Source organism: Chiloscyllium plagiosum, unplaced genomic scaffold (genome assembly GCF_037043375.1).
Source record: "Chiloscyllium plagiosum isolate Xiang-an unplaced genomic scaffold, Cpla_swu_hap1 HiC_scaffold_17, whole genome shotgun sequence".
NCBI lineage: Eukaryota > Metazoa > Chordata > Chondrichthyes > Orectolobiformes > Hemiscylliidae > Chiloscyllium > Chiloscyllium plagiosum.
The window spans coordinates 66621306-66738016 of NW_028270155.1; the positions used below are offsets into that span (position 1 = coordinate 66621306).

At 42.6% G+C, this 116711-nt stretch overlaps 2 protein-coding genes across 4 annotated transcripts; both read right to left on the minus strand.

Moving 5' to 3' along the window:
- Window positions 1-318: 318 nt before the first annotated feature.
- rfwd3 (ring finger and WD repeat domain 3) lies at window positions 319-38847 on the minus strand. 3 transcript variants are annotated; one of them, XM_087996030.1, is made up of 13 exons: window positions 37603-38847; window positions 36243-36638; window positions 32178-32383; window positions 28374-28459; window positions 24798-25025; window positions 22658-22749; window positions 20639-20753; window positions 10178-10406; window positions 9425-9575; window positions 7572-7748; window positions 5296-5510; window positions 4440-4562; window positions 319-1626 (listed from the first exon to the last, which is right to left on the minus strand). In XM_087996030.1, the coding sequence occupies exons 2-13, from the start codon at window positions 36590-36592 to the stop codon at window positions 1580-1582; spliced, it is 2019 nt and encodes a 672-aa protein (XP_087852156.1). In that variant the 5' UTR covers window positions 36593-36638; window positions 37603-38847; the 3' UTR covers window positions 319-1579. The 3 variants fall into 3 exon arrangements, with proteins under 3 accessions (XP_087852156.1, XP_087852155.1, XP_043563174.2); XM_087996029.1 differs by having other exon boundaries at window positions 4345-4562; window positions 36243-36583; window positions 37603-38842; XM_043707239.2 differs by having other exon boundaries at window positions 4345-4562; window positions 37603-38344.
- A 17660-nt stretch (window positions 38848-56507) lies between these two features.
- LOC122558541 (mixed lineage kinase domain-like protein) lies at window positions 56508-100710 on the minus strand. The gene is made up of 11 exons (XM_043707240.2): window positions 100221-100710; window positions 91223-91693; window positions 85744-85842; window positions 82749-82926; window positions 82555-82652; window positions 69278-69407; window positions 66355-66439; window positions 64195-64340; window positions 62657-62706; window positions 59990-60130; window positions 56508-57561 (listed from the first exon to the last, which is right to left on the minus strand). The coding sequence occupies exons 2-11, from the start codon at window positions 91683-91685 to the stop codon at window positions 57494-57496; spliced, it is 1458 nt and encodes a 485-aa protein (XP_043563175.2). The 5' UTR covers window positions 91686-91693; window positions 100221-100710; the 3' UTR covers window positions 56508-57493.
- Between the last annotated feature and the right edge of the window lie 16001 nt (window positions 100711-116711).

The following is a 116711-nucleotide window of genomic DNA, read 5'->3' on the forward strand; positions in this document are numbered from 1 at the left end:
GGCCATTATTAGTGTCAGCCTCAGTCAGATTAACAGGCAAGCCAATCATGAAATAAATATTAAATGAACTTTGCCATAATGAAAAACAAAATCTGCACAGAAAATCGTTAAGCAAGTTTCCAATATTGTAAATGTAACAGATTTTTGGCTGCAACAGATGCCTGCAAAACTTCAACCCCAGCACACATGGCACTCAGTGGAAAATGATAAAAGCCTAGTTGAAAACCTGTCATGGATCTTGCTGATATTACTGGCTACTATACAGAAATGCTGTTAATGTTCAGTTGTCAAATAAGAACCAGTTGGTGTGCGAGAGGAGAAAATAATAAGACTTTTTTTATTTCAAAGTAATAGTAATAAAATTACTTCTGTACATTATGAAAGTTTGAACTGCACACAAGTAGCACATATACTTTCCATTCAGGTAGACAGTCACAATTCCAGGCAATATCTTACAAAAACTCTCACCAGCAACCCACTGGGCAATGTTTTCTGCAATAAATTAGACTAGCAGGTTTCAGCCCTCAAGTCTCAACCTTTATGGATGTACAAACTCAGTCATTGACCCCTCCATCAACCATAGAATTATTCAATGTCATGTTCATTTCAATATTGCAAGGCAAGGAAAGTGTTTGTTTATGTGGATCTCACGACCAATGGGAATGAACCCAAAATCAAGCAATCCCGTTAAAAAAAAGAGAGGGGATAGGCAATACACAGTACACTGCCTACGACCTCAATGCTCCTCCGCAAATTTGTTGTGGTTCACTGGCTGGAACTCTCTATTCCATTATCAAACAGACACATACAAGCGGGATTCAAAACAAAAGGTGGCCTTCAGTGGCAGTGCAATGGGCCAGCCCACAGCAGTAATAACACAAAGTCCCAATGAATCATTGCTGGTATTCTGAGCTTGCTTAACTTATCACAAAAATTAGTACAGGGGAGATGAGAAGGTCACCTCTCCCTACTCCCAAACAGTGAGAGGAGGAAAAGAATATACACGAGGGTGGAGGGGTCACTGCAAATCACTTAGTGATTTCCAGTAATTGTCAACAGATAGGCTATATAAAAAAAAAAGGGGCATATGCCAGGCATAAATCTATAAGAGGAAAAATGGCCACAAAATACCCAGGCATAGGATTTTATTTGAAGACGGTATCCCTGGAAATGTCACAAATATGAGAACAATGAGCATTCAACAGAAATGAGCAAACCTTTGTAAATAATTACATTTAAATAAAGGCCAAAGTTTTCAATAGTAGGGGAAGTTGGTGGATTACCAGGAGACAACCCAGGTAGGTCAGCCACGTAAATCAAGCCTGAATGGAGGATAACTTAGCTTGCTTAACTGGGCTTGTTTAAAACAGAAAGTGTTTCATTTCCTAGCCAGATCCTGTACAGTAGTTAACTTATAATAGCAGCACCAGAATTGGGCCACCCATTTCCAGTCTTAGTCTATGACAGTAAGCACGAGTCCCATCAGGCCCACTTGTAGATCTTAACCATTTTTTCTGTCAGAGTCCCCAAGAAATTCATGTGATTCACTTCAAAGGGACAGATGTCTAGGACAGGCTGGTCAGCCTGAAGCTTCTGGATGAGTGATCCGTTCCCTGCATTCCATACCTGCCACAAGAAAGTATAAAGTGTTACCCATCAGATACCTTCCAGATGGTGTTGACAGAATTTTAATAGTCAAATGAACAGTGTTTGTCACTTCATCTACTGCAACATCCCACCCAATCCCAACAATCCAGCCTTGCTCCTTCCATGTTTGTGGTTCTAAGGAGCCAAATAGCTAAACGACAAAAAAAAACACATAAATACCAAGAATCATAGAATCCATACAGTGTGGAAACAGGCTATTTGGTCCATAAAGTTCACACCAATGCTCCAAAGAGTAACCCACCCAGACCCATTCCCCAATCCTATTACTCTACATTTCCTCTGACTAATGCACCTAACCGTCACATCCCTGAACACAATGGGCAATTTAGCATGGCCAATTCACCTGACCTGCACATCTTTGGATTGTGGGAGGAAACCAGAGCACCCGGAGGAAACCCACGCAGACACGGGGAGAATGTGCAAATTCCAGACAGACATGAGACTGGACTGGAATTGATCCCAGGTCCCTGGTGCTATGAGGCAGCAGTGCTAACCACTGAGCCCACAAACTATTGTCAAGTTATATCCTGGAAACAACAGCAGGTTCATCACATAATCCAATAAAGATACGTAAACCAAAAAAAAACACCGTTTCCTTTCATCAATGTCAAGAAACTCATTGTGCGTTTCCTGAGAGAGATACTATTCACATAACATATACTTAAACCGCTAATCCCCCACCTTCCACACTTAGAAAGCTAACCCTGTCCATCCACACTGCATCATTCTCATCCCTCTTCCACTGTGCATGCACACACTGGTTTTCTATCAACACCTTGACTCACTTCACATATACACAACATTGCTCGGTTACAGGTTGCTTTTGCATATAAAGGTCATTCTCAGGTAACCTCAGCAAAAGAAAAAAAATCAAACGGGAAGGGCTTCCTCAATTGCATAAGGTGACAAATGGAATGGAAATAAAGTGAAAGCACTATTCCCTGAAATGAAGTCTGCAACGAGTTCAAATATCAACTTATGCAAAACAAATGGCTTTGACTACTCATTTATATTTTAAGTTGAGTTCAATTCTAGGAGTCTTAAACCTCAATTTTCATTGGAGGGTGATGGTGCAATCCACACTGTGTACCCATTATGAAGACATTCATTTCATAGCCCCACACTTCCCAGACCCTGCCTCACGAATTGCGCACAACAAAAATCTCAATTACTGCTGAGAGTACTTACTGCCACCATGTGGATTAACTCAGTATCACAAGCATGAAACCAGAAAATAACCTTAGTGTCACAGACAGAAACAAACATCCATTACATGGAGAGCCACTCAGCATCTAAGCAAGGGCGTCCACTCCAGTTGCAGCTTCACTGCAGACTCCGTGATCATCAAATACATGCATTCATACAAGACACCATTAGCTGCCACTATCTGCAGTGCAATTGAAGACATTACAGAATCTTACAAAAGCCACACCATACCATTGAAAATACAGACTCTCAGAATCACTTGTGTGAAAGAGAGGTAGCCTGTAGTTATCATAGCAGGAAATTGGTTTAGTGTATGGCCAATGATTGTCACAATTAGTTGGAGGTCTACTTCACTGCAACCATTGCTTGATAACAGAATCTGCCCCTACTCCAAGTAGCAGCATGACTGCAGATAACAAACAGCACAAGAGCCACTGGATCAATTTTGCCGTAGTACAGCAATGGATGGTGCACCCAAATGCCCTTTAACTTCAGATAATTTTTGGCAGTGAGTTCAAGTGGACTCCGAATGTTTTCACTCTGATTTTGCTGAGCTGGAGGCCTGCAAATGTAGGAAAATCCTATGGCTGATCCTGTGGCTCAGTTGGAAAGTTGATCTGGGAAAGCTTTAAACTTTAATGTGTTTCTACTCCTACGCGCCTGTTATACAGACTCCTTACCCCCAGAAAGCAACCCTACTTCACAAACACCGGGGAGGAAGAGGGTGGCTGATGAGTTCACAGAGGTTTTGGCAGGGGACTGATATCTGTGTTTTGGGGTGGGTGAATGTGGATGAGGAAAGAGAGGCTGATTAAAATGCGTGCACATGAGTGAGGGTGGTGGAAAAATAGCGACTGAGGGAGTTCACAGAATAATAGTGATAAAGTGTTTCAAAAACACATTTTCATAGAAATTTTGATCTATCATTACATAAACTTTAATGACTCTTCAATATGTTACAATGCTGCTTTATTACTGTTTTGATTTTTCCTGGTGTTTGGGTCATGAAAATTTCCAGGTGTTAAAATGGGGCCACATTGGAAAATAGTTTGAGAAAAACTGTTGAAACAGATTACAGCCACCCTTTGTTTGGATATTAAATGAATGCTGTGGAACTGAGAAATCTGGAATAAAAATATAAAATGTCAGAAATACTCAGCAGTTCTGGAAGAATGTGTGGAGGAAGTTGACGTTCACATTTCTAGTCAATGACCTGTTAGCAACATTGTACTGTGGTGTGTTCTCTGTACACAATGCTGTTCTTTTGGAACCAATGTACTTCAATCACCATTTGGCCAATGTTTTTATGTTGACTGTAACAAAACATATTACCATGTTTGTCCCCATTAATCTATCTCGTAGTTACACTCCAATCTTGAGGACAGAACATCAAGAAACAAAGTTTGAAAACTGCTATCCAGGCAGCAGCTAATAACAGATTAGCAGGCAAAAAAGGATGCCATCACTTACCATAGCACTGTTGGATGCCTCGTCCCCAGCACACACTAAGACACTGCCGTCCTTCTCAGGACTTGCAAAAATGGCATTTTTAGTAAGCAGCTTACATGTAGGGCCCGCATTGAATGTCTGGACTGGGTAACATGTACAAATCAGGTTCTCCAGCGAATCTGGAGAGGGACTGCTTGATAGTTCCATCATAACACACCGTAGGGAATTATGGGTTTTGCCTGTTTCAAAAGAGAGAAAAAAAAAATCAACCATACTTGTTTTTTTCCAATTCATTCATGGAAAGTAGGTGCCGCTGGTCAGCCCAGCATTTGCTGCCTGTTTTGAATCATGCAGAGGTCAGTTAAGAACCAACCACATTACTGAGCGGAGCCACATGCAAGTCAAACCAAGTATGGCAGACTCCCTTCTTTGAAAGGCATTAGTGAACCAGCGGGTTTGTACAACAATCAACAATGGTTACATAGTTGCAAGTAGGCTAGCTTTTTATTAAATTCAAACTTCACCATCTGTGACAATGAGATTTGAACCAATGCCCCCAAAACGTTAGCCTGAGATTCTGGATTACTGATCCAGTAACATGACCACTATGCCATCAGCTCCCCCTCAAGACAAGCAACAATTCACAAATTTGTTTGTAGAAGATTCTCTCCTGCTTAGAGGATGTTTACTCAGATCTTGTTCCGCAAGTACCAGCAGCTCTGAGAGACTAATAGTGAGTAATGTTTTAATGTTGTTGCTGCAGCATACAAAACCATGGCATCATGGATCCTTCACAACTGGAGGCTGATGCTGCCTTCATCTAGATAGAATACTGAACACTACCAGCAGTACACAATCCTCATTTCAGGGCACTGAAGTCAATCATTTACCAACCAAACCAAAAATGTCTAAAAGAGTTAGCATCGATACTGCAATGGCAGACCCTCCCCTCCCAAATACTGCTTCACGTACTTGGCCTGTAAGTAACGAGACAGTGTCGCATTGTGGGTTCAATCTGTATATCTGTGCAGCTTCCAGCTTCCAGGGGCAGCAAGTGCGCTTTGTAAGTGTTTGTAGATTTCTGCTCCCAGAAGCAGCCGCCTTCCAGAGTGCCAGCCACCAGACCACCACATGGAAACGCTGCAGAAGCCATACGTGGGAGATAGGACAGTGAAGTCACAGGACATCTATACAGTAAAACATACAATGGGGACAATATTATTAGCTGCAATTGCTGAAGGTTGGGGAGGGGCAGGAGAAGAGGTACAGAGAGCACGAAAGAGAGAGTGTGCATTACAGAGAGACAGAGAGAGAGAGAGAGAGAGAGAGAGAGAGAGAGAGAGAGCGCAAGCGGGCAAGAGAGCGAGCACGCGTCAGAGACACACGCACACACACACCCTAAAATTGCATTAGGAAAAGGCACTAGCAAATTTGAGAATTACAACCTGGAGCTCAAGATTGTGCAGCTGGTGACACTTCCTGCATAAAGACTTGTCCCCAGATGATGAGAAGAATCTTTGACACACTATGTGCCACAGGATTGGCATTCAATTTGGTTGAATGCCCTATTGTACCTTAATTTATAGTTTAAGTTACTTTACTTATTGTAACATCAATTGCTTGAACTTACATTTAACTTAAACTTTACAATTGTGCAATTAGCTTTAAAAAACTGGTGATAAATGCAAAGTACAAATTCATTGCATTTACTCACAAATCAGCTCCCTTTCCAAAGTCGATAAATTCTTTACTTCCCTGTGCTAGTTTAGACATTTATCTTTTCAAAATGACTACAAATGAAACACAGTCCCTATCAGCAACTTCTCAGTAACTAATTAACTAATGACTTTCCTCTAACATCCCTCAGACATTTTTCTATTCTTCTGAAGTTCACAGTGTCTCTCATGTTTCTGATGCTGATGACAGTCTCTGGGTCCTCCCCTTTTATATGCTATTGCATCAGACTCCGTTCAGGTTGAGGTGGTGACAAAATGTTCCAGTTTGCCAAATTCCAAGAAAGCTGAACACATTTTACTGTATCTGGCCAAAGAGAAGGAGGCAGAGGCGAGCACACAACTTTGGCAGAATTGCCATCTTCCATATTATCAATGATATCCTGCACTGTGTGCATGGTTTTTGCAGGCTGCAAGTCTGTCTGAAAGGTGGCACAATCAGGAGAGTTTTGACTCCCACAATAATACACTTGTGTGACCATACATCGCATATCATCCAGGACAATGCTTCGAATGCTAACAGCAGTCACACTACTTGCATTCTGCAGTAAGCTGCTATACCATCTGCATTTAGGCCATGAAGAGAAATTAGAAAGTGGTAATTGGGTGGACAAGGGTTATCCTTTGACAACACGATTCATGACATTTTTCACCGAGAGGATGGTAGGAATGCACTTTGTGGGAGGATTGAAGAGGTAGGAAACATCACATTGCATTCAAAGGTAAGTGGATGAGCACTTAATATTCAAGGCTGTCGGCCATTTTATGACAATATTCTGGAAAGTGGGATCAGTGCAGAATGTGTCAAAGGACCTCTTTTGTGCCATATGATTTTATGACAACTACAGGGTGTGGGGAGACAGAAAAAGGGTAAGCAGACAAAGGGAATGTTAACATTAGATCAGGAAAAAAAGAGAAGTTAAGTAGGTGATGATGGAGACTGTGAGTAGTTGAAAATGGGTTAACTGTGCTGAAAGCAGCCCATTTCAGATAGGAGCTGGGGTAGTAATAGAAAGTGGGATGGGGGTCACCCGTTAAAGTCACTGTTGAGTCTTGAAGACCATGAGATGCTGTCAGACCTGCTGAGTTTCTCCAACAATTTGTTATTATTTGTTTCAGATCTCCAGCAGCCACAGTTCTGTTTTATTTCTGTCAATCAGGTGACTTCAGCTTGAAAAGTTACTCAATGGAACAGGTGGCCTTCTTCCTTTTCGACCTCCTATTCCCTGATTCAATCACTGTACTTCTGTAAAGAATCTGAAATCTTCTCAGTGAAGGTTTTAGTCACAACTGATAAGGCAGTTACAATTTGAGCATTACAAATTCCAAACGCATTACTATCTAAGGTTTCCAACCTGGACCGTTATGACAAGTGCTGTAACATATCCCCTGGGTGATCCAGACCACTGTGCAGCCAGTAAGAGTATAACAAGCAAGCAAGCCATGCAGAAAGGACAAAGAGTGACTGAGCATACAAGCAAAAGTATAATTTCACTGTGCATTAAAAAGACATACCTAGAGCCCTGTGATGGCAGCTCCTGGACATGGGTTGTCGTATCCCTCATGTCATATATCAAAATGGAACCATTTATCAACCCAGCATAGATGTAGTTTGTGTCATCTGAACACCAGCAGCAGCTCCAGACAGGACGACCAGTGTTGTAAGTCTGAACCACAGTGTTGGCCATCAGGCTATAGAGACAAAAATTAACAGGGTCATTGCAAGCACAGGATGATGCACGGTCAATATCTTGTGACACTTTGCTACAGGCAAGAAAACAATTTTGACAAAACCTGGCTGCAGTTTTGGACAGCTCCCAGGGAGTGGCAGGACGATGGTTTTTAGGAGGTTCATGGCTGTAAACCCTGCCTAATTTCAATCTGGGCATGATTAAGGCACAAGAGGTCAGCCTGAGGTTCCCTCAGCTGCTGGTTCTTTTTGGGATGCAAGAGATACAAATCAGACCATCCCAGTTAAATCATGCTGGCGGGTCATCTTCCAATTATCTCTTTCTTCTTCAACTTCTTGCTCGGCCATTTTAGAGGATATTTGGGAATATGGGAGTCCAAAAGTAGAGGACATAGGTTTAAAGGTGAGAGGGGAAACTTTTTCACATAGAGAGTGATGTGTGTATGCTTTGAGTTGCAAAAGAAAGTGAAGGAGGTGGGTACAATTACAATATTTAGAAGGCATCTGGATGGGTATATGAATAGGAAGGGTTTAGGGGGATATAGGCCAAATGCTGGCAAATGGGACTGGGTCAGATTGGAGTGTCTGGTCAGCAGGATGACTTGGACTAAAGGGTCTGTTTCCGTGTTGAATGGAATAAGAGTTATCATTTGCAAGCCAAAGCAGGGAGGTAAGGTTCATTAAATGAAGTACGATAATAAACTAGTTGGATTGTCAACCTGACAATTGACATCATTTTTGTGGTGGTCACTTATAACTGGATATATTGAATAATGTTTTACACCTTGCTATAATGCAATTCAAGTTTACAACAGCTGGAAATGTAAATCCAGTTCCAGAATCACTTATCATAGAATCCCTACAGTGAAGGAGTAGGCCATTCGGCCCATCAAATCCACACTGATTATCTGAACAGCATCGCACCCAGACCACCCCCCCTCCCTTATCCAATTCCTGTAACCCTGCATTTCCTGTGGCTAATCCACCTAACCTACACATCCCTGGACACTATGGGCAATTTAGCATGTCTAATCCACTGAACATCTTTGGACTGTGGGAAAGAAACCAGAGCACCCGAAGGAAACCCACACAGACACATGGAGGATGTGCAAACTCCACAGAGACAGTCACCCAAGGTTGGAATTGAACACTGGAATTGGCGCTGTGAGGCAGCAGTGCTAACCACTGAGCCATGCTGCCCCTGTCCTACTGAGCTCAGAATTCATATATCAAACAGGAACCAGTCAGATAGCAAACTAATGGTCTCGGTAAAGAACTGCATAAACATGTGATTGAAGAATGAAGGCTGCCCTTTGAACCACACAAACGCAAACAGCCAACACCTTCAAGACAAGAGGTCATCTGCAGTTACTTCTGCCCAAATAGCAGTGGTGGATTGCTCCTGGAAGATCTAACTGCCAATTTTGTTGTTGATGAAAACAGGAGGTCCAAAACAACTGACTTAGCCAAACCCCAAAGGCTACTGTATATCAAGGAAATATTTCATGACGAGGAAGTGCACAAAAAAAAACAAAGAAACACAGACTACCTTTTCCCTCAGTGCCTAAAAACAGAAGTTCTTAGATACTGCCCAAGATAGAATCTTATTCACTTATCTAGATGACAAGAAAGAAAACTATCAATGGCTTTGATCCCTTCCAGCTTGATACTGATTCACCTGGTTAATTTGACAGTGTTGTCCAGAGATGCAGAAAGGAGGACACTGTCAGGGCGGTCACTGAATGCCAGACCTCGGATCTGTTTAGAATGGATGGGGATGTATTGAGTGCTGCGGAAGTTCATCCCACTTATCTTCTTCACACCACATCCTGCATAGCAAAGAAATGAGGTAAGCCAGAATGGCAAAAGTTGAACTATTAGGAATTGTCTTAATTGCAACGCGACAGCAGAGTTTCAGGAAAATTGGTCACCCAACACTATTTGGCCTCTCCACCAGCAGCCCTGCCATAAAAGCAGATAGCCTGATCTAGAAACAAGATGTGGGAAGTACTCAAACGATAATGTTCTCAACAAATTCTGCTGAGTTAAAAGGACACATCTCTTTCGTGCTCAAAATCTTTACAAACTGGGTGGACAAATCCAATTACAATCTTTAGCAATAAGGCTGGTCAATGCATCAATATCATAGAATAACACTTCTCAAACTGCAAGTTTTATAAAGTAGTCTGGAATCACAGAACTGAGGGAAGAAAGGAAGAAGAGGAATGAGTTCACAGCAGAGAAGAGATTAATGCAGAACAAGGGGACTGCTAGAGGAACTAATTTTTAAGTTAGGGGAAAATGAATGACTAAAACTTAAAGCAAGACATTTTCAAGGAGAAAATAAACCTTTTGAGAACTGTGATGTAGATGATGGTCAACATTTAATTAGGAAGTAGTCGACAGTGAGATAAACACTTTGAAGGCTTACCAGGTAGGAGAGTTGTCTGAGGAGAAGGTTGAGACACAACAAGACAGGTCATCAAGGAGGAGTATGCCATGACTCGACAGTTCCCACTCTGTGAAACAATGATACCTTTCTCAAACTGGTACTTGGACTGACTTTGACTGGAAATGATATTGCCTGTTAGGGAATTACTGGAACTAGCAGAACCTTGAGAAGCACTTGGACCATGTTTAGCAATCAGACATCTCAGCTCCTGTAACAGCAGCAGAAAAAAAAACATCAATGCCATGCTCACAAAACAAGGAAAGTTTAGTTATATAGACATGTGCACAACCCAACATAGTCAGACAAACACTCCAGTCGACAGTATATTCAAAGTATATTCAACCTATATGTATATAGGAATTATTAGACAGCTATCTATACATCCAATAGTGAACTCATTACACACAGCTATCTTCTGCTCTGTTTAAAGTAAAATGCCGCAGATGCTGGAAAAAAAGAAATGAAAACTGAAAATGCCCGAGAAACCCAGCAGATCTAGTAGTGAAGAGGACTCATTGAAACATGGTGACTCCCTCCTCTTCACAGATGCTGCCACATTTGCTGAGCTGCTCTTTGACTTTGTTATTTCTTATTTCATGCTCAGATTCCTCTGAAATGTTGGGTCTCTGTTCTACAGCCCACTCACTGTTTAACAAATTCTCAACAGCTGCCTCAAGTGTTACTTTCAAGCTTCATCTCCGCTTATCTATCCTTCAAAAATACTGCATGCCAGATATAGCTACATGCAGCAGATATCAACACATGGAGCTGTACACAGAGGTAATTCAATGTAGAACTACAAACATCAGGCATTAAACATTATGCTGAATTTAATCCATCTTCCTAACTATTTTTTGTTCAGACTTAGTTGTTTGACCATGAGCAGAGCTCAGGATTTGGACCATGACTGTAATGAGTGTCAATAAACATTTGATTGAAAGCAACATCGGGATCATCATCAACTCAGCAACTACAGAACATTACACAGCTTTAACAATGTGGATGAAATCTATAGATTTGAAATCACCTTAAATCAGCAGACTGATCAACAACGCAAATGATGCCGAGCATAATATTAATGTTTTAGGGTTCAGGTGTTTGCTTTGGATAATCTCAGATACGAGGGATGATGGAATTTCGTTTGAAATAAATGGATTGGATTGGTTTGAATACTATCTACTGAATGGGTGAGGTTGGCAGGAATTACACATCCACAGAACAGCATTCAGCATTTCTACAGAATGTGATTCAAATTTTGGAAACTTTCTCTGTCCACAATGAGACACTACACTATTAAACAGCCCAACAAAATTGAAGTACCTCTGGTCAAAAGCTCAAGAACTTCCAGAGAGGATAATATTTCCAGTTATGGAGAGTAAACTGCTGGTTCGCTGTGAACATAGTCTCAAAGAGCTGGCCATTATAATGAGGCTGCTTGCAACAGTCACTGTATGAAACAGACAGAAACTTCTGGCGTTTGTGCACATGCAGCTAAAACACAGAAATTTAAACTGACGCGGTCAGTGCTATTCTGGCCCTCTGACGGATATACCAGTACAATATTTACAGCTTCAGCTCCAAATGTGATGACAATCATGATGCAGCTGTGCACTTCTGTTGTCACACTGAATAACATTAAATTTTAAACAAAAACAGAAGAACCTCCGTAGGCCTGGCAGCATCTGTGGGGAGAAAGCAGAGTCAATGTTTCAGGTTCAGTGACCCTTCCTCAAAGAATTTCGGATTTTATTTCAGATTTTCAGCATCCACAACTCTTTTTTGTTAACTTAAAATTTAACTTTGTTCAAAGAGCAAGGGGACCACAGAACGAGATAATCAATCCGTAAGTTTCTTTGCAAATTAGAGCTTGATGGCTATGGATACCCTGGTTACTCTACAGGAGCAGTGCAATGTTAAGACTTGTAGACTATTTTATAATCACCAGAGCATGAACAAAGAACAAAGAAAATTTACAGCCCAGGAACAGGCCCTTTAGACCTCCAAGCTTGAGCCAATTCAAATCCACTGTCTAAACCTATCGCCCAGTTCCTAAGCATCTGTATTCCTCTGCTCCCCACCTACTCATGCATCTGTCCAGACGTACCTTAAATGAATCTACTGTGCCTGCCTCTACTATCTCTGCTGGCAACGCGTTCCAGGCACATACCACCCTCTGTGTAAAGTACTACCATGTGTACCCCCCTTAAACTTTCCACCTCTCACCTTGAAAGCTTGGGCTCTCGTTATTGAATCCCTCACCCTGGGAAAAAAGCTTATCTCTATCTATCCTGTCTATGCCCTTCATGATTTTGTCGATTTCAATCAGGTCCCCCCTCAATCTCCTCTTTTATAATGAAAACAATCCTAACCTTCTCAACCTCTCTTCATAGCTAGAACCTTCCATATCAGACAACGTCCTCGTAAACCTTCTCTGCACCCTCTTCATATCCTTTTGGTAATGTGGCGACCAGAACTGTACACAATATTCTAAATGCGGTCGAAACAAAGTCTTGTACAATTTTAACATGATATGCTAGCGCTTATACTCAATACCCCGTCCGATGAAGGCAAGCATACCATATGCTTCTTGACCACTCTATCCACCTGTGCAGCTACCTTCAGGGTGTAATGTACCTGAACTCCCAGATCTCTCTGCTCATCGACTTTTCCCAAGGCTCTTCCGTTTACAGTATAGTTCACTCTGGAATTAGACTTCCCAAAATGCATCATCTCACATTTACCTAGATTGAACTCCATCTGCCACTTCTCCGACCAACTCTCCATTCTATCTATATTCTCCTGTATTCTTTGACAGTCCCCTATGCTTTCTGCTATTCCATCAATCTTCGTGTCATCTGCAAACTTACTGATCAGACCAACAGTGCCCTCTTACAGATCATTGATGTAAAATACAAACAACAATGGCCCCAGCACTGATCCCTGTGGAACACCTCTGGTCACCTTTCCCCATTTCGAGAAACTCTCCAACTACTATTCTCTGTCTCCTGTTGCTCAACCAGTTCTTTATTCACCCAGCTAGAACATCCTGCACATCATGTGACTTCACTTTCTCCATTAGTTTACCATGGGGAACCTTATCAAATGCCTTACTAAAGTCTATGTATGTGACATCTACAGCCCTTCCTTCAATCTATCAACTTGGTCACAATGAATTTGCAAAGGAATTTACAGACGTTTTGTAACTGTCTCTGGGCTGTCCTAATCTTGCAAATAGTTTAATTTTAATGCAAAAATTGTGGTGGCCTAGTTACTTATCTCCTGCTTTGAACAAAGTTTTAAGCAACTGACTCAGTCATTTTTGTCACATTCAGATTAAGCTCTCAACTTGTGCAGTCACTAACTGCAACACTTCACCTGCTGGTATGGCCAGTAACCAAAGCTTTGTTTGAACCCACTGATTTCTGTGAACTTGAACTTTTTACATACCCTTGTTACTGTTAAAAAGAAATTAAATTGTTAAAACTTATTTAATTCCTCTTCATCTGAGTTCTAAAGGATCCTCCCTTCATTCTGAGGCTGTGACCTCAGGTCAAAGTCTCTGACTAGCGGAAACATCATCGCCACTTCCAGTCTTCTATAAGTTTCAATGAGATCTCTCCTCATCCTCCGTGGAATACAGATCCAGAGTCCTCAACTGCTCCTCATCTGACAAGCCCTTCATCCCCAGGATCATGCTGTTAACCTCCACTGAACCCCATCCAAAACCAACACATCCTTTCTTAGATACAGGGCCCAAAACTGGTCACAGTTATCCAACTGCAGTCTGACTGAAGTACTACACTGCCTCAGCAGTACATCTCTGCTCTTGTATTCCAACTCTCTGAAAAGGAATGCAAATATGGCATTTGCCTTCCTAACTGCCAAATGAATCTGCAAGTTAAATATACAAGGAGTCTAAATTCCAAGTTCCTTTGTTCTTCAGACTTCTGAAGCCTTCCCATATTTAGAAAACACTCTACATCTTTATTCTTCCTACCAAAGTGTGTAACCTCACACCTTCCCACAATGTATTCCAAGTATCACTTCTTTGCCCACTGTCCTAGCCTGTCCAAGTCCTTCTGCAGCCTCTCTACTTTCTCAGCACTACCTGATCTTCTACCTACCTTGGTGTTACCTGCAAACTTAGCAACAATGCCTTCAGTTTCTGCATCCAGATCATTAATATATAACACAAACGGACCCCTGCAGAACTCTAGTCACCAGCTGCCATCCAGAAAAAAGATCCCTTTATCTCTACAGTCTGCTTTCTGCCAGTCAGTCAATCTTCTAATCATGCCAGTAATTTGCCTCTAACACCATGATCTCTTATTTTATTTGGCAGCCTCCTGCATGGCACTGTGACAAAGGCTTTCTGGAAATCTACATTGATCACATCCACTGACTCTCTATTGTGTAATTTGCTTGTTACCTCCTCAAAGAATTCAGACAGATTTGTTAGGCCTGACCTCCCATTGAAGAAGTAGTGCTTACTCCACTATATTTTACCATTCACTTGCAAGTATTCTGCAATCTCCTCCTTAATAATGGACTCTCAAATCTAACCAACAACCAAGACAAGGCTAACTAGCCTAGGACTTCCTATATTCTGCCTCCTTCCCTCTTAAACAGGGGTGTTACATTAGCCATTTTCCAGTCCTCTGGGAACTTCACTGACCCCAGTGAACCCAGAAAGATGACCACCAATATCTCCACATTCTCCTCTGCTATTTCCTTCAGAAATCTGGGGTGTAGTCCATCTGGTGATTTATTCACCTTCAGCTTCCCCTTAATGATTGCCTTTACGCTCACCTACGCCCCTGACTCTCTTTTTTTGTTATTCCCTTGCAGGACATGGGTGTCACTAGCTAACTGTATCTATTCCTTCATGACAGGGGAACTTCGATTATCTGAACGAGATGGGAAGGCACTATTTCGTTCAGATAATCGATGATTCGGGTAATTGGGGCTCGGAATGTTTTTTTAAAAGTCTTCTCCCAGTTCAGGAGACTAGCAGTAGCACACAGCGCATGAGACCCTGCCCCCAAAACCGCCCGCTCCCGTCCAACACCCCCGGCCCCCCAACTCCGTCCAACACCTCCCCCGGCCCCCAACACCACCCCTCCCTGCCTGCCTCCCCCGGCTAACATCCCTGCCCTCAACCGTCCAACACCGCCCCACACCCCAAAATTGTCCCCCACTCTCAACACCAACCCCCGCCCCCAACCATCCAAAACCGCCACCCCGCCCCCAACACCAATCCCGCCCCCAACCAGCCGTCCAACCATCCAACACCGCCCCACGCCCCCAACTGTCCACCAACTCCTAGCCCCACCCCACAACACTGCCCCACGCGCCCCAACTCCGCCCACGCCCAATTGTCCACACTCCCCGGCCTTACACCCCAACTACCCCAGTCCCCCAACCGCCCCCCACCCGTCCAACACCGCCACCGCCCCCCACAACCGTCCAACACCACCCCACGCCCAACTGTCCACCAATCCCCCACCCCCCAACCGTTCAACACCGCACCACGCCCATGTGTCCATCCCCCCCCCGGCCCCACCCACCCCCCCCCAACACTCCCCCCGCCCCAACACCGTCCCCCCAGCTCCCACAACTGTCCAACTCCACCCCCAACCCCCACAACCACCCCCAATAGTCCACCACCCCCTGCCCCCCACAATCGCCCAATACTGCTCATGCCCCTCAACAGTCCACCACACCCCTGGCCCCACCCTCCAATACGTCCCCCAGCCCCCCACAACTGTCCAACAACACCACCACCACCCCCCACAAGTGTCCAACACCGCCCCCGCCCCCAACAGTCCACCACCCTACGCCCCCCAAGAGTCCAACACCGCCCCACGCCCAACTGTCCACCACCACCCAGCCCCCAACACCTAACACCGGCCCCCCGCACCCCAACCATCCAACACCACCCTCGCCACCAACTGACCCCCACCCCCCAACACGACCCCTGCCCCAACCGTCCAACACCTCCCCTGCCCCCCAGCACCACACCCCCGTCCCCCTCAACACCGGCCCCCATCCCAGTACGGTACAACACCACACCCCACCCATCCAACACTGCACCCCGCCCCTAACACCCCCCACCCCCAACTGGCCCACAGTGCCCCCCACCCCCCAACTGTCCAACAGTGGCCCCCACCCCCCAACTGTCCAACACTGCTCACCACCCCCCAACCCCCAACTGTTCAACACTGCCCCCACTCCTGCCCCCAACCGCCCAACACTGCACCCCGCAACACCACCCCCCACCCCACAACCGTCTAACACTGCCCCCTGCCCAATACCACCCCCCCGTCCAACCGACTGTCCAACACTGCACCCCGCCCCCAACTGTCCAACACTGCTCCCCAAAACCACCCCTGCCCCCCAGCCCTGTCCACACTGCCACCCCCCCCCCCCCACCCCAACCCCATCCAACACCGCCCCCAAACCCATCCAACGCTGCTCCCCTTCCCCGTCTCTGGGGCAGCAGCACTGGACACCAACAATAAGACTGCTGGTGCTGTTGCTGCCTTTGTGGAGTAAGTCTCGAAATAGCGCGCATGCACGCGCACACACAACTTTTTCCTGCAACGTTTTGACAAGTTCCACCTCTGCCCTGTACAGGACAATGTTGGTCAGATTATCTGGGGAAAGGGGGCAGGGGGGGTTTAGGGTTCACCATTCTGTATAACTCCAGGGCAAGTATGGGGAGAGAGGGCAGGAGGTCAGTCATTTGGAGACGGTGCCTGTTTGATCACTGTTGGAGACACGTCTTTGATGCAATGTTTCTATCGGGACCTCGAGATCTCCTTCGGATAATTGGTATTCGGATGATCGAGGTTCCTCTTGTATCAGGGGAAAAATAAACGCTGGATATGTCAGCACTGAATCTGAATCAGATGGCGGCAAAGGCTTTTACCCATCATCCTTTTTACATGTGTATACATGTTCAGGCAATCCATTTTTGAGATGGAAATCTGAAGTGCCAAGGTGACCACAATAGGATCATTAGGCAATTAAGGCTAACCTGAAGCCAGTGTGCAAGGGCCAATTCAGCAAAGTTAGGCATATGCATGGGGAGGCAGCAGCACTGTGCTCATATCACTGACTAATAATCCAGAATCCCAAATTAATATTTTGGAGACATGGATTTCATTTCCACAATGGTAGATGGTGAAATAGGAATTTAAAAGACCTGCAATTAAAAGGAATGGTGACTGTCAATTGTTGTAAAGGCCCATTTTTTTCATTCATGTCCTTTTGGGAAAGAAACCTGCTATCTTTACTCGGTCTAGCTGACATGCAACTCCAGGCCCTCAGCAACTCTTAATTGCATTCTGGGCAAACCATGCTGGCTTAGCCAGTGATGCCCACATCCCATGAACCAATTGGAAAATAAAGCCAACAGTACTGTGCACAGTGGAATTACTTTATGAATAATTTTGGCCAATTTGGAACTCAATCATTATTTCTGACCAATTCATATGAGTCCACAAATAGGAATACTGACATACAACTGTTGATGCGCTGCAAGAATTATGTGCAATACAATTTAATATTCATTTTGCCAGAGAAAACCTTACCAGGTATCAAATATCATGACCAAACTGGCTTTCATGAAGGATTACAAATGATATTCAGGAAAGAGAAGAAAGAGTAGGGATCATGGTGATTTGGCAGCAAATCTAAAAGGTATACGTGAAAGTAAACCACAGATGCATTTTTTCCTGTTCAGTTACAGCAAATATGCAGAGCTGGGCTTAGAATGAATCATTACAACACAGGCTTTTGGTTCCCTATAAATCGGTTGCTGGGTTAAAGCAAGTTGCCCTTCAACTCTCAGCAGAATTATCAATAGATCATCACTCAATGGAACTACACCTGAAGATTGGAAAGCACCTAACAAGCAGAAATATCTTGATGATATCAACTTTGGTGTGGAAGAAAATTTGACCAGATTTGACACACAATGTCTGTAGAAGCCATTTTTGTCACAAAGCAATTTTTGCAGTAAAATGTAGACTGCTAACGAAGTGCTGTTAGAGCCTAAGCTGCCTGGCTTTAAATAGGCTCGAATATTTGAAGCAAATTTTCTCAACTCCGCTCTCTGTCAAGCACAAACTGTGCAGACATGATGAATAATTCTGTTGCCTCAACATTTACACTAGAAAAGGAGGATAGCTTGCCACAAATCATGAAGCAATTAATACTGGAGCAAGGACAGGGACTGAACTAATGCAAATAAAACATCGATAATTAGGAAATTAAATTGAACAAAAGAATGTCAAATCCCCAAGACCTGATGGTTTCCATATGTGGGCATTAAAGGAAGAAATTAGAGTTTATTGCAGGTGTTTTAACTATAATGTTCCAGAGTTCCCTAGATACAGGAATTATCGCTCTGGATTGGACAATTTTAAGAAGGGCAAATGAGGAATACCAAGGAATCACAGAGCCGTCAGCCAGACATCTGTGGTGGGGAAATTGGTGGGGTCTATAATTAAAGATGGGGTAACTGAACACCCAAAAAATAATCAGGAAGAATCATGACAGATAGGTCATGCCCGACAAAGCTCCATGAGTTTTTTTGAGGTAGCGACTATGGTAGTGGACAGGGAAACGTCTGTGAATAAATGGACTTACCAAAGTATTTGGTGAAGTCCCACACATGTGTCTATTAACTAAGGCAGAAGCCCATGGAACTGAGGGAAAATTACTGACATTGCTGGGAAATTGTTTGAATGGCAGATGACAGAAAGTAGAGATAATGGGCAGGTATTCAAATTGGCAGGATGGTCTCCCACGAGGATCTACGAGACTTCATCAGTTATTCACGTTATTTATTAAAGATCTGGATAATGGCATAGAAAGTCATATATTCAAATTTATCAAGTGCTGATGACACTTAGTGCAGATAATATCGTAAAATTACAAAGGGAAATTGATATATTTGGTGAATGGGCAAAATTATGGTCGACTGACTTCAATGTAAGCAAGTGAGGTTATTCATTCTAGTCTGAAAAAGGATAGAACAGGATATCTTCGAAAGAACTTCAGATGCATTGAGTTGTACAATGCCATGAACAAGTGCAGAAAATAATTAAGACGACTAACAGAATGCTGGCTTAATATCAAGACAACTGGAATATACAAATGCAGAAGTCATGTTGCAACTATACAAACCCTGGTTGGACCCCATGGAATACTGTGAGCACACCTCGGTACACTTTCGGAAGGATTTATTGGTCTTGAAGGGAATACATACAGTTCTATGTTTACAAGAATAATACCTGGTCTTCAGGACTTAACTTCTAAAGGAGAGATTATACAATCTAGCTTTCTTTTCTCGAGAATTTTGAAGGTTAAAGGGTGACCTGATCAAAGTCTTCACATTATTAACAATAAAAGATAGGGTAGATAAAGATAATCTCTTTCCACTGATTGGAGATTCTAGAACTAGGGAACATACCCTAAGAATTAGGGATAAACCGTTCAGGAGAGATGTTCAGAAGACTTCTACACACAGAGGTTTAGAACTCTCTTCCACAAACTGCAATGGATGCTGGATCAGCTGTTAATTTCAAATCTGAGATAGATAATTTTTTTTAATTATTAAGCAAAGGTATTAAGAGATATGAGCCAAAGACAGGAGTTAGACCACAGATCAGCCATGACCTCACTGAATGGCAGGACATTTGTGATGGGCTGAATGACCAACTCCTGTATCTATGTTTCAAACTGTGAACTGTATGTACAGGTTTCTTATTCAACTACAGCAAGATCAGAAGAATTGTACTGAAGCGTACAGATAAGAAATACAACTGCTCAGACACATCGACTTGTTGTTGTAGTCAAATGAGTACTGTATAACCAAAGTACAAATGGAGGAAAATCAGACAATACATGCACAGAATCCAAATGTACATGCAAACACAATGTAGAGAGCTCACACTGAGAGAAACATAAAATGTTCACCTCTCACAGATAGCCAAGTTATAATGACCAGATCATTCACAAACAAATGGGTGCACATATGAGAGTGTGAAAAATGCACCTCTGAAGTAGAGTGATTTTCTATGTATATCTGAAGGTAGATAGAGCCTTCATTTAATTCTTATTGAACAGGAGCAACTTGGAACTCTCTCCCAGTACTTCATAGCAACACCCCTCTGGGACAAGTGGCAAATGGCAGGCAGATTTGCTTCCCAGGGGAGAGGGAATATAAAGAAAAGAGGGCGTTAATCAGTTGCTCCAACTTCAGAAATTAAACAAACCAGAGCATTCACAAGAGCCTTAAGACTTATTTAAGGCCCATGTATGAGCTGTAACTGTAACAGTATTCAATTGCAGAAATTCTTGGTGAAGCCAATTGGCAAATTTTCCACTTTCTGTACTTATTCATGAGGTTTATAGCAGATTGCCACTTACCTGCAACTGTTTACGTAACTTGCTGCACTCTTCTGTCAAGAACTGTAGTTGGAGGCGACACTGAGCAGATTCCAACTCTGCTTTCCGACGCATCATCTGCTCCTTCTCCAGATCACTGCCCAGGAGAAAGGTCAAAGTGAAGATAAAAGGGACAAAATTCAAGCAATTCCCTATATTTTGAGAAGTAGTGCAAGTTGAAATGACTCTCAGACAGCCAAGTGATAATAATCAGATCATTTGTGTTGATAGCAGTAGCTAAAGGGATAAATATTCACCAGCATATGGGTGTGCAAGTGAGATTGCGAAAAATGCACCTCTGAAGTAGTGTGATTTTCTACGCATATCTGAAGGTAGATAGGGCCTTCATTTAATTCTTATTGAATAGGAGCAACTTGGAGCTCTCTCCCAGTACTTCATAGCAACACCCTTCTGGGGCAAGTGGCAAATGGCAAGCAGATTCTTTGCCCAGAGGAGAGGGAATGTAAAGAAAAAAGGGTGTTTATCTTTCATATCGACAGGGGTCAGATTCACATTGAACCTTTTCAAAGGACTGAGATCAGATGTTTTAGCCATATTCACAGGCTAGAGATCGGACTAAGTCAAGAACAGTGCCATAACATTGAACAGAATTTCTAAGTACTAAATGAATATTAGCAAATAATTAACATTTCCTAGTTATCAATATTGTCTTTACCTTTGTTTGCAATATGTTGGCTAGGCTCGAAAGAGAGGTTTCAGAAATATTTGCAAAGTTGTCACAAGACAAAGGAAAAACACAGTAATAACATCATTCTGAATGTTATCTTCTATTTTCCTTCCATTGTATATTTACGGAACAGTAGTAAGAAAGGACTCAAGAGTTTTATCCTCACTCCATGGGAAGAACACACTTGGTTTCTGCTGTGGTATCTTGATAATACACCCAAGATAGGAGTGCAACTAAGTTTGCTGGAGCTGCTGTTATCAGTTTCTTCCTCTGGTCAAGTAGAAGCACTATGTTGCTCATCACACAACACCAGGTTATAGTTCAACAGGTTTAATTGGAAGCACACTAGCTTTCGGAGCGTCGCTCCTTCATGAAGCGACACTCCGAAAGCTAGTGTGCTTCCAATTAAACCTGTTGAACTATAACCTGGTGTTGTGTGACTTTTAACTTTGTACACCCCAGTCCAACACCGGCATCTCCAAATTATGTTGCTCATATACACTTGCACAACCTGGAGATTCTCGTCTCAAGGGGTTGTAGCTGACCTATCCTCCAAGCAATCAAGAGAACCTGGCCTCAACAGGAGAGGCTAGGAAGTGGGTAATACAGCCTCAAACACGTGAGGTGGCATTAACAGCTTCAGCTCTCCACTTAATATTATGGTATTCACTTTATTTGAACAACTTTATATTTTATCAGGAGCTTCTTGAACTATTTCCCTCAGCTTTAACTCTGGCAAGATCAATTGACTGGTCCTCCCTCTACATCTACAGTGGCACAACTATGCACATAGCATCTAATATGCTAAAGTGGCAGACACAGATCCTGAAAAAATGGTGGTAGCGAAGCAATGGAATACAAAGCCACTTAAGAAAGCAGTTCATCTCAGAGCCAACCCAATTGGGTTGGGAGTGGAGTCACATGTAGGTAAGATGACAAACCTTCTTCTCTGACAGATTGGGTTTTAATGATAATCTGACAACTTCAAGATCACTTAAATCAATGTCAGATGATTTACAGTGAAAACTAATCCAGTTACAAAACCATTGTATTACCATATCTACAACTGGGCTGTAGATTCTGAACTTGGGTAACTGACCCCACGCACTTCCTTTGATTCATACATATAACACCTCCCTGTGCTCTCTTTAACATTTGCATATCATTTTTTCAGCTTTCTGACTTGACCAATACAAAGGATTCCAAGTATGACAAACCTTTCTCATGGTACCCCCACTGGAGTTAGATAATTTTAAACGTATGAATCTGAAAGCAATGGGAGTCACAAGTATTTTTGCATCATCAACAAATACCTCTTCAATCGTTCTTGCTCACTGGTGTCCACAGCTTTCAATGTTGGAGCATACAGCACCACTACATCCGACCGCTTAGCCTTCTTATTACACTGTAGAAGTCAAAAACAAATCAATTATAGTTCAGTGATACAGCAGTTTCAATGGAATATATAGGATCACATTTCTCTAAGAAGGAGGCTGTGCGTGACCTAATTAAAGATTTTGGAAATTATGAAATATTTTGACAGACTAGGTAGAAAAAGGATGTTTTTGCTTGTGGAAAAGAGCAAGGTAAGAGGCCATTACTGCATAATTGTCAACAAGAGTTAAAATTGCTCATTCAGAAAAAAAACTTATCTATCAGAAAAGTATGGAAAATGTGGAACCCATCCCACAGTGATTCAAGAGACCAATGTACTTAAAGGAAGAATAGACAAATACATGAAGGAAGAAAAAAAATGCTTACACTAATAGATTTAGTTCAGTGACAACTGGAGGAGGCTCAAGTGCAATCTAAGATCTGACAGTGGTATTATTGTTAGACTATTAATCTAGAAACTCAGCTCAATGAACTGGGAACCCACGTTCAAACCTCATCACAGCAAATGCAGTATGTGAATTGAATTAGAAAAGAAGTCTGAAATGAACAATCTACTGATGACCATGAAACCTGTCAGAAAAAGCCACCTGGCACATGAATGGGAAGGGAAGGAAATCTGCCACTCTCACCTGATTGGGCCAATATGTGGTTCCAGTCAACAAAGAAACAAAAAACTGACATCAACTGAGGCACAGTAAAAGACAACAGCAGAAAGAGCCCTGTTGACCCTCCTTACTGACATCTGGCAGCTAATGCCAAACTTAGCTGTCTCAAAGATTAGTCAACCAACAGCTTATGCGGACAGTCATACTCGTGGAATCTCATGTGACTGACAATGTCCCAGACAACACTATCACCATCCTTGGAAATATCCTGTTCCACTGGAAGGACAGATCCAGAAGTGACGCAGTGGTAGACAGTTGGGAGGGAGTTGCACTGGGAATCCTCAATATTGCCAGTGGACTCCATGACATCACATTGCTTCAGTTTAGAAACGGGCAAGGAAGCCTACTGCTGGCTCCATGCACTGTTCTACTTCCACTGCTAAATCAATACTCTGCCATGTTGAACAACACTTGGAGGAAGCACGGATGGTAGCAAGAGTGCAAAATTTACTCTGGTTGAAGAATTTTAATGTCCACCACCAAGAGTGACTTGAACTGATCGAGTCCTGAAGGTCATAGTTGTTAAACTGGATCTGCTGCAGGTGGTGAGGGAACTATCAAGAGGGAAAAACACACTTGACCTCATCCTTACCAATCTGCCAGCTTCAGATGCATGACAGTATCAGTAAGAGTGATCACCACACAGTCCTTGTGGATATAAAGTGCTGCCTTTACATTCAGAATACCCTCCATCACACTGTGGGCACTTTCGCTACACTGAATAGGCAGACTTCAAATAAATCTAGACTTGGCATCCATGAGGGACTGTGGGCCATCACCAACAGCAGAATTGTACTCCAGCACAACCTGCAGTCTCATGGTCTGGTATATTCCCAACTCAACCATTACCATCAACGCTGTGATCAACCCTGGTTCAATAGAGATTTCAGGAGGGCACGTCAGAAGCAGTACCAGACATACTGAAAAATGAGGTGTCAACCTGGTGACGCTACCAAACAGGATTACTTGTATGCAAACAGCATAAGCATCAAGTAATAGACAGAGCTAAGCCTCCTTTCAAAATCATCAAGGGCTATGCTCACTGTAAAGCACAATCAGAACTGTAATCTCTTGTTGAAAAAGAAAATAAGTTCTAGAATATTGTCACTCTGTTTGCTTTGAATTTAGCCAAGTCTACTTAGCACTGTATGTGAGCACAAGGTAGACTATAATCAAGCTTCAGGCTTCATTTCAAGTGCCGTTTACTGCTCTACAGATTCACCCCTCCTGTTGAAATGCAGTGAAACCCATCATTATCAGAACAAGGAAGACTATAACCACTGTGGAGTCTAACTCAGTGGTCTAATTCACTTGGTCAGTTCTCACTATAGTGAAACTCTGGTGAAAATACAAGTATTTCATTCTTATTTCCGAAAGCATGCTGCAAACCTACCTGTGGACATTTTCCTCCTTGTTTCCTCAGCCACCGGTCAATGCAGGTATAGCCAAAGAGGTGACCACACCGCAGTGTGACAAGACGGTGCTCTCCTGCATTCGTCCATGGCTCAAAACAGATTGAGCACGTATTCCCTTCATCATCAAAGGCTGGCTTGGTGCCTTTGGCACATGCTGTGTCTTCCTTCACATTTAAGCTGTCTTCTGAATGTAAGGTCATACTGTCCTAAAGACAAAGCATTCAGTTAGAGGCACAAGGATTCTGCAAAACCTCTTTTGGATCTATTTTATATGTTCGAATAGATAGTGAGAGACCAGAATACCTTCTCAACATCGTTAAATTTCAACAACTTTTTCAATATTCTAAACTGTCACTCTTGTTCTTGTGAACTGTTCAGGATGGTTCTAGATTTACAACAGTGTCATGCTTTCATTTGAATAGAATGACCAATAACAAAAGCTGACTGAAGTGTTTGTTCCATACAGTACACCACAGGAAGGAGTTTTCACTAAAGCTGCAAAAAATAAGGGCTTAAGAGACCACTTCTGAACAGATCCCATAGCTCCCTTTCTGCTCTTTCATTTATTTTTTTCAATTAACTGTAGTAGATCAGTCTCTTAACTATTGCATTATTTCAAGCATAGAGGATCTTATCCTTGTATACAGATCTCGGTGTAATTCATTACAACCATAACTCCATGTCAACAGTTAACTGACTAAATGTTAATAAAAATAATCCATGCATTTTCCAGCAGTTTCTTTTAGGAATGTACCCAATATTAAATATCAATCTTTTTATTTCAAGAGTTAAGGATTTTACTACTTATCAGTGTGTAATACTGAATATTAAAGAGTTAATTTGCTCCACTGACCTGCAAGAAATTGAATGCCCTGGGGGTAAAGTGGTGGTGTCTTTGTCTTACAGGTGGAATGCGGGAGGTTTACACAGCCATTTCCTTGCCATTCAGAGATGATTTACATTTCCATCCAGAAATCAATAAGAATGTTACAGTTGGAATTTGACTACTCCCCTATACAGAGGAACCTGAATTATCCGAACGAGGTGGGCGGGCACTATTTCATTCAGATAATTGATTATTCGGTTAATCAATTCAATGCCTTTCCTCTGGGGATCAGAGGTTTCTATTAAGTCTGCTCCCTGTTCAGGAAACTAGCAGAAGTACAGCACGCACGAGCCCCCGCCCACCCCTAAACACCGCGCCCCGCCACCCCCCAACCCTGTCCATCACAACCCCCCGCCTGCACCCCCCCTTCCAAAACTGCCCACCCCCGCAACCCCCATCCGCCCCCACCCCCACCCCCTTCAACCCTCGCCGCAGGACAGCCGCACTGACCACCATTAACAAGACTGATGCTGCTGCCTTTTGAGGGGTGGCATTCCAGGGCATTCACTCCAAATAGTGCGCGCGTGCACGGCACACACACACATCTTTTTATTGCAACTTTTTGACAGTTCCACCTCTGCCCTGTATGGAACAGTTAGAGACATTATCTGGAGAAGGGAGGGAGAGTTTAGGGTACATGCCTGTGTAGAACTTCAAGGACAGTGTGGGGGGGGGGGGGGGAAGGTGGGGTGTGGGAGGTCAGTCATTGAGAGAGAGTGCCTGTGCTCCCATCAGTCCAGGACTATTATCAGCAGCACTTTTAATCACTGTAAATGAAAGGCGCGATCAATATTGGACGCATCTGTTTGATCTGTTGGGACCTCGAGATCTCCTTCGGACAATCCGATTTTTTGGATAATTGGTATTTGGGATTATCAAGGTTCCTCTATAGTTACAAAAAACAATTTGCAACAGATTTGACCATTCAGGGATGATTTACATTTTCATTGCTTCTGGAGGTGGAGTGGTCACTGCATTGTATCTTGAGTGGCATGTGACTATGAGGGGATGGCTGAGGGTTGTCTTGTGGGCAGTACTAACTGTGATGTAAAGAGTTTTGTACAAAGGAAAGACTGTTTCCTTTGTTCAGTGAATGCTTTTGCCATGACCCTGTAAGCTCTGCGAGGTGTGTTCAAGGTTCCTCCAGAAAGCTTGTCCTGTACTGTGCTTAATAAATTTGGTTGCTTGTTATAGAAATTGGTGCATTGCAGTTGAATCAAGTGTGTAAGAATCTCAGAAAAAAAGAACTTAACAATACAACAAAACTAAACTGAATGTGGTGTGAAGGTCAAATGCCCAGGAAGAGACGGTGTCCACTTTTCCATAAAAACAAATTTTGTGCTCACTTGAATCACAATTGTGTGCATCAGAGCCAAGAATGACCACAGTTGACATGTTAAGCTTACAAGTTACAAATTCCATCAGTTATTTTGCACTACAATACACCCCCTATAACCCAAAACACCTCTCTCCCTAGTCATTAAATTCACCCACACTCAGTCTCAAAGTATAAGCAGAACTTGCAAGCCACTCCATAAAGAGTTGCTTTATCGACTTATCAGTTATTTTTCTCAGACTGCTAAATATTGTTGGGACAATTGAGAACACAAGGCCATGTCCTGGCACCTCATGACCAACATTCCTGCTATTTACTTCTGAGTGCATTGTGATTTTTTCTTTTAAGGATGCAGCAATATTCAGGTTACTGCAAACTGCGCAGCTTGGAAAGAACAACGTTTGGTTGTACAAAATAGTGGAATATCAACCTATGCTATCATTAAGCCATGATACATTGCACACATCACCAAAACACACCAATTGCATAAAACAAAACTGCCTTCTTATTGTTGATCTTAATCCAACTTCATTTCCCCATTTTCGTTCCATATTTCTTACTTCTTCATACCTCCATACCAAACAAAAACATATATCAATCTCTCCCTTTCTACATACAAACATGCATACAAATAAATTAGGAGCAGGAGTTAAGCCACTCAGCCATTCAAGACTGCTCCACCAATGGCCAATCTAATAAATTCACATTTGTACCCTGATAATCTTTCGCCCTTAGTTTATCAAGGATCTATCCACTGCCTTTAAACATTAAAAAGGTTCGAAGATTCTACTTCCATTGCCTTTGAGAATTCCAAAGATTTATGGATCTCAAGACGAAAAAAAAATCTCCTTACCTCAATCTCCTTATCTCTCTGAAATGCCTTTTCTGGAACTCAAAGGCTCAAAGGATACTTGTTACCTATCAGTTATTCCCAGTTAATTGCCATGAAACTCTCAACAATTTTGGTTCAGACAAATCTCTCAACCTTGCAACAGCATGGTAGTTCAGTGATTAGAACTGACACCCCACAGTGCCAGGGTTTCAGGTTCAATTCCACGCTTGGGTGACTGTTTGCACATTCTCCCCATGTCTGTGTGGGTTTCCTCCCACAGTCCATAGATTTGCAGGTTAGGTGGATTGCACATGGGGATTGCAGAGAAAGGGTGGGGGTTTAGTTGGGATTCTCTTCAGATGGTCAATGTGGACTCAATGCACCAAATGGCCTGTAACCACACTGCAAGGATTCTATAATTCTAGATCACAATAAGTTAGGGTGTGGAGATTTAAGGTAGTTCATAGGACAAGATATTTACAGAATTTGAAATGGCTTACCTGCTCTTGATGTACAGATTGTGAATCTCCAGCCTCGACACCTTGAGCTGGTGTGGGATTAACCACAGTCGGGGCACTAGCAGGAGCTGCAAAAGTAATGGACAGACAAGATACTCATGATAGGTGACCTATCATCAATTCAGACCATGACTGAGCACAAAATATTTTAAAATGCTGTTCCCTCACCATTAGAACATGCTGCAAAAATGCAACACTACTTTCCCCAAAGTGATTCATTTGGCCACCTCAGAGGATTAAGAAGAATCAACAAGTGGGTGCAGGACTAGAGTCGCATGCATCCTAGATCTGGTAAGGGTTTCAATTACCTCCCCAAAGGCCATTTGCAAATTGGTAACGTCTTTTAAGATAATCTGACATGAGCAAAGACACAAAATAATTCAAGTAATAATTCAAGTTCAAATTCAAAAGCAATCCCATGTCGAGACCTAAAAAGTGTAACAAGTTAGGAAAAGATCCCAGTTCAATTTAACTTAAGATATTTATTTTAAAAATGAGAAATTTGATTATGAAAAGGTATTGTACATCTTATTTCACATCAATGTGAAAATGGATCTGGTGCAAACAGGTTAAAACTGCACCAGTATTCTATAGTACACATTACTCCTTCAATGAACTTCAACAAATTTGCAAATCATGATTTGCTTTTCACAAAACTATACTGACTCTCACTAATTACTTTGAAGATGAAGGTTGTTTTTACGACTCTTCTGATCTTTTCCAAGCTCAAAGGCTATATTTACCTCACTGAAGAAAACAAATTATAAACCCTCCTGCATCGCAGAACCTGTCACAAAGATTTGCATAAGAAGCATGACTAAAAACTTTGGCATCACCCGATCGTAGAAATTTCAAAACATAATGCTTCTTTTCATGTTTTGTTCAAATTCAGTATTACTTCCTACTTGAAATATTTCATCCATTGTACTCATAAAAGCATGGTCGATATTTGGAACTCTCTTCCACACATGGCAAAGGATGATGGATCAACTGTGAATTTTAAATCTTTGATAATGTTTTGTTCATCAAAGGTATTAATGGATATGACCCAAAGAGAGGTATGTAGAGTCACAACACCGATCAGCCACTATCTCACTGAATGATGGAACAGGCTCAAGAAGCTGAATGGCCTACTTCAGGCCCAACATCACTATATAGTCCATTTCAAGACTTCAAAATTGGTACCTGACATTACTTGGTTCCTCGCCAAATAAGCTTTCCAATTCAACAGGACAATTTTGCCATTTTTGTTTTGGAAGCCTCTGTATGCTGTCCTGAGACTCAACTTTGACGAACTTCAATGGGACTAGTGTTTTCAAATAAGATCGTTAATAACACTTCTGCCTGACTTCCAATCCAATGGAGGCAAAAGCACCTGATGCTGGACTTCAAATTTAAATTCTGCTTTAAGCCCATTTACGACATTTAAAAATTCACTGCTCCAACTCCACAAAAACCATCTATGTGCATCTGAAGTCTGCATCCATCCCATAATGCAATTAAAATGTTGCAAAACTTGCTTTCAACTAGACACAGCTAATTTTAACAAGATCAAATTTGAGAAACGTGAGCAATATGGTTCATATTCTCATTTATTTAAAATCCACAATATCCTGACTGCATGAAGCACCTCTTTAAGAAGCCAAAGAAACAACTGAGTTAATCTCCCTCAAGAAATATAGTTTTAATATCATTTTCATTTGCAAGGAATCACTAACAAAGCCAATAAAATCTTCAAAACTGCTTTCTGACCAGAGGTGAAACTACTCATATGTTGGCCCCCTAATGTTTCTTCAAAACAACACACCACTAACCTGGTTTTAACTTGAAACAGGGAGAAAATGAGGACTGCAGATGCTGGAGATCAGAGCTGAAAAATGTGTTGCTGGAAAAGCGCAGGTCAGGCAGCATCCAAGGAGCAGGAGAATCGACGTTTTGGGCATAAGCCTGAAGAAGGGCTTATGCCCAAAACGTCGATTCTCCTGCTCCTTGGATGCTGCCTGACCTGCTGTGCTTTTCCAGCAACACACTTTTTAACTTGAAACATCCAATCAAGAGACATCTTTTTCATATTTTGTTTGATCTCCCTTTCCTATTTAGTAGTATCCTTTTCAATTGTTAGTGGTTTCATTCTAGGGGCCTGCTCGTACAGGATATGAAGCAAAAACTTTTTTCTGAATTGGAAATTGAAGATATGGACACAGGTGAAGGTCTAGACAGAGAATTATATAACGTTTACAAATAAAATCGATCAAAAAGATGATTTTCTGTATGCTTATGAGGTGTGGTTAGGTTTCGACAAATGCGGATGTAGTGAACATAGCTCTGCTGAAGAAAACGAATTGGAACCCAGCAGACTGCAGAATATCGATCGAGAAAGTTTCCTGGCATTTAAATTATTAGACTACACCAAAGTATTTATTATGGATAAACATTTCATTTAGAAGGGATTAAATTTGCATGTAAGCATTGCCAACACCAATATCAAAAGCACTAAAACATTCCCTTGGAAAGCATCCATTTCCCGCAGGGTTCACAGTGTTAAATGAGCCAGTTGACCATACAATAAATGGAGTATGTGGCATTTATAGACTAGCAAGACCATCTAGAAAGAAGTCACAGGTAACAATTCAATATAAATTTTAACAAGGGGAAAAAAATGACAAAATCTTTTTGGCAATCTTGTGATAAGAAGTGAATTTAGGACTCAGAATAAAAGAACGAACTGCAGAGATACCCAGGATGTGGACAGTTGATGTTTCAGATGTAATTCATAGTAGACTATAGTGTTTCAAACTATCCCAGATGGCCTTTGAATCTAAACACAAAATGGAAGATTCAGAAGATGAAGGAGGGTATGGATCAAAGAGACAGCATTGGTTTTGATCACCAGAAGTTTCAGCCCAGTAACAAATGTGTTCGTGGCAGAATCTTTGAGTTGTGCAATATTATATCCAGGTCCATGTCAACAAGGTATGGAAAAAAACTAGCTCAATTATTGAGTAATAAAGTTTGAAATAAAGTTAATGATTTGAGTGTTCCGCTGTGTTCAGATTTGGGGGCTTCAGGAGCACATCAAAGTCTTTCAAAAGAAAATGGTTGTTCCTTCTAAAATAGTTGGAATCAGTCATTGTATGAGAACAGATGATATACAGTTGGTTCTGATATAATGCCATAGTTCCATTCTCGTGTGATCTTGCGTTATAAGAAAATCACACAATAGCTACATCATTTAAACTAATGGGGCCAGAATCTCGTTGTAGCCAATACAGCTCAAAAAAGTTCTCCAAATAATGGTCTAATTTCTTCAATTGCATTAAAGCTAAATCACATGAAGAAACAGACAGTGTAGCAGAACAGACAGTTTAAATATTTTAAGCTAGAAATGACAAAACCTCATGTGAAAATGGATATGGAAAGCAAAGCTAGTGCATTCAGAAAATCTGTAAATGTGATGAAGCGCTTATGCCCAAAACGTCAACTCTCCTGCTCCTCGGATGCTGCCTCACCAGCTGTGCTTTTCCAACACCACACTCTTTGACTTCTGATCTCCAGCATTTGCAGTCCTCATTTTCCCCTGCTAAATATGAGAAACAAAGTTCTACCCAGGCAACTCTTCCAACTCCTGATCTAGGGCTCAAAGCTGGAACAAACATGTCAAAATGAAATGGATACATGGAAGCAAATGAGAGAGATTTGAAATCCTAATAAAGATAAAAGAGGAATTTATTTCTTGGTAGTTATCCTTAAAAAATAGTTTTACTGACGCTTCACAAACTTACTCACCTGATGAAGCTGCTGCAGACTCATCACCCTCATATTCATCCTCTATTTCTGTGGTGCTGCCACTCTCCTCCGACTCACTGAGATCAGTGCTCAGATCGGTACTCGAATCTTCACTGCTCACCTCATCTCCATATTCAACTGCTAACCTGACAGATTCTGTGTGCTGCTGCCTGTTAACACGGAAGTAGTTGTCAAGAGCTCCAGACCTGGAAATTAAGAGGATTGCATGCAAGTCACATTCCATACAGCAGAAGATTAAAAAAACGTTGGCTGCATTTTCAGTCAAAGCATGTCAGTCTGACCTGCAGCTTCTGCTCCAAAGAACTCTTTTAGTTCATTTGGACCTTAGTTTGTGCCCAAGAATCAATGCTAACAAAGTCAAACGTAGCTGTGCCTTTGGGAGAGAGAATCAGGTACCAGTGCATCACAATCTAGCTTACAAAGTAATTGACCATGAGATTTTTAGGGGCTAAATCCAGTTTTTATTAAACTGGTGCACTTCCATTTTCTGATCCTTTCCACAAACTTAGTTACCTATTGGGAGCTTTCAAAGCCCTTGTTCTGCACATTTCAGAGCACAGTGCATCAATATGCTGCATTGTCTCTCTTCCAACATCAATGTTCTTCTACCATACATCAGCTGTTCTAGTCCTTTAAACTGAAAGTAAATGTTCCTCAACACTGTCCCCATCAAACAACCCCAGGACAGACATAAAGCAAAGCTCCCTCCATGCCACCCCCAACCCAACACCTCCAGGACAGGCTAAGCATGGGGCTAACTAAGAATCAGCTGTTCCTAACCTGTCCAGCTAGCAGTAACTCAATGCTGTTGCTGTTTTGAAAATTAATTCTGGGGAATAATAGAATAATGCTACTGAACTAGTAATCCAATGGCTTGAATGAATGGTCTGGAGACAAATTCAAATTCCACCTCTGAAGAGCCAGATTTTCAGTATATGTAATTAGAAAGTGGAAACTGAAATAAGGAACAGCCATTTTTATAATCAGTGTTTGAAATGGTGGCTGCAGTCTTAAAAGCAAGTAACATGACACCCATTACAGACATCATGTTAAACAACAGTTTGGAAAAGCAGTAATTGAGGGATTCTATCTTAGTGCTTTTGCTGGCAACAAGAACTTAATCAGTCTATGGACAGTTCTGAGAGACAGAGACAGAGAGATAGATTTCAGTTCTTCTCTAGCTCAAGAACAATCTCTTGGTTCTCTGCAATCAAAACTGATAATAAACCTTAAGAAAAATAGTAGTTGTAAATTGCAAACTTTTAACTGGTATATCACAGACTTTTAAAAAGTATATCAGCCACCTTTTGTCTCCCACCAACCAGTGGAAGGAAGCAGAGAGAGCCAATTGAAGCCATGCACTAGCCTATTGTCATAGGATAAACTCAACAATGGTACCCAGTAAAAAGACTACTGAACTACTGTTCCTGTTTTTCTCCTGAAACAATCTATTTATCCTGTTTATTTGTGTGTGTGGGTGAAGAGGAGTTTGTAAGAGGATTTGAGTCTTAATTAAGTATTATATGCTGACAGTTTATAACTTTTTACCTGTAGCTAGAGTCTATTCATTTGTAATAAATTGCAATTCTTGTTCAGAAAAGAAACCTGGCCCATGCTTTCTATCAATCGGAGTCCAAAGGCCAGGTCAATGGGGGAACTTTGCGTACTTTGTAAAATGTTTAACTTTCAAAGTTTGGGAGAAGATTTGTAGCTCGGGTGCTCGTTGCTGTGGTTCTGTTCGCCGAGCTGGAAGTTTTTGTTGCAAACGTTTCGTCCCCTGTCTAGGTGACATCCTCAGTGCTTGGGAGCCTCCTGTGAAGCGCTTCTGTGGTGGCCGGTATATTGGCTGTAGTGGCCGGTATATTGGGTCCACATCAACAAACACATAGACCTGGACCCAAAATACCGGCCACTACTGCGGACAGCTGAAACTGACAACCGGAAGCGGCAGGGACAGGCCACTATAAATGCCGGAGGAAACACCACAGAAGCGCTTCACAGGAGGCTCCCAAGCACTGAGGATGTCACCTAGACAGGGGACGAAACGTTTGCAACAAAAACTTCCAGCTCGGCGAACAGAACCACAGCAATGTTTAACTTTTGGTGATAACTCCAGGAACAGTGGGTCTCAACTCCCAGCACACTGCCAGAACACTCCTGTGCAGCTGAACAAATTGAAATTCACTTTACTAACAGATTTGGAATAAAATTAGTTGTGATCATAAACAACTGAACTGTTGTAATAAAGAATGTTGCTCACTCATGCATGTTGCTCACTCATGCTCACTCATGTACCGTATCCCACCAATGACTTGTTCCCTTAAGAGGAACCTTGATTATCCGGCATTCAATTATCTGAATATCGGATTATCTGGCGAGACTGCAAGTTCTTGATGCTCAGCTAAACTACGTTATCTGGCATTCGATTACCCGGAATTCAATTAACTGAACAAAATACTGCCTGCCCATGTCTTTCGGATAATTGAAGTTCCTCTGTAGTTGGTGGATAAGTTTTTGAGTGGAGCTCCTGGTCAGAGAATTTCCAGCCTCAGAACTGATCTTTGCAGTCAGAATATTCATACGGCTGGTCAATGTTAACCCCAGAATGTTGATGATGGGAGATTCAGCAATGGTCATGGGGTTCAATAACAAGGACAGGTGGTTAAATTCTCCCTAATTAGAGATGGTTACTACCCAGTTCCTATGTGATATGAATATTACTTGCCCTTTATCAACCCAAATCTCAGTAATGTCCAGGTGTTGCAGCAAACAAAGCCGAGCCTAATTCAGTATCTAAGCAGTTGAGAATGATGTTTAACACTGTGCAATCGTCAGTGAATGTCCTCACCTCATTTCAAGCAGCTAAAAATAATTTGGTCTGGACTATTACTCAGGAACTCCTCAATAATCATTTCCAATTGAGATGATTATTCATCTTCATTCCCTGGTGGGATCTGAACATCACTGGCAAAGCAAGCATTTGTTGTCCATCCCGAATGACTCTGGAACTGGGTGGCTTACTAGTTTATTTAGAAGGCAGTTAAGAGATAACCACACTACTGTCACTCTGGATTGACATGTTGGCCAAGCTAGGTAAAGATGGCTGATTTCCAAAAGGATATTCAGATATAGCCCTTACTGATAATCTGGTAGATTCATGATAACCATTAACAAGATAGCTCGTTATTCAAAATTTGTTTGTTGAATTTGAATTCATTTATTTGCCATGATGGGATTGACTAATGTACCCACAACAGTTGTGTGAGTAGTCAAACTATTCGTCCAGTAACATCACACTGTGCTATCATTCCTGACATTCAATTTACTGGAATGAGCCATAATGTTCCCTCAAAAACAATCCTGAAATTATAATTTCTAACGTCTTCTCTAAACTCAGTTTGCTTGCCATCTGGGTCAGTCCAAGCACAATCTTCATTTTCTCATCAGCCTATTTGGGTATTCAACTCCACAACCTCTACACCTCCAAAATATCCACCTCCACAAAAATCACCAATCTCACTCTTGCTACCAAGAAACCCATTCTCCAGAATCATGTAATTTTCAGATGCAATTTATCCAGCGTCCGCCATGCTTGCTTCTCAATTTCCAGTTTCCAGCTTGTTCAAATGGTGCTCGGTGGTTAGCATTGCTGCTCCACAGCAGGAGGAACCCAGGTTCAACTCCATCCCCAAGCAACCATCTGTGTGAAGTCTGCATGGGTCTCCTCGGGGTGCTCCAAATTCCTCCCACAGTCCAAAGATTTGCAGGTTATGTGGATTGGCCATGCTAAATTGCACGTAGTGTCAAGGGATGTGCAGGCTAGATGGATTAGCCACAGGGAAATTCAAGGTCATAGTGATAGGGTAGGGAGGCGAGATGCCCTTTGGAGGGGTGTGGACTAAATGGGTTGAATGGCCTGCTCCCATATTGTAGGGATTCTATGATTCTATAATTCGATTGTCAGCAAGCAGCAACTAATTCAACAACAGCGCAACATTAATCCTGTACTATAGCAATTTACCACCAAATAGTTTCAGAGGTTACCTGGATGACGAAGATCTCTGAGAAACGCTTGTTCCCGGCTGACGGCGACCATTCCTCCTCAACTGCCGGCGCTGGTGACCAGGTCTTTGCCCGAGGGAAAAGTGCTGTGCTACAGTTCTCAGTGCCCCTTGCAGTCTTTGAAGTTCCTCAGTGAGTAATGCTGCTTCCAGTCCACCACTGTGAGCAGTTGAAGGGGCTTCAGTTCCAGACAGCGCTCTTAATTCTTCACCAAGGGGGGCAGTACTTGGGCCCTCCCCTGTCGGCATCAAAGCTGGGTCACGGAAATTCAATTGTGCTGGAACAGCTTCCTCCTCTGGCTGCATATCCACATCGACCACTTGCTGAGCCATTCCTCAGACAGAGAGGAACACAAATTAGCGAGTGGGAGGAAAGGTTCTGCAAGTTCAGAGACATCACGGCGGAATTAATACGAACATTTTAACATCGGAAGTGTAGAAGGCAGGTACAATTACAACATTTAAAAGACATCTGGACAGATACTGGATAGGAAAGGTTGAGAGGGAGCTGGGCCAAACACAGACAAGCGGGATTAAGTTCTGTTTAGGAAACCTGGTCAGCATGGACAAATTGGTCCAAAGAGTCTAATTCCTTGTCATATGACTCCATACAAATGTGATGTGGAGGTGCCAGTGTTGGACTGGGATGAACAAAGTCAGTAATCGCAGGTCACCAAGTTATAGACGGGAACACCAAGTGACTTCACCTGACGAAGGTGCAGTGCTCCAAAAGCTAGTGATTTCAAATAAACCTGCTGGACTATAACCTAAGATTGTGTGACCATATAAACAAGGAAGGGGCCCGTATAGGAAGAAGATGAAGGTAAATACGATTTGGAGACACTGGTGTCGGACTGGGGTATACAAAGTTAAAAATCACACAACACCAGGTTATAGTCCAACAGGTTTAATTGGAAGCACTAGCTTTTGGAGCACTGCTCATTCATCAAGACCACAATTCTCCACAATCATCTGATGAAGAAGCAGCGCACCGAAAGTTAGTGCTTCCAAATAAACCTGTTGGACTATAACCCGATGGTAAACACTACATCAAATGAATAAGATTGAGAAACTGGCGCCGAGTAGAAGACATAACGGGGGTGGGAAAGAGGACAGATAGATTCAGGTGATGTAGTTTCAGGGGAAAAGGAGGGGAGTGAGCTGGGAGACAGTGCTTAGGGAGTGAGGTTTGGACGATGGCGTTAGGGGCGGTTTAGAGACAGGTTTTCGAGCCTGGGAGTTGGGGACACGGCTGTGATCGTGGGGGGGAGGGTGAGGTGTAGGGGACGGGAGCAATGCTTGGGCGGCGAATGTGACTGACACTGGGAAGCTGTTGACTTTACCCTCGGCTGGACAGCCTCAGCCCTGGGACCGGGCCTCGGCCTGCGGTCGAATCCAAACCAGTGGCGGGCGGCGTTTACACCGAGAATGGAGAGATCGGCGGCGCACGGACCGGCCTCCAACTCGAGCTTGGGGATCCGCAGGCCGCACTCTTCATTCACAAACGATGAGCGGAAAGCGGAGCCCTGAGAAGTGCATGTGGTCCCGAAGGTTGAGTGAGAAACAGGGCCAACCCCGCAGCCCGAGCCTAGGCCTCACCGCTCAGCTCCAACCGAAAATCCGCGCCACCTCGAAGGCCGCGGGCCACCGACCGTCCCTTTTCCGGGGGAACCAATAGCAACGTGAACCCACCTGCCAATCAACTTCCATAGGCCAATCCGCGCCGAGATACGCCTGTCAATCACCGAGTGGCTGTTTGTTCTGATGTCCCTGAAGAGGTTCAAGTAACGTCAGACAAAGTGCTCTCCCAATTGGAGTTGCTGAGTTTGGTAAGGAAATCACGTCCCTCTCTTTGCCCAGGTCCCAGCAGAAAAACGTAACGCCTCACAGCCAGTGGGTTCTTTTCCAGAGACTTGACTCCTGAATTGGCTGATCTTCACAGCCAGTTTGTCACTGTTCTTCCAATTTGAGGACTGATTTCTGAGTTAAACAAATTTTTTTTAAAAACCAAGTGATTAGAACCTCCTCAGTTGAGGACTGACTCCGAGCTGGCTGGCCACACTGCCAGTGTGTACTGTGGAGAAAAATTCTCTCATCTGGAGACATTGCCATTAAAGAAAATAGAAACAATTAACCACAACAAATCTTTGTTTACATAGTGCCTTTCCCATCCTAAAATGTTTGATTCTGGGGGGGGGTCCAGGTATGACTCCAGTTAAGCGAGCCGCCAGTTTTGCTGAATGTTTGGGTGACTCAAATTTCATTAGGATTTGCACCACAATAAAAAGACCCTTTCCATTTCCGTCACTGTTACTATGGGATCAATCTAGTTGGATGCCAAAATAAACATTGGATGCTACCAAAACAAAAGAACTCCTTTACAACAAGATCAGGATTTCTTTTTTTGTATTAATACCAGTCCTAATGTGTCATAAATCAGGAATCAAATTTGGAAAATATCAATAATTTTGATGTGGAGTTGATGGTGTTGGACCGGGTTGGACAAGGTCAGAAGTCAGACAACACCGGGTTATAGTCCAACAAGTTTATTTGAAATCACAGGCTTTCAAAGCATTGCCCCTTCGTCAGGTGAAGTGAAATTTGGTATAAGATTGTGAGTTGTCATGTTGTTCAAACATAAACTAATTGTGGAGATTAACAAATGAAGAGAACTAAATTTACTAAACAACATTTACTAAACAACATGAGTGGAAGTCCTGATCCCAATTGTTATAAAAAAGTGAGCAGCACGGTGGCACAGTGGTTAGCACTGCTGCCTCACAGCGCCAGAGACCCGGGTTCAATTCCCGCCTCAGGCAACTGACTGTGTGGAGTTTGCACATTCTCCCCCTGTCTGCGTGGGTTTCCTCCGGGTGCTCCGGTTTCCTCCCACAATCCAAAGATGTGCAGGTCAGGTGAATTGGCCATGCTAAATTGCCCGTAGTGTTAGGTAAGGGGTAAATGTAGGGGTATGGGTGGGTTGCGCTTCGGCGGGTCGGTGTGGACTTGTTGGGCCGAAGGGCCTGTTTCCACATTGTAATGTAATGTAATCTAATCTAACATGTTCAATAAAACAAAACTACTGGACAAATTTCCACTTTCTATGACTTAGAAAAAAACAAAGTGAACATAAACATAAATAACAGCCAAATCACAATCAACAATTAATATTGAGTGACTCAAGGCTGCACTTGACAGTGTGACATTGGAGAACCCTAGCAAAACTGGAGCCAGTGGGAATCAGGGATAAACCCTCAACCTGTTAAGAGTCATACTTGGGACATAGGAAGATGATTGTGGCTGTTGGAGGTCCGAGCTGCAAGACATCACCGTTGCAGTTCCTCAGCGAAGTGCCCTAGACCAAACCATCTTCAGCTGCATCGATGACCTACCCACCCGTCATAAGGTCAGAAGTAGGAATGTTCACCAATGTTTGCCCAATGTTCAGCACCATTTGCAACTGCTCAGATACTGAAGCAGTCAATGCCAACATTCAACGAGACCTGAACAATATCCAGGTTTGTGCTGATTAGTGGAAAATAACATTTGTACCACACAACTACCAGGCAATGATTGTCTCCAACAAGACAAAATCTAAACATCACCCTTGGCAGTCCATTGTAGCAACATAACTGAATCTCCCACTATCAACATCCAGGGAATTGCCATTGACCAGAGACTGAACTGGACTTGTCACATGTGTACTGGGCTACAAGAGCAGGTTAAAGGCTAGGAATTGTTTAGGGATTAACCGACCTCCTGACTTCCCAAAACTGTCTGCCATCTACAAAGGTCAAGTGAGGAGTTTGATGGAGTATTCCACAATTGCTTGAATGAGTGTCATTCCAACAACAGTCAAGAAGCTTGACACCATCCAGGACAAAGCAGTTCACTTGATTGGCATCACATCTAAAAACATTCAGTCTCTCCACTGATCCCCAGTCGCATTAGTGCCATCTACAAGAACCTCTGCGAAATTTACCAAAACACTTCAGACAGAATCATTCAAGCACATAACAACTACCATTTAGGAGGAAAGCGGCATCAGATATATGGGTACACCACCTTTAAGTTCCTATCCAAGCCACTCACCATCCATATTTAGAAGTATCTTGAAATCATAGAATTCCCTTCCATAACAGCATGATGGGTATACCTATACCAAATAGACTGCAGTGATTCAAGAAGGTTTTTTAATTCACTTGTGGGACATGGGCATTGCTGGCTGGCCAGCATTTATTGCCCATTCATAGTTGCCCTTGAGAAGATGGTGGTGAGCTGCTTTCTTGAATCATTGAAGTCAATGTAATTCACACCACCTTCTCAAGGACGACTAGGAATGAGCAATAAATGCATTCCATGGTGATATCCTCATCTCATGAGTGAATAAAAAACAGTTGTCCCACTTTCAAGATCAAACTCAACAAATATAGATCTCAGGGATTTACTCGCAGCAAACTCAGCATATATGTCACCATTTCCTGCTACAAAGTTCTATTGAAATACACTGAACTTCCCAAGGTTCAACTCCAGCTCCTTTTCTTCAATAGTTTAGCAAGTTGTTTTCAAATCCAGCAGAACCCATTCCCACCCCCTCCAATCAAATGTCCACAGGCATGGTCATTACCAAAATGGTGCAATCATTCAAAGCAGCTCAGATTAACTCTCAATTATCTTGATGACATGGATCCATCCATTTTTATCCAAATCCTTGGAGCCAACCTTTTGCAATGTATGGCCAGTTCTGGTCAGTCAGTTACTTTAATTAACAGAAATAACAGCAGCAACTTTGTATTTGCTTGGATGTGGCCTTCATATTCTTTTCCAACTGTGCCACACTCTCCTTTCTCTTATTCCCAACTCCTTGGTTTACTGAAGCCTCTTTTCACCACAACCTTGGGTCACGTGGACCCCATTACCTTTTTAGAGGCCTACCCTATGTTCTTGGCAATGTCACTCTTGACTGCTCTAATGTTTCAAAGCAGTAGAATCCCTGGCTTTCTGCCCACAACCCTGCATTGTCAGAGGGACAGCACTGACAATGAAAGCCCATCATAGACTCTCAGCTTAGTTATATTAGAACTTTAGTGTATACTAGTTGTGTTTCACTCATTATCATGAGTCTGTATGGATTGCGGTTCTAGGCACTTGAAATATTGAATAAATTGCAGCAGGTTTTGTGTCTTGATCGGATGACAGCACTATTGCTGCTGCAGTATTAAATATTATAACTCTCAGACCAGAGTTTGAGCTACACCCTTTTAAAGGAAGGAAATTAAAACCTTCATTGAAAAGCATGCCAATTAACGAATAGAGTCAACAATGTTTATTAAAATTAGCCAACTGTTTTGATGGTATACGTAAGATAGTATGTTGTGAAGAAGAAAAAGTATCTGCCAAGGAATATGGATAGGTTACATTTATGGGATAAAAATAGCACATAAATAGCACAATTTGAGAAAATTGGAGGTTATACATTTTGGCAGAATGTTATTTAAATGGAGTGAGTCAACTGAATGCTGCGGAATTGCCTTTATTAGTTTCTCAACAAGATGCCTATGTTTTCTACAGTGACAACATCATTGAATGTCAGTATCTTATGCATCAAACAGGAGAAATGAAGGATTTCTGTTCGTTTACACAGCTCAGGCCCTGAATTTCCGTTCATTACCTTATGCCTCAGTGCTTGACTGATAAAAATATCCTCAAATTTAATGTTCGACAGGAATACTTGTTGTCAGTGTTTTACAGGGAATTAATATCCATTGCTTGTCAACAGACAAGACCACTTAAACTCATTGTCACTTGCCTGATGGTATCACACATGCTCACTAACAATGGATGATTTACCACCAAAGTTCACTAGTGACTGGCTATTTTCAGTGATCACAGTTGCTGCCCATTGGCTAACTGTATCATTAACATTTATTGCTGATTGGCTGATTGTGCAGCCAGCTCAAGGTGGCCATTAGCTACTTTCAGTTATGTTCAATACATGAGAGAAGGGAACACACATTACAATCCATACTTATTTTTTATTGGCAGACTCACTGATGAAATGTTTAATGGTAACAGGCTGTTTGAAGAACATTCCCTTATAATATGTGGAGGTGTCAGTTTTCAGGAATGGATTACTGTCCTTCTGCAACTTGTTCATGTTAATCTGGATGTTATCTAATGGTAGATATGAGGCTTATTTTTTAACTGTATCTGGAAAGAAAATGAAGAGAGCAAAAACAATGAGAAATTGACAGGAAAATCATGTATAATCCTTGCCACACATCTAAAACCACTTCAAAATTGTAGTACTCAAAATGTGCAAGTTTAATTGATGACTGTGTATGCAGGTTCTAACTTGAGAGACTCTGTCAAAGATGATTAGATAACAGGGGCTATGTCCTGTGTGAGCAGAGGGTGGATCTGTGTTAGCCAAATAGAGATGATAATTAGAAGCATGCAGCACGAGATAGATTGCTTGATGAGGAGAATAAAACGGACGTGTCTTTCAGATATGGTGAGCCTGAAAATGTTGCGACTGATTTGGGCAAGAATTCACATTGTTAATTACAATGTTCATGCTAAGTGGGAATGATCAGCAAACTATGCATCTGGGTAAGCAAATAAAGACTATACTTGTATTATATCTAATGATTGTCTATATCTGGATGAGAAAGAGAAAAACAGTGGTTATCTGATGCAAATAAAGCAGAGAATGTAGGTCTATCACTGTTTATCGCTGGGCGAGTGATTGCCTCTGTATTTCTGGTAGCTATGTGCAGATAGCTGCACAAATGGGTATTTAGGGTGTGTGTGCGCAAGAGAGAGAGGTGTGGCAGAGCAGATGTAAGTGACAGCTTGTGTGTGTATGTGTATGAGAAAGAGTGAGTGAAAAGGTGGGTGAAAGAGAAGTTGCACGTGAGAGAGTAAGTGTATGTTTTAGAGTTGCTATGTGTGGGAGTTACTGTGAGTGCAACCAGGTATATGAGAGAACAGGTATATGTGAGAGCAGGTATGTGAGAGTACAGATGCATGTGAGAGCAGGTGTGTGAGAGAGCACACAACAACGCACAGGGATGTGCTCTGACACATAAGAGCAGCTGTGCTTGAGAACAGGTGTGTTAGAGCCCAAGTGTGCAAGATGTGTGCAGGGATTTGTGAGATCAGGTATGTGAGAGAGCAAGTTTGAGTGAGAGCAAGTATCTGACAGCAGAATGACAGAGCATCTTGTGTGAGAGCAAATGTGAGATAACAGCTCCATTGGAGAGTGGGTATTTGAGCCAGCAGCTAGGGTAGATGTGTTTGAGGTTAGGCGTGCAAGAGAGCAGCTGTGTGAAAAGCCCCTGACCACTGCCCTATAGTCATGGTCTGGGGTGTCCTCTCCACTTTTCACAGGGCTCACATTTGCATTAAACCATCACTAGTCACCACCTGTTGGAGTTTCTGGTAAGTGCAGAAAATTCTTTTCAATAACAAAGTTTGTGAGAAGATTTGTAGCTCGGGTGCTCGTTGTTGTGGTTCTGTTCGCCGAGCTGGGAATTTGTGTTGCAGACGTTTCGTCCCCTGTCTAGGTGACATCCTCAGTGCTTGGGAGCCTCCTGTGAAGCGCTTCTGTGATCTTTCCTCCGGCATTTGTAGTGGTTTGAATCTGCTGCTTCCGGTTGTCAGTTCCAGCTGTCTGTTGCAGTGGTCGGTATATTGGGTCCAGATCGATGTTCTTATTGATTGAATCTGTGGATGAGTGCCATGCCTCTCGGAATTCCCTGGCTGTTCTCTGTTTGGTTTGTCCTATAATAGTAGTGTTGTCCCAGTGGAATTCATGTTGCTTGTCATCTGTGTGTGTGGCTACGAAGGATAGCTGGTTGTGTCGTTTCGTGGTTAGTTGGTGTTCATGGATGCGGATCGTTAGCTGTCTTCCTGTTTGTCCTATGTAGTGTTTTGTACAGTCCTTGCATGGGACTTTGTACACTACACTGGTTTTGCTCACGCTGGTTATCGGGTCCTTCGTTCTGGTGAGTTGTTGTCTGAGAGTGGCTGTTGGTTTGTGTGCTGTTATGAGTCCTAGTGGTCGCAGTAGTCTGGCTGTCAATTCGGAAATGCTCTTGATGTATGGTAGTGTGGCTAGTCCTTTGGGTTGTGGCCTGTCCTCGTTAGGTTGTCTTTCCCTTAGGCATCTGTTGATGAAATTGCGCGGGTATCCGTTTTTGGCGAATACATTGTATAGGTGTTCTTCTTCCTCTTTTTGTAGTTCTGATGTACTGCAGTGTATTGTGGCTCTTTTGAATAATGTCTTGATGCAACTTCTTTTGTGTGTTTTGGGGTGGTTGCTTTCATAGTTTAGGACTTGGTCTGTGTGTGTGGCTTTCCTGTATACCTTTGTGGTGAATTCTCCATTAGGTTTTCTCCGTACCATCATGTCTAGGAATGGGAGTTAGTTGTCCTTTTCTTCCTCTCTAGTGAATCGGATTCCTGTGAGTGTGGCGTTGATGATCTGGTGTGTGTTCCCTATTTCTGTGTTTTTAATGATTTACAAAGGTGTCATCCACATATCTGACCCAGAGTTTGGGTTGAATTTGCGGGAAGACTGTTTGTTCTAAACTTTGCATTACCGCTTCTGCTATGAGTCCACAGATGGGTGAGCCCATGAGTGTGCCGTTGATTTGTTCATATATTTGGTTGTTGAATGTGAAGTGTGTTGTGAGGCACAGGTCCAGTAGTTTGAGCATGCCGTCTTTGTTGATAGGTTCACCTGTGCCTCACAACATCTAGAGAGAACACCTAACGGAGAATACAGTATACCACAAAGTATACAGGAAGAAAAGGACAACCAATTCCCATTCCTAGACATGATGGTACAGAGAAAACCTAACGGAGAATTCATCACAAAGTTTTACAGGAAAACCACACACACAGACCAAGTCCTAAACTACGAAAGCAACCACCCCAACACACACAAAAGAAGTTGCATCAAGACATTATTCAAAAGAGCCACAACACACTGCATCAGAACTACAAAAAGAGGAAGAAGAACACCTATGCAATGTATTCGCCAAAAACGGATACCCGCGCAATTTCATCAACAGATGCCTAAGGGAAAGACAACGGAACGAGGACATGCCACAACCCAAAGGACTAGCCACACTACCATACATCAAGAGCATTTCCGAACTGACAGCCAGACTACTGCGACCACTAGGACTCATAACAGCACACAAACCAACAGCCACTCTCAGACAACAACTCACCAGAACGAAGGACCCAATACCCAGCATGAGCAAAACCAGTGCAGTGTACAAAATCCCATGCAAGGACTGTACAAAACACTACATAGGACAATAAGGAAGACAGCTAACGATCCGCATTCATGAAAACCAACTAGCCACGAAACGACACGACCAGCTATCCTTAGTAGCCACACACACAAATGACAAGCAACATGAATTCGACTGGGACAACACTACTATTATAGGACAAGCCAAACAGAGAACAGCCAGGGAATTCCTAGAGGCATGGCACTCATCCACAGATTCAATCAATAAGCACATCGATCTGGACCCAATACACTGCAACAGACAGCTGGAACTGACAACCGGAAGCGGCAGATCCAAACCACTACAAATGCCGGAGGAAAGATCACAAAAGCACTTCACAGGAGGCTCCCAAGCACTGAGGATGTCACCTAGACAGGGGACGAAACGTCTGGAAAACAAATTCCCAGCTCGGCGATCGGAACCACATCTTTTCAATAACTTTTGAGGGTTAAATTGGATAGGCCCTGAAAACAGATACAAGGATTGCGATACTTCTATATCGATGCCTGTTCAGCTTTAATGAAAATTAGAAATATTGTTAAAATACATTTGAAATGGATGGATTAATTAATGCTGCAAGACTAACTTTATGAAGATCGCTTAAGATTTCAATTCTAATGAAACAAAGCTTTGTGAAATGATTATTCTTAGGTGATGACAAGGTGAAAGGGAGACATGCACAGACCAGGCTAGTGGGATAATTATTAAGAGGTAATGTCAGTTTGCAAGAATAGATAACCATGGTACAAAGCTATGCCAGGCTTTTGATCTTGCTTAGTTTAGATGTGGTATGTGTGGGAAAGAATAGAAGTTACTTTTGTGAACAACACCATGGTTCAACAGCTTGAAAAGGAATAAAAACAGCTGAACTAAGTAGCCATTATGATCACAATTTGTTAACTTTCAGGAGGTAATTTGATGACAGAGGGAATACTATTGAGATGACGAAAGTCACCAGAGACAACAGTTTGAGAGTGAGAAGGGAAAATGAGGTGACCTATCGAGGCCCAATTGTACATGAGAAAACTCAGTAACTTCATGGCAAGTAAATGGCATTAAAATCAGAATTTTCAAGTTTAGACTGAGAACGCAATGGTGTTTCGGATGTTTCAAATAAAAGTATATCATAAAGTATAAGGCTAGGGCTGCTGGAGGAGTACTAACACAATTTTTGAACTCGGAGGCAAGAGTATTACCACTCAAATTTGGCTTACACTTTTAAAGTTCAGGAAAATCACGTTTTTATTTTGACTGACTGTGATCTGGGAACTCTGAGTGGATTGAGTGTTTCTCACCTTTTGTTGCAACTTCACTTAAATGATGCAAGGAGAAAGTGAGGACTGCAGATGCTGGAGATCCGAGTCAAGAGGGTGGTGCTGGTAAAGCACAGCAGGTCAGGCAGCATCTGAGGAGCAGGAGAATCAACGTTTCGGGCATAAGCCCTTCATTAGGCATGAGCTACCTGGGGGATGCAGTGAGAGAGAGGTTTACTGAGATCCTTGTAGAGAGAGGAGAAGAGCTTCTTCAAGGAAGGCACCCTTGGAAGAGGTTTTGCAGTAAGGTTAAAATCAACTAGGAGAAAGTGAGGACTGTAGATGCTGGAGATCAGAGTCGAGAGTGTGATGCTGGAAAAGTAGAGTCGGTCAGGCAGCATCCGAGGAGCAGGAGAATCAATGTTTTGGGCATAAGCCCATCATCAGGAATGACACTGCTTTCTTCTATTTTCTTGCTTCCCTTCCAACACCAGAATCTCCACAAGTACCAATGCAAATTCCCAGTCACTGAGAAGTCCTGGAATTTCCATATTTGCTGGGTCCTGGTGCCTCTGAAGTAAGTTTCATTGGTCTCCTAATTGAGCACTGTGATGGTTCTCTGGGACCTCCTATTTCTGGTCCCATCTGAAGAGCTCTAGAATATTCAGATCCCTCTACAATGCACTTATTTTGAATTTCTCTCTTTAAATAATAGTCTACCTTTAGATTCTTCCTCCCAAAAATGCATGACCCCACACTTTCCACATCACATTCCATCTGCCAGGTTTTTGCTCAGTCCCTCATCCTATCTATATGGTCCTGCATTCTCAACCTCACCCCTCGCCTGGAGCATGATGACCCTTGGGTTAGATTCACTAACATTTGTCTGTCTGTAATGAGAGAGTAGCCTGCTGATCCCCTGGGACTAAGGCTACTTTACCATGTTCTGAGGAAGGGTCACCAAACCCAAAACCTTAACTTTGATTTCTCCTCACAAATGCTGCCAAATGTGCTGAGCCATTCCAGCATTTTCTGTTTTTGTGTCTGATTTGCAACAGTTCTTTCTGCAGAGAGTAAATAATTGAAGATCTCAGGCTGATCCTTGTGGCAGGAGAGCAGGAGTTTGGGTCAGTCGGCCCCTTTATTCGAGAACAAAGATTGCACACCTAATATTGTGATCAATTCACTGTTTTCTTTCCAAATCAGACAAAATTCTTATTGAAAGTTATCCAACCAACACAGAAGAAAAACATTGTACCTACCAATCCAAAACAGACTCTTTCAGCATCCAACAGTTGAACAGGCTACAGAAACCTAACATTCAGTACCTCCTCTCAACAATTCTTGACCTGAATCATGCTCTTCAGGAACATTTAGTATACCACGAGAAATGGGTATTTGCTTGGACTCTATTTTAATCCCTTTTATGGTACATCATGCTCAGCCAGATCAGGCTGATATTAGCTTATTCATTGGCCTTGAATGATCACTTTCAATGATGAAACTTGAGTCAAAAAGACAGCTCAATGGAAGACAATGACCCAAGTCTTCTGATCAGCATCAGAACCGTTCCTATCGAGATCACTGGATAAAAAAGTTACACACTTAGCTTGCTCTGATTTTTCTGGTTGCAGGATTCTACAGATTCCTTTAGGATAAGAATCCTGGTGGCAGACTGTTGATGGATGAGTTGGCTGGTAGATAAGGTGGTAGTGGGGTAGGGTGGTTGTATGATAGGATGGCAGGGTGCTACACAGCAGGTTGGTAGGTTGGAAGGAAATGGTGGGATTAGGTCACATTGGTATGGTGTTTGGGGCTATCAAAGGGTTGGGAAGGGAATCAGATAATCAGTGGGTTAGGCAGAGCCTGGGAGGGCATGTCAGGAGTGGTGGTGAGACAGTCATACAGAGTTACCTGTGTGAGAAATGAAGCTCACTCACTTCAATAATTTCAGTCCGAGACAAGATCTGAATCAGTAGTGTCATTTATTTCACTCTTGCAAGAGGGGTGTGGTGTCTACTGTGTACAAAGGCAGTCACACACACTGAATTCAACTAGTACACAACATTTATGTAATTTGGTTCCTATTCTTTCATCCCATTGCTCCTCCCCTGTTTACATCTCCCACCTTTCTAAGACTGGTTCCCATTACTCTTGTTTATCTCTTGCCTTATCCGGCCTTGTCTATGACAAAATGTTTATTTCTGGCCTCACAAGGCCGTTTGACCACATCCTGCTGTGGTCCATTGTTAGGTATATCCTCCTTCACTACCAATTGTTTCCCTCACTTGCATGACCTTATGACCTCATGACTTCTTGATCGTGGTTTTTTCTTGTTTTTGCAGAAACGGGAAATAGATGCTTATAAGTACTGTTGAACAGGCATATCTAGCTTAACTCCCTCCCCTCACAGCACCTTATCTATTTGTCTGTAACATCTACCAATCTTTGTAGGCACATTTCATTCTTGTATGCACATTTTAGCGAATACAAAAACAATTATGTATTTCCTTCACATAATTTTCATTCTTGCTGACTCAGCTCTTAGCTGAAACAATTATACACTGGTGTGAGTTCATTTACCTTGCATAAGTAATTATGATTGCAGAAGTAACACTACTTTACCTTTTCCACACCTGCATAACTATCCAGTTAAATGGGTGGATATCACCCCAAATCTCCAACTGTAACCCAAGTTGGAAACATCCATTCAGTGTTCCAGATAGCCGATGGTTTAGTTTTCAAAAAATCCCTGTCCAAACCCATGTACACAAGCATTGATGTAACAAGACTCAGATTTGAGGTTTCAAGTGACAAATAATATCTGTGTAATACAAAGGCCTGCTAGCATTATCATTGCTAAATCCCTTACGATCAACATCAAAGGCAACCATACCATGGTCACAAGAGCTGGCCAGAGGCTAGGAATTCTGTGGTGATTAATTCACCTCCCAGTTCGCCCATTGCTTCCCATGAAATGCAAAGCAAAAATCAAATGTATGACAGAACATTCTCCAACCAGATGTAAAAAGCTCAATAGCATCCAGTCAAAGCAGACTGCTTGATCAACATCCCAACCACCACCTTAAACTGTTACTCCCCTCACTATCAATGCATAGTAGCTGAGTATGTATCATCTAAAAAATATGCAGCAGCAACTCACGAAATACTGTTTAGTCTCAGTTCTGACCACCTACAAGGACAACAGCAACAGACACATGGGAACAGGGCATAGTGGTTTGCACCGCTGCCTCACAGTGCCAGGGACCCCAAGTTTGATTCCAGCCTTGAGTGACTGTCTGTGTGGCATTTACACATTCTTCCCATGTCTGTGTGGGTTTCCTCCAGGTGCTCTGGTTTCCTCCCACAGTCCAAAGATGTGCAGGTTAAATGGAATGGACTTGCGAATAAAGAAAATTCCAGTAGTGTCCAGGGATGGGCAGGTTGGGTGGGATATCCATGGTAAAACCCCATGAAAAATTACAGGGATGGGGTCAGGGGTTGGGTCTAGGTGGAATGTTCTTTGGAGTGTTGGTGCAGACTCGATGACCTTAATGGCCTCTTTCTGCCTTACAGGGATTTTAGGAAAACCTGAGTGCTCCAAACTACAGCTGTTGCTGGATCAAAATCCTGGAATATCCTTCCTGATAGCATGATAAGTGTACTACATGGAATGCAGTGGTTCACAAAGTGGTGGTGAATGGAGTGCTGATTAGGTTGCCTGCTTTGTCCTGGACATTTTTTTTGAGTGTTGTTGAAGCTGCACTCATCCAGGTGAGTGGGGAATATTCCATTACATTTCCTGACTTGAAGGTGGTAGGCAGGCTTGTGTGAATCAAGTGGTGAGTTATTCCAATCTCTGTCCTGCTGTATCATCACATTTTTTACGGGGCTGGTAATAGTTAAGTTTTTAAAAAATTCTTTTGTGGAATATGGAGATCATTGGAAATGCCAACATCTGTTGCCCATCTCACTTTGCCTTTAGAATGTGTTGGTGAGCCACCTTCTTGGCCAACTGCAGTCCACCTGGTGAGATTTATATGTAGTGCTGTTAAAAACGGAGTTCCAGGATTCCTGGAAAAGGAACAGCAGTTTAATTCAAAGTCAAGAGAATGGATAACTTTGAGGGCAAGTTTTCATACAGAACATAGAACAGTACAGCACAGGAACAGGCCCTTCAACCTGCCATGTTTGTGCCGACCGTAATACCATTATAAATTAATCCCATCTCCCTGCATGTGGCCCATATCCCTCTTTTCTCTGCCTGTTCATGTTAAACTCTGCTTCCAACACCTCCCTCGGCAGCACATTCCGGGCACTGTCGTGATTGGGACAGATTGACCTCATTTTCTACGAGGTTCTTGATTGGCCCAGGTTAACAATTCCAATCAGGAAAAACTTGGCTGACCAATTCAACCAGGAGAAGCACAACTGCACAAAAAAAAAGTTTAACCAGGAGAGGTTGCTTCCTGGTGGTGGAATTTGAATAAAGATTCCTGCACTTTGTGTCTTTCACTGTGTCTCACACCTGCACACACACACCATGGGTGCTGGGGAAAAAATAAGCACTACCGCACTTAGGTGGTAGTGTGGGGGTTAAAAAAAAAGAAAAGAAAAAAAAATATAAAGAGGAGACCTCCCTACCCTCCCCCTTCAAAAAAAAATTTAACCAGGAGATGTTGCTTCCTGGTGGTGGAATTTGAATAAAGATTTGTGCACTTTGTGTCTTTCACTGTGTCTCACACCTGCACACACACACCATGGGTGCTGGGGAAAAAAAATAATCACTACCGCACTTAGGTGGTAGTGTGGGGGTTAATTAAAAAGAAAGAAAGAAAAAAAAAATTCACCAGGAGAGGTTGCTTCCTGATGGTGGAAATTGAATAAAGATTCGTGCACTTTGTGTCTTTCACTGTGTCTCACACCTGCACACACACACCATGGGTGCTGGGGAAAAAAATAAGCACTACCGCACTTAGGTGGTATTGTGGGGGTTTTAAATAAAAAGAAAAAAAAATTAACCAGGAGAGGTTGCTTCCTGGTGGTGGAAATTGAATAAAGATTCGTACTCCTTATGTCTTTTACTGTGTCTCACACCTGCACACATGGTTAGGCGGTAGTGTGGGGGTTAATAGAGAAAAAAAAACAAGAGTGTAGCAAAAAAAAATTTAACCAGGAGAGGTTGCTTCCTGGTGGTGGAAATTGAATAAAGATTCGTGCATCTTGTGTCTCTCACTGTGTCTCACACCTGCACACACACACCATGGGTGCTGGGGAAAAAATAAGCACTACTGCACTTAGGTGGTAGTGTGGGGGTTAAAAAAAAAGAAAAGAAAAAAAAATATAAAGAGGAGACCTCCCTACCCTCCCCCTTCAAAAAAAAATTTAACCAGGAGAGGTTGCTTCCTGGTGGTGGAATTTGAATAAAGATTTGTGCACTTTGTGTCTTTCACTGTGTCTCTCACCTGCACACACACACCATGGGTGCTGGGGAAAAAAATAAGCACTACCGCACTTAGGTGGTATTGTGGGGGTTTTAAATAAAAAGAAAAAAAAATTAACCAGGAGAGGTTGCTTCCTGGTGGTGGAAATTGAATAAAGATTCGTACTCCTTATGTCTTTTACTGTGTCTCACACCTGCACACATGGTTAGGCGGTAGTGTGGGGGTTAATAGAGAAAAAAAACAAGAGTGTAGCAAAAAAAAATTTAACCAGGAGAGGTTGCTTCCTGGTGGTGGAAATTGAATAAAGATTCGTGCACCTTGTGTCTCTCACTGTGTCTCACACTTGCACACACACAGCATGGGTGCTGGGGAAAAAATAAGCACTACCGCAGTTAGACAGTAGTGTGCGGGGGGGGAGTAATAAGGAAATAAAAGAGCCAAGATGTGGAGGTGCCGAAGAGTAGGAGTTCAAGAGATCATGTTAAAAAAACATTTAACCAGGAGAGGGCTGTGGGTGTTTGCATTCCCTTTTTAACTTTCTTAAAGATCTTCTTTTATGTTTTTGATTTCACTTCTGCCCCACGCTCCTGATCTTTGAGTACCTGGTGCAGAGGGGAGAGAACAGGTCAGAGGATCTCCTCGGGGGTCTGGTCCTGGGCCTGGCCGAGCTGGCCATTAACACAAGCGGACTGTGAAGAGGCTCATTATGGCTGACTGCCCGTCCCACTTCCGCAGTTAATTTCCGGCCTGGGTGTCCTTGGGAAAAGGAGCATTTAGTGTCAACCAGTACTCTCATCCTCTTTAGGGAGAGGTGGGCACCGCAGTGAGTGGAGTGTTTTACTTCCTCTTCCAATTTTGTTTACATTTAATCCCTACCCTGCACTTTTTCTTCACATGGGCACTGCCCCTATTAGGACTTTGCTTGTCACTGGCCACTTGGTGCTTTTTTTCTTGGTCGTGGAATATTAATAAAGTTATTTGCACCTGATGTTTAACAAAAAGAGAAAAAGGTGTAACCAGGAGATTAGAAGCTCCTCAGTTGAGATCTGACTCTGAGCTGACAGGCCATAGCCAGTGTATTGATACACTAGTAAAGTAGAAGGTAACTTGGACCAAGCCCCTGTGCCATTGTTTCAGCATGTCGGTAGGCTGAAAGCTCCTTGTGTAGCCCCCGGGCTGAAGTTGCTATGCAGGAAATGCAAGCAAACTTTGTTCAACTAGCAATACAATTGTGAATATAGTTGAAATTCCTTGTATTTTATGAGAAGAATTATGATTTTGCAAGAATAAGGATAAAAACATATGACTGGACAAAATGTCACCAGGAGACTAGGATCTCCTCAGAGGGGGGAAATAAAAATAACCAGAAGATTAGAATCTCCTCAGTTGTAGACCGACTCTGAGCTGGCTGACCACAGCCAGTATACTGTATACTAGTAAATAAAGGGTGACTTGGTGATGGGGATTCAGCCGCTCTGCACTTATTTCAGATACCTACTACAGTCTGCGTAAAAATCTTTCTTCACACATCTCCTTTAAACTTGCCCTCTCTCATCTTAAACCTACACCCTCTTGTGTTTGACATTTCCACCCTGGGAAAGATACTCTTGAGTATCCAACTTATCCATGCTCCTCATTTATTTTATATTCTTTCATTAGGTCACCTCTCAGCCTCCGATGCTCTTGTGAAAACAATGCGAGTTTGTCCAACCAATTCCACATGTTCCCATATGTCTGCTACACTTTCCTTTCCACGTGGCAGACTTCATGGATTTGGAAGATGCTGCCAAAGGGCGATTGGTCAATTTCTATAGTGCATCTTTATATTGCGAGAATGGGTGAGGCAATAAATGGTTGAGATGGTGACGGTACTAATAGAATGGACTGCTTTGTCCTGGATAGTGTTGAGCTCCTTGAGTATAGTTGAAACCACACATCCTGCAAGTTGGGAGTACTGCTTCACACTTCTGACTTATTTCTTTTAGCTAGTGGCCAGGCTTCGGGGAGTCAGGAGGTGAGTTACTCGCTGCAGGAGTCCTATCTTCTGACCTGCTCTTTGCCACTATATTAGATTAGATTACAGATTACATTACAGTGTGGAAACAGGCCCTTCGGGCTAACAAGTCCACACCGCCCCGCCAAAGCGCAACCCACCCATACCCCTACATTTACCCCTTACCTAACAAGGGCGGCACGGTGGCACAGTGGTTAGCACTGCTGCCTCACAGCGCCAGAGACCTGGGTTCAATTCCCGCCTCAGGCGACTGACTGTGTGGAGTTTGCACATTCTCCCCGTGTCTGCGTGGGTTTCCTCCGGGTGCTCCGGTTTCCTCCCACAGTCCAAAGATGTGCAGGTCAGGTGAATTGGCCATTCTAAATTGCCCGTAGAGTTAGGTAAGGGGTAAATGTAGGGGTATGGGTGGGTTTCGCTTCGGCGGGTCGGTGTGGACTTGTTGGGCCGAAGGGCCTGTTTCCACACTGTAATCTAATCTAATCTAACACTACAGGCAATTTAGCATGGCCAATTCACCTGACCTGCACATCTTTGGACTGTGGGAGGAAACCGGAGCACCCGGAGGAAACCCATGCAGACATGGGGAGAATGTGCAAACTCCACACACTCAGTCGCCTGAGGCGAGAATTGAACCCGGGTCTCCGGCGTTGTGAGGCAGCAGTGCTAACCACTGTGCCACCATGCCGCCCATATTTCGAATGTTTGTCCAGATCAGTTTCTGGTCAGCAGTAACTTCCAAGATACTGATAATGGGGGATTCAATGATGGACATGCCATTAATGTCAAGGGGTGATGGTTAGATACTATTTTGTTTGAGATGGTTATTGCCTGGCACTTGTGTGGTATGAGTGGTATTTGCTGGTCACCTATATCTAGATGTTGCCCAGGTCTTGCTGCCTTTGGACATGGACTGCTTCAGTATCTGAGGTGGTGCGAAACACTGTGCATCATCAAAGAACATCCCCTTTCTGACCTTGTGATGGAGGCAAGGTGACTAATGGAACAGCTGAAGATGGTTGGGCCTCGACAATACCCTGAGTAACTCTTACAGAGTGTTAGAACTACGATGATGGACTCCAATAACTACAATAATCTTTCCTTGTGCATGGTATGACTCCAATTAGTGGAGACTTACCCTCTGATTACCACTGACACTAATTTTGTCAGGGTTCCTTGATGCTGCATTTTGTTGAAAAAAAGCCTTAATGCTTCATCTCTGGAATTTAGCTCTTTTATCCATGTTTGGATCAAGGCTGTAATGGAGTCAGGAGCTGAGTGGCCCTGATGGAATCCAAACTGGGCATCAGTGAGCAGGCTGTTGCTGAGCAAGTGCTCCTTAATGGCACAGATGATGGCACTTCCAACATTTTACTGATGATCAAAAGTAGACCGATGGAGTTGTAATTGGCTGGGTTGGGTTTGATCTTTTCTCTTATAGGACATACCTGGGCAATTTTCCATCATCAGGGAAGTGCCTGTGTTATAGTTGTACAGGAACAGCTTGGGTCGGAGCATGGCAAGTCCTGGAGAATTAGTCTTCAGTACTATTGCCAGAATGTTAGCAAAGCCCCTGGTATTTGCAGTATCCAGTGTTTTCAACCATCTCTTGATCTCAAGTGGAGTGAATCAATTGCTTGAAAGAGAGGCATCTGTGATGCTGGGGACCTCTGGCAGAGGCCAAGATGGGTCATCCACTCGGCATTTCTTACTGACGGTTTTTGCAAACATTGCAGCTTTAGCTTTTGCACTGCTGTGATGGCTTCTCCATCATTGAGGATGGGTATATGTGTGGAGCCATGCATTCATAACTGAATGTAGTAGGAGTGCAGAGTTTAGATCTGATCTATTGGGTATAAATTGCTTAGCACTGTCCATCACTTGATGCTTGTGCTCTTTGGCATTCAAGTGATCCTGTTTTATAGCTTTACCAGGTTGAAACTTCATTTTTAGGTCTGCCTGGTGCTGCTCCAGACATGTCTGCCTGCACTCTTCATTGAACCAGTGCTGATACCTTGGCTTGGTGGCTCTACATTCTCCAGAGGTGGAGTGGGGAAATATGCTGGACTATGAGATTGCAGATTGTGTTGGAATACACTTGCTGCTGGTGGCCCACAGCACCTTATGGATGCCCAGACTTGAGTGGCTTAATCTGTTTTCACATTTAGTACAGGGATTGTTCCATACAACATGATTGTCAAAGTCAAAAATCACATGACACCAGGCTACAGTAAAACAGGTTTATTTGAAATTACAATCTTTTGGAGCGATGCCCCTTCGTCAGGTGCAGTGAGAGAGGGCATACTGACACAGAGAATATAGGCAAGAGATCAAAGGATCATATAATAAGTCTAAATGAAGTGAACAAACCTAAAATGGCTGATGGAGAGCTCTATTAGAAAGGAAATGCAAGTTTTAATTGACCTCCAGAAAGTGATGGGAGGATACCCTCAACGTGAAGGTGGGACTTTAAGTCCACAAGGACTGTGTGGTAGTCACTCCTGCTGATACTGTCATGGAGAGTCACATCTGCACCAAACATATTGAAGAAGTTGATGTCAAATATATTTTGCTTGTTGGGTTCACTCAACACCAGGGCTTACATGGGCAATTTCCCACAATGCTTCAGCATTAGCTAGTACTAATGCTTTACTGGGATAGCTTTGCTGGGAACTTAGCTAGTTCTGGAGCATAAGCCTTCAGTGCTATTTCCGTGATGTTGTCAGGTACATAGAATTTGCTGCAACCAGGTTTGATACTTGCGGGATAAAATGTGATTGAAGTGTTCAAATAATTGATGTAGAGAATAATAGGTAATCACTGACGTGCTCATTTTGTTGTCATACTGCCCAGTGGACAGTTTTGGTATTTCTTTATTTTTGATTACTTGAATGATGTGGTGGTTTAATTAGAAAGAAATCAATGACGTCCTTCGCTTTGCTCAATAATCCATATCCAATGGGTCCTACTGGTAATTGTGCAAACAGTGCTCTGAGCTGGAAAGAAGTTTAGTCTCAGATAGTTAAGAGTGTAAGAAATACTTTATTGTAGTTAGTTGACCAGTGTTGCACATTTAATGTATGTGAGAGACAGAAGTCACAAACAATATATTGATATGACACAAAGATTATGAGGGAGTTGAGTGGAGTGCCTCTACAAATTATTATAACCTGGAATCAGTAATTATGGAGCTTGATGATCAAGTGAGATGGCTGGGTTCAATCCCATGATGTGTTACTTGCTCCAGAAATTCTGTTCAGAATACCCTTCAGTCTGCTGACAATAACTGAAAGAAAGGGGAGAAAGGATGTCTTAAATGCTCTGCAGTGATCACATTAATTTTTCTTAGGTGGTAGCAGCCTATTTATTTCAATGCATGGTACCATTAACTTGTCAGGAATATTCGTGATGTGTAGCAGTAAAAAGACATAAGAAATTATCTGGGATTTCACTTGCTTTCTGGCTCGTGCCCTTGACCCAAACATCTTTAGCTGCTCTATCTTCCCACCATCATAACCTTTACCCATGTTTGCACAATGTTCAGTACCATTCACAACTCCTCAGACAATGCAGAAGTCCTTGGTCCCATGGATAACATACAGACTTGGGCTGTGAAGTATCAAGTGATATTCACAATGCACACACATGTTCAAGTGCCACACAGGGCAATAACTAGCTCCATCAAGAGAATCTAATCATTCCCCCTTGACATTCAGTGGCAGTGCAGTAAATCATCTACTAATGACATCCTTGGGGTTACTATGGAATAGAAACTGAAGTGGACAGTTATACAAATGTTACGAGTGCAGCTCCAACAACACTTAAGAGGCTTGACACCATCCAAGACAAAGCAGACTGTTCGATTGGCATCCCATTTGGCATGTTAAATGTTCCTTCTCTCTACCACTAGCCCACAAAGGCAGCAATGTGGACCATCTACAAACTGTACTGCAGCAACTCATAGCTTCTTTAACAGCACTTTCCAATTCCATAATCTTTACCACACATGGCAACACATCACTGTAAATCCCCCTCTAATTCATACACCAGCTCGACTTTAAACAAAATTGGCCATGCCTTCCCTGTTGCTGGGTCAGAATCTTGGAATCCCTTCTTGACAGGACTCTGGACACAGGCATACAAAACAAACATCCCACTGACTGCAACCGTTCAAGAAGGCAGCCCACGTTTCCTTCTCTAGCTTAATTAGCGAGGAGCAACAAATATTGCACTGATTCATCAGTGACACTCAAATTCCTGAACAAATAAAACAAAACAATTTCAGGAATTAGAAAGAGCCCCTCACATCACATACTTCACCTTATGGAAACTAAGGAGCTATTTTAGTTTTAATATTGGGCTGAGCCTGCTCCTTCACTTATGTCAGGATTATATGAGGAAACTTCAATAAAACAAAAGAACTGAGAAGCTGGAGGTCTGAAGTTAAAATAGAAAATTGCTGGCAAAACTCAGTAACTCTGGCAGCATCTGTGGGGAGAAAGCACAGTTAATGTTTTAAGTCTGGTCATTCTTCAGCAGAACTGATAGCTAGATTTATGCTGAAGATAAGGTGGGGTAGGGTTGGTGGTGGTGCTGGTGGAGGAGAGGTCAGTGGATAGGTGGGGTGTGAAAGGGGTAGGTAGACAGGAAGATTATTGATAGTTGGCCAGGACAGCGAGAAGCTGAATAAGTGATAATGAGAGTTGACAAAATGGATAGACTGTGTGCTTAAAGCAACCGAAGTCATGACGGGACCAGAGTGTAGAGGTAGATTTAAAAAAAAAGTAGAAGGAAGGGATCACCTCTGAAGTTATTGAGTCCCAAAAGCTGCAAGGTCCCCAGGAGGAAAATGAGATGCAGTTCTTCAAGCTTGTGCTGAGGGTCGCTGGAACACTGCAGCAGGCCTGTGACAAATATGTTGGTGTGAAAACATGGTGGTGTGTTGAAGTGGCAGGGAACTGGATGGTTGAAGTCATTTTTATGGATAGAGCGTAGGTGTTCTGCAAAGCCTTCCATCAATGAGAACAGTTTCTTCCTATCGACTTTGTCAAAAGGCCTCGTGATTTTGAATACCTGTATCAAATCTCCTCTTGCCTTTCTCTTATTCAAGGAGATCAGTCCAGCTTCCCCAATCTATCTTCTATCCTCATCCATGGAGTAAATATTTTCTGCACCCTCTCTAACACTGTCACACTGGATTGGATTATTCCTAACTGCCAGGAAAGCCTTTCCTCCCCAACTCCAATATTTTTTATACATGCTGAACAGAAGTGTTCAAATTAAAAGAAATTAAAACACTGATATTCCTCTAAGAAGGCCAGTATCCAGGTCTCAAAGATTAGTTTTTAATTCCGAGACTCTCAGGCAACCAAGGAGACTTGACTGCCCAAAGTACACAAACCACTCAAACTTATCTGTTAGTATATCTTGGTAGTGTCCCCACCTCTGAGTCAGGAAGCCTGGGTTAAGATCACACCTGCTCCAGTGTGTGTAATTAACATCTCTGCACAGGCTCATTACAGAATAGCTCTCAGAGGAGTCATTCAGAGGATGGAGTGTAGACTTTATCTGGAGCCCTGCAGTTTCTGCCTACTGCAAGCAGAGGAATTACACATGCACTCTTACATATTGTGAGCAAGACAGAATCAACTTGCTGCCTGCAGTTTAGCTGAACCACCCATTCAGGATCCCCCAGCTGTAAAAACACCACGTACCTCCAGCTTTCGGACGTTCAAATGGGTCATCAGCACGGCATTCATCAATCAGTTCACATAAGTCCTTGGGACAGTCACTAGGCAGAGGTTCTCGGAACTTTTCATCACAGACCTTTTGGTGGATAACATCAGCATTGCAATCTGTTCAAAAATAATGATAGACTTGTAGTGCCTCAGTGTGGTGGTGAAGCTGTTATTAACCAGACTCCGTGTTTGTTACCTCTGTACTTCCAGCATGAATCCATTCTACTTATGCTCTATGTAACCCACTCCATAATTCATGGGAGCCTCAATTTTATCTCCACTCAGGGTATTCAGGATTCAAAACCCAGATTTGCAATATCCTAACTGAATTGAAACGAGACAACAATCCTGACAGAATCTGAGACATGATGAAGAAGGAGGTCTGAGTCACCGGAAGGAAGCTGAATGTTAGAGAGAACTGCACATGAAGATGAAGAATGGAGAAAATGTTGGAAATACTGTGCAGATTAGAGAAAGAGAGTCAATATTTTGGTTCTGAAGGAAGCTCTTTGACCTCAAATACTCAGAGACCTGGGTTCAATTCCCGCCTCAGGTGACTCTCTGTGTGGAGTTTGCACATTCTCCCCGTGTCTGCGTGGGTTTCATCTGGGTGCTCCGGTTTCCTCCCACAATCCAAAAATGTGCAGGTTAGGTGAATTGGCCATGCTAAATTGCCCGTAGTGTTAGGTGAAGCGGTAAATGTAGGGGTATGGGTCTGGGTGGGTTACGCTTCAGCGGGTCGGTGTGGATTTGTTGGGCCGAAGGGCCTGTTTCCACACTGTAAGTAATCTAATCTATTAACTCTATGCCTGTTTCCACTGATTACTTCCAGCCTTTTGTTTTCAGGTTTCCAACATCCATTGTTTTGAATGAACAGGTGGAACTGGATGTATGGAAGAACTGGACTTGGAGATGACAGAAAGGAACTTGATTAAAACAAGCTGGACAATCAAGAGCATGAAAGAAGGGAAAATTAGCTGAAAGGATATATATTATACTATATTATGTGATTCATGGGCATTCATTATTATATAATGAGCCCTCTATGTCAAGTTGAAATCTCCAATCAAGGCAGTCTGTAAATCTAACTTTGTAATTTTCCCTCAGGAATCTTAACCAGAAATCAATTTAACATTCCCTATTTTCTTCTTGATATTTCCCAGCAACTAGCTGACTTTCCCAATTACCAGCTGAGGCTGCAACTCAAACCTACTCTCACTGCACACAGCACGTAGTGGACTGGATGGTTATCTAAGAGTACAACGGTATCTTGATCAGTTGGGCCAGTGGGCTGAGGAATGACAGATAGAGTTTAATGCAGATAAATGCGAGGTGTTGCATTTTGGTAGAACAAACCAGGGCAGGACTTACTCAGTCGTGCGCTGGGGAGTATTGTTGAACAGAGAGACCTAGGGGTGCAGGTAAGTAGTTCCTTGGAAGTGGTATCACAAGTAGACGGGGTGGTGAAGAAGGCATTTGGCACTCTTGCTTTCATTGATCAGACCATTGAGTTCAAGAATTGGGACATCACCGTTATGGCTTTACAAGAAATTGGTGTGATCACATTTGGAGTACTGTGTTCAATTCTAGTTACACTGCTGTAGGAAGGATGCTATTAAACTAGAAAGGGGACAAAAAGGATATTGCCAAGACTCATAGGTTTGAGTTATAGGGAGAGGTTGAATAGGCTGGAACTGTTTTCCTTGGAATATAGGAGGCTGAGGGGTGATCTTTGTAGAGGTTTATAAAATCATGACAGGCATAGATAAAATGAATAGTCAAGGTGTTTACCGCAGGTTAGGGGAGTCCAAAACTAGAGAGCATAGGTTTAAGGTGAGGGGGAAAGATTTAAAAGGGACCTGAGGAGCAACATTTTAACACAGAGGGTGGTGCTTATATGGAACGAGCTGCCAGTGGAAGTGGCAGAGGAGGATACAATTAAAGCATTTAAAAGGCATTTGGATCAGTACATGGAAAAGAAAGGTTGAGAGGGATATGGGCCAAGCGCAAGCAACTGGGACTAGTTCCGTTTAGGAAACCTGGTCGGCACAAACAAGTTGGGCCAAAGGGCCTATTTCAATGCTATATGCCTCTATGGCTCTATAACAAAATAAGATATCATCACCCAACAATGATTTAATACTAGCACAAGAAAAGGATCGGAGTCAAAGTAAAGCAAAGCACCTAAATATGGTCAACACCCAGAACCAGATAGCTCCTCAAGATAGAAAGCACCCAGAGCTCTGCAGCACCCAAAGCCAGGGAAACCCTAAGGGTAAACAGCAAACTAAACCATCTTTTATGAGGAGGGATCATTCCCCAAGAACCAAATAATATTCAGCTAAGGTTTGATAGCAATCAGCACCAAAGAATACTCAATTCGTTTGTAATAGTGCCCAGCACCAGTTAAGACTATCATTCTCAGCCAGCTTTCAGCACCATAACATCAGACTTGTACAGGACACAATGGTAACACAGTTACTAAAACCATCTAGCCAGAACCAGACAATATTTGGCTAGATTCAGCTTTGGATAACATCCGTCCAGTATCAGACAGAGTCTCAAGCCCGCATGCCCAAAATACCTATCTACTGAAATATGAAAGAAGAGAATAATATGATGCAGAAAATTTAGCTCTTTAACCTTTAAATGGTAGCTTTCGACTGGCTATCTCCCATAGGACAATTCCAAAACTGAAAGGAAAAAAGATGATAAAATCAGGGATAGAGCACAAATCAATCACCAGTCAATTATCATCCATGAAATTACAGTTCAACTGAAAAATTGCCTCTGACACCCCTCCTTATAACCTGACTGACTACTGCCCTCTGATTTTTTTAATCATATATTGACTACATGCAACTTGTTCCATACATTTTTTCACCCACTTGTGGAATGTGAGAGCCCCTGACTGGCCAGCATTTATTGCCCATTCATAGTTGCCCTTGAGGAGGTGTTGATGTGCTGCCTTCTTGAACCGCTGCAGTCCATGTGCTGTGGGTTGACTCTCAATGCCATGAGGGAGGGAATTCTAGGATTTCGACCCAGTGACAGGAAAGGAATGGCAATATATTTCCAAGTCAGGGTGATTAGCGGCTCATAGGTAATGGTATATTTGCTGCCCTTGTCCTTCTAGATGGAAGTCATTGTGGGTTTGGAAGGTGCTATCTAAGGAATTGTGACAAATTTCTATGTTGCACCTTGTAGATAGTACACACTGCTGCTACTGAGTGTCAGTGGTGGTGGTTTTTGGATGTGGTGCCAATCAAGCAGGCTACTTTCTCCTGGATGGTTCCTGAATGTTGGAGCTTCACTCACCCAGACAAATAGGGTATGACCTGTGCCTTGCAGATAGTGCGCAGGCTTTGGGGAGTCAGGAGGTGAGTTACTCACAGCTGTAGATCTAGTCTCTGACATGCTCTTGTAGCCATTGTATTTATATGGCAAATCCAGTTGAATTTCTGGTCAATGGTAACCCCCAGATGTTAATAATAGTGTGTTCAGTGATGTATTGCCATTGAATGTCGATAGAGTGGTATTAGATTTGTCTCTTATTGCAGATGGTCATTGCCTGGTATTTGTGTTGTGCTATTGAACCCCAAACCGGTTTTTAAACTTCTTTCAAAGGGTGTGAGTGTTGATTGATAACATTTAGTGCCTATTCCTATTTGCTTTTAGAAATGATGTGGTAAGCTCAATTGTTGAATCATTGTAGTTCATGTGATGCAGGTATTGTTTGGAAGACAATTGCAGACTTATGACCCAGCAACAACGAAGGAACAGAAATATTGTTCCGACTCGAGATGGTGTGGTGATTTGGAGGGGAACTTTAATCTTGCTGCCCTTCTCTTTCTTGGTGGTTAAGGATGCTGGTTTTGAAGGTGCTACAAAGAAGCCTTGGGAAATTACAGTTACAGTTTGTTACTGTTTGATCTTGCCTCTAGAATGAGCCACTGTTTACACTCTGATATTGCTTATCTGTTACAGTCTTAGTTACTAATCTGCATAGATTCCCTGTTACACATTGGCAAAACCTGTTACAGTTTGATCGCCAATATACATTGAAAACTATTATACACCGATGCAAGTGCCCTATTGTACATTCAGCCAAGAACTGCTGCAGTTTTTGCTGCAGTCTGGCCAATACTTTGTCCCTCCTCCTGCTATACGTAAATTCTTACCTGTACACCTCGCAAGGCTTGTCATATTTGTAGTTGACATCGTTCAATTGCTGCGGTGAAATGTATGCGATCTGTTGGGATCTCTGACTGGAAGTACTGATGTGTCGGATTGAGGACTCTGTCTTTGCTAGCTGCAAGCCTGCTAACTAAACGCAGGAATAGAGCAAGAATTAAGTGAATGCTGCAATGAGTATCACATCTTCAATATTGTATTCCCAATTCACATACAGGAACATTAGAATTTGAGAAAGCCATTTTGTTCCTCGAGCCTGTTCCACCATTCTGTGACATTGACCTGATTCAATATGTCCTTACTCCTTATTATCGTTGAAAAGAAAATATCAACCACATATTCAAAATTAACAATTGATTAAGCATGATTCTACATGTGAAGAGAACTACATCCTTCTAGTATTGAGTCTTTTCCTTATTGGCAAGATGTAACAAAGGATCAGTGCTGTACCCTCAGTTTTTTAGAATATTCATAAAGCACTGCAAGAAGATACCAAAAGTATGTTTGTTCAATGTTTTGAAGTCAATTCACCGCCTGACTATGAGATGGAACTGTACTTGCTAAGTCAGATGCCTCTCTGAACGGCTATACATCCATGTTAGAAGGGCTCCACTCTTGTTGTACCATATTGACTAAACCTGTTAAGGACACCCAGATAATCAGCACAGCCGGTCTGATTCAAAAGAATACATTGCGCCTTGGCCAGTGCCTTGGATCTTGACTTTACTGGAAATATTGAAAGGAAACTTTGAGAATGACCCTCGTGCTTCCCACTAACAGTAGAATGAGTGACCCCTCCAAGCTACCTAGTTCTCTCATCCCACATCATCACACAGACCAAGCAAAATATACAAGGGAAGGTGAGGACTGCAGATGTCGGAGATCAGAGTCGAGTGTGTGGTGCTGGAAAAGCACAGCAGGTCAGGCAGCATCCAGGAGCAGGAGAATCGACATTTCAGGCAAAAGCCCTTCATCAGGAAGGGCACAATTTTGCATAGATTCTGGTCTGATATATATTAGAGTCACGTGTAGATTCTTGCCCTGTGTGTGTGTAACTGTCCTGCTTAAGTTCTTATCCTGCATATATTTTGCCCCTGTAATAATCCAAAGCTCTTTTGGAAGCAAATGCTGAGGACATGCCTAACTATCTATCTTAGCAAAAAGCGAAACAGCCAGCACTGGAAATCTGAAATACAAACAAAAGCAAAAATGTTGTAAATGGATGGCAGATCAGCCAGCAGATGTGGAAAAAAAAACAGATGATTAAATCTCTCTAGAATGAACATTTTGAGCTTTCGAATTATTTATTTGTCTGCTCCACGGAGGTGGTAGCACTCATCCCTGATTCAGAGCTGAAATGCGTTGCTGGAACAGCGCAGCAGGTCAGGCAGCATCCAGGGAACAGGAGAATCGACGTTTCAGGCATAAGCCCTTCTTCAGGAAGAAGGGGTTATGCCTGAAACATCGATTCTCCTGTTCCCTGGATGCTGCCTGACCTGCTGCGCTGTTCCAGCAACACATTTCAGCTCTGATCTCCAGCATCTGCAGACCTCACTTTCTCCTCATCCCTGATTCATACATTTCTGAGGGCAAGTCACATTAAAGAGTCAAACAGAAATCTACACTGCCTTTCCAGTGCAGTGCTGATGAAATGCTGCAATGTCCAGCTCCGATGTTTCACACATGGTAAGTGGCGTCAGTACAGCCATCGTGACATTGACTTCCAGTTCTGGAAGTCACTGCTGTGCATAGGCTATGGAGGCTTGTGCAGCCAGGAAGAAAATTAGGACAAACACAGCTGGCCAGGTTACCGCTTTTGAGATGAGGCGTTAAATCAATACGTTATCTCCGTTCTCAGTTGGATGTAAAAGATCCTGTGGCACTATTTTGAACAACAGGGGAGTTATCCCCAGTGAAATGGCCAATGTTAATCGCTCAATCAATATTACAAAATTTGATTATCTGTTTCTCATTTCATTGTTGTTTGTGAAAGTTTGCTGTCGACAAAATTGCAACCAAGTTTCCTACATTACGGCAGTCACTGCATAAACAGTTGGAGGGAATTTACTTCCAACACTGCATTCTGCCAAGTGTTCTTGAACAGGTCAAAAACCTTTATGAGATGTTCATCAACTACATCAACCAACCTTCACTCTGAGGCTGTGATCTACCAGGAATGTAGTGCTGTCAATGGAACAGTGAAGTTTGAACTTTTCATAAGACTCGTGCAGCCTATAACAAAGCAAAACACAAGTACTTTATTATGCACCACACACAAACTAACGATTTTCCATTCAAAACACTGGCAAGGAGAATAGTCAAATCTGTAGGAATTGTAGTGTTTCTGTGGGCTTTTACTAAACTGCAAATATCTTACCAGAAGCCGGGATTGATTAAATTCCTAAATATCTAAAAGGAACAGATACAGGGACTTTAACACTAAAGTGTGGGAATGAAGTGACAATGCAGATATCCCAGATCATTGCCAACATTGAAATCACACAACCATGTTTAGGGTACTGTTACGAAGGAGGAAAGGTCGAACCCCTCCAATAATTAACCGACACACAAACGGCAATAGGTTATGACAGGAATAGAGGTTCCCTTTTATTAATAATTAAATCCAAAACACCCAGAGAAATTTGGCTCTCCCCTCGTATTAAAAGGCAAAGAAACTCCCTGATTTCCACTTTATAAGTAACAAATAACAATTTATTTATTCAATTCTAACAGTTAACATTTTAACAGAATTACTATTAAACCGGACAATTTTTCCCCAAGTGCTAACTATTCCCTAACTGAACTAAATTCAATTGGGATGAATGCAGTTCAAATAAACATGAGTCCCACTTGTAAAAATCCAATTAATAAGAAAAAAAAAGTTAAAATTAATCTCTTGAAGTTTGCAGTGTCTATGTCTTCTCTGCTTTATCTCCGATCTTCCTTCAGTTGATCTCATGTCACAAATGCCTCTCTTCATTGAATTCATCTGTGAGGATTTTGATCTGGAACTACTATAGTATATTTGGGTCTTTGTTAGATTGCTTAAATATTTCTGTGAGAGCCCGATATTCACTGTTCAGATGACAGTTGGCTCTCTCTCCGATTTTCAAAACAACATGCCTTAAGTTTTCCTGATGATGCACCAAGTTCTGACAACATGATTGGTTTCAGGCTGTAAACACCATCAGTTTTAAATTCAATTGGCTTTGAATGGCTGAGTGTTTGGCTTAAATAAATTGGTCAAAGTCAACTTGTCTTCAAAACAGCAGCAAATCTCAGGTATTTATAACAAAGCCAATTGTTTCACGTTTCCATTTTAGAACAGTTGGTCTTCCACAGCTACTCACAGACTCTTTTCTCTGCAGAACTTGAAGCTAAAGAGCACTTTTCCTCTTAAAGTGACTGCACTCTGCTTTTCAATTCCCTGTTATTCTACCCGGCTTCATAACAGGTCAGCTTGGGGACGAACGGTGGCTCAGTGGTTAGCACTGCTGCCTCACAGTGCCAGGGACTCGGGTTTGATTCCAGCCTCGGGCGACTGTCTGTGTGGAGTTTGCACATTCTCCCAGTGGCCATGTGGATTTCCTCTGGATGCTCTGGTTTCCTACCATAGTCCAAAGACTTATAGGTTAGTTGAATTGGCCAAGCTAAATTGCCCACAGTGTTCAGGGATGTGTAGGTTTGGTGCATTTGAGAAATATAGAGTAATAGGGTAGGAGAATGGGTGTGGGTAAGATACTCTTCGGAGGGTCGGTGTGGATTTGTTGGACCAAATGGCCTGTTTCTATACTGTAGGAATTCTATGATTCTAAACTAGGCGAGTCACTGCCCTGCAGAGTTATCAAGAAACCTATAGACAGAATCCCAAAGCTTATTGACAAATTTTCACCCCTCTCGATTCCCTTCATGTTTAAATTGACCAGCGTTCTCCTGCAGACCAGTCAAAAACAAGGATGACATAGAGAATCCAGCTAGTGATCCATGCAGATCTCATGCACTCGCAGCTTGGTGCCAATACTGGTTTTGGTCTTTTCTTAAAGGATAACAAAGAGCTTCTGATGAATGGCATGTTGTGCAGAACAATTTATCACAGGATGAATGATTATAATGTTACCATCTTTCTCACCAGAGCACTGAACCCAATTGAATGGTGGTTTCAACTGATTGATGGTGTGGATCTTCAGAATCAGCTGTTTCCTCTCTGCAGCCCAGTCCCCACTGTGTAGATATTCTGAATCTAAGCCTCTGCTGAATATCAAGTGCCCGATATGCTGTATAAAATTAAGGAATCAAGCAACAACAAAAGTCTCTTTGCATATCAAACACATAGTCTCCAATTAAGTATGCACAATCTGTAATATTAGTGGTGGCTGGCAGCAAATTGCAAATTTAATGTGGGCTAGGAGTCAAAAACGACGACTACTCCAGAGCCTTTTGCATTTGCAAAGGATCTAATGACTACTCTAATGATCTAGTGACAGGCCTCAGATCCTGATATAGGAGCTTTGTTCATATGAGGGGAAGCACACCACAGGCAGGGGTCATAAGTGCACATTGTACCCGTCAATGTTGAATTCTTAGATCTTGCTTTTAGTTAATAATCCTTTCATGTAATGTAGGCATTAAAGACATGGCTGTCCTTCATATAATTGCAAGTAGGTCAGGGATGAGCAGGGGGGTGGTGGGAGTGCTACTTGGGAAATTTTCTAGGCATCCCCCACAAAAGGAAATAGTTTACCTCTTTCATTGCTTATTGAAACTCTTTATCATTTGAAATACCTCTACTTTAACCTTCCACCACACCTTTTATTTGATGGTGCTGTCTGTTTGTTCGCAGTGAACCCTACTTTTGAACACTCCATGGTTGTAGATTTCTGTTGTTGACTTAGAGTGAGGCAAAAGGAAATGTTAAAGCAGGGACTCAGTTGAACACACCAATTCTTTAATCCCAATGACTCTATTTTTATACTGGATTACTCCAAAGAAGATCGTTGGAATAAATGAATCCCTCCACTAGACCTAATCTCTCCGTTCTCTCAATTTTTAATTGTCATAAATCCAGCCTACCTGTACAAGCCACTGGCAGTGTCTCGTGCCATGCGAACACGTGTCTGCCAGCTGAGGTTCTGCTCTCCTATCAGAACACTGCGCAGGGTCCCGAGCTCACAGTACTCCATCACGATCAAGAACTCATGATCTATGAGAAACGACAGCAGGTTGACCAACTGTAAAATTATCAATCCAGAACTTGCTGATGTTCTCGTGCTGATCTGACTGTGAGCACGGTTCTCCTTCGAGAGGGTGGTGCTGGAAAAGCACAGCAGGTCAGGCAGTATCCAAGGAGCAGGAGAATCGACGTTTCGAGCATAAGCCCTTCTTCAGGAATGAGGAGGGTGTGCCAAGATAAAAAGTAGGGAGGAGGGACTTGGGAGAGAGGCGTTGGGAACGCGATAGGTGGAAGGAGGTTAAGGTGAGGGTGATAGACCGGAGAGGGGGTGGGTAAGGAGAGGTCGGGAAGAAGATTGCAGGTCAAGAAGGCGGTGCTGAGTCTGAGGGTTGGGACTGAGATAAGGTGGGGGGAGGGGAAATGAGGAAGCTGGAGAAATCTGCATTCAGACACCGTCCTGTCCCACTTAGTCCAGGAACTCCCCACATATGTTTGAGACATCACTCATGCCCTTCACCTCCTGCAAGAACTTTGTTTCCTGGCCCCTTATGCTTTATCTTCACCATGCTCATCCAGTCCCTGTACACATCTATCTGCCATGATGAAGGCCTCCAAGCCCTCCATTTCTTCCTCTCGCGCTTCCACTGACATACTCATCTGCCTGACTGAACTGGTCCTCACCTTTAACAACTTCTCCTTCCAATCCTCCCACTTCCTCCAAATGAAAGAGGTAGCCATGGGCACCCGCATGGGCCCCGCTATGCCTGCCTCTTTGTCAGGTACGTGGAGCAGTCCATCTTCCGCAGCTACACCAGCACCATCCCCCAACCTTTTCCTCCGCTACATCGATGACTATTTCAGTGCTACCTCATGCTCCCACGAGGAAGTTGAACAGTTCATCAACTTCACTCACACCTTTCACCCCGACCTCAAATTCACCTGGACCATCTCGGATACCTCCCTCCCCTACCTGGACCTCTCCATCCCCATCTCCAGCGACCAGCTAACCATGGACATCTACTACAAACCCACGGACTCCCACAGCTACCAGGATTACAGCTCCTCCACCCTGCCTCCTGTAAAAACGCCATCCCTCAATCCCAATTCCACTGCCTCCACCGCATCTTTTCCACCTTGGGATCCTGCAACCACAAAGAATTAATGTGGATTTCACCAGTTTCCTAACTTCTCCTCCCCCCCACCTTATCCCAGTCCCAAGCCTCCAACTCGGCACCACCCTCGTGACCTATCCATCGTCTTTTCCAACTGTCCGCTCCACCCTCCTCTGCAACCTAACACCTCCCCCAGCCCAACCAACCCCCTCCCATTTATCTCTCAGCCCGCCCAGCTCACATGCCTCATTCCTAGTGAAGTGTTTGTGCCTGAAGCATCAATTCTCCTGCTCCTCGATGCTGCCTGACCTGCTGTGCTTTCCCAGCACCACATTCTCGACTCTGATCTCCAGCATCTGCAGTCCTTACTCTCTTCGGGTTAGTGTAAGGTAGTTTTGTCAGATTTGTAAAATCTCTAGAGCAGACACTTCAAGACGCTAGAGCAGTACCCGCCAATCCTGCAAATCTGTAGGATAGAAGGGTGCACCAACATCAGTGTCCTTGACTAGGCCAACAACCCCAACAACAAAGAACTGAACATGCTTGATCGTCTAAGATGGCTGGGCTTGTCATCCACCAGACTGACAGGAGACTCCCTGAGCAGGTGCTCTACTCCCAGCTTCTCACTGGTAGGTGAGCCCTCGGTGGACAGAAGAATCACTTCAGTGATACACTCAAGGCCTCACTGATGAAGTGCAGCATTCCCACGGACACCTGGGAATCCCTGGCCCAAGACCATTCAAAGTGGAGACGGAGCACCCGGGAAGCCTTTGTGCACCTCAAGACTTGCCTTTGGGAAAAAAATGGAAGCCAGGCAAAAACAGGGAAAGGAGAGTGCTGCCAGACCATTGCTTCACCCACCTCCCGTGACCAAAGCCTGCGGTAGCCGCATTGGTCTGTACAGTCACATACAGACTCACCCTGAGAGTGGAAGAGAGTCATCCTTGTCTGTGAGGGACCACCAATGATCATGATAAATCTTGCGAAGCAACAGCAATACCAGTATAGAATTTCATCGAATTTAGAGTCATAGAATCACAGAGATATACAGCACGAAAATAGACCCTTTGGTCAAACTCGTGCATGCCAACCAGATAACCTAAATTTATCTCGTCCTATTTGCCAGAATCTGGCCCATATCACTCTAAACCCTTCCTATCCACATACCCAACCAGATGCCTTTTAAATGTTGTAATTGTACCAGCCTCCACCACTTCCTCATTTCATACACACATCACCTTCTGCATGAAACAGTTGTCCCTTGACTTAAGTGACTTTTTTATTGTGAGGACATTAATCTTTGAGGGAAACTGAGTAACGCACTGGTTTTAACCTTACGGTGATAGGTCGTCACTTCAAACATTAACTCTGTTTGCTAAGTAATTCCAGCATTACATTTGTTTTAGATTTCCCAACATGCACGAGTATTGATCTTCTAGTTTTGGTATTTTGATCCAGTAAGTAGACAGCTGTACACAGCTCCCTTGATCAAATGCTGCTCCAATGTATCCAAAGCCATTGTAATTGCTCCTTTGTTATATCTCCCTTAAGGAAAACTAGTATGTGAATCAGTTAGAATCAAGGCTTAATTTTATAATCACTCCAAGTACAGTTTCTGAGCATGTGTGAAAAGAGTTACATCGTAGTGATATCACAACTACATGGGGGCAAGTGGTAACAGGACCGGCAGAACCAGAAGCAAATGACAAACTAAGCCCTGAAGAAACCAAGTGGCAGTAGAGGGTTATGGGTAAACTATGAAATTAGATCAATGGTCTGATCACAGAGGTAGGGGAAATATTTGAAGAGAAGCTCAGTGGCAGCAGAGATCAGCAAGTGATGGACTTCAAAGTCTACGCAGACTTTGGAGAGGTAAAACCCACACAAAACTGAAAATCACAGCGGAAGGCCCACAACAGAGGAGGTGGCAAGCAACAAGTAACAAGAAGTGAAATAAACCAGCCATGTGAGCAGCACATACTTTAAATACAAGAAAGACTTGTATTACCAGTTAGAGAGGAGCTGCAGTAAGGGTAGCGGAGAGTGGAAGCTCATGCCAAAGCTGAGAAATCACAACAAACAAAATGAGCATTTTGGTTTTTCTCTTTAACCTATGTTGCCCCTGTCCTTTATATTTACACAGGCTTGTCTCACTAAAATGCTTATTAAGTGGTACTTCATCAAATTATTTTGCTAAGTTTAGATACAGAAAACTTTTATCTAACATGTCCGTTATTTCATTTCATAATTCAATCAAGTTAGCCAAACACAACTTGTCTTTAACAAATCTGGTCATTTTTTAGCTCATATTTTTCCAAGTGCCAATTAATTTGTTTCTAAAATGGGGGTTACCAATGTATGGGTGGTGGCCCCAGTGAGATTACAGGACATGTGATTGTGGTCATGAACTCCCTCTCCTCTGTGCTAATGGTGATCTTGGAGTGGAGACTCAGATGGGACAAATCTGAAATCAGCTCTGAAGCTCTTGTCAAGTGTGTGCACATATTTTTTATTAACTTGATTTTTTAGAGTCAATTAACTCTGAAGTCCAATCACTATTTTCAATGAAGTCTGCAAAGTGATTAGTGAAAGGAATTTTTGTTGCCTGTCACCCAACTAACCCCTCACAACTCCCCAGCTTGCCTTCACAAATTAGATCTCCTCCTCTCATAACTGTTCTCTCAACCCTCCCCCCCGAATCTCAGTTTGCAAATCGCCATTTCTACTGTGGCTTTCACAATGAGGATACATACTGATAACACTCCACTATCACTGTCATGATACTAATCCCCTGCTTGCTCAGGGTTCTATTCTCTTGCTGTCATTATGCCTTCCAATACCTCCCAACCCCCATCTTCCTTTGTTCCTATATTTACCACTATGGGATTCTGAGAAACCTTCTTAGGTTTTTGTTGGTGAATAACATGCAAGGGTTTGAAGGATTGACAGATTGATTATTGCCTTGAATCAAATTTGGGATATACCTTTCATTACAAACAGGTCCAGGAGTAGAAATTGAACCTGGGGCGTCTGGTTCAATATGTTAGACACTATCAACTAAGCCATATGGGTTCGCTGAGATATTAAGTCTACAGCTTCTGAACTGTATTTCCTCAAATAAAAGAGAAACATACTCCAAATATTATCAAATTTGCCAGAGTGAGTTGCTGAAAATGTGTTGCTGGAAAAGCGCAGCAGGTCAGGCAGCATCCAAGGAGCAGGAGAATCAACGTTTCGGGCATGAGCCCTTCTTCAGGAGCAGCATTAAGAAAATAGTCCATGCCTCTATGCTTCCTACCAAAATCCATGATCTTACACTTTCCCATACTGTACTCCATCTGCTACTTCTTTGCCCACTCTCCGAACCTGTCCATAGCCTTCGTTGCTCATTATCCTTCTGCAGCCTCCCTGCCTCCTCAATGCTACATGTCCCTCTACCTATCTTTGCATTGTCTGCAAACTGAGCCAGAATCCCCTCAGTTCCTTCATCTAGATAATTAATGTATAAAGTGAGGACCCTTTGGGTGAAGCAAATTCCTTTCAGAACCGAGATAAGGAGAAACTTCTTCAGCCAGAAAGTGGTGAATCAATGGAATTCATTGCCACAGTAGGCTGTGGAAGGGGTTGTTGAGTTTTTTTAAGACTGAGATAGATAAGTTCTTGCGCAACAAGGGGATCAAGGGTTACGGGGAGAAAGCGGGAGAATGGGGTTGAGAAACGTATCAGCCATAATTTGAATGGTGGAGCAGACTCGATGAGCTGAATGGCCTAATTTCTGCTCCTATGTCTCATGGTCAAAATACCTGACTGGGAGAATAAAGACTCTGAGAATAAAACATAAAATAAAACAAGGAGATATGAAACACACAAGACCAGAAATTGTTGGTGAAACTCAGCAGGTCTGGCTGTGAATGTGAAGAGAAAACAGTTAATGTTTCAAGTCCAGTGACCATTCTTCAGAACTGTTGGTGGGGTGGGGGGAGGAGGTAATGTAAAAATAGCAGGCCAACTGAGAGACCAACATGGCAACAGAGGAGGCCGTGGCTGCTGCAGTAATACCATCTACTGGAATGCCAGGATCAAGGAGGACTCAGGCCACAGATGACTAATGGGACCATGGAGACATAGGGGATAGTTTTGCATAGGGGATGGAAAGTGGAAGTTGGGGGTTATCAAAAGCAAGCACAGGGAAGTGATCCTTTCAGGCCCAAACTTTGTGATATTCAGTCCCTCAATCAGGCACCAATTGCTCTTAATTGAGGATCTCCAACTTTCCTCACTCCAGCCTTTTCTCATCACTGAGGTGACATGTTGCCCACTGGATACGGTATCAAGCAAGCATATGGCACCAGCAGTGCTGGGATGAGGCCCTTAAGAGGTCAGATGTTTTTCTCATCAACCTGTTCTGTGATGTTACTGATACACCTCTGGAGCAGGTGGGACTTGAACCCAAGCCTCTTAGCCTAGAGATAGGAACAATACCATTGCACCACAAGACCTCCTAATTAAGAGATCATTAATTGGTCAGTAAAGCACCCCAATTGGTGGAGAAATGCAAAGGTTGACCATGAGCCATCTGAATCAGAAATTAATTCTGCGAACTGCAAGAAGGCAAAGGGGTTCAGGTATGTCATCCTCCCTAATTATGTGCTCTTCCCAAGTCCATGATGGCCATCAGTCGGATCAGAAGATCCTGCCCTCTGACCCTGCTTTTGTATCCACTTTATCTCACAGTCAGACATTAACTTATCACTGGTGTTGGACAACTCATCACCTGCTAACATCAAAGTGCCAGAGGTCCCAGTTTTGGAAAGTACTATGATATAAGCCTTGACAATGCAACATGTAGATCATGCACTTTGAAGTCAAAATAGGACCAGTTATGATGGGATAAAGTTAATTTGGCAGGATTAGTGTATGTGAATAGTGGTAACATTAAACAGCTGACAGGAGGTGGAGGCTATTAGACCAGAAAATGAATTGGTCTGGTCATAAAAATATCTTGGATACGAAAACATGTCAGAGGTTAACTATCTGTCTCTCCAAACACAATCTACAAGGAACAAGTCAGGAGTGTGATTGACTACATTACACTTGCCTGGATGTGTACAGCTATAATAACTCTCAAGAATCTCATCACCAGGATAAAGTAGCCTACCTTTGGCACCCCATCTATCACCTTCAATGTTCACCCCTTCACCATTGACAGACATTGGTATCAGTGTGTGTAATCTACAGGATGACGTGCAGCAACTCACTATGGAGAAAGTGAGGACTGCAGATGCTGGAGATCAGAGCTGAAAATGTGTTGCTGGAAAAGCGCAGCAGGTCAGGCAGCATCCAAGGAGCAGGATAATCGATATTTTGGGCATGATATTTTGCTCTGAAGTGTGAGGAGACTTGGGATTTCTAGTCCAGGATTCTCTCAAGGTAAACTTCCAGCTTCAGTCAGTAGTTAGCACAATGCCACACATCTGGTGACGTAATAAATAATTAAGATTAGAAGAAAAATAGGGGAAGACTATTTATTGATTTATCATTATCTACATAAATAAGAGTAACAACTGGAATTGCGGAAGAGAGCCTTTGGGCTTTGTATGCAAAAAATGCTGATTTCTCATAGTTTGAATTTATTCACAATGGCAACTACATTTATTATGTCTCCAATAACTTACAGTAAAGAAAAAGAAGATTGCATACAAAATAATAGAAAAATGGAAAAGGACTGGTTTGGGATCATGGCTCAATATTTCACTGACAATGGTGGAATCCTTTGCCAATAATAAGTGTAAAGATATATGTGAAAATCTGAACATTGTAGGAATGTGTAGACCTCCAAAATGTCATTTAGCAATGGAGTTTGTGAAAGAAATCACACAGTAATAGATCGGATACTTTACAAACTCTCAGTGGAACTGTTCTATCATAGGTGTTCCTGCAAAGAACTCACTGCAAATGGTCAGTGCTACATATCAATTGTTTCTTGAAAAAAATCCAAAATTTCCTTCATTAGTGAGTGATCATCCCTCAGCAAATTGCTTCATTTTTCTGAGCACTTCAATGTCCTGCATATAGGGAGAGGGTATTCATTCAGACTGAGGCTTCAGACAAATTCTGCAAGCTTCACAACATGGTACAAAGTAAGCAGAAATTCAATCCAAGGATATGGTATGCTCTAAAAGAGAACGACAGAAAAAGTAGAATGTTCTGAGTAAGATTTTACATCATTTTACATGGATTGAAAATTGGTTGGCTAATAGGAAACAAAGGGTAGTGATAAACGGCTCCATTTCGGAATGGCAGGCAGTGACCAGTGGGGTACCGCAGGGATCCGTGCTGGGACCACAGCTTTTTACAATATATGTTAATGATATAGAAGATGGTATCAGCAATAACATTAGCAAATTTGCTGATGATACAAAGCTGGGTGGCAGGGTGAAATGTGATGAGGATGTTAGGAGATTACAGGGTGACCTGGGCAAGTTAGGTGAGTGGGCAGATGCATGGCAGATGCAGTTTAATGTGGATAAATGCATGGTTATCCACTTTGGTAGCAAGAACAGGAAGGTAGACTACTACCTCAATGGAATCAATTTATGTAAAGGGGCAGTACAGAGAGATCTGGGTGTTCTTGTACACCAGTCAATGAAGGCAAGCATGCAGGTACAGCAGGTAGTGAAGAAGGCTAATAGCATGCTGGCCTTCATAACAAGAGGAATTGAGTATAGAAGCAAAGAGGTGCTTCTGCAGCTGTATAGTGCCCTGGTGAGACCACACCTGGAGTACTGTGTGCAGTTCTGGTCTCCAAATTTGAGAAAAGACATTCTGGCTATTGAGGGAGTGCAGCGTAGGTTCACAAGGTCAATTCCTGGAATGGCAGGATTACCTTACACTGAAAGACTGAAGCGACTGGGCTTGTATACCCTTGAGTTTCGAAGATTGAAGGGGATCTGATTGAGACGTATAAGATTATGAAAGGATTGGACACTCTGGCAGTAGGAAACGTATTTCCACTGATGGGTGAGTGCCGAACCAGAGGACACAGCTTAAAAATACGGGGGTAGACCATTTAGGACAGAGCTCAGGAGAAACTTCTTCACCCAGAGAGTGGTAGCTGTGTGGAATGCTCTGCCCCAGAGGGCAGTGGAGGCCCACTCTCTCGATTCATTTAAGAAAGAGTTGGATAGAGCTCTCAAAGATAGTGGAATCAAGGGTTATGGAGATAAGGCAGGAACAGGATACTGATTAGGAATGATCAGCCATGATTATATTGAATGGCGGTGCAGGCTCGAAGGGCCTACTCCTGCACCTATTGTCTATTGTCTATTATCATGGCGATCAGGCTGTTAGATTGGATGTTTTGAGGTTGACTGGCACAGATTCTACATTTATAGAATTGGAGCAAGTTATAGAAAGTGATGTGGCATCTTGAACTTTGTACATCAGACAATTATGATGAGCGCATTTTGGCAGAAGGGGTGACTGACTATGGACAAAATCATAGTGACACACATCTCATGCACAACAAATTAAATTTGGTACTTAAGTCATATTTTTGCCAGAAAAAATGTCATTGGATGTAAGGATACTATTATAGAGAGAGCAAAGAAAGCCACTAGCCGAACATAGCTGAAATGTGCAAGATGAGGGACAGAAGATAAGGTCATGGATTGGCAAAAGGAGATAAAGAATTTGAAGGTAGAAAATGCAGTATGAGTTTTAAAAGTGGATCTGAATGTGAACACTGTCTTCAGAAAAAAACCATGGACTTTTGAAGGGAATTCTAATAATTGGAGAAGGAGATCTTGTAATGATAGTCCAGAATGAGATAGGAGGACAAGTAGAAATTGTAATTTGATAATGGAATGTCATTAGAATAGGCTCAAAATCTCATGAGAAGTAAAAGTCCTCATGGTCAAGAAGGTTTATAGCTACTCATAAATTAGAAGATACCTTCATAAATTATGCCAAACAAAATAAGTTGGAGAACTAGAAAAACCTAGTGAATACACTGAGATGCTGATCAAGGGCAGGTAGTCTGACTGCACAGATGAATACATACAGAAGACTAGAACTCTATGGGAAGTTAAAAAAGTGATTGCTGGGCCTCTTGCTGAGATATTTGTATCATCGATAGTCACAGGTGAGGTGCTGGAAGACTGGAGGTTGGTTAACGTGGTGCCACTGTTTAAGAAAGGTGGTAAGGACAAGCCTGGGAACTATAGACCAGTGAGCCCGACGTCAGTGGTAAGCAAGTTGTTGGAGGGAATTCTGAGGGACAGGATGTACATGTATTTGGAAAGGCAATGACTGATTAGGGAGAGGCAAACCTTATAGAGGTTTGCAAAATTATGAGGGGCATGAATAGGATAAGTAGACAAAGTCTTTTCCCTGTGGCCAGGGAGTCCAGAACTGGAGGGCATAGGTTTAAGGTGAGAGGGGAAAGATATAAAAGAGACCTAAGAGGCAACTTTTTCACACAGAGGGTGGTACGTGTATGGAATGAGCTGCCAGAGAAAGTGGTGGAAGCTGGTACAATTGCAACATTTAAGAGGCATTTGGATGGGTATATGAATAGGAAGGGTTTGGAGAGATATGGGCCAGGTGCTGACAGGTGGGACTAAATTGGGTTGGGATATCTGGTCGGCATAGACAGGTTGGACCGAAGGTCTGTTTCCATGCTATACATCTCTATGACTCTAACTGTTTCTGGACAGTACATATAAGGTTCAATACAGATTAATGATGAGGGTTTCGAAGAGAGATCAAAAATTAGTCGACTTCTGTACAGCAGGAAAAGGAAGTCTAAAAACATTTATTTTAGCTCTTTTATTAAGATAGTTTTGGGAATGCAAATTGATCAGTATAAAAGCTGCATTTTTGCAAAGAAAAGTACTTCAGAGGAAAGTCTTTTTGAAGCCTTGCAAGAAGTGAGATTATGAAAATTAAAGAAGCATAGTTATGGGTAGAATAAAATATTAGATTAGATTAGATTAGATTAGATTAGATTAGATTAGATTAGATTACTTACAGTGTGGAAACAGGCTCTTTGGCCCAACAAGTCAACACCGACCCTCCGAAGAGCAACCCACCCAGACCTATTCCCCTATATTTAGCCCTTCACCTAACACTACGGGCAATTTCGTATGGCCAATTCACCTAACCTGCACAATTTTTTGGACTGTGGGAGAAAACCGGAGCACCCGGAGAAAACCCATGCAGACATGCGGAGAATGTGCAAACTCCACACACACAGTTGCCTGAACCCGGGTGTCTGGCGCTGTAAGGCAGCAGTGCTAACCACTGTGCCACTGTGCCGCCCATGGTACTTCTCAGTCAGGTCAATTCTGCTGAATGTGGATTGTATTCAGTTAAAAGAAGACCCAGTACCTTAAGGAGAAACTAGCAGGCATCTTTATCATGCACATTGATAATCTTCTGTGGAGAAGTTCTGTAGAATTCAGGCAGTGTATGATGAATAAAATAAAAGGAGTTCTAAGATTGGTAGTCAGTCTTAAGAGACTTGGAAATATGTAGGATTGGATATGAAACGAAATAAGTTGCAAGTGATTTTGTATCAACTATCTTACTTCAAGGAAGGCAATCATATCCCAATAAATTGAACCAAGTCTCACAGAAGATCTTGCAGCCAAGGTATAAACAGACACTTAAGAAGTTTGATTAGTCAGTTGAAGTATTGTGTACCTGAGATTAAACTTAATTCCAGCAATGGCTAAAATTAAGTACACGACAAAACATTTATAGTTGAGGATATTCTGAGAGTGAATAAAATATTGAAGAAAATTGTCATGAAAATTAACAAAATTGACATTTATTGTGAAATCTGTAAAAGAATGCCTTACTAAGTCAATTTAATGCAGACAGCCTGACTTCACTGAATTCTATGAACAGACAGCCTGTCCTTGCAAGTTTTGCAAACAATCTAATTTGGCAGAGTCAGGGGAAAACACAAGGGCAGTAGCAGTTTTTTCAATAGCAAGGGAATGGGAAAACAACTCCTTATGTGGAAAAGGGCTTGAACTGTTCCCAAGCTGATTGCCCTTGAGGTGAGATAAGGCTGAGCGAAGTATGGTATAAAGGAACCATATGAATGATACTCGGGACCCCCTGCATAAGGTATTTTGTCAAGTGAAGAGGGTCCCTTTGCAAAGGCCTGTAATAAAACTTTTTCTTTGCTCTCGCTAGCATTTGAGTCGAGTTGATTTATTTTCCACGACAAAAATCAATTCAGATAAGCATGTGTTCAAGTTTCCAACCTTCGGTGATCCATAAGATATGAAATTGGTCATGTTAGCAAAGTTTAAAATGCCAATCTTCCTGATGGATATCCAATTATGGCAGGTTTTATCATATTTTTGGCGGGAAGGAGTAAAAATGTTTGCCATGAGGCTGACTATGTTTTCTCAACTTGTTCAACTAAACTTGTCTCATCAGCTACCTACCCACCCCATAATGTCCCTCTTGTGTAATTCTATACACATCTTATTATCCTCCATTCACAGAACAATTTGCTACTATCAGGATAATCTAGAAACGGCTGGCAGCCCTGGCACTTGCACCATTCTTAAAAAGCCATTGTGCACACAGACAAGCACTGTTAGTCCAGAGATACTCTGCACGGTCCCTGCCAATTGCTCTAGACATGGTAGACAATGGCAAATTTGATGCCCTACTTTGCAGGTAGGCATCTGGAGATCCTGCTGAATGAAGTGGTGCTTCTCTTTCTCCAGGACGAGCAGTGAAGACCACAATACCAGACCATGCCAGTCTGGTCTGAGCTTACTGCCTGAATTAGTGCAGTTTCAGCTATGTGAAGGAATGCACAATCAATAATTTTCTCCATGCCACTAGCATGATCCACCACCTTCTTTTTGATACCTTTCTCTGTTATTACAACCACTTCACATGAGACATTTGCTCTACCATTTTTAGTATTGCCTGCAACATTTTTACCACTTGGCATCACCCACCCCAACCTCTGACACCCCTAACTGTGCATACCCTGTCTGCTGCCTATTCACCCACAGACATCTCCCCACCTGCGTGAGAAAAAATAACTGTGCCACCCCTTTTATCTCCTTCAAAGACCAGCATCTCTCTCACTCCAGGAGGAAAACAGCCAAGAGTATGGCAGAAAGAGTCAAGATGAATGGTGGGCTGCCTGACATTTGGCATCTCACCCCTTGTGTTGACAGTATCCTGACCATCGCAAGCTGTTGACTGTGTCCAAACCCCTGGGCTGGTATTGAAAGCTGTCCTTGACTTATTGTGCCAGGAACCCCTGACCGAAGGCTTTCTCTCTGGACTTGACTGAGGCTTGCTGATAACAATGACAAAGTTTCTTCCTTTCTGTCTGTACTACATGGCAAGGCAAAACAGAAATAGTATAAACTGGTAACTCTGTCCGAGAAAGAAAATGTACAGAAAAGCAAGGCAAGACCATGCAAAGCAGGATGCTTTGGGTATTCGGGTGGACTCAAACTGAATGAGTGCTATGACAGCAAGTGAAGAGCTCAGAGATGCAACCTGCACCAGTCCATGAGCTGCATGCATGCCATTGAGCACAAAATTACGATGTTGTCAGATACCAATGTCCAAGGATGTGGGTTGTGCGTGGCTGGTGCTCATGGTGTAAGTCTTGAGAGGTTGGTGCCCAGAGCCAAGCAAGCTTAAATCATCAGGTGTTCACTCCCAATTTCCATGCTAAGAATTCTCTAAATATAGCTTAGTGCATTTAGTAAGAAAGGAAGATGAATATTAATTAGGCAAATTTGGCTGTTAATAAGGCATTTAAACAAGCAATAATCCCCTCTACTTAGCAAATCACTGCCGCATTGCGATAAATTTGCCTCACCACTCATCAAATATGTAAGAAATGCAGTGAGGTACTCGAATGTCAAGATAGGCCTCATCAGACATCTCGCTTGATTCTGCCACAAATTTCACCACGAACAACAGAAGTCCTGAAATTGTGCAGGTTGCTACAAAAATGCAAATCTTTATTGCATATTCTTCTATTAAATTTATGCCTAGAACTAGCTTACCCTTCTGATTAATGCAGATTCCATAAATTCGCACAATATTTGGCGATTCATAATGCTTCATGGTCTGAGCCTCATTGTAAAAGGTTTTCTGAATTTCGCTAGAGAAAGGAAAAAAGGGTAGAAACATCAATCCTTGTTGAAATGTTGCCGAGAGGGAATGTGCTGAATTCAGACAGTTTGTAATCCATACTCACTTCAGATTAGAAAATCCAACATTAAGGAAACGTTTAATGGCCACTGGGAATCCATAAAGCATTCCTTTGTAATATTTGAATTTGTCAGTTTCCATGAAAGGTTTGTTTTCCATTTCGATGTCATGTATTTTTAAATCCGAAATATGCTTCACTGGGTGGGCAGAAAATTTCTCATTGTCTGAAAGGGATGGAGAGAAACATTTCATCAAAGGCTGGATACACACAAGAAGATACCAGTTATCCCATATTTTTGCAAATCCCAGTCAGCATTCCTGGATAAGGATTGGTCAAGTACAGAATACTGTCCTACAGGGCAAGAGTTACAGCTGGGGGAAAGGCAATTACAAAGCAATTAGACAAGATTTAGGATGCATAGGATGTGGAAGGAAACTGCAGGGGGAGGGCACAATTGAAATGTGGAGCTTATTCAAGGAACAGCTACTGTGTGTCCTTGATAAATATGTACCTGTCACACAGGAGGAAGTTGTCGACCACAGGAGCCGTGATTTCCTAAGGAAGTTGAATCTCTTGTCAAGAGGAAGAAGAAGATTTATGTTAGGATGAGATGTGAAGGCTCAGTTAGGGCACTTGAGAGTTACAAGTTAGTTAGGAAAGACCTTAAGAGAGAGCTAGGAAGAGCCAGGAAGGCACATGAGAAGTTGTTGGCGGATAGAGCCAAGGAAAATCCTAAGGCTTTCTATAGGTATATCAGGAATAAAAGAATGACGAGAGTAAGATGAGGGCCAATCAAGGATAGTAGTGGGAAGTTGTATATGGAGTCAGAGGAGATAGGGGAAATGCTAAATGAATACTTTTCATCAGTATGAAAAAGACTATATCATCGAGGAGAATACTGAGAAACAGACTCCTAGACTTGAAGGAAGAGGTGTTAGCAATTCTGGAAAGTGTAAAAATAAATAACTCCCCTGAGCTGGATGGGATTTGTCCCGGGGATTCTCTGGGAAGCCAGGAAGGAGATTGCTGAACCTTTGGCTTTGATCTTTATGTCTTCATTGTCTACAGGAAGAGTACCAGAAGATTGGAGGACAGCAAATGTTGTTCCCTTGTTCAAGAAGGGGAGTAGAGACAACTCTGGTAACAGGTGGATGTGTAGCCATTGATGTGGTGTAGATGGATTTCAGTAAGGTGTTTGATAAGGCACCCCCCGGTAGGCTATTGCACAAAATACGGTGGCATGGGATTGAGGGCGATTTAGTGATTTGGATCAGAGATTGGCTAGCTGAAAGAAGACAAACTGAAACCTTGGTGGTTAATGGGAAATACTTATCCTGGAGTTCAGTTACCAGCGATGTACAGCAAGGATCTGTTTTGGGTCCGCTGCTGCTTGTCATTTCTATAATGACCTGGATGAGGGCGTAGAAGGATGGGTTATTAAATTTGTGGATGATACTAAGGTCGATGGAGTTGTGGATTGTGACAAAGGATGTTGTAGGTTACAGAGGGACATAGATAAGCTGCAGAGCTGGGCTGAGAGGTGGCAACTGGAGTTTAATGTGGAAATGTGTGAGGTTATTCATTTTGGAAGGAGTAACAGGAACGCAGAGTACTGGCTAATGGTAAGATTCTTGGTAATGTCGATGAGCAGAGAGATCTTGGTGTTCAGGTACATAGATCCTTGAAAGTTGCCACCCAGGTTGGTAGGGTTGTTAAGAAGGCATACGGTGTGTTTGCTTTTATTGGCAGGAGGATTGAGTTTTGGAACTATGAGGTCATTCTGCAGCTGTACAAAACTCTGGTGCGGCCGCACTTAGAGCATTGTGTACAGTTCTTGTCACTGCATTATAGCAAGGATGTGGAAGCCTTGGAAAGGGTTAAAAGGAGATTTACTAGGATGTTGCTTGGAGGGACGGTCTAATGAGGAAAGATTGAGGGACTTCAGCCTGTTTTTGTTAGAGAGAAGAATATTGAGAGGTTGACTTAATTGAGACATATAAGATAATCAGATGGTTAGACAGGGTGGACAGTGAGAGCCTTTTTCCTCGGATAGTGATGGCTAGCATAAGGGGACATAGATTTAAATTGACGGGTGACAGATATAGGACAGATTTCAAAAGGTAGTTTCTTTATTTAGAGAGTAATAGGGGTGTGGAACACACTGCCTGTAGCAGTAGCAGACTCGCCAACTTTAAGGGGATTCAAATGGTCATTGGATAGGCACATGGATGAGAATGGAATAGTGTAGGTTAGATGGGCTTCAGATTGGTTTCACAGGTCATGCAACATCAAGGGCTGAAGGGCCTGTACTGTGCTGTAATATTCTATGTTCTATATATTCTGTCCCATTTCCTAAATTAGCCATCCTTTGGACTCTCTGAATGAATTGACAATTTCGCATCTATGATTATTGTGGCTACCCATACTCACTAATTACTGCTGACATCACTGATAGAAAAAACATTCCTGTCATTACTCTTGGCTGAAACTGAATGCAGATCTCATTGATGCAAAGTCAGTATCCAGCCCTAAACATCATGCTGCTTGCCCGGGGCAGTTACTTAGGTAGAGGAGGAAGTGATGGGGAGCTCACAGAAAAGCACTGTCAATTATAATTTTCCTGCTTTTGACCCATTCGAGCGATTCATAACTTTTGATGTCTCAGCTGCTCTGTGCTGTCAAGGCCAAGTCTTGCTAATGTAACAGTATGAATAAATGAGGGTCTTCTGACCAGCATGTCTCCAAAGATCAGGAAAGCTGTCAAGCAGCAGCTACCATATTCCTGAGTGTGCATGCTTTGGCGAAGTCATCGATTGCAGTTTGGGTCAATTACGCTGATTTGGAATTGGAATGTTCACAAATTTCTCGTACCAGGCTTGGGAAGAGCATGTGAATCAATTCTGGGTTGAAGTGTGATTGTTGTGTGATTGGGTATAGATATAGGGTGTTGGGTTATAGATAATCTGGCTCAGCTCAATAAGAAGCCAATTTAAGTTAATTGTTGAATTGGTTGCAGAGCCTTTCTCTCTGGTGTACTCACATGAATCAAGTATACGTTTGATGTCCTTCAAGTCCATTTTTATTTCCTGCACGCCATCATTCACAGTCTGTTGCAACATCTCCCCCATTGAGTGCAATGCTGCAAAATAAGTAGTCAATAACGCTTAAGAAACTCAACTCTCTCTTGCTGGGAACAATGATAACTACACAAAACTGGGAGAGAACCTGCTTTAAGGTGACACATTTGCATGGAAACATGTTGATTTTCTATATCCGAGATAGGGAAAAGTGACAGACGCTTCCACCACTGCATCAGATTTGTGAACAGTTCAAGCACCTTTTGCCCTTTAAAAAATGACACCTCTGCACAACAACAAGATGTATGTATACACTGCCTTTAGTGTAATGAAATATCCCAAGGTTATACAGGAGCTTTGTAAACAAAGTCTGACACAGAACCATGTAAGTATGTATTATATCTGATGACCAAAAGGTTGAGGGAAAGTAGTTGATTTTAAGGATTGTCTTAAAGGAGAAAGGGAAACAGACAAATGTAAAAGCATATTCCAGAACTTCAGGTGTAGCAATTGAAGGAACAGCCACCAATAATACAATAATTAAAATTACAGATGTTCAAGAAGCTAGAATTAGTGCAGCACAAACATATCAGTGTATTATGGGGTGATGGAGATTATAGAGCCAATGAGAGGTGTAGTCATGAAGGAACTTTAAAACAAGAATACGAATTCTAAAATTTCATTTCTACTTTTGTTTCCATTGTCCCTGGCATGTTTTACGATTCTTTGGTCACTTTTCTACAAAACTTATCTGGAACAGAGCTATTTTCCAATGTGTTTTGAGTTAAACTCCGTCTCAAGAAATTTCCTTCTCAGGACAGCTTTGTGCTGCAGTGTGAATCCAAAGTCACATGAAAGTTGACATATCAAGCAGAAAGGAACTGAAAAGATCAGTTTGTATTCCCTTTGTTACAAGGTTAGACTTCTATAATTACTGGTATGTGATTTGGAGGGGCCAATATTTGGAAGGAGCATATTGCCATGCTGAAAGAGAAACTGGGCGTAGGGGAGCTCAGTTACTTTCAACTGTGGACAAGAAGCTGCTCATTGTGTGTAAGGGTTTGAATGTTGCTCTATGTGGGATCGGGTCCTTACCAAAATTTGCTCATGATAATCACACAAGTCAATTTCTTTTTTACTCAGATATTGACAATGGATTTGCATCCACAAAGACATGATGTACAAACCCCAACATAAAGAGGGAATAAATGTAACCAACATTGCCGTTAATGACCATGCTTGTGAGTGTCTCTATCACTCTGTCCATGAATACAATAAGCTTCATATGTCTCCACATACTGAGGTTCTTTCTGTCTTGGTTTATGAAGGGTGGGTCAGACCTTACTAACACAGAACACTCCATTCATTTGAGCCCAACAATACCGCTTGTCCTTTGCGGAAACATTTGAGCAGAAAAATATCTTTGACCCCAATTATATCTTCACATAATGGTGGATCCTGTTGGATGGTTCTCTGAGCAGACTGTCAGGTCATCTGACAGAATGCTTCATTGGTGTGACTTCCAAGTAAGCACTAACGTATAGCTTGGTTGGTGTCAAGAAAGACTCACTGCACTGTGAGCCTAGCACACGTGGAGTTTCAACATGTCAATATTCTGTCTTGAGGCAGCTGCATGGGAAAGAAACCATCTCCCATCTCCTCCTGAAATGTGCCTTTGCAAAGAGGATCTGGATATATAAGCAGTTTTTGTCAGGTTTCGATCCAAACATTTGTGTAATGGAAGTAAACTGTGTGCTCTGTGGCCTGATTGCCGAGAAGCACACTAAGATAAAAAAGAACTGCTGCTGAAGGATTATCAACACAATGCTTAGATGCTCTCTGGTGTGCTCAAAACCTGCTGGTCTGAGGCTAAGCAATTGCTAATTCATTAATATATTTAGATAATCTCGAAGAAATCTCATTCTTAGTGCGAGAAAACCATCTAAATGTTATTGGTCAATGCAAGAAATCTTTTGGTATCAGACACTGAGGCCTGGAATTTCATCATAACAGAGTTTCTTCCTTGTTTCAAAATTGGTGGACTTCAGCCTGGAAATTAGAAGCCCTATTACTGAACAGGAAACATAGCACTTTCGTGGGGGTGCAAATGAGGTCAGGCTATATTCGATGCAACTGTAATTTACCAAGGCAGATGTCCATAAAAATCAGCAGCTGCATGTACTCATGTGATTTTTGGCGACATGGGTGTCTGCAACATGAAGTGTGCATATTACACTAGGTGGGAGCAGGTGTGAACTTTATGGATTCATTAGCCAGCATACCATTTTGGAGCAGTAAGACACCTTTGAATATGGTCCTGGAAAGCATCTGGGGGAAATGTCAGATCCCTTTGAATTGCTAACGTGCATAAAACTGCATAAATTTAATTAAACTGAAGCTCATTTAAACGATCAAAAATAACAAGCAAAGGTGGCAAGATCAATTGTCAATGAGAAGTATCAAAAACTGTGAAAACTGTTCAGGTGAATTGTCAAAAGAACTGTCAAAAACAACTGGCAGTGAGTAAAGTCCCAAGCTGTTTAGCCTTTGCTCATAAGACAATCCCTCCACTCCAGGAATCTATTAGACCTTGACTGATTGTGGAAAATATATAGTCATTCCATGCAAGATTATGTCATCAGAAAAGATTTAAGTATTACGTTTTGGGGTGCCAAGATCACTCTTTAAATTACAGGCCCATTTCTTAATGTATACTCAATGTTTTTCTTCAACTTGTCCAGTCTATTCCCTCTTACATTTATGATTTTTCTGATGCTTTACATTAGTTCCACAACTTCCAGGATCCTGACCCCAGGGGGCACATCTTCACTGTAAATTTGCAATTCCTCTATATTACTAAATTGTAGAGGGCTCAGGGTGTTGCCCAGACTAGAGGATTTGAGTGAGAGGAGAGGCTGGGTATGCTGAGACTTTTTTCACTGGAGCAGAGGAGGTTGAGGGGTGACCTTATAGAGGTTTATGAAATCATGAGGGCTATAGATAAGTTGAATGGGAAAGGTCGTTTCTCTAGGAAGGGAGAATTCAAAACAAGAGACGTATTTTTAAGGCAAGGGGAGAAAGATTTAAAACGGACCTGAGAGGCAACTTTTTCACCCAGAGGTTGGTTCATGTTTGGAATGTACTGCAAGAAGAAGTAATAAATGCAGATACAGTTACAACTTCTAAAAGATACTTGGACAGATACATGAAAAAGAAAGATTTAGAGGGAGATGGGTCAAATGCAGACAAATTTAGCTTGGTCGATATGGACGAGCTGAACTGAAAGGTCTGTTTCTGTGCTATATTGCTCTAAAATTCTATGATTACGCCACGGTGTCCAGCATGAATAGAATACTGAATCTAGTTGGTGTTCAGTCTCTGGGAGAGAGTCTGTTAAATCAGATGCTTCCTGTCTTAAAAAAATTCTGAAGAAAAATTCACTTTATGTTAAAAATGGCACACTCAATGATGCCACAAATAATGCAGGATTCAACGATAGCAGATTTCAAAATGGTGTTGACATTGTCCACAGATGCCAAGATATTAGAAAGGTTAAATACAGAATAAGTCCCAGCAACCTAATGTTTCATCTGAGTTTACACTGACCCTCCTATTGGATGAGCCTAAAATTCGTTTATCAGCCTTTTACATGTTAGGAGCCCACGCTGTGGGAGATAGTGTGCTGATGGGGATAGACAACTGACTAATGGGCAGGAAACTGTGAATGGGGATGATGTTCTTTTTCAGGTTAGTGACCTGTGATCAGTGGGTTCCACAGGGATCGGTGCTGGGACCACAACTGTTTACAATATGTATTAATGATTTAGAGGAAGGAGGCTAGTGTTCGGTAGCCAGGTTTACAAACAACACAAAAGCAAGTTGAAATGCAGGTTGTGAGAGGGATACAAATAATTTACAGAGAGATATTGATCGGTTAAGTAAGTGGGCCAAAAGTTGGCAAATGGAGTATAATGTGGGAAAATGTGAAGTTGTTAATTTTGGAATGGAGAAAACCTGTGAAAAGCTGCAACACAAAGGGACTTGAGCACAAAACACAGAAAGCTAGCACAGAGGTGCAGCAGGTAATAAGGAAGACCAATGGAATGATAGCCCTTATTTCAAGGGGGTTGAAGTATGAGTCGGGAACTCTTATGGCAACTGTACAAAGTTTTGGTGATACCACATCTGGAGCACTGTAAACAGTTCTGGTTCCTTTAGTTAAGAAAATATATTATTTCATTGGAGGCAGTTCAGAGAGGATTCACTAGGAAGATCCCCAGTATGGAGTAATTATCTTATGAGAAAAGATTAACCATGTTTGGACTCTCTACTCACTGAAGTTTAGAAAAATTAGAGTTTGAAATATGTAAGATTCTTACAGGGCTTGACAGCGTAAATACTGAGAAGATGTTTCCCTGGTGGAGATTCTCAGACCAGAGACCATTGTCTCAGAATTAAGGAGTGCCAATTTAAGATTGAGATGAGGTGGAATTGCTTCTGTCAGAGTGTTGAGAGTTTTTATAACTCCTTGCCGCAGAGACCTGTGGGGGGCAAAGTCCTTGTGTATGTTTCAGGCTGAGAAAGATAGATTCTTGACTAACAGGGGAATCAAGGGTTTTGGCAAAAGGGCAGTAAAATGGTCATGGTCGTATTGAATGATAGAACAAGCTCGAGTGGCAGAAAGCCTTACTCCTGTTCCTTTTTCCTTTTGTTTTATGGTCATAAACCTTCATTATTCAGTGAAACTGCTTCACACTCAGACTAACCAGAACTTTTGGTAGACTTGAGCTTATCACCGGAATGAAACATCCGAAAACACGTTTTTTAAGGATAGATAAAATACTAAATAATGGAGAAAACACTTCTTAATTTCTCATTCTTATGTGATCATAATATGATCAATGACCATGAAACTAGTGACTTTGGGCAATGTTTTATATTTATACATGTAGTACTTGTTCAGTGTAGCTCATTTCATAATTTTTCTGATGCTTGGGAAATGTTGATCCTCAGTTTGGAAAGAAAGAAAATAATGTATTTTGACTGCTGAAACACTAGCTTTTATAAATGTAGTGGATGTGGGATTCTATATGTCAAATAATTTAAATGGACTGTTAAATTTTAAATGATTACAATGCTGAGAAATCAATCAGAAAAGCTTATGCTGATTTATAGAGGATTTCCCCCATGTTTGAAGATACAGTGGCCTGCTCCTTGGATGCTGCCTGACCTGCTGTGCTTTTCCAGCACCACTCTAATCCAGAGGCAGATGCCAATGCTTTTCACACCAATAAATACAAAATCCTTTTCTTTGCTATGCATTTAGGGATACAGTCAGAATGCTACTCAGTGCGTAATCTTTCTGCAATGCCTCCTAATAATTATGTTGTCAAATTAAAACCAAAACCAAAACCAATAAATTACAAGTGACCATCCACATACCCTCTTCCAACTTCTTTGCAGTCTTCTCCAGATCTTGCTCATCATCCTTTGTGTCTTGTTCATCATCTTTTCCCCTTTGTTTTTCGTCAAACGTGTTCACCAAATTCGACAAAATTATTTCTTTAGTTTGCAGGGCCAGGACGAAGGCACTAGCGACATCATTTATTCGCTCATTGAGATGATTGAAGTCTTCCTTGATTTCATAAGCCTTGAAGACCTTGGAGAATCCATGCTTGTTGGTGAAAGACTTTATAAAATCTCCTGCAAACTCCAAAATCCCCATCATCTCCTTCATAATCTTTGGCTTAATCAGGTCCTGATGATTCCGAAAATCGGCCACAATTTCCATGAGGCATTCGATTCGAACCTTCAGGCGCTGGCACCGCTTGCGATTCATTTTCACCTCACCACAGAGTGAATAAACAGTTTGAGCCAGTTTAAAAATTTTTTCAATGTAATCCATGCTGGAATCTGCAATGACAGAAGATCATCAATGCTATCTTAGAACGAGCTGACAGTAAAATGTATGCCATCCAGAATTATAAAGGACAGGCTAGACCTGATTGTGGTCCCTCACTGAACCTTGCTACTGCAGTCTTGGTAAGAGCACAGAGAGCACAGTTTAACACAATGCTGCACAATATAGTCTATTCCTTAGATTACACACTGAAGTAAAATCAGGTTTGGGGAGTTGAGAGTGAGGGGTGGGTATATCCAAAGGACATGGGTATTCATATTTTGATTAACACACAGACCAATGGAACAGAAACACACCGCTCACAATCTCTTTACTCAACACCAGCTTCCATGATTATAGATTTATAAAAACTCACAGCTCAAAAGGAGGCCATCATACTCCATGTCAGCAGAAAATTAGCAAAAACACAAGTCAACATACATAGCTCTGCTCTTTGAAATGATCACACATGAGGCAATTTCCTCAGTGGTTTATTCATTAATTACATAATCTTGTGTGATTTTAAACCAGAGTGAGGAGAATAATCAGATAGAGCTCAATCTTAATGAGTGCCGTCAGACTAAAATTCAGGCAGTGAACTGCCAGTGACTGCCTTTTACCTTTAACAATAGAGGGTGACCGCTTTGCAGAACACCTCCAGTCCGTGCACAAGCATGACCCCAACCTTCCCATAGCCACTCATTTTAACTCAGCATCCTGATCGTATGCCCATTTGTCTGTCTTTAGCATGCTGCAATGCTCCAACGAATCACAGTGCAAACTGGAAAACAACATCTCATCTTCAGATTAGGCACTTTACAACCTTCTGGATATAATGTTGAGTTCAACGCCATCAGATTGTGAACTTAATCCAATTCCTTCCCTTTCTTTTAGCTTTACTTGTTGCATTCACTGTAACCATGTCCTCTCACGCCTACCCCCACTCCAGTGGGATCATCTGTTCTTTCCAGTCTGACAGTTAGACACAGCATTGTTCTGCCATTCTCACGTTCCGATCATTTAATCTGCACTATCAGCACTCTTTCTCCCCTGCACTGCCACCCCACCCCCCCCCCCCAACTATTGCATAAACGCTGTCCCTTCCATGTCACCTCTGATGAAAAGTCACCGAGACTCTAAAAATTACTTTGCTCTCTCTCCATTGATGTGCCTCACCCACTGTGATTTCCAGCAATTTTTGTTTTCACATTGAGACATCATTGCATTGCCCTCACAGGTCACCCTCCCACCCTGGTTAACTAAGTTTGAACTGAAATTTGATCATTGCATATTGAAAAAGAAATAAAACTATTTGTTGCGACCAACCTGAGGTGGTCAAAAGAGGTTACCCTTCCTTACCTTGGGGTAGCAAGGTAGTTCAGTGGTTAGCACTGCTGCCTCACAGTGCCGGAGACCTTGGGCAATTGTTTGTGTGGAGTTTTGATTTGGAAATGCCGGTTTGGACTGGGGTATACAAAGTTAAGAATTGCACAAAAGACCTGGATTGTTTGTTATGTCTCTCATCTTTTAGAATTACCATGTTGGTTTCAGTTCTTTCTTTGGGTGGGGGTGGGGTGGAGTTGCAGTGAGGGGGAGAAAGGGTGCTAATAGTGCAGATTATGTGATCGAAATGTGAGAATGGCAGAACAATGGTGTGTCTAACTGTCAGACTAGAAAGAACTGAAACCAACATGGTCATTCTAAAAGATTTAGAGATGCTGGTGTTGGACTGGGGTGTACAAAGTTAAAAATCACACAACACCAGGTTATAGTCCTTCAGGTTTAATTGGAAGCACTAGCTTTCGGAGTGCCACTCCTTCATCTCGTCGTTATGGAGTACACAGTTGTAAGACACAGAATTTATAGGAAAAGTTTATAGTGGGATGTAACTGAAATTATACATTGAAAAATACTTTGATTGTTTGTTAAGTCTCTCATCTGTTAGAATGACCATGATAGTTTCACTTCTTTCATATGTAAATCACAAAACTTTTTTTAAAAAGTTACATTCTCAGGTTAACTGTAACAATTGGTGTCAGCACAGATAAGATGTTGAGATGTTAGCCCCCTGTGTTCCCTGTCTGTGCCATAATGCTTAGACTGATTCTAATCTAAAAAGTGAGTTAACAGAGTTTTACGTGGATTCATGCAGTTTTTGAGCAAAGTACAATGTAACTCTGCAAGTACAAATTCACCCCACAAACGTATATGTGTATGTGTGCATGTGTGTGTCTGGGGTGGGGGTTTGTGAATGTCTCTGAGAGAGAGTGTATGTGTAAAGTCGTCTAAGTCTGTGAGAGGGTGCATGTGGGAGTGTGTTTGTGTGTGTGTGTGTGTGTCTGGGGTGGGGGGTTGTGAGTGTCTGTGAGAGAGACTGTATATGTGTGTGTGAGTGTAAAGTGCCTAAGTCTGTGAGAGGATGCATGTCTGAGTATGGGAGTGTGTGTCTGTCTGTCTGGGGTGGGGGGTTGTGAAACCTGTTGGACTATAACCTGGTGTTGTGTGATTTTTAACATTCTAAAAGATGAGAGACTGAACAAACAATCCAGGCTCTTTTCAATATATAATTTCAGTTACATCACACTGTAAACTTGCCATAAATTCTGTGTTTCACAATCTTATAGTCCACAACCACCTGATGAAGGAGCAACGCTCCAACAGCTAATGCTTCCAAATTAACCAGTTGGACTATAACCTGGTGTTGTGTGATTTTTAACTGTGTGGAGTTTGTACATTCTCCCCATGTCTGCGTGGGTATCCTCCTGGTGCTCCGATTTCCTCCCACAGTCCAAAGATGTGCAGGTTAGGTGAATTGACCATGCTAAATTGTCCATCGTGTTCAGCGATGTGTAGGTTAGGTGCAATAGTCAGGGGTGAATATTGGATAATAGGGTAGGAGAATGGGTCTGGGTGGGTTACTCTTGGGAGGGTCAGTGTGGACTTGTTCGGCCAAAGGGCCTGTTTCCGCACTTTAGGGATTCTAAGATTCTAAAACACCAGCAAGACATCCATCACCTCCTCAAGGTTACACCTTAGCAGTTATAAAATTAATAAACCTAGGCCATTCAGGAGTAATATCGAGATGTATTTTTCACACAAATGAAAGAGGAGACCTGTATTCTTTCCCACAAAGCCGATGTACATTCAAGCAATTTGAGCCTTTGCAAATGAGCTCAGCATAACAGGAATAGCATTGCAAAATACCTAATTAGGCCATGCAGGTGCAACATCAAGTTATTTCTTCTCTTCTTGCCTTTAGATAAGGACATTCTTAGTTGAAGTGCCATTTCAGGAGTTCAAACCTATCAGGCTAAATCTTACAATATTCTAGTTAAGTGTCAGTTTTATCGCCTTTAGTGGAGAGTTTCCATCTGCAAGGCTGAGCTACCATACTTGCCTCATAATTACCTCCACCCCAATAATGACTCCCCTCCCCCAATTCTTGCCCCATTTCCCCATGCGCCATATTTGGAACAACTTCTCATTGCTGGAATATCCCAGAATGGATCAGCATCTGGATGCTGGGAACACTTTAAAAGGTCATTGTGCACCCAGACAAGCACTGTTAGTGTGGAACTAGCCAGTATGGTTCCAAATATTTGCCCTGGACATGGCAGAGAAGGAAATTGATTGCCTGCTTTGTGGACGGGGACTTGGAAGTCCTGGTGGATGGAGTAGTAAGAAGCTGAACATGCACCATGCCCAAGACTGACTGTGGAGGCCAGGGCTTCAGACTACACCAGCCTGGTTCCAGATACTTGAGAGGATGGTGCAAAAGGAAAGACAGGGATGCTGTAACCATCTGGGTTGACTGAAATGAATTATCACTAAGAGAACAAGTGAACTGCCCAGAGATGCAGGCTGGTCCAGTCCACAAGTTGGATGTATGTTTCTGAGCACAAATATCCTTGCTGCAGTAATGCAATAATTGTCATTGTGTCCTGTTGGTGCAGCATTCAATGCAGAAAATATCATATAAATGGATTGAGGATGGGGGTGTCTTAGAGGCTGACACTTATCATACACTAATGCTTGTGGATGTGGCGTGCGTGTGGCCAATGCCCATTTGAGTGTGCTCTGAAATCTTTGTGCCTGATGACCAACATAGAGGCCCTTTGGAGGAAGTGATGAGTTGAAGTCATCCGGTACTTGCTCTCAGGAACTTTCGGTATCCTGTTTGTGTGCAGTGGGTATTAAGTTATGAGCTACATGTTAATGAGGTGAGATGTGCAGTTAATAACATCATTTGCAACAATACTTGGAATGCAGTTATAAAATGCAGCAAATTGCTCCTGAGGCATTGCTGGGCTTCTCATGCAATTCTGCCATTTTTTCAATACAGCCCATGTGGTTTAAGTTCCTATCATATTCCACCAACAATCTACGCTGATACTGTCACCTTGTTTGCATTACCTTTGTATTATATGAAGTGTTAAATTGAGGTCATGCCTTTCCATATCATATATTCATACAAATAGTGAAGTTCCCATGGCACTATTCCAAGAAAGATATCTAAGAAGAAATTCCGCTTACATGGAAGGGAAGAGCCCCAGCTTGGATTTTTTCCCCTTTATTCTTTCAAGCGGTAAGGGAAGACCAGCATTTGTTTCTCAAATCATTCCTAACACAGTGAGTCAGAGTGCAGCAGAGGCCACAGGTGGAAGATTACAGGAAAAGGACATTAGATTAGATTTACTGTTTAGACTAGATTACTTACAGTGTGGAAACAGGCCCTTCAGCCCAACAAGTCCACACCAAACCTCCGAAGAGCAACCCACTCATACCCATTCCCCTACATTTACCCCTTCACCTAACACTATGGGCAATTTAGCATGGCCAATTCATCTAACCTGCACATTTTTGGACTGTGGGAGGAAACTGGAGCACCCGGAGGAAACTGGAGCACCCGGAGGAAACCTACGCAGACACGGGGAGAATGTGCAAACTCCAGACAGACAGTTGCCTGAGGCGGGAATTGAACCCAGGTCTCTGGCGCTGTGAGGCAGCAGTGCTAAGCACGGTGCCGCCCACATGCTAGGAACATGGGGAGGCTGCATGACTGGTCTGTTTCTGCGCTGTACATCTCTATGACTCTATGACTGAGGATCAGCAAAAAGAGTGGGATAGGTCTGCTGATTGGCCACTGCTGATCAGGTCATACACCACTACATCCGATCAGTTCAAAACTACTTCAAAACAACTTGTAATTGTAAAAAAGATCCATTCACTGACTGATGTAAAAGCAAAATAATGTTGAACAGGGCATTGTTAGATGGGGACATCCCATGGTATGCTGTGGTCAGAACTATCCACAAAATTCACCTTATCCTAGATCAAATTAATCACTGTGGTGAATTCAATCCAATTCCATCATTTGCAGATTTTTAAATGACTCTTAAATTAAGATCTTCTGGTGTAAAAATATTCACAGGAATGTTGTCAAAGCTTTGAAACTTTTAAAAAATTAAATAATTAGATTGTTGTGCACTTATCTAACAGATAAATGTGTTTAGGCTTTTCAAAAATAATTAGTTCGTTTGAAATTGTGTTATTCACAGGCAGCAGCCTATACACAGTGCACGATTTTTGGTTTTGGGCAGGGACTGATATTAGGCCTTTACATAACTTGGACTGGCTACCCACTGAAATAATTTTGTACAGGTTGGTGTCCGATCACCAGTCACCCTTTATTTATGAGTTGCACAATATTTGACAACAGTTTGTCTCTTACAGACTCAAGCACTAAAGGGGCTTTTGCCCAAAACGTCGATTTTCCTGCTCCTCAGATGCTGCCTGACCTGTTGTGCGTTTCCAGCACCACTCTAATCCAGACTCTGATTTCCAGCATCTGCAGTCCTCACTTTTGCCTCAGGCACTAGAGTGTCTGCATCAAGGACATTCACACTTTTATCTCAGCCAGAGTTCCCTGAATGGATCAGGTTAACAGCCCTAATCATATTCCAAGAGGGTCACCCAGCTGATCTTGTTCCAATCATGACACTCATCATTTGCAGATATTCTGCCTCAAAGAAATAAAACAAAAAAACTGAAGATGCTGGAAATCTGAAACAAAAACAGGAAGTGCTGAAGAAACTCTCTATGAAGAGAAAAACAAAATTAATAGATCTGGCAGAGCAGCAGAGTTTCTCTAGCACTTTCTATTTCTGTCTCAAAGAAAATGACCAAACCACTTATGCTGTCAGCAAGCCCACACATTTGCTCATGGTGTGAACTTTTACATCAATTCACTGCAGGGTAAAAATCATGCTGACAGATGATAATTGCTTATTTTTTTGTAATAAATCCATTTATAGCTGGACTCTTAAAATGGACTATTAAAATTAGGTTATCATCCATTCTGAGAAGATATCTAATTCTGCTGGTCCTTGGAAGAGTTTGCAATCAGTGATATAAAAATAAGCTTTGAGTAGAAACTTCTGTGAAAAGTTCACTTTCCAAATCAAAAATTCAGAGCCTAATTCAAAATCCTGTCCTGAAAACTTTCCAGACATTTACTATTTTAACACTTGAGTTGTTTTTACAGTGTGTGAAAAATTAAAATCTTCTAGTTCAATCACACTGTTTAGCTGCAATTAATCATATTTCCATAATTTACAAATCCCCTCACTATCCATCTATTATCAGAGGTTTTGTAGACAAGTCCCAACAGAATTGTGCACCCTTAATTCTAACCATAGTATTCTCACTGCCTGATAATCTCAACTGTAATTCTCTCTCCTAATCTAACTGAACTCTTTATCCAACCCTTGGGGTGGATTTAAATATCTCAATATAATTTGCTCCTTGAAGAAAGGTGCAACTGGTAAACCAATTCCTAGCAATTTCCTGCAACATTGAAGGCAAGAGAGATATTCCCTCAAAGATTATTCTACTCAATGTGTCTGAATTATATTGAGCTTCCTCATGGAGTGGAAGCAGGTTGTCTATTGGATTATGTACTGCTCTACATTTGGGTTCAAATCCACCAATTTATGGAATGAACCCTTGTTTGAATTTAAGTATAATAGTACTTATAAAAGCCAATTGGCTCAGCATGTCTGTGCTGACCTTTCACCAGAGCAATCCAAAACTAATTATTGTGCTTTCTGACAGCCTTAAAGAAACAATGGTCTCTGTTTCAACTAGTCCCTGATGTTAATCTAACAACTTTCTGCCAAAATAATTTCTCCTAATCCATCTCTGACTCCCTCAGTGAAAATTTTAAATTATTAATCAGTGACTCTACAACGTGATAAAATTCTAGATTAGTGGTGCTGGAAGAGCACAGCTGTTCAGGCAGCATCCAAGGAGCTTCGAAATCGATGTTTCGGGCAAAAGCCTTTCATCAGGAATTTTAACCCTTTACAACATGATAAAATTCCTGTATGTAGTCTCTGATGTCTTCAGCAGACTCCTGCACAATTACCTAAAAACATTAATCTGGATTTTGACTATCAATGCTCTTTTTATAACTCATTTTAAACTCATAGTCATATCTGGCCATAATCAAATACCCCACCTACACCCACTGTTTAGCATCATGGCCTAAGGAAAGCCACATAGGCAAAATACATGCAGAAAGGTACATAGGAATACGGACTAATTTATTTTAGCACAGCTCCTTTTAGACTACAAGCTCGGCTATCCAGCCAAGGTCACTTCGGGCACAAATTCAATTTCAGAATGTCATCATACCTCAGAAGGACAAGCAATCTTAGACATTGAGGCTTCTGCCATGTTTAATACTTCAGGATACCAGTCTCCATCAGTCCTCCTGCAGTTAACTGAACTGATTTAGGCCACAATAACTGGGCGTTTAAACGAACAAATCCTTTGGAACATGTTAGTCACAGCATCAAACCATCAATCTCCTCAGGAATTTTAGTGAATGACTGAAGAAGTAATCGCTCTTTATCATGTTACAACTGTTATCTTTGGTTTCTATTTCAAACAAGGCTGACAGGTCCAAAACTCCTGATTGCTCAACCGCTCCCCCGATCTGCTTTTTAAGTAGTTTATAACCGTGGGGTTTGACCTTTGTCCACAGTTGCCTTGCTACTGAATAAACGTTTCCTCTCTGCACCGATAAGTTAAACAGTCACAAGCCTCCCAATCTCTTTTCTCCATCATCCCCGTCGTCCATGGTTTTCTGTGTAATAAGAAGTGTTGAACGAAAATGAAACAATGATGGACATCATTCGGAACACACTTGAGGGTGGTTTGGTTTTGATTTTCTTTCCTGAACAGCTTTCAGAAATGTCCAGGGGATTGTCATTCAAATCCTGGAGCTTCCTCGGGTAGCGCCCGGGTGTGGTGGCTCACATCTGGTTCCAAGTCACTGACCTGATCTGAGAGAGTTTGGGGGGAGTTCCAGCCCCATTGCTGAGTGACTCGACACCGTTCCCCTCCCCATCCCACGAACTAAGGTTGAAATATGTTTGGAGTTGTTTCCAGGTGGGAGACAAAAGATCGTTGTCAAGCCTGGGTTGATGTTTGTAAAATTAGGGATAGCCACCCGGGGAGCAGGATGCGGCTACTTACCCTGTGGTCGTCTCCCTCCTGTTTGGGTTGTTCTTTGCAGAAGTGGCAGTCTCTACGATTCACTCCCTCCCCGGTTGTATCAGACGGCGAGCTTGTCAATTAATTCAATTCCAACTTCCAAGCGCCCTGCTTTCTGGTGCTCTTCTTTAATCTGAGTGACAATCACTCTCCAAAGCTTCAGTTCGCCTCTCGACGGATTATTTTTTTCACATAACTTTTCCTTCCTCACACAGCCACTCCCCCAAACTCCTGCGAGTATCAATTTGACCCGTCGATGAAAGTCATCCGGCCCCGCGGGTCGCAGCTGGCAGCAGGAGAGGAAGTGTCTAATACTTGGCCGCTGAAGTGTACCATAGCGATCAGCTTCAGGAATTTGTGGCACAAACCGAAAGAGCACAAGCACTCACATATAATCACACGTACAACTAAATGAAGAAGGCACACACACACAACCAAACCACACAAAGAAATGTACAGGCAAACAATGTACAAACTTAAAGATAGGTATATTCACCTACTGCACAGAAATGGAAAGACAAACTGAAAAAGACACACATGGAGAAATGCTGGAATTGCTCGGGCAGCGCCACAGGATGAAAAGCAAGTTAACTTTTCAAAGTGGCCGACCTTTCACCTGAGCTGAAGCGGGAACTTCGTTTTCTCTCTCTCCATCACCCAGCCCACATTGAGTCGTTCCAGCATATACGGCTTTTATTTCAGATTCCAGCCGCTGCAGCATTTTGCTTTTGTATTTGCATTCAACTGTTTACAATTTATATTTTTTCCTTGATTGAAGGCAGCAAATTTGTTGATCAAAGATAGAGAGGAAAGCAACTTGTCAGGAGGGGACAGACTCTGGCAAAGGGACACGGATGATTTAAATGAAAGGCCAACTGTTTTGTTGGTGGATAAAACATTGTAGAAAAACAACAAGTTTTTTCCAAGTTGGTAAGAAACACAGAGAAACCAGAATACTATTTAAATGGAATGAGACAATGGAATACACGGAGAGATATGGGTACATTTGATTCGATTTGATTTATTATTGTCACGTACCGAGGTACAATGCAGTATAGGCAGATCTTAGCATACAACGTGTATTAGGGTAAGGCTGCAGAGAAAGTGCACAAGGAGTGAAGTCAACATTAATTTTAAAATTTGAGAGGTTTATTCAGAAATCTAATAACAGCAGGGAAGAATCTCTTCTTGAATCAGCTATTCTTGATCATAAGTTTATGTATCTTCTGCACAACTGAAGAGGTTGGAAGAGAGTATAACTGGGGTGGGAGAGGTCTTTGATTATGTTGGCTGCCTTCCTAAGGCAGCAAGAAACATAGATGGAGTCAATGAATGGAAGGTTGGTTTATATGATGTACTGGGCTGTGTTCACAACTCTCTGTAGTTTCTTACAGTCCTAGGCAGAGCAGTTGCCATACCAAAGCTGAAAATGTGTTGCTGGAAAAGCGCAGCAGGTCAGGCAGCATCCAGGGAACAGGAGAATCGACGTTTCGGGCATAAGCCCTTCTTCAGTTGCCATACCAAGCCATGGTACATCCAGACAGAATGCCTTCTATGGTGCATCTATATAAACTGCTAAGAGTTTTTATGGACACAACAAATTTCCTCAGCCTGCTGAGGAAGTAGAGGAGTTGTTATGCTTTCTTGGCCATCACATCAACATGTGTGGAGCAGGACAGATTGTTGGTACTTTCGACCATGCCCACATCAGCATCATTGATGCAGACAGGGACGTGCCCTGCACCTTGCTTCTTGAAGTCAATGACCAACTGTTTCGTTTTGCTGACATTGAGGGTGTGGTTGTTGTCTTTACACCATATCGGCACGGTGGTACAGTGGTTAGCACTGCTGCCTCACAGTGCTAGAGACCCGGGTTCAATTCCCGCCTCAGGCGACTGACTGTATGGAGTTTGCATGTTCTCCCCATGTCTGTGTGGGTTTCCTCCGGGTGCTCCGGTTTCCTCCCACAGTTCAAAGATGTGCAGGGGAGGTGAATTTGCCATGCTAAATTGCCTGTAGTGCTAGGTAAGGGGTAAATGTAGGGGTATTGGGTGGGTTGCGCTTCGGCAGGGCGGTGTGGACTTGTTGGGCCGAAGGGCCTGTTTCTACACTGTGAGTAATCTAATCACCAAGCACTCAATATCTTTCCACTATTCTGTCTCATCATTGTTTTATATCCAGCTTACAACAGTGATGTAGTTAGCAAACTTGTGGATGGAGTTATGACTGTGTGGCTAAATTTCGTCCTAAGTGTATAAGGAGTATAGGAATGGACTGAGTTTGCAGTGGGATGCCAGAGTTGAGGACTGTTGTGGAGGAAGTATTCTCACTGATTGTGGTCTGTAGGCCAGGAAGTCGAGGATCTAGTTGCAGAGGGCAGAGCAGGGACCTAGGTCTTGGAGTGTGGAGATTAGTTTGGTTGGAATTATAATGTTGAAGGTGGAACTGCAGTCAATAAGTAGGAGTCTGACGTAGGTATCCAGATGTTCCAGGAATGAGTGTAGGGCCAGGGAGATGGCATCTACCCTAGATCTGTTGTGATGGTAGGCAAACTGCAAGGGATCAAGGCAGGCTGGGAGGCTACAGTTGATATGATCCATGACTAACCTCTTAAAGCACTTCATAATTATTGAGGTCAGCACCGCCAGGCAGTAGTTATTAAGGCACACTGCATGAGCTTTCTTTGGTACCGGGATGATGAAGATCTTCTTGAAGCAGATGGGAACTTCAGATTGTAGTAAGGAGAAATTAAAGTTGTCACCAAATACACCTGCTGGCTGGTCTGTGCAGGATCTGAGTGCATGGTCTGGACTCCATCTGGGCTAGTCTCTTTCTGTGGGTAAAAACAAGTTAACAAAGAGGTTTGGCAAATCATTAGGAAGACAATGGAAATCTTGCTATGACTTTGGCAAAGGACATTGGTGAGAGTGCATCAAGTAGACTGTGCATACTTTTAAGCTCCTAATGAAAGGAAGACACATTCACATTGGATGCAAATCAATGAACATTCTTTCCTGGTGATTCCTGCAATGAAGATGTTGTCTTGTGAGAAAAGGGTGAACCTATACTCTTTGGACTTTTGAAGAATAATAGGTGATTTTATCTAAACATGTAAGGTTTTGAGGAGGCTTGACAGAATACATGCTGAAAGCTGGTTTTTCTCCTTGGTGGAATCTAAACTTTGAAGACACGGTTTCAAAATAAGATGTCTCCTGTTTAAGATAGAGATAAGGAAGAATTTATTCCATTAGAGGTTCACTTATGTTTGAAATTTACTATCCCAGAGAGCAGTGGAGGCAGGATATTTGAATATATCTAAGTCAGACAGATTTTTGATCTACAAAGTAGTCAAGGATGACACGTGAGGTGAGGGCGGGCAGCAAGATGGTCACAATCAGATAAATCATGTTTTTATTGAGTGACACAGCTGCCTTGAGGAGTTCTTATTTCCTATTTTGTCTGTTCAATCAAAATACATGCTATTCTAAAATTCCCACAAACTCAGAGACACACCAGGTACACTCAGACACCAGGATAAATAGATGCAATGGTATAGTGTGTGTGTGTGTGTGTGTGTGTGTGTGTGTGTGTGTGTGTGTGTGTGTGTGTGTGTGTGTGTGTTGCCTGGAGTCACATGTGGTGTTGGCAGGCTTTAACTTACGCATGAATAAGGGCATCCAGTTCCTTTGGACACCAACACTTCCCAACTTCTTACTATTTTGGAAATACTCTGCCTTCCTGTTTCCTACCAAAGTGGATGAGCTTGCACTTATTCTTATCATATATAATTTGCTGTAGTCTTTCCCATTCACTAAGCTGTCCAAATCCCTTGAAGTCTCCCTTCATCCTCTTCACAATTCACAGTTTTATGTCTTCAGAAACTTTAGAAATTGTACACTTCATCCACACATACAAATGATTGATATAGATTGTAATGGCCCTAGTTCTAGCAACAATTCTTGGGCTATCCAGCACTTACCACCTTACTGACGATACCAGAAGCCAGTCTTTGGGCTGATGGCAGGCTCAATAACGATATAGCCTCCTGCACTCCTCTGTGCCTCATAGCCCTAGCTGTCACACCCTTTGACAACCATTCAGCGGTGTGTGTGACTCTCTCGCCAGGTGGTCAACCTGAATTTATGTGTGAACGTATACACCCTCACTGACATTTTAGTATCTGTGCTGCTACAGGATCTAGGAAACGGATGTAATGTGGGAGCCCATGGGGCAACCCCCTCCTCCTTAGAGTTTGATTTATCTCCCCTTGTGATGGCAGCTCTCTAGTCTTCCTGGATTACCTGCAGGAGAAAATAGAAGGATCTCAGGACTTTACCCTCCTACCCCAACCCTCCAGAATCAGCTATTGTTCATTAATATCGATGTGCAGTGGAGGACACAGGAACACCATTCTTCATTCTCACCAAAGCTTATGTAACCTGCTATCTTGCCACAAAAAGTTTGCAACACTTCCCAGTTTGCCTCCTCCCTCCTCACTATCCAAAGGCAGATCCAACTTCTATGTGAAACAGTGATGAACTGGTACTTTATTCAATCATTGACAGCATTTGCTGCTCGCAATATGGTCTCCTCTGAATTGGAGAGATGAAATGCAGACTAAATGGTTGCTTTGGCAAACACCTACACTCTGATGGTGTATGTTTGTTGGTCTCGGGTTATGATTCTTGCTTCGGGTGGATGGAGTAAGTGCGACAAGTTTTGGATTCAAATCCTGGTTGAGCCCTAACATTCTCTATCTATCTCCATTTTGGTTAGCCCAAAAGCTCAGTGGTTAGCACTGCTGCCACAGTGCCAGGGACCCAGGTTCAATTCCTGCCTAGGGTCACTGTCTGTGTAGAGTTTGCACGTTCTCCCCGTACTCCTCCAGGTACTCAGGTTCCCTCCCACAGTTCAAAGATGTTCAGCTCTGAAAATGTGTTGCTGGAAAAGAGCAGCAGGTCAGGCAGCATCCAGGGAACAGGAGAATCGACGTTTCTGGCATAAGCCCTTCTTCAGGAAATGCCCAAAACATCGATTCTCCTGTTCCCTGGATGCTGCCTGACCTGCTGCGCTTTTCCAGCAACACATTTTCAGCTCTGATCTCCAGCATCTGCAGTCCTCACTTTCTCCATGCTAAATTGCCCATAGTGTCCAGGGATGTGCAGGCTAGGTTGATGAGCCATGGGAAATGCAGAGTTACAGGGATAGGGTAGACTGGTAAGTCTGAGTGGGATGCTGTTTGGAGGGTTGATATGAACTCAATGTGTCGAATGGCCTACTGTCGTACTGTCAGGATTCTATGTTTCTATAACTGTAAAAATTACCCAAGCTTCCAGTTGCCTGCGGCTTCTACACACCACTCTGTTCCCATGCTAACCTTTCTGTTTCAGGTCTGCTGCAGTGCTCCAGCAAATCTCAATGCAAGCTGGAGAAACAACACCTCATCTTCCACCTCAGCACCTTACTGCCTTTAGGACTTAATATTGAGTTGAACAATTTCAGAGCATGAACACTTCCCTCCATGCCTCAGATCCTGTCCTGTTTGGGTTGCAAACATGTCTCAGCACAGCCAACCCATTTTCAGGCACACACGGTCCCTGTTATCACCTCTTCTTCCATGGATTAGTGTCAACAATCTTTTTGTCTGCTTCCCTTTTTTCTCTCTCTCTCCTTCTGGACAGTGTCTCCATCATCTGTCTCACTCCTGTGATGTGGAGTGGAGGAACAAGGTATCAGTACTTCCAGCACACTCACTATCACTACTGTATGAGCAGTGGAAGACACAGGGACATTGTTATTCATGCTCATCCAAAGCTGGCCCATGACCAGTCATTTGGCTACTCACTTTCTTGTGCCTGCATTTCTACCTCACCATCCATGATGGAATGGCACTGCAGTTCCAGAACCTGCTCTTTTCATGGGCTGTAGGTCAATGACAGAGAGGAGCCAGCTGCTGGCCTGGGCTATTCTTTCTACATCATGGGCTCTCATCTCCAACAAACACAGGGAAGAGAAATGCAATAATTATTCGATAATAAGAAGCACAAAGCGAAATCAAATTCCAGCCTAGCTGTTCGTTGTGGCTGTACTCCCAGCACCAACCCACTTTGGACAGCCTCTTGCTTGTGGCCGCATTCTGACCATCCAGCAAACACATTGTTCTGACTTAGCTACTTGTCCTATCCAGTATGTGTCAGTATACCTCCAAAATGTGCTTCCACTCTAGACAGAGTTGAGGTGGAGATAACTACTTTAGATATATTAAGCCAAGTCAGTTGTGCTGTCAACAAACTTTCACGTTCTGTGACCCAGTCACAGAATATGCCATATATTTTTTTCATTATCCCCATTATCCACCTTAGATACAAAAATCACATCTAAGTTCAGCAGGTAGTAGGGAAGACAAACAGAATCCATTTCATGGGGAGTACAGCACAAGCATAGGAATGTGCGGCACAGTGGTTAGCACTGCTGCCTCACAGCGCCAGATACCCGGGTTCAATTCTCGCCTCAGGCGACTGACTGTGTGGAGTTTGCACGTTCTCCCCGTGTCTGCGTGGGTTTCCTCCCACAGTCAAAAGATGTGCAGGCCAGGTGAATTGGTTATGCTAAATTGCCCGTAGTGTTAGGTAAGGGGTAAATGTAGGGGTATATGGTGGGTTGCGCTTCGGCGGGGCAGTGTGGACTTGTTGGCCCGAAGGGCCTGTTTCCACACTGTAAGTAATCTAATCTAATGTTTTACATAAATAAGACAAGGCATGAGTCACATCGTAGCTGGAATTCTATGAACACTTTTGGGCCCCCTTATTTTAGAAAAGATACACTGGCATTTGAGGCAGTCCGGAGAAATGTTATGAGACTGACACCAGGTAAGGAGGGAGTGAGGACTGCAGATGCTGGAGATCAGAATCGAAGAGTGTCGTGCTGGAAAAACACAGCCAGTCAGGCAGCATCTGAGTGGAGTTCGGGGCAGACCAGCAAAATATATCACTCACGCTCACTCAAAAATCACCCAAAAGTCAAACAGAAAGTATAGCACAGCCTGAATCAAGATTTAAATCATATTTATTAAGGAAACAAAAGCAAATTTAACACATTACATTGAAAAAATATTGTTAATGCAGGGACACGGTCATTATCATCACCACCTTCAGGTGCAGTTGTGGTTGCAGGAGTGGATGGCTGTAATTGATTATCTTGTGCCTGTTTCTTGGGGATTGGTTTAGATTGTGTGATATGCAGGTACAAGAACAAATTAGAAAGGCAAATGTTATGTATAAGAGTAATGCAGTTCTGCAGGAATTATACAGGGATTAGGGAGGAATTATACAAGAATATTCTTGTCTTAGAGAGAGAGAGAGAGAGAAAGAAAGAGAGAACAATGGACATTCATTTATTTAATTTTTGAGATGGAGCTACTCAATGTATAGTACTGTACCTCTGACATGCTCTGACAGCAGCTGACATTGGCGCATGCGCAGAATGAAGCGTGTGAAATGATTGCTGGCAGAATTGCGTTATTGTGAACAGAGGTAAGCGTTCTTGAAAATACTGTTCCCTAGTTCTTCAGCAACGTTATAGCCAAATTGTGCCGCTGAAACACGCTTTATACGAGAACAATGTGTACTTCTGCTCTACATTTTATGCTCTTGTGGTGTTATAACTTAGTCTGGATTATTTATACCTAATTTTTATTTAGAGTTTTTCTTTCACTTGTTTCAAAGACGCACTTGCAAGAGACATTAAAAAATCTACACAAAAAAACTTAAGTACTAATTGCAGCTTAAATGAATCCTATAGAAACTGGAGGCAAATAGAGCATCACATTCCCTCTCTGCATGGCAGTCCCAGTCTCATCAATTTCCAAAGGTGTACATGCTTTGTTTCTGACCATTCTGTGCATTGACTTATATATTTTATAAGAACAATGCCCAAGTTAGAAATGCTAATTTAGCTTCTTGTTCACAGTAATTAGGCCCTATGTGTGACTGCTTGAAAGTGAAGTCTCACTGACTTACAGTATCTTAATGTCGTACAGTCATAGAGATGTACAGCACGGAAACAGACCTGTGAGTCCAACTTGTCCATGCCAACCAGATATCCTAAATTAATCTAGTCCCATTTTCCAGCATTTAGCCCATATCCCTCTCAACCTTTCCTATTCATATACCAATCTGGATGCCTTTTAAATGTTGAAATTGTTTTTAATGTTTTAAGTTAAACTTAAAATATTGAACCAAATTTCAATTTGAGATTTGTAAACACTTCTCTACAAACCACGTACCATGTTCTCAGAATTTAATCTCAATGTAACTATTGGAATAAAACAGAAAATGCTGGAAAACATCAGATTGTCTGGCAATATCTGTGGTGACAGAAACTAAATTAATGTTTTGAGTCCGCTATGATTCTTCTTCCAAAGACCTGGTCTGTTTCTCCAGCATTTTCTGTTCTTATTTCTGATCTTTAAAATCTACATTACTTTGCTGTTATTCATCATTCTGATGAATCTGGGGTGCATCCCTTCCAAGATCACTGTATGCTCCCTGAGGTGCAGAGCCCAGAACTGAACACAGTACTCTAGATTTGATCCAACCAAGGTTTTCCACAAACATTTGGATGATTTTGATTATATTTAAAAAAGCAGTTTAGAACATTGTTATGATTCTATTTGATTGTGTACTGGAAATGTCAGATTGCAGAATGAGTCAGATGCCAGAATGAAACCTGATAGAGAGTCATAGAGATTGACAGCATGGAAACTGACCCTTCAGTCCAACCCGTCCAGGCCGACCAGATATCCCAACCCAATCTAGTCCCACCTGCCAGCACCCGGCACATATCCCTCCAAACCCTTCCTATTCATATACCCATCCAAATGTCTCCTAAATGTTGCAATTGTACCAGCCTCCACCACGTCCTCTGTCAGCTCATTGCATACACGTATCACCCTCTGCGTGAAAAAGTTGCCACTTAGGTCTCTTTTTTATATCTTTCCCCTCTCACCTTAAACCTATGCCCTCTAGTTCTGGACTGCCCGACCCCAGGGAAAAGACTTTGTCTATTTATCCTATCCATGCCCCTCATAATATTGTAAATCTCTATAAGGTCACCCCTCAGCCTCTGACGCCCCAGCCTATTCGGCCTCTCCCTGTTGCTCAGATCCTCCAACAGTGGCAACATCCTTGTGAATCTTTTCTGAACCCTTTCAAGTTTCACAACATCTTTCCAATAGGAAGGACACCAGAATTGCACGCAATATTCCAACAGTGGCCTAACCAATGTCCTGTACAGCCGAAACATGACCTCCCAACTCCTGTACTCAATACTCTGACCAATAAAGGAAAGCATACCAAACGCCTTCTTCACTATCCTATCTACCTGCGACTCCACTTTCAAGGAACTATGAACCTGCACTCCAAGGTCCCTTTGTTCAGCAACACTCCCTAGGACCTTACCATTAAGTGTATAAGTCCTGCTAAGATTTGCTTTCCCAAAATGCAGCACCTCTCATTTATCTGAATTAAACTCCATCTGCCACTTCTCAGCCCATTAGCCCATCTGGTCCAGATCCTGTTGTAATCTGAGGTAACCCTCTTCGCTGTCCACTACATCTCCAACTTTGGTGTCATCTGCAAACTTACGAACTGTACCCCTTATGCTCACATCCAAATCACTTATGTAAATGACAAAAAGTACAGGGCCCAGCACCGATCCTTGTGGCACTCCACTGGTCTCCAGTCTGAAAAACAATCCTCCACCACCACCCTCTGTCTTCTACCTTTGAGCCAGTTCTGTATCCAAATGGCTAGTTCTCCCTGTATACCATGAGACCTAACCTTGCTAATCAGTCTCCCATGGGGAACCTTGTCGAACACCTTACTGAAGTCCATGTAGATCACATCTACTGCTCTGCCCTCATCAATCTTCTTTGTTACTTCTTCAAAAAACTCAATCAAGTTTGTGAGACATGATTTCCCACGCACAAAGCCATGTTGACTATCCCAAATCAGTCCTTGCCTTTCCAAATACGTGTACATCTTGTCCCTCAGGATTCCCTCCAACAACTTGCCCACCACCGAGGTCAGGTTCACTGGTCTATAGTTCTCTGGCTTGTCTTTACCGCCTTCTTAAACAGTGGCAACACGTTTGCCAACCTCCAGTCTTTCGGCACCTCACCTGTGACTATCGATAATACAAATATCTCAACAAGAGGCCCACAATTACTTCTCTAGCTTCCCACAGAGTACAACAAGTTTTACTTCTCCTTTTACTTTCTGTGGAGATCAGTCATAGGGTCATACAGCATGGAAACAGACCCTTTGGTCCAAAAAGTCTATGTGAACCATGTTCCCAAACTAAACTAATACCAGTTGCAATTTGGAAGTGCTGGTGTTGGACTGGGGTATACAATGGTAAAAATCACACAACACCAGGTGAGAGTCCAACAGGTTTATTTGTAAGCACTAGCTTTTGGAGCGTGGCTTCTTCATCAGTATGTTGTGGAGTATAAAATTATAAGACACAGAATTTGTAGCAAAAGTTTACAGAGTGATGCAACTGAAATGATATGTTGAAAAAGACCTGGATTGTTTGTTAAGTCTCTCATCTTTTAGAATGACCATGTTGGGTTCAGTTTTTGAAAGAACTGAAACCAACATGGTCATTCTAAAAGATGAGAGACTTAACAAACAATCCAGGTCTTTTTCATTACATCATTTCAAATGCACCACACTGTAAATAGGTCATAATAGGTAAACAGCAGCAAAAGCAAAAACACAGGTGCTGGTGAATGTTAAGGGACTGTGAGTCCATTCAGTATTCTAACAACAGTAGGGTAGAAACTGTTTCGAAACCGCCTGGTGCATGTGGTTAGGCCTCTGCACCTACTGCCCGATGGTAGAGGTTGTAGAAAAACATTGCCAGGGTGGGATGGATCTTTGAGAATGCTGGAGGCTTTTCCTTGACAATGGGCCTGGTAGATGGATTCTACAGATGAGAGGTTGGCCTTTGTGATTGTCTGGGCTGAGTTCACCACTGTCTGTAACCATCTCCGATCTTGAATGGTATAGTTGCCACATCCAGACAGAATGCTCTTGATGGCGTAGCTATAAATGTTGGCAAGGGTATTTGCCATCATTCCTCATTCCTGAAGAAGGGCTCATGCCCGAAACGTCGAGTCTCCTGCTCCTTGGATGCTGCCTGATTTGCTGTGCTTTTCCAGCAACACATTTTCAGCTCTGATCTCCAGCATCTGCAGTCCTCACTTTCTCCTATTTGCCATCATGTCAAATTTCCTCAGCTGCCTGAGGAAGAAGAGATGTTGTTGGGCCTTTGTAACCAGTGCGTCCACATGAAGAATCCAAGAAAGCTTATTGTTGATGACCACTCCCTGGAGCTTGACACTCTCCACTCGTTCCACCTCTGTTGCTGTTAATGTGTAGGGGGGTCATGAGTAACATCCCACCAAAGGTCAATACTGAATTCCTTGGTTTTGCCGGCATTGAGAGCTAGGTTGTTCTCAGTGCACCATTTTTCCCAAGTCTTCCACCTCCCTTCTGTAGTCTGTTTCGTCGCCATCTGAGACTCGACCAACTATTGTGGTGTTATCAGCAAAATTGTATATGGCATTAGTCTGGTATTTGGTGACGCCATCATAGGTATGAAGTAAGTACAATAGGGGGCTGAGTGCGCACCCCTGGGGGGGCTCCAGTGTTGAGTGTTAGTGATGATGAAACATTGTCCCCAGTCTTCACTGATTGTGGCCCATTGGTCAGAAAACTGAGGATCCAATTGCAGAGAGTGGGGCTTAATCCGAGGTCACTAAGTTTAGTAATCAGTCTCGAGGGGATACTAGTGCTGAAGGCTGAACTGTAGTCAATGAGTAGGATTCTTATGTTGCTGTTCTTGGTGTCAAGATGTTTTAGGGAGTGGAGGACAAGTGATATGGCATCTGACGTGGATCTGTTGGTTCAATAGGCAAATTGGAGTGGGTCAAGTGTAGTGGGGAGGCTGGAGTTGATTAATGCCATGACCGCCTTTCAAAGCACTTCATGACCACTGAAGTTAGGTTCACTGGGTGGTAGTCTTTGAGACAAGCTGCATGAGCCTTCTTAGGCACAGTGATGATATTGGCCCTCTTGATACAGGCAGGGACAGTGGACTGCTGCAGGGAGAGGTTGAAGCTGTCCGAGAAGATCTCTGCCAGTTGATCTGTGCATGCTCTGAGTGCACGGCCTGGTACTCCATCTGGTCCCACAGCTTTCCTTGGATTCACACGAAGGAAAACTGATCGGACCTCTGATGCAGTGACTGTTGGGATAGATCATCAGGACATGTCAGAATAGGTGTTACCTCTCCTCCAAAATTCTGCTCAAAGCGAGCATAGAAGGCATTGAGATGATCTGGGAGGGATGAGTCATTGTCTGCTTTCTTGCACTGTCTCTTTTCAGAGCCTGTGATGTCTTTCAGTCCTTACCATAGTCGCCAGGTGTCGGTCTGGGTCTCTAGTTTGGCTCGGTATTGGTGTTTAGCTGTCTTAATGGCTCTGTGAAGGTCATACTTGGATTCCTACTCCCTCCGCGACTCCCTCATCAGATCCACACCAACCCCCACCAACCCAACCTCCACTCCCGGCACCTTCCTCTGCAACCGCAAAAAATGCAAAACTTGCACCCACACCTCCCCCCTCACTTCCCTCCAAGGCCTCAAGGGATCCTTCAATATCCATCAGAAATTCACCTGCACCTCCACACACATCATTTACTGCATCCGCTGCACCCAATGTGGCCTCCTATACATTGGGGAGACAGGCCTCCGATTTGCGGAACGTTTCAGAGAACACCTCTGGGACACCCGCACCAACTAACCCAACTGCCCCATGGCTGAACACTTTAACTCTCCCTTCCACTCCGCCAAGGACATGCAAGTCTTTGGCCTCCTCCATCGCCAGACCATGGCAACACGACGCCTGGAGGAAGAGCGACTCATCTTCCGCCTAGGAACCCTCCAGCCACAGGGGATGAATGCGGATTTCTCCAGCTTCCTCATTTCCCCTCCCCCCACCTTTTCTCAGTCCCAGCTCTCAGACTCAGCACTGCCTTCTTGACCTGAAATCTTCTTCCCGACCTCTCCGCCCCCACCCCCTCTCCGGCTTATCACCCTCACCTTAACCTCCTTCCACCTATCACATTCCCAACGCCCCTCCCCCAAGTCCCTCCTCCCTATCTTTTATCTAGGCCTGCTTGGCACACCCTCCTCATTCCTGAAGAAGGGCTTATGCCCAAAACGTTGATTCTCCTTCTCCTTTGATGCTGCCTGACCTGCTGTGCTTTTCCAGCGACATATTTTTAAGCTCTGATCTGAAGGCCTCACACCTGGTTTTTAGCAGGTTCTGTATATCCTGATTCATCCAGGGTTTCCTGTTGGGGAACACCTAGATTGACTTCCTTAGTATGCAGTGCTCCACACACTTGCTGATAAAGTCTGGGACGGTGGTGGCGTACTAGTCCAAGGTACCTGCAGACTGTTTGAACATGGCCCAATCTGCCAATTCCAGGCAGCACCGAGTTGATCCTCTGCCTCCTCCGACCAGCACTGGACCTGTATCTGCGAGGGGGTCTCCTGCTTGAGCTTTTGCCTGGAAGCCGGGAGAAGAAACACAGCATTGTGGTTGGAGTTCCCGAAATAAGGGCGGGGGATGGAGTGGTAGGCATCTTTCATAGTTGTGTAGCAATAGTCTAAGATGTTCGGGCCCTTGGTGTGGCAGGTGATGCTCTGATGGTACTTGGGCAATAACTTCTTTAGATTGGCTTGATTGAAGTCGCCAGTCACAATAAACAGGGCCTCGGGATGTTACGTCTCCAGGATGTTGGTGGTGGAGTACAGCATATCCAGAGCTTCCTCAACCTTTGCTTGTGGCGGTATGTACACAGTGGTTAGTATAGCAGTGGTAAATTCCCATGTAGATATGAACCTGTTTCTGGCCACTTCTCTCTCTGTCTCTGGTAGTTGTAAAACATAAGTCAGAAAACATCTAAGCAATTATCACCTCGTGTTGTGTTTAACTTAAATCACATGATTTCTCATTTTTGCTGATTTGAACTCCATGTTTAAAATGTTGTTCATGCTCAACTCTTAATTATGTGACAAATACATGAGCTTTGATCAATTGAAAACATTGATACTGTTGCTACATCACAGAAGCTGGATTAAGAGAGCAGATATTTATTTTAGAAACAGCTCTCGGAGTTTAGTCTGAAATATGAACTGTCATAGAATCCTAAACTGTGAAATTGGCCATCCGGCCCGACATGTCCACACCGACTCTCCAAAGAGCATCCCACCAGACTCACTCCCCTATCCTATCCCTATAGCTTTGCATTTCCCATGGTTAATCCACCTAATCTACATATCCTGAACACTAAGGGCAATTTACCATAGTCAATCCATCTTACCTGCACATCTTTGGACTGTGTGAGGAAACTGGAGCACCTGGGGGAAATCCCCACACAGACACAGGGAGAATGTGCAAACTCCACTCAGACAGTCACCCAAGGCTGGAATTGAACCCAGGCCCCTGGCACTGTGAGGCAGCAGTACTACTCTCTGAGCCACCATGCCACCCCTGAAGAAAGGCGAGAAACAATTTCACCCATCACACAAGACAACCCTTAATGAAAAATCCACAACAGGCAGAGAGGTGGGGTTTAAGTAAGTATTAAATCTACTTCCTTCAATGGCATGTCGATAGCTTTCACAATAGGAGATCAAACTTCTTTGTTAACATAGATTGTCCCCACTAAATGCCAATACCAAATCCATTCACGTTGTAAAAAGCTATAGTTATAAGCATGGTTGCTTGCTATATAAGTAGTAACACTCAGGAAAAGAGTAAGCAGACTGCTGCAGGATCATCATGAAAGCCTTCAGGATGTACTCATAACAGCTGTCTCTCAAAACCTAGTTCAGACCCTATCTCTGCTACAGGTTGGAATAAACAATAGAGACAAAATAGAAGAATGAAAGGAACTTTAAATGCCATAGCATACAAACTGGTAAAAGATGATCTTAAATCCAAAAGAAACTGTTCAGAAGAACAACTAGCTTACATTGGCCACAATGAAATGAGACTAACCCTTCTACTGCCATTTCTTGCATTGTTTTCTCAAAGGCATTATTCCATACTCTGCAAACGTAGACATGAAACACAGACTTCTCATTAAGTTAGACCCCTCACCAGAATCAAAACCATCCTCGAAAATGTCATTATTGAATTCAAGCTTTTCCCTCTGAGTTATGTTGCCCATTTCCGTTTCTCTTGGAGTTCATGCTTCCTAAATTACTTCCCCTTTCCACTGTTGTTTCCCACCCGCCCTTGCCATTGCTCATTAATTTTCATTTGCTTCTTTCCCCATTTCTCCTTTTACTTTACCTCAATATTTGTTCATTAATCATTGAATCTTAACTAATTTTAATGATCCCTCAATTTCAAGTTTCCTTCTTTTTAATTACAAATACTGGACAATCTCTTCAATCATCCTGTTCTTATGAGACCTTGTTTTTATTTCTACCTTTCTCTCCTCTCAGTTTAGCTTGAGTCAAAGCTTTTAAGTAATCCCCTCTAATGTTCTGTACACCTCGAGAAGTCTTAGTAATATTCAAAGCCATTTTGCAAGTCCAAACTGCTTAAAAACAATTCCTGTTTTGTGTACGGTATCTTCATATATTTGTACCTTTCAAAGATCCCTTTCAAATTCAACAAATTCATAATTCATCAAAAACCCCCACATCTTTTTATTATCCCAGCTGATGGTAAATTTGGTCAAGAGAGATTCCAGAGTGAAACTTGACCACAACAACCCGACGGTCGGAGGAGGAGCGTCTTATCTTCCGACTGGGAACCCTCCAACCGCAGGGGATGAACTTGGACTTCACCAGTTTCTTCATCCCCCCACCCCCCACCTTGTCTCAGCCGGATCCCTCCAGCCCGGCACCGCCTTCCTGACCTGCAGTCTTCTTCTTGACCTCTCCGCCTCCATCCTACTCCGACCTATCACCCTCACCTTGACCTCTTTCCACCTATCACATTTCCAACACCCCTCCTCCAAGTCCCTCCTCCCTACCTTTTATCTTCTCCTGCTGAACACGCTCTGCTCATTCCTGAAGAAGGGCCTGTGCCCGAAACGTCGAATCTCCTGTTCCCTGGATGCTGCCTGACCTGCTGTGCTGTTCCAGCAATAAAGTTTCAACTTTGATTAATGATTAGATTAGAATCCCTACATGGAAACAGGCTCTTCGGCCTAATAAGTTCATACTGACCCTCCGAACAGTAACCCACCCAGATGCATTCCCCTATCCTAGATTTACCCCTGACTCATGCATCTAACATTATGGGCAATTTAGCATGGCCAATTCACCTGACATGCACATCTTTGGATTGTGGGAGGAAACTGGAGCACCCGGAGGAAACCC

Coding starts and splice junctions, on each gene's coding strand:
- rfwd3 (XM_043707239.2), bottom strand. CDS start 36,592: ATGGCTCAGCAAGTGGTCGATGTGGATATGCAGCCAGAGGAGGAAGCT. Junction 25,026..28,373: donor AATCTGTACATCAAGAGCAG/GTAAGCCATTTC, acceptor CTTTGTCTTTAG/GACAGTATGACCTTACATTC. Junction 7,749..9,424: donor AACACTGTCAAATTAACCAG/GTGAATCAGTAT, acceptor TTGTCTCTATAG/CCTGATGGCCAACACTGTGG.
- LOC122558541 (XM_043707240.2), bottom strand. CDS start 91,685: ATGGATTACATTGAAAAAATTTTTAAACTGGCTCAAACTGTTTATTCA. Junction 69,408..82,554: donor AATCTGCATTAATCAGAAGG/GTAAGCTAGTTC, acceptor CGTTTCTCATAG/ATCATGAGTTCTTGATCGTG. Junction 62,707..64,194: donor AAGCCTTGCGAGGTGTACAG/GTAAGAATTTAC, acceptor TTTTCCTTTCAG/TTTTGGAATTGTCCTATGGG.